The following is a 144,179-nucleotide window of genomic DNA, read 5'->3' as shown; positions in this document are numbered from 1 at the left end:
CCCATTCTTGTCTAATGTAGGATTCTAGTTGCTCAACTGTCTTAGGTCTTTTTTGTCGTATCTTCCGTTTTATGATGCGCCAAAAGTTTTATATGGGTGAAAGATCTGGACTGCAGGCTGGCCAGTTCACTACCCGGACCCTTCTTCTACGCAGCCATGATGCTGTAATTGATGCAGTATGTGGTTTGGCATTGTCATGTTGGAAAAAGCAAGGTCTTCCCTGAAAGAGATGTCGTCTGGATGGGAGCATATGTTGCTCTAGAACCTGGATATACCTTTCAGCATTGATGGTGTCTTTCCAGATGTGTAAGCTGCCCATGCCACACGCACTAATGCAACCCCTTACCATCAGAGATGCAGGCTTCTGAACTGAGCGCTGATAACAACTTGGGTCGTCCTTCTCCTCTTTAGTCCGAATGACACAGCGTTCCTGATTTCCATAAAGAACTTCAAATTTTGATTCGTCTGACCACAGAACAGTTTTCCACTTTTCCACAGTCCATTTTAAATGAGCCTTGGCCCAGAGAAGACGTCTGCGCTTCTGGATCATGTTTAGATACGGCTTCTTCTTTGAACTATAGAGTTTTAGCTGGCAACAGCGGATGGCACGGTGAATTGTGTTCACAGATAATGTTCTCTGGAAATATTCCTGAGCCCATTTTGTGATTTCCAATACAGAAGCATGCCTGTATGTGATGCAGTGCCGTCTAAGGGCCCGAAGATCACGGGCACCCAGTATGGTTTTCTGGCCTTGACCCTTACGCACAGAGATTCTTCCAGATTCTCTGAATCTTTTGATGATATTATGCACTGTAGATGATGATATGTTCAAACTCTTTGCAATTTTACACTGTCAAACTCCTTTCTGATATTGCTCCACTATTTGTCGGCACAGAATTAGGGGGATTGGTGATCCTCTTCCCATCTTTACTTCTGAGAGCTGCTGCCACTCCAAGATGCTCTTTTTATACCCAGTCATGTTAATGACCAATTGCCAATTGACCTAATGAGTTACAATTTGGTCCTCCAGCTGTTCCTTTTTTGTACCTTTAACTTTTCCAGCCTCTTATTGCCCCTGTCCCCACTTTTTTGAGATGTGTTGCTGTCATGAAATTTCAAATGAGCCAATATTTGGCATGAAATTTCAAAATGTCTCACTTTCGACATTTGATATGTTTTCTATGTTCTATTATGAATACAATGTCAGTTTTTGAGATTTGTAAATTATTGCATTCCATTTTAATTTACAATTTGTACTTTGTCCCAACTTTTTTGGAATTGGGGTTGTAGAAAGAAACCACTGGTGTACTAACAACCAGACATGGAACAGGTCGACCAGGGAAAACAACAGCTGATGATAGAAACATTGGGAGCGGTGAAGAAAACTTCAAAAACAACAGTCAGTGACATTGCCAAAAACCTCCACAGGGTAGGGGTGATGGTATCACAATCTACTCTTTGAAGAAGATTTGGAGAACAGAAATATAGAAGCTTGTATACTACAAGCTGCAAACCACTCATCAGCAGTAAGAATCTGAAGACCAGATTGGAATTTGCAAAGAAATACAGATATGAGCCATAAAAATTCTGGAACCAAGATTAGTCTCTAGCAAAGTGATGGAAAAGCCAAAGAGTGGAGAAAGGAAGGATCTAGTCATAATCCAAACCATACAAGCTCATCGGTCAAGCACAGTGGAGGTAGTATCATGGCTTAGGCTTGCATGGCTTCTTCTGGAATGGGCTCACTAATATTTATTGATGATGTAACTCATGATCATAGCAGCAGAATAATTTAAGAAGTCTACAGAAACATTCTGTCTGCCAATTTACAGAGAAATGCATCCAATCTAATAAGGAGGAATTTCATCATGCAGCAGGGCAATGACTTTAACTCATCTGAGCATGCATTTCACCTCCTGAAGAGGAGACTGAAGGGAAAAAACCCAAAACAAACAATATCTCAAGCTGCAATAAAAGCCTGGAAAAGCATTAAAAAAAAGGGTTTCACCTGAGGATAGTGGAGTTACTTACAGGCCACATTAAAAACAAACATTCACACAAAGCTCTGTGTGTGTGTGTGTGTGTGTGTGTGTGTGTGTGTGTGTGTGTGTGTGTGTGTGTGTGTGTGTGCACGCAATCATTTTCTTTTTCATTTTCTGATGTACAGGACAATAACACAACCCCCCCACCCACACACACACAATAAAAATGACAGACGCAAAGAAACACATTTTGTAGAAACTGTGATTCCTATCTTTCAAAGGTTGGCAATGACCTTCAGTGTTTAATGAAGAGTAATACTACTCCGAGCTTCACACACCTATCTCTGCACTTGTGAGAAAACTAAACATTACTGATTGCTTTCATTCACAATCATGTAAGGAAAAAAAGATTTTCTGTGTTTATAGGAAGTGTAATATCCAACATGCCTATTGTGTGATAAGAAAAGCTCGTGTTTCACTACTGTCATATAATACAACCCCGATTCCGAAAAAGTTAGGACAAAGTACAAATTGTAAATAAAAATGGAATGCAATAATTTACAAATCTCAAAAACTGACATTGTATTCATAATAGAACATAGAAAACATATCAAATGTCGAAAGTGAGACATTTTGAAATTTCATGCCAAATATTGGCTCATTTGAAATTTCATGACAGCAACACATCTCAAAAAAGTGGGGACAGGGGCAATAAGAGGCTGGAAAAGTTAAAGGTACAAAAAAGGAACAGCTGGAGGACCAAATTGTAACTCATTAGGTCAATTGGCAATTGGTCATTAACATGACTGGGTATAAAAAGAGCATCTTGGAGTGGCAGCAGCTCTCAGAAGTAAAGATGGGAAGAGGATCACCAATCCCCCTAATTCTGTGCCGACAAATAGTGGAGCAATATCAGAAAGGAGTTTGACAGTGTAAAATTGCAAAGAGTTTGAACATATCATCATCTACAGTGCATAATATCATCAAAAGATTCAGAGAATCTGGAAGAATCTCTGTGCGTAAGGGTCAAGGCCAGAAAACCATACTGGGTGCCCGTGATCTTCGGGCCCTTAGACGGCACTGCATCACATACAGGCATGCTTCTGTATTGGAAATCACAAAATGGGCTCAGGAATATTTCCAGAGAACATTATCTGTGAACACAATTCACTGTGCCATCTGCTGTTGCCAGCTAAAACTCTATAGTTCAAAGAAGAAGCCGTATCTAAACATGATCCAGAAGCGCAGACGTCTTCTCTGAGCCAAGGCTCATTTAAAATGGACTGTGGAAAAGTGGAAAACTGTTCTGTGGTCAGACGAATCAAAATTTGAAGTTCTTTATGGAAATCAGAGACGCCGTGTCATTCGGACTAAAGAGGAGAAGGACGACCCAAATTGTTATCAGCACTCAGTTCAGAAGCCTGCATCTCTGATGATATGGGGTTGCATTAGTGCGTGTGGCATGGGCAGCTTACACATCTGGAAAGACACCATCAATGCTGAACGGTATATCCAGGTTTTAGAGCAACATATGCTCCCATCCAGATGACGTCTCTTTCAGGGAAGACCTTGTATTTTCCAACATGACAATGCCAAACCACATACTGCATCAATTACAGCATCATGGCTGCGTAGAAGAAGGGTCCGGGTAGTGAACTGGCCAGCCTGCAGTCCAGATCTTTCACCCATAGAAAACATTTGGCCCATCATAAAACAGAAGATACGACAAAAAAGACCTAAGACAATTGAGCAACTAGAATCCTACATTAGACAAGAATGGGTTAACATTCGGCAGCACGGTGGTGTAGTGGTTAGCGCTGTCGCCTCACAGCAAGAAGGTCCGGGTTCGAGCCCTGTGGCCGGGGAGGGCCTTTCTGTGCAGAGTTTGCATGTTGTCCGTGTGGGTTTCCTCCGGGTGCTCCGGTTTCCCCCACAGTCCAAAGACATGCAGGTTGGGGTCATCCATAATTTTTATCATGAGTCTACAAAGAGTAGACTTTTGAGCAACCCCCCTCCCCCCCAAAAGTGTACGTTAGCTGACAAAAAAATGATGATGGATCTACGTGGAATAGGAATTCAAAATAAAACCATGTCTTGTATTACTTTTTATTAAAATCGGATGACAGAACAATACAAAGATTCACAAGAGAAGAAAAGAAGACACAAGACAGCTCCAGAAGTTTTCATAGAAAGCAGGCGATTCATTTTTCAGTCCCCCCAGGATTTCATGGGCCTTTTTTGTGATTGTTGCGGGCTAAAATGTCTGATGTTATGGGGGGGTTTCCAGAAAATTGCGATAAAAGTTGTGGTGTTTTTTAGGTTTTTGTTGCGATTACATTGTGGGAGGAAGTGAAAGTTGCGAGAAATTGTTGCGATTTTCTCTTTTTGTGATTAAAATTGAGTGATATGTTAAATATTAAATTATTACTGAAAAACTATTGATTAAAAAAACAAAGACACTGAGAAATGGTCCTATAAACAACTTTACCAATATAAAAGATTACCAAGACTACAAAAATGCAGAAAAATAGGCTTTACTTATCCAAATGCACCTGTTGGTTCAAAAGTTAAATTGCAGAGAACCTTACAGCACAACATGAAGTTACCTTAAAATATAATATAAATGCCTCAGCTTTCATGTAAGAAAAAAAAACTATTAATACTAGTACTGTGTGCAGGCAGTCTCTCCTGAAAACTAAATTAAACAATAATTATAAACTAATAAAATAAATGGCTCAGGCTTCATAGAAGAAAAAAAAAACAATTTGAACAGAATCTCACAGTATGATGCTGAAGCTGCCTAAACAATGGAAAATAAAATATAATTTTGGCAAAAATGTTGGCATCCATTAATTTCTTGTATTAAGTGAAAAAATAATGTAAAGTGCACACAGTCGTTCACTGTAAACATAACACACTTTCAGTAACAGAATTTAAGCCTACATAAACACTGACTTGCACATGCTGCTTCTCTTGAACGTATACACGGAAGTAAGGCGGAAGGTAGTTTGTCGACATCACCTCAAAACGACGCCACCGATTGGTCAAATTTGCGGGAAAGTTGCAGTGATTGGATATAATTGCAACACCGCCCTGAATTCGTGGGGATTGGTTGAATTTGCGTTGAAGTTGCAAATCACACTATCGCGAAATCCTGGAAGGTCTGCTTTTTGAAAATTAGGAACTGTCTTTTTAAGGGGAGCTGTTGCCTTTTGGCTTTGAAACGTTCGTTTTTGATTTTTCCAAGCAGCCTGTCCTGCCCTAACTGTCTCCTGCCGCTTCTCAGATGAATGCAGGAAACAATAAATGTTTAAAAACTGCTCGTACTCATTTGAAGGAGTCTTGTGAATAGCGGTATTTCTACTATTCACAAATTTGTAAATGCGGTCAAAATCTGGGTCAACCATTGTTGTTGTATTGAAGAAAGAAAGCGTGTAGAGCTAGCTGGCAACACCAATGTGGCGCGAAATTTTTAACATGGCGGCTGCCGATTCGCACATTGACGGATCATCATTTTTTCATTTTTAAAAAGTGTACGCCTGGTCATTAACCCCCTCCCCCCCGCATACGGTTTGTACGTTCGTGATAATGATGAAAATTATGGATGACCCCTTAGGTTAACTGGTGACTCTAAATTGACCGTAGGTGTGAATGTGAGTGTAAATGGTTGTCTGTGTCTATGTGTCAGCCCTGTGATGACCTGGCGACTTGTCCAGGGTGTACCCCGCCTCTCGCCCGTAGTCAGCTGGGATAGGCTCCAGCTTGCCTGCGACCCTGTAGAAGGAGAAAGCGGCTAGAGATAATGAGATGAGATGAGATGAGATGAGATGAGATGAGATGAGATGAGATGAGATGAGATGAGATGAGATGAGATGAGATGGGTTAACATTCCTATCCCTAAACTTGAGCAACTTGTCTCCTCAGTCCCTAGACGTTTATGGACTGTTGTAAAGAGAAAAGGGGATGTCTCACAGTGGTAAACATGGCCTTGTCCCAACTTCTTTGAGATGTGTTGTTGTCATGAAATTTAAAATCACCTAATTTTTCTCTTTAAATGATACATTTTCTCAGTTTAAACATTTGATATGTCATCTATGTTCTATTCTGAATAAAATATGGAATTTTGAAACTTCCACATCATTGCATTCCATTTTTATTTACAATTTGTACTTTGTCCCAACTTTTTTTGGAATCAGGGTTGTACACTAGTGCATCTCAAACAATTAGGACATCATGAAAATTTCAATATTTTCTTCAGTTATTTAAGAAAGTGAAAATTTAATATATTCTAGAATCATTGTATGTAAGATTAAATGTTTCTAGTATTTTTCTATTTTAATTTTGATAATTATGGCCTCCAGCACAAAAAAAAATCAAAATATCAGCGTACTTGATTTTGAGTTTGAGTAAAAGAGTATAAATATCATGTATCTCAGTTTAGTTCAGTGCACGCAACCACAATCATAGGGAAGACTGCTGACTTGACAGTTGTCCAGAATGTAATCATCGACACCCTCCACAAGGAGGGTAAACCACAGAAGGTCATTGCTGAAAAGGCTGGCTGAAAAGGTGCACAAACAACAAGGATGACTGCAGCCTTGAGAGGATTATCAAGGAAAGTCAATTCAAGAACTTAAGAGAGGTTCACAAGGAGTGGACTGAGGCTGGTGTCAGTGCATCAAGAGCCACCACATACAGACATCTTCAGGAAAGGGGCTACAACTGTTGCATTCCTAATATCAAGCCACTCCTGAAACAGAACCAACATTAGAAGGATCTTACCTGGGCTAAGGAGAGAAAGAACTGGACTGTTGTTCAGTGGTCCAAAGTCCTCTTTTCAGATGAAAGTAAATTTTGCATTTCATTTGGAAATCAAGGTCCTAGAGCCTGGAGGAAAAGTGGAGAGGCACAGAATCCAAGGTGCTTGAAGTCCAGTGTAAAGTTTCCACAGTCTGTCATGGTTTGGGTGCCATGTCTTCTTGTGGTGTTAGTCCATTGTGTTTTATCAAGTCCCTTGACCCTGGCAAGTTAGAAGGTCCACTGTGTTTTATCATGTCCAAAGTCAACACAGCCATCTATCAGGAGATTTTAGAGCACTTCATGCTTCCATCTGACGACAAGCTTTATGGAGATGCTGATTTCCTTTTTCAATAGCATCAGTGCCAAAACTACTACTAAATGGTTTGTCTACCATGATATTACTATGTTTGATTGGCTAGCCAACATGACTTAACTGAACCCCATAAAGAATCTATGGGGTATTTTCAAGAGGAAGATACAGTGGTGCTTGAAAGTTTGTGAACCCTTTAGAATTTTCTATATTTCTGCATAAATATGACCTAAAACGTCATCAGATTTTCACATAAGTCCTAAAAGTAGATAAAGAGAACCCAGTTAAACAAATGAGACAAAAATATTATACTTGGTCATTTATTTATTGAGGGAAATGATCCAATATTACATATCTGTGAGTGGCAAAAGTATGTGAACCTTTGCTTTCAGTATCTGGTGTGACCCTCTTGTGCAGCAATAACTGCAACTAAACGTTTCCAGTAACTGTTGATCAGTCCTGCACACCGGCTTGGAGGAATTTTAGCCCATTCCTCCATACAGAACAGCTTCAACTCTGGGATGTTGGTGGGTTTCCTCACATGAACTGCTCGCTTCAGGTCCTTCCACAACATTTCCATTGGATTAAGGTCAGGACTTTGACTTGGTCATTCCAAAACATTAACTTTATTCTTCTTTAACCATTCTTTGGTAGAATGACTTGTGTGCTTAGGGTCATTGTCTTAGTGCATGACCCACCTTCTCTTGAGATTCAGTTCATGGACAGATGTCCTGACATTTTCCTTTAGAATTTGCTGGTATAATTCAGAATTCATTGTTCCATCAATGATGGCAAGCCATCCTGGCCCAGATGCAGCAAAACAGGCCCAAACCATTATACTACCACCACCATGTTTCACAGATGGGATAAGGTTCTTATGCTGGAATGCAGTGTTTTCCTTTCTCCAAACATAACGCTTCTCATTTAAACCAAAAAGTTATATTTTGGTCTCATCCATCCACAAAACATTTTTCCAATAGCCTTCTGGCTTGTCCAGGTGAGTTTTAGCAAACTGCAGACGAGCAGCAATGTTCTTTTTGGAGAGCAGTGGCTTTCTCCTTGCAACCCTGCCATGCACACCATTGTTGTTCAGTGTTCTCCTGATGGTGGACTCATGAACATTAACATTAGCCAATGTGAGAGAGGTCTTCAGTTGCTTAGAAGTTGCACTGGGGTCCTTTGCGACTTTGCCAACTATTGCATGCCTTGCTCTTGGAATGATCTTTGTTGGTCGGCCTCTCCTGGGGAGGGTAATGATGGTCTTGAATTTCCTCCATTTGTACACAATCTGTCTGACTGTAAATTGGTGGAGTCCAAACTCTTTAGAGATGGTTTTGTAACCTTTTCCAGCCTGATGAGCATCAACAACGCTTTTTCTGGGGTCCTCAGAAATCTCCTTTGTTCATGCCATGATACACTTCCACAAACATGTGTTGTGAAGATCAGACTTTGATAGATCCCTGTTCTTTAAATAAAACAGGGTGCCCACTCACATCTGATTGTCATCCCACTGATTGAAAACACCTGACTCTAATTTCACCTTCAAATTAACTGCTAATCCTAGAGGTTCACATACTTTTGCCACTCACAGATATGTAATATTGGATCATTTTCCTCAATAAATAAATGACCAAGTATAATATTTTTGTCTCATTTGTTTAACTGGGTTCTCTTTATCTACTTTTAGGACTTGTGTGAAAATCTGATGATGTTTTAGGTCATATTTATGCAGAAATATAGAAAACTCTAAAGGGTTCACAAACTTTCAAGCACCACTGTAAGAACCGCCTGACCCAAAAATATAGATGAGCTGAAGGTTGCTACCAAAGTAACCTGGGCTTCAGTAACACCTCAGCAGTGCCACTGGCTGATTGCCTCCATGTCATGCCGCACTGATGCAGTAATTCATGCTAAAGGAGCCCCAACCAAGTATTGAGTGTATAAAAGAACATACTTTTCAGAAGTTGGACATTTCTGTATTGCAAATCCTTTTTTGATTGATCTTAGGAAATATTCTAATAATTTGAGATACTGGATTTCTGATTTTCATGAGCTATAAGCCATAATCATCAAAATTAAAACAAAAAAGGCTTGAAATATTTCACTTTATATGTAATAAATATAGAATATTAAAGTTTACTTTTTGAATTAAATTACAAAGAAAAATGAACTTTTTCCTGATATTCTAATTGTTTGAGATGCACTTGAACAAAAATGAATCATCAAAGTTTTTACTAGTTGATGATGATGAGAGCCACACGGCTTTCAGAGCATGTCTGTCTCTTGATACTTAAAATATGGAATATAATTTACATTAATGACATTTTGCTATAGGCTTTTATCTAGAGGTAATTAATAAAAGTACTTACATACAAATAAATCAGTGATTGTACAGCCTTCATGTAATTTTTCCTCCAAATACTGAACATGGTAAACTGAAAAGCAGCAATCCTTTCATTAAAAAACAATAAGCTTAAGTTTCTGTCTGTCTGTATAATCTGTTCATCTACTTTTAGTCTCCACCTTATTCACATTCATTACACCTGCAACTGCATTTCACACACACTTCTCAATCACTGATGATGATGCATTATGGATGTGTTGAAAAAAATTAAATGGCCAAATAGAGATCAAATTTTGAGGGTGTGTCACTCTGTGTAATCACCTGACATGACTTTCACTTTCGCTGCATGAATTTAGAGTCTGGGCTAGAAAGAGATCAGCTGAAGCCTTGTGTCTTCTAAAATAATCCACTTTTAGACATTTGTTAACGGCAAATAATTTGATGTGGATGCCAAAAATGAAAGCTTATACTGATGTCTTTTTATCTTTGAAAAGCAAAGAAAGTTTAGCCCTGCTGTTTATAATCGCCAACCCTGGGCATAACCCATAACCAGATGTTCTGGAGTCATTTATGATGGAAGTGATGAAGGGGGGAGGTCTTGAGAGCTGGACTGAAACTCTGTGGAAGAGATGGGATCTAAAGGACATGTTATAGGATTGCCAGATAGGAGAATCTGCAAGATCTCTTCTGTAGAAAGGGGAGAAAAATGTGTTAAGGCACTGAGAATGGGGGAATGAAGGGTAAAAATAGAAGTCTGAGGGAAAGATTGGGAGATCTTATTATTGTTCTATTCAACAAGGTGCCATCATGAAGAAAAAGTGAATAACCTTCTCTACTGCCCAATGCATAGTTTGCTTTTATTGTTTTATGTATTAGATAACAGAGTGAATTTTTTGGTACACAGTATTCATATTACAGTTTCAAGGCCTCAGTGATGAGAAGTGTTTTAGTTTTCATGGTTTTTTAGAACAATGTAGAAAAAGAGGGATTCTGGGCAGCTGTAGATAATATAGCTATATACAATACTTCTATACTGCTGATTTCACATTATTTCCAATCATGGCATGTCATCCTCAGTCTATAAACTGCACAGTTTTGAAAAGTGTTTCTCTTTTTTCACATTTTATCCCCCTGAATGAACAGCCAGAGAGAAAAGAGGCCCCTCTGACGTGTCTGAGGTTTCACTCCTTCTCTTTTGTGCTGCGTTCCTATCTTTCTTTCTTTCATCTGTTTGCTGCAATGATGGTGGGCAGCTCCTTCTTTCCATCACATTGGGTTTCAACATTGTGCTCTTTTTCTCTCTCATCCTGGCTCTTGAGTTAATGTATTCTCCCCCTTCAGCACCCAGTGTGTGTGTGTGTGTGTGTGTGTGTGTGTTTAACAATAGGTGAAGTCATTGCTCTCATTTGCTTCTGGCTTGAGTTTTTTTCCATGAAGCAGATTGAGAAGAAATATTTCAGTGTGTGATGTCAGGAAGGAAATTGTCAGATGCCACTGACAAATTCTGACTTTTTGTTCCCCCCAAACACTATCATCATTATGAATTCTCATAATGATTATGGTAAATAAATCTCTATTTACATGACAGAACTTGAAAGCCAAATAAAAACAGTAAATAACTGCCTTTGGGCAAGAGGTGGGGTACACCCCGATCAGATAGCAGAGCTAACACAAAAACCATTTGACCTAATCCACTGTGGGAGGAAACCGGAGTGCCCAGAGGAGTACCCCATGCTGGCACAGGGAGAACATGCAAACTCCACACAAAAAGGCCCTAGTTGGCCATGAGGTTCTAACCCAGAACCTTCTTGCTCTGAGGCAACAGTGCTAACCACTGAACCACTGTGCCACTCTAAAAAGTAAATAAAATAAAAGGAAAGGAAAGGAAATAGATTAAAAAGTATGCTTTCCTTGGGTGTAAATGAGCTTCCACATATTTAATATCTGCTCTTCATTTGTATTCATTTACACAAAAAAATTTACCCTGCAGTAAAACACACTGCAAGTAATAAATTCATCTATTTTCATTAGACACATTTTATTTGCAAATACGAGTAATTCAGAAAAAGTGCCTGAATAAACCAATACTAGTCAATGGTATACACCGAGCCATTCAGTTTGTTTAGTTGCTGCTGATAGGCTTCACTATTACAAACCTCAAAACAATAGTGTGCCCTACATTTCCACACATATCCATAATAGACTTCATGGTTATCAGAGATTTTAACTCGTTGTCTATTGAAACTGATTGTTTTTTTTTTAATCTGTGCATGACGTCAGTTATGTTTGCCATTGCATGTAACCTGATCCAAGCCTCATGAGTGAGTGAATCAATCATTTCAGCCAAAACTGATTCACTCCTCTCTTGTTCAGTGAATCATTTGAGTCAGTGGGCTTAAGGAGTCCTCTTTGAGCTCAGGTCCATGTTACTGGATGGCTTAAATCTGGGAAACAGCAGTGAGGATGGGTGCTATTTGAAAATCCATAGAAGCCACAAGGCCTGTGTGGCAGCGGGGGTGTGGTCAAGCATCGGTCTGTGACCGGAGGGCGGAGTCAGGGAAGGTAAGTGGCAGAATCGCTGCACCTGAGGTTGATTAACGTGTGTTTGTGTGTCTTCCCCAGTGACCGGGCCCTATTTAAGGAGAGAGCAAGAGCAGAGGAGGAGCTCTCTCCCCAACCAGACACCTGATGTGTGTGTGTGTGTGTGTGTGTGTGTGTGTGTGTGTGTGTGTGTGTGTGTGTGTGTACGAGAAAGTGTAAAAGACGACTGAAAAGTGTCAAAATAAACACGAATTACGAAACTCAGTTCTGGCCTGCCATCTTCTGTGCTCCTCCCACTCCTACAAACTGCCACAGTGGTGCTGAAACCCGGGACTGGAGCGCAGAAGAACAGCCCCATGGAGTCCTCCCCTTTCGCCGACCTGGTCCATGCCCTTGCCACGGCCCAGCAGAGCCAGCACCAGGTGCTAGTCGCCCTCCAGAAGGAGTAAGAGCAACGGTTCAAGGCCCTGGTGTTGGCACAGCAGGAAGATCGACAGGCATTCCGGCACCTCCTCGCGTCGGCGGGGTCCACCACCTCCACCACTGCGGGCCCTTCCCCCCTCACCCTAACGAAGATGGGCCCACATGACGACCCTGAGGCCTTCCTCATGCTCTTCAAGCAGGTAGCAGAGGCCTCGGGCTGGCCGGTGGAACAGCGCGCGGCGCGCCTCCTCCCCCTGCTAACGGGTGAGGCGCAGCTGGCCACGCTACAGCTCCCTGCCGACCACCGGCTGGTCTATGCGGACCTCCGCCGGGCCGTTCTCCAGTGTGTGGGGCGCACCCCTGAACAGCAGCGACAGCGCTTCCGCACTCTGCGCTTGGAGGAAGTTGGCTGGCCGTTCGCGTTTGGCCAGCAGCTCCGGGACGCCTGCTGGCGGTGGTTGAGGGCCGACAACCGTGACGCCAAGGGAGTCATCAATCAGGTGGTACTGGAGCAGTTCATTGCTCGCCTACCGGCAGGAACCGCAGAGTAGGTCCAGTGCCACCGCCCGGCGTCGCTGGATCAGGCCATCGAGCTGGCGGAGGACCATTTGGCAGCTGTCCCGATGGCAGGACAGCAGACAACCTCTTCTTCCCTCTCTCTCTCTCTCTCTCTCTCTCCCCTCCTGTGTCTCGTCCTCGCCCTGTTCCCCCACTGCAGAGGCGGGGGCTGGTGCCACTCCAGCTGGCCCACCGCACCCATGGTGCCCTCCCGTCTCTCCCTTCTATGTCTGTCTCTTCCCCCCCTCAGGTGAGTGAGCCCCAGAGTACCAGTGCAGAGAGGAAGCCCAGGCCGGTTTGCTGGCACTGCGGGGAGCCAAGCCACCTCCATCAGCAGTGCTCGGCAATGGAGGTGGGCATGGTGGTTCGGATCCCCGACGCACCAGGAGCCACCCTCGATCGGGCCAGAGCGTATTGCATACCGATGAGTGTCCAAGGGGATACATATCAGGCGTTGGTGGACTCCAGCTGTAATCAGACCTCAATCCACCAAAGCCTGGTGCAAAACGAGGCATTGGGGGGAGCACAATTGGTGAAGGTGTTGTGTGTGCACGAGGATGTTCACAACTACCCTTTAGTGTCAGTCCACATTCTTTTTCGAGGGGAAAAATTTAGAGTAAAGGCAGCGGTTAATCCTCGCCTTACCCACTCGATAATTTTGGGGACTGATTGGCTGGGATTCGGGGAATTAATGAGTCATTTAGTGAAGAGTGGGTCCTGCCGTAGTTCCACAGGGGGAGGTCCTGGTGTCGCATTGGCGGGAGCAGCTCTCACAGAGCCCTCTACGTCATCTCTGCGTCAGAGGAAGGAGCTGCAGGTTCCTCCTCCTTCTATTGGGGAATCCCTTGCGGATTTCCCATTAGAGCAGTCGCGAGACAAGACTCTGCGGTATGCGTTTGACCAAGTGAGAGTAATCGATGGTCAAACGCTCCAGCCGAATGCCACCCCGTCCTTCCCCTACTTCTCAATTATGAAGGATAGATTATACCGAGTGATACAGGACACTCAGACTAAAGAACAAAATCATGCAGCTTTTGATTCCAAAAAGCCGCCAGGAATTGGTATTCCAGGCAGCTCACTTTAATCCCATGGCTGGACACTTAGGGCAGGATAAAACACTAGCCCGAATAATGGCCCGGTTCTATTGGCCAGGAATTCACGGTGATGTCCGTAAGTGGTGTATGGCATGCCGTGAATGCCAGTTAGTAAATCCAGTGGCCATTCCAAAAGCGCCTTTGTGCCCTCTCCCATTAATTGAGACCCCGTTTGAAAGGATTGGGATGGATCTCATCAGGCCATTAGATCGGTCAACACGAGGGTATCGCTTTATATTAGTTCTAGTGGACTATGCAACGCGATACCCGGAAGCAGTGCCTCTTCGCAATATCTCAGCATGCAGTATTGCGGAAGCGTTCTTCTGCGTCATCTCCCGATTTGGAATCCCCAAAGAGATTCTGACTGATCAAGGCACCTCGTTTATGTCATAAACACTGAACGAACTGTATGGGTTATTAGGAATTAAGCCGATCCGCACCAGCGTTTATCACCCACAAACGGCCGGTTTAGTCGAACAATTCAATCGCACCCTCAAAAATATAATTAAGAAATTCATAAGCAAGGACGCACGTAATTGGGATAAATGGCTCAAACCCTTGTTATTTGCAGTGCGAGAGGTCCCACAAGCCTCCACGGGGTTCTCCCCGTTCTAATTGTTATATGGGCATAAGCTGCGCGGCATTTTAGACGTGCTGTGAGAAAATTGGGAGGAGGGACCTTCACCAAGTAAAAATGAGATTCAATACGTTATTGACCTGCGCGCAAAACTCCACACACTCACCCACCTAACCCAGGAGAATTTGCGGCAGGCTCAAGAATGGCAAACCTGCCTGTACGACAAGGGTATGCGCCTTAAGGAGTTTGCACCAGGAGATAAAGTACTCGTACTGTTGCCCACATCGAGCTCCAAATTAATCGCCAAGTGGCAAGGACCCTTTGAGGTCACATGGCGAATCGGGGACATCGACTATGAGGTGAGGCGAACGGACAGGGATGGGGCGCTACAGATTTACCACCTCAATCTACTCAAACTCTGGAATGAGGAGGTCCCCATGGCGCTGGTGTCGGTGGTTCCGGAGAAGGCGGAGCTGGGACCGGAGGTTCAAAAGGGAACATTGGCATTGCGTACCTCTCCGGTCCCCTGTGGAGACCACCTCTCCCCCACCCAACTCGCGGAGGTTGCCCAGTTGCAGACCGAATTTTCGGACGTGTTCTCTCCCCTGCCCGGCCGCACCGACCTCATAGAGCGCCACGTTGAGACACCCCTGGGGGTGGTAGTGCACAGCCGCCCTTACAGGCTACCCGAACACAAGAAAAAAGTGGTTCGGGAAGAACTCGAGGCCATGCTCGAAATGTGCATCATCGAGGAGTCCCACAGTGACTGGAGCAGCCCGGTGGTCTTGGTGCCCAAGGATGACGGGTCGGTCCGGTTCTGTGTAGACTATAGAAAAGTCAATGCGGTGTCTAAATTTGACACGTACCCAATGCCTCGTATTGATGAGTTGCTCAATCGACTAGGCACAGCTCGTTTTTATTCAACACTGGATTTGACAAAGGGTTATTGGCAGATCCCCTTGACTCCATTATCCCGAGAAAAAATGGCCTTATCCACACCGTTTGGCTTGCACCAATTTGTCACACTTCTTTTTGGGCTGTTTGGGGTGCCCGCTACGTTCCAGCGGCTGATGGATACGGTCCTCCGCCCCCATGCCACCTACGCGGCCGCATACTTAGATGACATCATTATCTATAGTAATGACTGGCCGCGGCACCTACAACATCTGAGGGCCATCCTTAGGTTGCTGAGGTGAGCAGGTCTCACAGCCAACCCAAAGAAGTGTGCGATTGGGCGGGTGGAAGGACAGTATCTGGGCTTCCACTTGGGCAACGGGCAGGTGCGTCCCCAAATTAACAAGACAGCAGCAATTGCGGCCTGCCCAAGGCCCAAGACCAAAAAGGGGGTGAGACAGTTCCTGGGGCTGGCTGGCTATTATCGTAGGTTTATACCTAATTATTCAGATGTCACCAGCCCGCTGACTGATCTCACTAAAAAGGGGGCACCAGATCCGGTCCAGTGGACGGAGCAATGCCAGTGGGCTTTCTCTGAGGTGAAGGCTGCACTGTGTGGGGGGCCACTGTTACACTCCCCTGACTTTTCTCTCCCCTTTATGTTACAGACGGATGCATCGGACAGAGGGCTGGGGGCTGTTTTGTCCCAGGAGGTGGAGGGGGAGGACCGCCCAGTGCTGTACATCAGTAGGAAGCTGTCGGTGCATGAGGGGCACTACAGCACCATTGAAAAAGAGTGCCTGGTGATCAAGTGGGCGGTCCTCGCCCTCCGTTACTACCTGCTGGGACGCCCTTTCACCCTCTGTTCGGACCACGCACCCCTCCAGTGGCTTCACCGCATGAAGGATGCCAACGCGTGGATCACCCGTTGGTATCTGGCACTCCAACCCTTTAACTTCAAGGTGATCCACAGGCCAGGGGCGCAGATGGTCGTGGCGGACTTCCTCTCCCGTCAAGGGGGGGGAGTCGGCTGCAAGCCGGACAGCCGCCCAGCCTGAGTCGGGCGGTGGGGGTATGTGGCAGCGGGGGCATGGTCAAGCATCGGTCTGTGACCAGAGGGCGGAGTCAGGGAAGGTAAGTGGCAGAATCACTGCGCCTGAGGTTGATTAACGTGTGTTTGTGTGTCTTCCCCAGTGACCGCACCCTATTTAAGAAGAGAGCGAGAGCAGAGGAGGAGCTCTCTCCCCAACCAGACACCTGATGTGTGTGTGCGCATGTGTGTGTGTGTGTGTGTGTGTGTGTGTGTGTGTGTGTGTGTGTGTGTGTGTGTACGAGAAAGTGTAAAAGACGACTGAAAAGTGTCAAAATAAACACGAGTTACGAAACTCAGTTCTGGCCTGCCGTCTTCTGTGCTCCTCCCACTCCTACAAACTGCCACAGCCTGATGTGCAACACTCCATGAAAAGGAGAAAGAAATTAGGAAAAAGAAATTGGAGTGAAAACCAGTTGTGCCAACCAGCTCACAGAAGTCACAGCAGGTAAAACCCTGTGAAGCGAGCCAGCTGCAATGACCCCATTGTATTTTAGATATTTCCAACTGGAGAGCCAGTGGCCACTAGGAAAGATTTGTTGGCAACCATGGAAGAATGGTGGCAGTAAGGAGAGACTGCTGATGTCCGGGAAAGACCAGAAGAGATATGGATGCTTGGCAAGCCAAAGCACATCCTACATAAGGAGAAAACTACTTTGTCACTATGGACCAATATGGGGCGAGAGCAAAGGAGAATGACCAACCTACAGGACAGATCACTGTTATGACCACCCCTGATGGATGACCAACAATAAGACAACCATTGAATGTAGAGCCTGTGTATTTGGAAAAGTCTGGAAAACAAAAACAAAAGAGTTCCGAAATTACATGAATTGAACATGGGGTGTTTATGTCCCAGTAGTAATGTGCAACCCACAGGGAAAACTGGTGAGACAGAGGAGAGGTCAGAGCCAGGGTCTAAGCCAGTACCCAGATTCTCTAGACATATGGAATGAACAACAATGCAACATCACTGATGTATCAGGGGAGAATGCAAATGGGAAATCATCTGGACCATGGGGGTAGATTGCTTTGGGAAAGAATAGAGGGAACCCAAAAGCAGATTGAGAAAGACCTTTCTTCAAGCAACTGAGGAAGAAAATCCAGTTCTCAAAGAGATGTGTAACAACCTGAAAAGTAGAATTATAACTTTGTGGCAATCAGAGTGACACTGCAGGGATATAAGAAGTCAGGAAAAAGAGAGGGCAAGTTTCACCAAAAACTGGTGAAACCAATCACCTTCATCAAGTCCACAGTGACCCAAGGCAAGAAGTGATCACAGTGGAAGAGAAATGTATTAAACCTGATGAACTATTGAACCCCTTTGATGAGGAAGAACATAGGTAGAAAGAGGTAAACTATTTTGTCAGGAAAGCCAGGAAATATTGGTCCTGGGACACAATGGGACTCCATACAGAGTGTATATGTGTTGTGAACATTTGATGAGAAGTCTGTAGAAGCTATTGAAGGTAGCATGGAAAAAGAAGAACGTTCCAGAGACCTGGCTATGTGAAGAAGGTTGCTTTATTCCTAAGGAAAAGGATTCTAATTACATCAAGCTATTTCAAACCATCTCACTTTTAAATGTGGAGTAGAAAACCATATTTACAATGCTGGCAAAGGAGATGAACACCTTCCTGCTGGCCAAAAGTTACATTAATACCTCAGTCCAAAAACCTGGAGTCAAGCTTGTGGAGATCACATATGAACAAATTTTGGTAGCTTCTCCAAGCCTAATTTGACCAGTTTAGGATGCATTTCACCTTCAAAAACTTTACTACTGACTGGCAGAGACTGGAGATAGGAATTGTCACTAAGTGATTCTGTTCTCCACAGCAAAAATCTCTTGGTTAATCAGTTCAGAAACTGAGGCAGAGAGTCATACACACAAGAATGTTCAGCAGGCTCTGATCAGGGATTTTACAGATGACCTGATAATAACTGCAAGGTCAGTCCCAGAAGATCTTGGAAGATCTGGTAGAAATCAGCAAAGAGGTTAGAATGTAGTTTAAACTATTGAAATCTGGAAGTCTAGTCCTGATGAGGGGTCATTTTCAGGATTGGTTCTGATTCAAAATTGGTGAGGACTTCATCCCCACTGTCAATGAAAAGCCTGTAAAGACCTTTGGGAAGTGAGATACAACCCCAATTCCAAAAAAGTCAGGATGCTGTGTAAACTATGAATAAAAACAGAATGCGATAATTTTCAAATCATGGAAACCCTATATTTTATTGAAAATAGTACAAAGACAACATATCAAATGTTGAAACTGAGAAATTGTCTCATCTCGTCTCATCTCATCTCATCTCATTATCTGTAGCCGCTTTATCCTGTTCTACAGGGTCGCAGGCAAGCTGGAGCCTATCCCAGCTGACTACGGGCGAAAGGCAGGGTACACCCTGGACAAGTCGCCAGGTCATCACAGGGCTGACACATAGACACAGACAACCATTCACACTCACATTCACACCTACGGTCAATTTAGAGTCACCAGTTAACCTAACCTGCATGTCTTTGGACTGTGGGGGAAACCGGAGCACCCAGAGGAAACCCACGCGGACACAGGGAGAACATGCAAACTCCGCACAGAAAGGCCCTCGCCGGCCACGGGGCTCGAACCCGGACCTTCTTGCTGTGCGGCGACAGCGCTAACCACTACACCACCGTGCCGCCCACTGAGAAATTGTATTTTTTTAAATATATGTTCATTTTGAATTTGATGTTAGCAACATATTTCAAAAAAGTTGGGACAGGGGCATGTTTACCACTGTGTTGCATCACGTCTACTTTTAACAACACTCTGTAAATGTTTGGAAACTGAGGAGACCAATTGCTGTAGTTTTGAAAGAGAAATGTTGGCCTTGCAGGGGTGGCACGGTGGTGTAGTGGTTAGCGCTGTCGCCTCACAGCAAGAAGGTCCGGGTTCGAGCCCCATGGCTGGCAAGGGCCTTTCTGTGCAGAGTTTGCATGTTCTCCTCGTGTCTGCATGGGTTTCCTCCGGGTGCCCCGGTTTCCCCCACAGTCCAAAGACATGCAGGTTAGGTTAACTGGTGACTCTAAATTGAGCATAGGTGTGAATGGTTGTCTGTGTCTATGTGTTAGCCCTGTGATGACCTGGCGACTTGTCTAGGGTGTACCCCACCTTTCACCCGTAGTCAGCTGGGATAGGCTCCAGCTTGCCTGCAACCCTGTAGAAAAGGATAAAGCGGCTAGAGATAATGAGATGAGATGAGATGTTGTCCTTGCCTTATATACAATTTCAGTTGCTCAACAGTTCAGAGTCTCCTTTGTCATATTTTGCATTTCACAATGCACCAAATGTTTTAAATGAGAGATGGGTCTGGACTGCAGGCAGGCCAGTTTAGCACCCGAACTCTTTTACTACAGAGCCATACAGTTTTAATATGTGCAGAAAGCAGTTTGGTAATGTCTTGCTGAAGAAGGAAGGTCTTCCCTGAAAAAGATTTTGTCTGGATGGCAGGATATTGCTCTGAAACATGTATATATCATTCAGCATTAATGAAGCCTTCCCAAATGTACAAGCTACCCATGTCATGTGCACTAATGCACCCTCATACCATCACAGATGCTGGCTTTTGAACTGTGCACTGATAACAAGCCGGATAGTCCCTCTCCTCTTTAGCCTGGAGGACTCTTTAGCCTGGTGTCCATGATTTCTAAAAATAATTTCTAATTTTGATTCATCAGACCTCGGGATAATTTTCCACTTCACCTCAGTCCATCATAAAAGAGCTCAGGCCCAGAGAAGGTGGCGGTGTTTCTGGATATTGTTTATACTGTATATGGTTTTACCATGCATTTGTGGATACAATAATAAACTGTTTTCACAGATGATGGTTTTCTGAAGTGTTCCTGAGCTCATACAGTGATTTCTACTACAGACACGTGTCTACTTTTAATGCAGTGTCACCTGAGGGCCTGAAGATCACAGGCATCCAATGTCAGTTTTCAGCCTTGTTTCTTGTATACAGAGATTTCTCTAGATTCTCTGATTCTTTTAATTATATTATGTACCATAAATGATGTGATCCCCAAATTCTTTGCAATTTTACATTGAGGAATGTTATTCTTAAATTGTTGCACTGTTTGCCCATGTAGTATTTCACAGAGCAGTGAACCCCTCCCCATCTTTACTTCTGAGAGACTCAGGCTCTCTGGGATGCTCTTTTTATACCCAATCATGTTATTGACCTGTTGCCAATTAACCAAATTTGTTTTTTGAACATTAAATAACTTTTTCAGTCTTTTGTTGCCCCGTCCCAACTTTTTTGAAACGTTGCTGCCATCAAATTCAAAATGAGCATATATATTTAAAAAATAAAACAATGAAATTTCTCAGTTTCAACATTTGATATGTTGTCTTTGTACTATTTTCAATGAAATATAGGGTTTCCATGATTTGCAAATTATCACATTCTGTTTTTATTTACAGTTTACCCAGTGTCCCAACTTTTGATGAAAGAGAATTGACTTAGGTTCATTTGCTGTGTATATGATGTTTTACCAACACCAAAAATCTCCATAGGTGGGGACTGTCTGAGCATCCTGGCTGCACATTGTGTGTGAGACCAGCTAGCCTTAAAGACATTCTCTCTTCCTGCCAAAGAAGCATGAGAGATGGGAAGTTCTGGTGGTGGCATGACAAGGTGCTGATCCTGCTGGCTGGTGGGTTGGAACAAACAAGGAACAGGAGTAATCAAAACCATCAAGTAAATGGACAATGCTTTATCCATTTTTTAAGACCTGGCAAAAAAAAAAAAGCATTTCGGGAGCCAGGGGTCCTGGCCATGTTGGGTGACTGGAATATGCAGGTGGAAATAAGAAGGCAGCTCAAATTCCCAAAGGAAACTGTGGTCACTAACTTCCAATCAGACATTGTCCTCTGTTTGAAAGGCTCAAAACAAGTGATTTTAATCAAGTTAACAGCCCTTAGAGGATAGAAGTGATATATGAGCAAAAGCTCAGGAAATATCAGTCTCTGATCTTTGAGAGACAGCAGAGGGGTTGAACTGAAGTGGGCTGTATGGGTTTTCCAGGGTAATCACTCTGGGAAGCCTTATGAATAATAGGAATAAAAGGTCCAGCTTGAAAGAAGCTGGTTGCAGACTGTAGCACTTTCTTGGCTCTTGTGAAAATGAGGAACCAGGAGACAGGCTTGCAATAATTTGGGGTGAGTTGTTTATTATTATTATTATTATTATTATTATTATTATTATATTAAGCTTTTCAGCAATATTTAATGCTCTACACATGCACATGCATGTACACATATGGCAGTGCACTGGTGTTCTCTCTCTCTCTGCTCATTGGCTTCTCTGCAAGCATACAGAAAAACACACATTAGTGGACTGCTGATAATTAGACACAGGTGAGACTCATCACTTGTTACCTGCTTGTTCTACCTGACTCCTCACTGCCCACAGCCAATGCTCATCACACCCCCACTGTCACGAATGGCGAGCTGAGGTGAAGTGAGGACCCAAGAGCAGACTCAGAAAACAGGCAGTGTAAAGAGAAAACTTCTTTAATGAAGTAGATGGCAGAAAGGCAAAGGTACAGTAGGGCTCAGGCAAAAATCAATAGTCAAAAAACAGGCCAGGAGGTCAAAAACACAGAGGAGCAGGTAGACATGATCAGAGACAAAAAACAGGACAGAAATCTTCACAAAAACTGATGAACAAAGGGACAAGGGAAATCCAGGCAGAGGTAGCAAAAGACACAATTCAAAAGAACAGGCAGGCAAAAACAGGGACAAAAACTGGACAGAAAGACTTGACAAAAAACAAGGAAAAATTCAGGCAGGAGGAATCAAGAAGACACAATACCAATGAGCTGTAGCGAGATGAAGAAAGTCTACAAGAGACAGTCTGGCAAATGGAGTAGCTCCAAACAGTTCTTAAAAAGCCCTGGCTGATGGGAGAGGAGTGGTAGCAGGTGTGGGAGTGCCGCTTCAGGAAATGGCCTTCAGCAAGGCAGGACTGAATTCCTGTCCTGGATCCGGCCTGGAGCTGGCATGGAAGTCCCACAATCTAAGGCATGGATGGACTGGACTGGACTGTGACAGTACCCCCCCCCCCCTTCAACGGGTGCCTCTGGGTGCCTTAGAAAGTGCCTCAGGGTGTTGTTGGTAGAAGTCCATGATGAGGGTGGAATCCATGATGAACCTGGCAGGAACCCAGCTCCTCTCCTCAGGACCATACCACTCCCAATCAACCAGGTACTGGAGTCCTCTGCCTCAGTGTCATACCTTCAGCAACCTCCTGACAGTGAAGACCTCACCACCATCTATGAACCTGGGAGGAGGAGGGGGTTTGGAGGGTGGGGACAGGGAACTGGAGCCAAGGGGTTTGACTTGGGAGACATGGAAAGTTGGGTGAATACGGCGCATGGTTACGGGCAGAGACAGTCTTACAGAGCAGGGATTAATTACCTTGGAGAAGGGGAAAGGTCCTATGAACCTGGGAGTCAATTTGAGGGAGACCATCTTGAGGGGCAAGTGGTGAGTGGAGAGCATTACCTGCTGCCCCACCCAATAGATGGGAGCTGCCAAGCGGTGTTTGTTGGCTTGCTCTTTAAACATCTTGACAGAACGTAGGAGCTTTTTCCTGGTCAATGCCCATGTTCTCCTGCAGTGGCGCACAAACATCTGGGCAGAGGGCACAGTGACTTCTTCTTCTTCTTGGATGGGGAAGAGTGGTGGCTGGTAACCCAGAGAGCACTGGAAGTGGGAAAGACCTGTAGCAGAAGTGGGTAAGGAGTTGTGAGTGTACTCTATCCAAGGAAGGGTCTTGCTCCAGGAGGCAGCATCCTTGGACACCATGCACCTGAGAGCCACTTCCAGCTCCTGGTTGGCCCATTCTGTCTGTCCATTGGTCTGAGGGTGAAAACCTGAAGACAGACTGTGAGAAGCACCAATGAGTTTACAGAAAGCCTTCCAGAATTGGGCAGAGAACTGGGGTCCATGGTCTGATAAGATGTCTGAGGGGAGTCCGTGTAGATGGAAAACATGGAGTATCAGCAATTTGGCAGTCTCCTTAGCAGTGGGAAGCTTGGGCAGAGGGATAAAATGAACAGCTTTAGAAAAATGTTGTTGGATGAGTGCCAGAGTCCAGGCTGCTCCTGGGTGGCACGCCATTCTGGAACCATGACCCCACTGCAAGACCTGTGCTCGCACAGAACCAGGAACAAAAAGATGGTTAGGAGGTGCATTACTGGGCCCTGGGTCCTGTTCATGGGCCTTCTGGACCAGGGTTTCCACCTCTAACAGAGCGGCCCCCACCAGGCACCATGGAGGAAGGATGGTCTCAGGGGAGGTTGATTCCTCCTGGAGGGGAGAAAACATTCTGGACAAGGCATCGGGCTTACCATTCTTAGAGCCTGGGCAGAAGAAAAGTGTGAACTTGAAACAAGAAAAGAAGAGAGACCATTGGGCCTGATGAGAATTGAGGTGCTTGGCAGTCCTGAGGTATTCAAGGTTCTTGTGATATGTCCATATGATGAAGGGAAGGTTTGACCCCTCCAACCAATGTCTCCATTCTTCCAAGGCCAGTTTAATGGCCAACAGTTCCCTATTGCCAACGTCATAGTTTCTCTCAGAGGGGGAAGCTGACGAGAAAAGAAGGAGCAAGGATGAAGCTTGCTGTCACTAGCCGATCTTTGGGACAATGTGGCCCCCACCCCTGACTCTGAAGCACCGACCTCAACCACAAACTGCCGGGACGGATCTGGAATGGTGAGTATAGGTGCTGACGTGAACCTTCATTTGAGCTCGGAGAACACCTTCTTGGCACCTTCCTCCCAGCTGAAAGGGACCTTGGTGGAAGTTAGAGCCGTGAGGGGCCCAGCCACTATACTAAAGTTCCTGATGAATCGCCTGTAGAAATTTGCAAACCCGAGAAACCGCTGGAGTTCTCGCCAAGAGGATGGGGTGGGCCAGTCAGCAACTGCCTTGAGTTTCAGGGAGTCCATCTGAATCTGTGCGGGGGAGATAATGAAACCCAGAAAGGAGACAGAACTTCTATGGAACTCACATTTCTCAGCCTTAACAAAGAGTTTATTTTCCAGGAGTCGCTGAAGGACCTGCCTGACATGGATGTGATGTTCATCAAGGGAGTGGGGAAAAAATCAATATATCGTCCAGATAAACAAAAACAAAAACGTTAAGGTAGTCCCTCAGGACATCATTAACAAGGGCCTGGAAAACCGCGGGAACATTAGGCCGAACGGAACCACAAGATATTCATAGTGGCCCATGGGGGTATTAAACGCCGTCTTCCATTCGTCCCTTTTCCTGATCCTCATGAGGTGGTAAGCATTATGCAGGTCTAGCTTGGTGAAAATCTGGGCTCCCTGGAGTAACTCAAACGCCGTAGACATGAGAGGTAGGGAGTAACAGTTCTTGATGGTAATGTCATTTAGCCCATGGTAATCAATGCAAGGGCACAAGGATTTGTCCTTCTTCTCCACAAAAAAGAATCCTGCCCCTGCAGGAGAAGAGGAGGGATGAATAATTCCAGCTGCTAAGGACTCGGTGATGTATTTATTCATGGCTTGCCTTTCAGAAGGAGAGAGAGAGTAAAGTCGCCCCTTAGGTGGTGCAGTCCCAGAGAGAAGGTCAATTCCACAGTCATAGGGCCTATGGGGAGGAAGGGAAACAGCTTAAGACTTGCTGAACACAGGTTTTAAGTCATTATACTTGGGAGGCACATTAGAGAGTTCAGGATATTCACCAATGGTGGGCTGGAGCAGCTCGGCGTGAGGGAGGGCAGATCTCAGGCATGACGATAAACAGAATTGGCTCCATCCTTAAATAGTGTTGTTAGTCCAGTTGACATGAGGGTAATGTAGAGTTAGCCAGGGCAGACCAAGAACTATGGGCACATGGGAATTACTCATGACAAAAAACTGGATGGATTCAGAGTGGTTGCCAGAAATTCTTAAGGTGACCAGGGCTGTTCTATGGGTGATGGTGGTCAGACCAGTACTGTTAAGGGTCAGGACAATGAGGGACAGGTTCAGAGCCAGTAGTGGAATCCCCAGGCACTTGGCAGTGGTCAAGCAGATCAGGTTTCTGTCAGCCCTGAATCAATGAGTGCCTGGAGGTCATGGGGCTGATTGCCATGGATAATGACCACGGGGAGTAGCGGTCGATTGGTAAGGAGCTAATTCTGGACATTGCCCACCAAGGCCCCTAAATTCATTGGTGGGCTCTTCCTTTTAAAGGGCAAGATTGGCAGAAATGCCCCAGCTGTCCACAATAAAAACATGCCCTCATATCCTGACTGCACTGTCATTCCTCAGGTGAGATGCAGACTCAGTCTACCTGCATTGGCTCAGCGGAAGGAATGGGAGGCTGAGGGGGAGCAAGACTAGTCCGAGTTCTCTCTTTCACCCACTGTCTGATCCGGGAGTCAATACGACTGGCGAGGTCCATGAGACCGGGGAGATCAGGTGGCAGTTCTCGTGAGACCAGCTCATCCTTGATAGAGTCTGACAGCCCATTCAAAAATGCGTCAAACAAGGCATTCTCATTCCAGCCACAAGATGCTGCCAAAGTGCAAAACTCAATCACATAGTCATAAGCGGACCAGGCACCCTGCCGCAGCCCCATGATTTCTCTTGCTGCCTCTCTGCCAGACAGAGAGCGATCAAAGGTTCGTCTCATCTCCTCTGTGAAATCCTTGAAGCTGGCAAAGCATGGTGCATTGGCGTCCCACATAGCTGTTCCCCACTCCCTAGCTTTGCCAGTGAGGAGAGTGATGGTGTAGGCCACTCGGGAAAGCTCTGTAGGGAAGGCCAGTGGTTGAAGCTCAAGGGTTAGCGAGCATTGAGATAAAAATGATTTGCAGGTATCTGGTTCTCTGTTGTATGGCTGTGGGGCGGGAAGTCTCGGCTCTCTGAAGAGGGCTGGAGCAGGAGCTGGAGGAGCAGTAGGTTGAGGGGGTTGTGTAGGAGCAGACGTTACTTGAAGCTGTTGTAGCTGAATGGCAAGAAGATTAAGAGTGTCAGAGATGGCGACAAGGTTTTGATTCACCTGTTGGATGTCCTGTTGGTGGGTCCCAAGGAGAGCTCCCTGTTTCTGCACCGCTGCTCTTAGCTGGGCAAAATCTGCTGGGTCCATGTTGGCCAGACTGTGCTGGCACGAATGGCAAGCTGAGGTGAAGTGAGGACCTAAGAGCAGACTCAGAAAACAGGCAGTGTAAAGAGAAAACTTCTTTAATGAAGTAGATGGCAGAAAGGCAAAGGTACAGTAGGGCTCAGGCAAAAATCGGTAGTCAAAAAACAGGCCAGGAGGTCAAAAACACAGAGGAGCAGGTAGACACGATCAGGGACAAAAAACAGGACAGAAAAATCTTCACAAAAACTGATGAACAAAGGGACAAGGGAAATCCAGCCAGAAGTAGCAAAAGATACAATTCAAAAGAACAGGCAGGCAAAAACAGGGACAAAAACTGGACAGAAAAACTTGACAAAAAACAAGGAAAAATTCAGGCAGGAGGAATCAAGAAGACACAATACCAATGAGCTGTAGCAAGGTGAGGAAAGTCTACAAGAGACAGTCTGGCAAATGGAGTAGCTCCAAACAGTTCTTAAAAAGCCCTGGCTGATGGGAGAGGAGTGGTAGCAGGTGTGGGAGTGCTGCTTCAGGAAATGGCCTTCAGCAAGGCAGGACTGAATTCCTGTCCTGTATCCAGCCTGAGCCGGCATGGAAGTCCCACAATCTAGGGCATGGATGGACTGGACCAGACTGTGACACCCGCTGCCACACAGACATCAGTAAGCAGGCAGAAACTGCATGCAGGTGGCTGTGGCTGAAGAGAGGAGAGTGTTGGAAAAATAATACTGACATAAAGGAGGCAGGACAGAGCTGAACAATGAAGTGATTGGTGCAGTGGACAGGGCAATACCAGGATGCTGGTTCTGCTGTCAAGGGGCTTAAATTGGCAAAAAAAAAAAAAAAACTGGTAAGGATGGGTAAAAGATTGAAGAACTCTGATGTGTAGATATGTTTTGTGGTGTCAGGATAAATTCATATGGAACCAATGACACTGAGCAAGCATTCATGATGCCAGTGGGAATTGCTACAGCTTTAGTCACTGGGAAGGTCTGTATGGTTCTGGTTGTGTTAGGTAGATAGCTTTGTGTGGGGTTAGGTGTCATGTGAGAAATCTATATGGAATCAGTGGCACCAAGTATGCAGTAATGGTGCCAGTAGGGCTTACTACAGCCTTTGTCACTAGGGAGGCCTGTATGGTTTATGGTTTCATTGGGTGATGAAACAAAATACCAGTCAGGAAAGGTGTTATCTTAAAATTAGAAGAAACCACAAGGCCTGATGTGCAATTCTCCATGAAGGGGAATGCTGGGAGAGAGAAAGTGAAGCAGCTGTTCTGCCAACCAGTTCACAGAAGTCACAGAAGGTAAAACCCTGTGAAGTCATCCACCTGCAATGACCATGCAATTTTGAGAGTTCACACTAAATATGATAAACAGGGTACACCTCTTTATTTTTAACCTGCCTGTGTCCAGTTGTATGCTTGCACTTCAAATGTCTCTGATTTTGTGAGATCCTTATTAGTCATACTGTGAGATCCATTATATCAAAGTGGAAAAATTTGGTACTATCTAGATACTACCAAGACTGAGTGCTTGGTCAAGAATGACAATTGTCAGAGAAATGTCGATGAGTCCAGCTACAACACTAAAAGAGTTACAGTTCTAATTGGCTGAAGCTATGCAAACCTCAACAATATTATCAGTTGTTCACAGAGTCAGCCTTTATGGCAGAGTAGCCAGAAGCCAATTCTGAGAAAGGCCATATGAGAATAGCTGAAAACTTAAAAAAAAATTCTGGTCTGATGAGACAAAAGTTGAGACATTTGGTCTAAATCCAAAGCATAATGTTTGGTGCAAACCAAATACAGCCCACCACCCAGGTAACACCATATCTGTGATCAAGCATTGTGGTGGTAGTATGATACTCTGTGGTTGCTTTTCAGCAGGAGGAATTGGAACATGGATGGAGTGAAATATAAGCAAATGGCTAAGGAGACTCTATTCCAGTCAGCCAGACATCTGCATTTATGGGGAAAATATTCAACACTTACTGTATATAACAGGACAATGAGCTAAAGCACAGGGCAAAAACTACAAAGTAATGGCTTGGGGGGAAAATTATTTGTGTTTTGGAGTACCTGAGTCAAAGCCCAGACTTAAATCCAACTGAAAATCTGTGGCATGACTTGAAAATTGCTGTCTACCAACATTCTACCACTAACCATCTAAACTGACAGACCATCTAAATTGGCAAAGCTCAGCAAGACGCATCCGAGACAGCTGAAATCTGTAACTGCTGCAAAAAGACAATTCATACTGAGGGTGTGAATACAAATAAGCAGTTTTTATTTTCAAAGAATTCTGAGGACATATAAATACTTAATTTAATTTAATTACTTTACTTACTTTATTTAAATTTAATACAGAAATAATGTGGGGGTGGGGGTACTTTCTGGAGGATCTGTATGTTTTAAAGTGTGCACTAACCAGAGGCATAGTTAAATGAACTATTTTATGACATCTCCAAATGTTTATTTGTGAGAGGTGAACATAAAACAGGTATTGCACAGATAATTATATGTACACGTGTCAAAAAACATTATGTGCAATAATTGGGCTGTAATGATGTTCATAAAAGGTCAGAAATGTTATTATTACAGTACAAACAAATCTCAGTTTGTTTAAACACATTTTATTGACTCCAGCTGCTATGGTGAGAAACAGGAATAACCATTCAGGATCATCCATTTTCCTGTTTCTACTACTACTAGCCAGCTAGGTACACTGAATGTAAAAGCATTTTTTCTCAAAGAATAAATAAATAAATAAATAAATAAATAAATAAATAAAAACCTCAGTGACCAAACACTTTCAAAAATCTGTGAATTGATACATTTCCTACATTTACCACTCATATGAACAGAAATTTTTAAAGATTTGTGAGAATTAAGAACAAACTGAACAGCCCCTTGACTGACTTGACAGAATAGCATTGCTCTCTGATACAAGGTGACAACCAGGGAAATAGTGGAGTTTTTACTGCTGGATCTGAGGTGTGTGTGTGTGTGTGTGGGGGGGGGGGGGGGGGGGATAGATCTGTTTTTATGAAGTACCCTCAAGGAGAATTAGGGTGGGTCCCAAAACATGAACTGTTCTAAATCCACACAGAAGAGAGTTCCTTCCTGTAGCAGCACAAAGAGCTCAAATTGTGAAGACCACACACACTTTGAGAGAAACCTTCACCTCAAGGACATCGTTGCTCTCTTCCTCCCCCTTCCTTCATCTCTTCTTATTCATCATCCTTCTCTCATCATGTGCTTCTCACACACACACACACCCACCCACACACACACACACACAAATGCTATAGATTCTGTAGAGGGTTTGACAGGCACTGGCATGATGAAATGAAACATTACAGAAGGTCAATCCTACAGTGCAATCTTTAGTACAATTCTTTTCTCCACACACACTGAGTTAAAATTATTAGCACCTTACAAAAGAATGATCAAAATACACAACTGGATAAAATACTTATATTTAATTGCAACTTATCTTTTAACTAAAATAATTATTAGAACGTATATGTCTTTCTCTCAAAAACATGTCAACATTATTGAACTATTGTTATTAAATGGTCTCGTCTCATCTCGTCTTCTTCTGCTTATCCAGGGCCGGGTCGCGGAGGCAGCAGTCTGAGCATGGAAGCCCAAACTTCCCTTTCCCCAGACACCTCAGCCAGCTCCTCGGGAAGAACACCGAGGCGTTCCCAGGCCAGCCGAGAGACATAGTCCCTCCAGCGTGTCCTGGGTCTTCCCCAGGGCCTCCTCCCGGGGGGACATGCCTGGAACACCTCCCCAGGGAGGCATCCAGGAGGCATCTGAAAGAGATGCCCGAGCCACCTCAGCTGATTCCTCTCGATGTGGAGGAGCAGCAGCTCTACTCCGAGCTCCTCCCGAGTGACTGTGCTTCTCACCCTAAGGGAGCGCCCAGCCACCCTGCAAAGGAAACTCATTTCGGCCACTTGTATCCGCGATCTTGTTCTTTCGGTCATTACCCAAAGCTCATGACCATAGGTGAGAGTCAGAACGTAGATCGACCGGTAAATCGAGAGCTTTGCCTTTTGGCTCAGCTCCTTCTTCACCACGACAGACCGGTAAAGCGACTGCATCACTGCGGAAGCTGCACCGATCCGCCTGTCAATCTCACACTCTATCCTTCCCTCACTTGTGAACAAGATCCTGAGATACTTAAACTTCTCCACTTAAGGCAGGACTTCTCCACCAACCTGGAGAGGGCAAGCCACCCTTTTCCGGTCGAGAACCATGGCCTCGGACTTGGAGGTGCTGATTCTCATCCCAGCCGCTTCACACTTGGCTGCAAACCGCCCCAGTGCATGCTGAAGGTCCTGGTTTGAAGAAGCCAACAGGACAACATCATCCACAAAAAGCAGAGATGAAATCCTGTGGTTCCCAAACAGGATTCCTTCCGGCCCCTGGCTGCGCCTAGAAATTCTGTCCATAAAAATTATGAACAGAACCGGTGACAAAGGGCAGCCCTGCTGGAGTCCAACATGGGACATGTCTGACCTACTGCCGGCAATGCGAACCAGACTCCTGCTCCATTCGTACAGGGACCGGACAGCCCTTAACAAAGAGCCCCGAACCCCATACTCCCGAAGCACCCCCCACAGAATACCACAAGGGACATGGTCGAATGCCTTCTCCAGATCCACAAAGCACATGTGGACTGGTTGGGCAAACTCCCATGAACCCTCGAGCACCCTATGAAGGGTATAGAGCTGGTCCAGTGTTCTGCGACCAGGACGAAAATCGCATTGTTCCTCCTGGATCCGAGGTTCGACTATTGGCCAAATTCTCCTCTCCAGTACCCTGGAGTAAACCTTCCCTGGGAGGCTGAGAAGTGTGATTGGAGCACACACTCCAGTCCCCTTTCTTAAAAAGAGGGACCACCACCCCAGTCTGCCACTCCAGAGGCATTGTCCCCGACCGCCATGCGATGCTGCAGAGGCGTGTCAGCCAAGACAGCCCCACAACATCCAGAGACTTGAGATACTCAAGGCGGATCTCATCCACCCCCGGTGCCTTGCCACCGAGGAGCTTACAAACCACCTCAGTGACTTCGGCTTGGGTAATGGACGAGTCCACCTCTGAGTCATCAGCCTCCGCCTCCTCAATGGAAGACATGATGGTGGGACTGAGGAGATCCTCAAAGTATTCCTTCCACCGCCCGACAATGTCCCCAGTCGAGGTCAACAGCTCCCCACCCGCACTGTAAACAGTGTTGGCAGAGTACTGCTTCCCCATCCTGAGGCGCCGGACAGTTTGCCAGAATTTCTTCAAGGCCGACCGATAGTCCTTCTCCATGGCCTCCCCGAACTCCTCCCAGTTCCAAGTTTTTGCCTCCGCAACTGCCCAAGCTGCGGCATGCCTGGCCTGCTGATACCCATTAGCTGCCTCAGGAGTCCCGGAGGTCAACATGGCCTGATAGGACTCCTTCTTCAGCTTGACGGCATCCCTTACTTCCGGCGTCCACCACCGGGTTTGGGGATTGCCGCCACGACAGGCACTGAAGACCTTGCGGCCACAGCTCCGAACAGCTGCGTCTACAATGGAGGTAGAGAACATGGTCCACTCAGACTCAATGTCCCCCGCCTCCCTCGGAAGCTGGGAGAAGCTCTCCCGGAGGTGGGAGTTAAAGACCTCCCCGACAGAGTGCTCGGCCAGACGTTCCCAGCAGACCCTCACCATACGTTTGGGCCTGCCAGGTCTGTCCGGCTTCCTCCTCCGCCAGCGGATCCAACTCACCACCAGGTGGTGATCAGTTGACAGCTCAGCCCCTCTCTTCACCCGAGTGTCCAAGACATAGGGCCAGAGATCAGATGAAACGACAACAAAGTTGATCATCGACCCCCAACCTAAGGTGTCCTGGTGCCACGTGCACTTATGGACACCCCTATGCTCGAACATGGTGTTCGTTATGGACAAACCGTGACTAGCACAGAAGTCCAATAACAAAACACCACTTGGGTTCAGATCGGGGAGGCCGTTCCTCCCAACCACGCCCCTCCAGGTGTCACTGTCGTCGCCCACATGAGCATTATTAAATGGTACTCAAAATAAATGCAAAGTTTGTAAAAAAAAAATAAGTTTTTATTAAATTACTCTCAGCTTCCTGAAACCCAGCTGTTGCTTTCAACCATGTCTTGTTTCCTTACAATATAAATCAGCTGCACACATGTAAAATCTCTTCATCCATCACAATGGAAAAAGTACTAAAGATAAAAATGGTTTTTGATCAGCATGAAAATGGATATTGAAAAAAATACATATAAACAAATATAAAATGTCATTATCTCTGCTTCTATAACAACAAGCTCTTATGAAGTACTAAATAATCTCTTCCTGAGACACAACCCACAAACTCAGCTCCTGAACATCAACAAACTTCAGTGGAGTTACAGTTGGAGTAGTGTTTTTGTGTTAAAAAAAAAACATGAATACTAGGAAAAACACCATATAGTTACTGTGTAATCTGGAGGTGGATCAGTGATGCTTTCAGCAGGCCTGGATTAAGACCACATGGGGCCCTGGGGATATGTTAACAACAACCAACAACCATCACTGCTCCTACTGCTGTGTGGATATTCTCAAAATCACACGAGTGCATCACACTTCTCAACTCAACTATACAGATCACACAGAGATTTTATTTAATATGTTTCCTCATCCAATTTGAAATTAATTTCTGGTGGTTGGCAACATCCGATGCATTTTTAGATGCGGGTCTGACTTGCATCAGCTGCAGGAAGTACGTATTGATTTTAACCTGCGCTTCAGTGCTATGAGATGAAGCCACACATGCAGAATATGTGTAGATCTGCTGTGAATGCAAGATAGTATGACAATGTTCAATACTAGCATACTACGCATGGTTTCAATATTATTGGGTTTTTGTTGTTGTTGTTGTTGTTGTTTTTAAAGTTTGCGCAGGCCAAATGAAATGAGGCAGCTGGCCGTTTTTGGCAGATGACCTTGAGTTTGACATGTGCATCTTACCATTAGATGCTTTTCTTCCTGGTTTTAACAAGAGGCACATTCCAGAGACATGCACTTCAGGTTTCAGGTGGCTCAGCTTTTTCTCTCCAATAGCAGACTGCAAGCAATGTTTTAAAATAAAGGCTGTTTAGAAAAGAGCGATCTCCTGATGCACTGATAACAAACAATGTGAGGTAAGGTTATATCCACATTTGGAAACTATTTATATTATAAATCTTATATTTAGGTTTGAGATCAAATGAGAAATATGAGATGATAGATCAGAATTTCGGCTTTCATTTCCATATACTTACATGTAGATGTGTTTAACAACTTAGAATATGATACCTTCTAATTTAACCAACCTATTTTTAAAGTGATCAAAAATATTGGAACATGTGCTTGACAGGGATTTCTTGTTGCCCATGTGTGCAACCTGTTAGTCTGACCATTTAAACTGTTTAATAGCGCTGAATCCTTACTCTTGGTTTGAGCCCTGCATTTTACCTGTGAAGACTGCATTTGTTGTTAACAATTATGCAATCCACATCAAGAACATGACCAGAGAGCTATTGATGGGAGAAAAGCAAGACATTTTGAAGCTGAGAAAAGGGGAAATTGATGAGAGACACTGTATAAGCATTGGTCATAGCTGATACAACAAATTGGAATGTCCTGAAAAATAAAGAAACTACTGCTGTATTCACAAAAAGACATGGAACAAGTCAGCCAAGGAAAACAACAGGTCAAGAATGACAGAAACATTGTGAAAGCTGTGAAGAAAAACTCAGAAAGACCAGTCAGAGACATCATCAACAACCTCCACAGGGCAGAGGTGAAGGTATCACAATCCACCATTTGAAGAAGACTTTGAGAGCAGAACTTTTGAGGCCATGTCACAAAATGCAAACCACTCATCAGCAGTAAGAATCTGTAGAAGTAAGTATCTCTTCCAATACTTTTGCTCAACTAAAAATTGTGAGCGGGGGGGAGGGGGGGTCTGCCACCAAAGGTGCCAAGTTGTTTAACATATCTCGATGTAAATATCAGGAAATGAAAGCTGAAGTTCTAATCTATCATTTCACATTCATCTTTTATTTCAAACCTAAATGTCTTCAGTGTATAGCAAAAAAAAGATGGCCTTTCCATTCCAATACTTCTGGAGGGGACTGTATTTCACCATCACGAGCCAATCAGAAATGCAATCCAACATAAACAGGAACACAACTGAGACATGTCAAGGCAAAGGGAAATGGTTTTTGACCATCATTTTTGCAGTGTTATATACACTAAATGGCCACATGTTTTGTGGATATCAGATCATCACACCCATATGTGAGTCTTCCCCAAACTGTTGCCACAGTTTGGAAGCCCACAATTACATAGAATGTCTTTACAATTGTGTAGACTGTATGCTGTAGCATAACAATTTGCCTTCATTGTTGCAGCAAGACAATGCCCCTGTGCTCAAATCAAGGTCCATGAAGATATGGTTTGCCAAAGTTGGTTTGGAAGAACTCAAGTGTCCTGCACAAAGCTCTGATCTCAACCCCAACACCTTTGAGATGCATTGGAATGCTGACTGCACCCCAGACCTCGTCGCTTGACATTGGTGCCTGAATTGACTAATGCTCTTGTGGCTGAATGAACACAAATCCCCACAGCCACACTCCAAAATCTAGTTGAAAGCCTTCGCAGGAGAGTGTAAGTTATTATAACAGCAAAGTGGGGACTAAATCTGGAATGGGATATTCAAAAAACACATGGTCAGGTGTGCACAAAGTTTTGGCCATATAGTGTACTTACTGTAGGTTAGATGATCAAGGATAATCTAACATAATCAAAATGATTTTGCCTTACACTAAAGGAATGATTTAATTTATCATTGCTTGCATTTGTATTTAAACTGAAACTTGTGGTTGTGTTCTGCTACTTGAGTTCTCATGAAACAAATTTAATGGCATTTTAGTCATGAACCAGAGCAACAGACTACCTAACACCTATGGTAAAAACTCAATCTGTGTTTGATTTTACTGATATGCCAATACCATATCAGTACATTATGGGTACATTTTCCCTTTTACCATTAAAAAAAAAAAAATGGGGGATACAAACTATTGCACTACTGCAAACACCTCCTGGTTTAGTTTAGGAATGTGAGCTAGTTAGTTAGTAATCTTGCTAATGTAAGGAATCAAGCAACAAGTTTTCAGCATTGTAGTGGTGATTCAGTACATTCTTGATATGATGGCCAAAAGAAATACTCTGAGGGTTTAAAAATCCAATCATACAAAAACTGTTATTTTTAAAATTACTTTTTTTCTTATAGAGTTTTTAATCTGTTGTTTATAAATGCAATAAATGGCTATGAAGACATGTAAAAGCTTTTTTTAAATACTTTTACTTTTTCTATTTTTTAAGTGAGAAACTGTAAACATATAACATGGTATTAGGAAAAATACCTTATCATCCCAGAAATTTATTACTATTCAATCTCTAGTCTGTGTGTGTGTGTGTGTGTGTGTGTGTGTGTGTGTGTGTGTGTGTGTGTGTGTGTGTGTGTGTGTGTGTGTGATGGTGTGCCCTTCATTTTGAACTTGGCTTATTATGGACATTTGAAATTCTGCCGCAGTGCGAGGTTTGAGCAGGAGGGATTTACGCGTCTGAGATACGCCGCTCTCCGAAGCGAATTAATGAGAAACGAAGGGCTTTTGTTGTTGCGAAATTCTCTTTTCTTCTGCAGGAGCTCCTCTAACCGCTTCCTCCTGACTGAGAAAAAAATTAAAATAAATAAAAAAAAGGAATGACATCTAATACCTGAGGGCACTTTCTTATCTCCAACCTGTCAAAAACAGACATGCCTATCATTCAGCCGGGCTTTAGAGCGCAGGAAAATTCACAGAATAGGCAATAGCATGCAATGTTTCCCCATTGTAACCATGCTACCCTTTTATCACAGTTTTTCTTCTCTGCTTAAAGGAAAGGAAACTAACTGAGTTTCAGTCTTCTTCTGAGAAAAGCAGTACTAACAATTGGTGTCCAAACCATTTTGCACTGTTACCAGCTAGAATCTAAAGTTTGGTTGCTGTATATGCCCAGCTCTCCATAACCCTAACCTTAACCCCTTAGACTTAGACTTTCTTTATTGTCATTCAGATTTGCATCAAACAATACACCTCAGAACGAAATTTTGTTGCTTTGGTTCAGTGTACTGCAGAACGAAACAGCAGCAAGTATACTACCTTATATATATATATATATATATATATATATATATATATATATATATATATATATATATATATATATATAACTGTGTATAAAATCTTATATACAATATAAAGTGTATTGCCTGAATATAAAATATATTGCCTAGGTGGTGGTGGGGGGGGATTAATTCAGTTCAACAGTCTTATGGCATGTGGGAAAAAGCTGTTGTAGAACTGGCTGTTCTACTCCAGAGGCTGCATAGCCTCTTTCCAGAAACCAGCAGCGAGAACAGTCCAGAGTGGGGGTGGAAGGTGTCTCTGCTGATGTTGCGAGCCCTGGTCAGGCAGCGTTTTTCTGCAATATCCTGTATCGGAGGAAGTGAGGTCCCAATGATTTTCTCCACTGTCTTCACCACCCTCTGCAGGGACTTCCATTCAGAGGCCCTGCAGGGTCCTGACCAGACAGAGATGCAGCAAGTCAGTATGCTCTCTATAGTGCCTCTGTAGAACCCCATTTGCTCTAGGTGTAATAAGTGCCAATTTTTTTTTTTGGAAAACCTTAAAAGTAGTCTCCACAAAAAACAATTGACATCCAAACCTATTTGCACTGCATATATTAGCTGTATATGATGTGTGTTCTGCAACCAAAACCCTAGATGCAGACACTAAGACTGTAATAATAATAATAATAATAATAATAATAATAATAATAATAATAATAATAATAATAATAATCAAAGTCCCTATATGGAAAACAATATGAATCAAACCTTGTTGCGTTTTCATCTGCTGGAATCCTAATTTTGGAAGTTGCACATGCTTTGATTCCATACATGCAAAAATGTTTAAAAAAATAATAAAGGAAGCACACACACACACACACACACACACACACACAAAATCTGCTTCCAGAATGTGTGCTTCATTGTCTGCTAGAATATTAAGATTGGAAGCTGTACCTGCTTTCATTTCTGTAACCTTAGCTCCAGCCCCTAAGTGTATTGTTAAAATTTGTTAAAAATCATAAAAGTAGGTTACATGACAAAAGTTTTATTCCAACTCTATTTGCTATGTTAAATGCTCTGGTTTCAAAAATTCTAAACTTAGCCCCAGTTCCTAAAACTAAACGTGTAATACACGTAAAATGTGGCAGGAAAACAACACATAAGACAAAAAGATTCACAAAATTCAGGCTTATAACAAAAAACTAATTAGCAAAATAAACAAGTGTGCATCATCAAGAGCATGGGGTCAGTGCATAGGCCAGGGGTGGGCAAACTTTTTGGCTCAGGGGCCACATTGACTTTTGAAATTTGCCAGGTGGGCCGGGCCAACATCAAATTCATACATATCGAACATAAATTGGAAAAGCTTTAGTGTTATTGTAAGGCCTTCACTGACAGAGACCCAAATGCAGATCAGATTGACATTTATTTTAGTTCTCAGTCAACAAAGGCAGAGCAGAAAAATGCTTGCAGTTCAATAGATTGGCACTGGATCCATCCAGAAAAGTCACACACACACACACACACACACACACACACACACACACACACACACACACACACACACACACGTGACAGTAAGAAAAGTAGCACACTTAATTCTTAAATTACATCTTTGAGCTGCCAGGATGAGTAGGATGCCAGTGTATTTGTATATTTGTATCATTTTATTCATACAACTAAATTGCAAATCATTAAATTGAACTAAATTACATATCAGTACATATCATTTTTGTACATTTCACTGAACTCGTAGATTTACACCTGAGTGTTTTTTTTAACCATCCACTTCCAGCCTGCCAGTACAACCAACCACCATTAGTAGGAGAGGCACCACACCATTCCAAAATGTTTGCAGTTCAACAGTTTGGGTACCACACCATGCCAACATGTTTGCAGTTCAACAGTTTGGGTACCACACCATGCCAACATGTTTGCAGTTCAACAGTTTGGGTACCACACCATGCCAACATGTTTGCAGTTCAACAGTTTGGGTACCACACCATGCCAACATGTTTGCAGTTCAGTGGTTTGGCACTGGATCCATCCAGCCCACAAAATCAAACAAAACAGCTCAAGAAAGCAAAAAAACTCCAAACTGGTTTTCAGGTTCAAAGTCACTCACTGAAATATTTCCAGTCCTCAAAAAATCAAAACACAGGTTCCAAACAGGTTTTCATATTCCAAAAGGCCACTCATAGATCAGAATAACCTCCACAGGCAAAAGTCCAGGAACAGATATAAGCAGAAGCAAGGTCAGCTGCTCATAATACACCTATAATAGCAGACCGGGACATAAATGAGGGGCGGAGCAGACACCCAAAAGCACATGGTACTTAAAAACAAACACCAGCACTACAGCAGCCACCCACGACAACCAAAATTACTAAGAGTTATACTTTTTATATTATGTCTGTAAACATGTGACTACCATCTTATTACAGCATACATACATCCAACATAGTTTTAAAAAGAGAAAGTGTTAATACTCACATTCACTCAGCAACCGCTGAGCTGTATTCGTCCGTGCTTGCGCTGACTGGTTGTTAGCATAATTAGCATGCTTGGAGGAAAAGTGCCATTTGATGTTATATTCCTTTAAAACTGCAACGGTTTCTTTGCAAATAAGGCATACAGCCTTTGATCGGACTTCAGCAAAAAAATATTTAGTTGTCCATTCTTTACTGAACACCCTGCACTCACTGTCCACTTTTCTTTTTTTAGGACCACTCATTGTAAAGTTTTATCCTGTGTTCTCGAGATCATCAGTGGCACGGGCGCCAGAATGACTTCCATGGCATGCGCTGCACCACTCTGCAAATGTAATCTCACGTGAATACGACTGACTGGAAAGACGGATCTCTAGAACACCTGTCTACGTGATAACACTGACGCTTATAGTTTATAGATCTGCTCAATCATGTTTATATGATTGTCTTCCGCGGGCCGGATTAAAAACGCCAACGGGCCGGATGTGGCCCACGGGCCGTAGTTTGCCCACCTCTGGCATAGGCTGTTGGGAAACGGAGTTCATCACCGGATATGATGTGCACTCTCCAGGAAGTGCAACCCAGAAGTCCCGCTGTGACAGTAAAACTAATTTAGGCAAGTGTCTGTCTGAATTTTGAAGATCCTGTCAACATTGCACCATACTGCATCAGGCGTTTACCAACAGTATTTTTCAAGAAATTTCAAAGTTATGACTGCATTTTATGAAATATAAACACTTATTTCTGACAGTTGGACGAAACATACAATGAAGTCACATAACTTACCAATTCACATGACACTCGTAATATTTGGATAGATAAAATTTAAACATGCTTGTTGGCATGTTATTTGACCTTTTGTCACTATTTGGCAGTATTTGTCCTTCCTCTCTCTAGCTTTCTCGCTTTCTCTGTGTATGTGTGTGTTTATTTCCTACTACAGTAGCACATGCTCTGAGTGCGTGACTGGCTGATTGACTGCATCTGATCATCATCCTCATCATCTCCAGCATTTAACCCCGACTTCACTCCAACTCATCGCCAGTCCATTGTTTCCAGCATTGTGGTATCTTCCATGCTGCAGTCATCCTGCTGCCCCAATCATCCCTGTACTTCATTGGGTTAACACTGTGCCTCCACTGCCATAACCAGGGTTCCCTTCCTACTCTGGACAACAACTCCCTGACTCTCTTCTTACTTTCTCTCCTCACTTCACTGTAAACAAAAATTGATGTTTGAATATTACCCTGTCTCCAGAGTCTGTATTTGGGTCCACCATTGTAGGTGAGACAGAATGAACTCATCCCAGATGGACCCAGAAGACAGGAATTCCTTTCACCAGGCACCCTCTAATCAAGGGGTGATGATTGGCCACCACAAACAATGTCTGGAACAGCTCACAGAGAGGCTCCACAACCTGATCACCCTCGTCGCCCAACTAGAGACTCAACCACAGGTCTCTCCTGACTAGGTCCTCCTCCTTCTGCTCCTCTGTTCCAGCCCAGAGTTCCTCCCTTACTGGTGCCTGCCCCTTACTCAGGAGAACTAGAAAGGTGCCACAGCTTCCTCCTGCAGTGCTCCCTCACATTCGAGCAGCAACCCCAGATACAGTGTCTTGCAAAAGTATTCATCCTCCTTGGTGTTTGTTCTGTTTTGTCACATTACAAGCCAGAATTAAAATGGATTTTGGGGGATTAGCACCATTTCATTTACACATCATGCCTACCACTTTAAAGGTGATTTTTTTTTTTTAAATTGTGACTCAAACAATAACTAAGATGAAAAAAACAGAAATCTGGAGTGTGCATAGGTATTCACCCCCTTTCATATGAAACGCCTAAATAACAGCTGGTCCAACCAATTAACTTCATAAGTCACATAATTAGTTGATTAAGATCCACCTGTGTGCAATTAAAGTGTCACATGATCTGTCACATGATGTCTGTAAAAATCAACCTGTTCTAGAAGGATCCTGACTCTGCAATATAACTAAGCAAGTAACATGAAAACCAAGGAGCACTCCAAACAGGTCAGAGACAAAATTGTGGTGAAGTACAGATGAGGGTTAGGTTATAAAAAAAGTATTCCAAGCTTTGAATATCCCAGGGAGCACCATTAAATCCATTATAACAAAATAGAAAGAATATGGCACCACTACAAACCTGACAAGAGAAGGCCACCACCAAAACTCACAGACCGGGCAAGGAGGGCATTAATTAGAGATGCAACAAAGACACCAAAGATAACACTGAAGGAGCTGCAAAGATCCACAGCAGAGATGGGAGTATCTGTCCATAGGACCACTTTAAGCCGTACACTCCACAGAGTGGGGCCTTATGGAAGAGTGCCCAGACAAAAGCCATTGCTTAAAAAAAAAGAAGAAGAAAACACATTTGGAGTTTGCCCAACAGCATGTGGCAGACTCCCCAAACACATGGAAGATTATTCTCTAGTCAGATGAGACTAAAATTGAACTTTTTGGCCATCGTGGGAAATGCCATGTGTGGTGCAATCCCAACACTTCTCATTACCCTGAGAGCACCATTCTTACAATGAAGCACAGTGGTGGCAGCATTGTGCTGTGGGGATGTTTTTCATCTGCAGGGACTGGAAAGCTGGTCAAGATTGAAGGAAAGATGGATGGCACTAAATACAGGGCAATTCTGGAGGAAAACCTGTTTGATTCAGCCAGAGATTTGAGACTGGGATGAAGGTTCACGTTCCAACAGGGCACTGACCCTAAACACACTGCTAAAGCTACACTGGAGTGGTTTAAAGGGAAACATTTAAATGCCTTGAAATGGGCTCGTCAAAGCCCAGATCTCAATCCAATTGAGAATCAGTGGCATAACACGAAGATTGCTGTACACCGGGGGGAACCTATGCACACTCCAGATTTCTTTTTTTTTTATCTTAATTATTGTTTGAGTCACAATAAAAAAAATTGCACCTTTAAAGTGGTAGGCATGTTGTGTAAATCAAATGGTGCTAACCCTCCAAAAATCCATTTTAATTCCAGCTTGTAATGCGACAAAACAGGACAAACACCAAGGGGGATGAATACTTTTGCAAGACACTGTAAGTCATTATGAAAGTCCCTTCACATACACTTTTCCCACCAACAGGGAACCGGTTCTGTTCTGGTTCACACAACAAATTTTAAACTGTAAAGAACATTTTGACCAAAAAATTAACTGGTTCGGCAATAGTTGGCTCACAGCTGGAACCAAAACATAGCTGGCTTTTCCAGAATGGACCATGATGGCATCAGTGGGTGTGTCAATAGTTTGGAGAGGAAGCAGAGCGCAGCATTGGAGAATGCAACAGAAAAGGGAAAAATGGAAAATGGTACAAATATCTGCAATAACAGAACAAAAGCTTGCAGGTAATCAATGCACTCCCCCATCTTGCTACTACTGTTTACTTCTGTTATGCATTATGCAACACCCTCCGTTCATGATGCGCCCTTGATTATAATGGTTCTACTTAAAACTGGTGAAACATGGGATGATTTGCATGCAAACACCAAGGTTCAAAGAATCCTGAATGGAACCAATTCAAGAACCTATTCCCTGTTGGTCAAAAAGCAGCTTCAGGGATAAGGCCTTAGACAGGGCCACAGCAGTGTGGGAGTGGCAACCTATCTGAGGTGGGAGTGGTAACTTCTCTCCATCTGTCCATCTCTGAGATGTACAAGGTCTTCAATCACCCCATCCAAGGCAATAATGATTGCTCTTGCTCCATCAAAGGTCCCACAGTGTGGCAGAATATGTGGTGGAGTTTTGGACACTTACTGCTGACTCCAAGTGGAACGACAAGGCACTTCAGGGGATTTTCCTTCATGGGCTCAGTGACCAAATCAAAGATGGTTTGGCAGCTAGAGATGACCTTGCAGGCTTGAATCCACTGGTTTCCTTGGTCAACTGATTGGATAATGGCCTCTGGGAGCACCAGTGCTGCCCCATGCTGTCAACTGTTAAAGCTCTCCAGCCAACCAGTTACCTGTGCTCCCATCCTCAGCCTCCCAGGTCATTTCTCTGTCCCCTGCTTTGAAGAGGAGCCCATGCAACTTAGCTGGGCACATCTCTCCTCAAATGAACAATCCTGTTGGCTCAGAGCTGGGCTATGTCTGTATTGAGGGCAACATGATCACATTCTCCCTGACTGCCCTCTCATGCTAAAAGAGGGAGCTCATCAGTAACGGTGGGGAACCTAGTGAGTTACAACTATAGCCCACCTCACCTTCAACTCCATGCCACCATTAGCTTTCAGCAGCTCTCCATTAGCATTCTAGCCCTTATTGACTCTGGTACTGAGGAAACTTCTTGGAAGAGGAGCTGGCCCAACTAGAGGGTATTCCCAGGGAACCTCTGCCAGCCACACTTCTGTTCAGTGCTCTCAATGGTTGACTCTTAACCTGTATTACTCACCACACTCTGCCTGCATCCCTCCTCTCTGAGTACCATTGTGAAGTCATCCACTTTAACCTATTTTCTCCCCTCAGGCTCCTCTAATCCTCAGCCACCCTTGGTTACTCCTCCACAACCCTCACATGGACTGGACCTCTGGCAAAGTGCTTGGCTGGAGCTCCCATTATCACCTTTGCTGCCTTAAGTCAGCTTGTCCTCCCTTCTGCTTGCTGGAGGCCCAACCATCCACAAAGACCCTGGATCTCTCATTTGTTCCTGCCAAATCCCATGACTTGGGGGAGATGTTCAGCAAAGCACATGCTCTTTCTCTACCACCACACCACCCTTATGATTGTCCCATTGACCTCCTCCCAGGGGTGCCACTCCCCAAGAGTAGGCTCTACAATCTCTCCTGACCTGAAAGAGAGGCAGTGGAAGCCTACATCAATGAGTATTTGGCCTCTAGTATCATCCCCCCAGCCTCCTTAGCTGTAGGAGTTGGTTTCTATTTTGTGAGCAAAAAAAAAATGGTTTGCTCCATCCCTGTATAAATGACTGTGCCCTTAACATTATTACCATCAAGAACAAATACCCTCTGCCTCTCTTCAGTTCTGCCTTTGAGCCTCTCCATAGGGCTACCAACTTCACGAAATTGGACCTGCACAATGCCTAATGCCTAGTCAGGATTCAGAAGGAGGATGAATGGAAGACCACATTTAACATCCCCTTTGGGGACTTCAAGTACCTCATTATGCCCTGTGGCCTCGTCAACACCCTGATGGTCTTCTCAGCCCAGGTGAATGATGCTCTTTGGGACTTCATTAACCAGTGTGCCTTCATCTACCTGGATGATATCTGTTTTTTTCTTTCACAATCCCCTGGAACACCACTATCATATTCATCAGATCCTGCAAGAAACTCTTTGTCAAGGCTGAGAAGTGTGAATTCTATGTCCCTTCTGTTACCTTCCTCCATGACATCATTGATGAAGGCAAGGTGAAAACCAACAGAAAGTCAAAGCTGTCACTGAATGGCCCACTCCTCATCTCATCTCATTATCTCTAGCCGCTTTATCCTGTTCTACAGGGTCGCAGGCAAGCTGGAGCCTATCCCAGCTGACTATGGGTGAAAGGCGGGGTACACTCTGGACAAGTCACCAGGTCATCACAGGGCTGACACATAGACAACCATTCACACTCACATTCAGACCTACAGTCAATTTAGAGTCACCAGTTAACCTAACCTGCATGTCTTTGGACTGTGGGGAAAACCGGAGCACCTGGAGGAAACCCACACGCACACGGGGAGAACATGCAAACTCCACACAGAAAGGCCCTCGCCAGCCATGGGGCTCGAACCCGGACCTTCTTGCTATGAGGCAACAGCGCTAACCACTACACCACCGTGCCGCCTTGGCCCACTCCTACTTCTTGTAAATACCAGCAATAGTTCCTGGGGTTGACAAATTTTTACCATAGGTTCATTTGGGACTTGCCTTGACCCTCACTCAACTCACTTCTCAATCCAAGTCCTTCCATTGGACTTCCCAAAACCAAAGCAGATTTTAAGGAACTGAAGAACATTTCTCCACTGCCCCATCTTAGTGCAACCAGACCCCTCAGAAGAGTTTATTGTGGGGGTGGACACTTCCAATTCTGAGGCCAAAGCGGTCCTGTCCCAGAGAACTGAACCAGACCAAAAATTTCATTGTGCATTCTTCTCCTGCCAACTGACAGCTGCTGAATGAAAATATGATGTGGGCAACTGGGAGATTCTGGCAGTCAAGTTTGCTCTTGAGGACTGGACACATTGGTTAGATGGAGCCAAACATCCTTTCATACTGTGGATGGACCACAAAAAAAATTTCTTCTATTCAATTAGCCAAGAGCCTCAATTTCTTCTATTCGAGAGCCAAGAGCATCAAAAAAGGTTTGATGGGCCCTGTTATTTGGCTGACTTCAATTTACCCTCACCTACTGCCTGGGCTAAAAAATGTCAAACTTGATGCCCACTCTCCCTTGTACTCCCCAGAAAATTGTTCATCCATTCCTGATCCTATTATCCCAGCCTTCTATGTCATGGCTATCATCACCTGGAAGATCCAAAATGTCATCAGAAAGCCCAACCAGTGGTCCTTCTGGCCTGTTGTTTGTACCAGATTCCGTACAATCCTAAGTCCTCCAGTGTATTCACACCTCCCAGTTCTCCTGCCACCCTGGTTCCAATTGCACCCTTTCCCTCCTAAAAAGTTACTTCTGGTGGCCCTCTACGGAAGCTGATACCTGCTCTTTCATCACAACCTGTCCTACCTGTTCCCACAGCAAGACTTCCACCTGACTCCCAGTGGGGCTGCTAAGTCCCTTACCCATCCCTAGCCACCCTTGGTCACACATTACTAAAACCATTATCCTGAACTGCTCCTCTAAGACAGCCCACTTTATTGTCCTGCCCAAGCCCCCTCTCCCAGAGAGGCAGCAGACCAATCAAGAGCTTGAGGCTACCCTATACTGTATCTTGGTTAGGAATCCCACCACCTGCAGCTTCCACCTGGTGTGGATTGAGTATGCCTACAACTCCCTGTCCTCCTCTGCTACTGGCTTGTCCCCTTTTGAAGTCTCCCTGAGGTACCAACCTCCACTCTTCCCCACTCATGAAGAGGATATTGCAGTCCCCTTGGTCCAGGTCCACCTACATCATTGTCACAAGATATGGAGAGAAGCTTGTGCAGCCCTCCTCTGTTCTGATGCCTGGCAGATCACCACTGGACCCCAGACCATAGCTACAAGCCAGGGCAAAAAGTGTGGCTCTCAGCCAAGGATATTCCACTCAAGGCCAAGGCACTTGCCGCCGCCCCCCCCCCGGTTCATAGGTCCCTTCGAAGCTGAGAGCATCATCAGCCCTGCCTCCATCTGCTTCAAGCTGCCTAAATCCTTATGCATTCATCCCACATTTCATGTTTCCCAGTTAAAGCCTGTCATCACCCTGTGGTGAATAATCATCCTGCCTAAACTGTTTGCAGGCTCCTGGACATGCACTGCAGTGGTTGCAGTCTCCATTGACTGTGAAGGGTATGATCCTGAAAAATGCTCCTGGGTATCCTGCTCCCTTAACCTTGACTCATCCAAGACTTTCACTGAACCCATCCTAACAAGGCCAGGGGGACGCCTGGAAGTGCCCGGCAGTTTGGCCATACATGCCCTTCCTCTCTTTCCCTTTCTCTCTTTCTGTGTGTGTATTTCCCACTAAAGCAGAGCACTTGATCTGGGCACACAACTGGTTGATTGATGGTACCTGATCATCTCCAGCATTTAAACCCCAGCTTCACTTCAACTCATCACCAGTTTGTTGTTTCCAGCATTGCGATAGCACGCATTCACTGTAAATAAAATTTTGTGCTTAAACTTTATCCTGTCTTGAGTGTCTGCATTTAGGTCCACCATTATACAAGGCATGACACCTTTCATAACAGATTTACAACAGTTCAGTAGATGCCCAGATGTGTAAACATTTGTATTTACCACTTGGTTGATAGTGCTCTGTTAAGTTGTCAGCGAGATCAAAGTTCACTGACTCATGGAACTCATTAAACTGGATAGACATGGAGTGAAATTTATTTGTTGGTAAATACTGCAAATGCATTGATTAGCCCCTTGCCCCAGCCATTTAAACCATATTGAAATAATGTTGCTAAAATAGCAGAAAAAGGAGTTATAACTGATAATTACTTTATGTAGTAGCATCTTCAACACAGTGGAGGGACTCTTACATGATTACTAATCATTAAATCATCAGTCTATTATAGACAAAAGGGGAAGTCTTAGAAACATATTATTGTATGAAGTAAAAACTTATAACGTATTTGTAATCCAAAAATATTTCATTTCAGCAAGCATTTTCACCTTTCTTGAAAATTTGTTTGTTTTTCATATTTCAATGTATCCCTTTTTTTCTTAGTACAAAAAAATACCACTTTCTGATCTTTAAAGGAATGGGGTAGGAAAACAACAATATTTTGGCTGCAACTGCTTTCATTATAATCTATCAATATTTGGTAAAATTACATGTTATGACAACAGATACTGATAAAAAGAAAATCCAGACTTCTCAAATTTCAGGACATCAAAATACTGTAAAGCAAATTATGACCTTATAGGCTAAAAGGATTCTTACCTTTTCCTCTTTAAAAATCCAGACGTTTACTTTTCAGAACTTTTTTCTAAATTTACACACACACACACACACACACACACACACACACACACACACACACACACACACACACAGAGCCCTGTGATGACCTGGCGACTTGTCCAGGGTGTACCCCACCTTTCGCCCATAGTCAGCTGGGATAGGCTCCAGCTTGCCTGCGACCCTGTAGAACAGGATAAAGCGGCTAGAGATAATGAGATGAGATGAGACACACACACACACACACACACAAAGACAGACAGACAGCCCTGCTGTATGTGTCTGGAGGTTTTTCAATGTAAATAAATGTTCAAATGCTGCTCATATTCCAACATGATAAAAGAACCAATGCTGGTAATCTTCCTCGGGTTATAGCGAGACTGCCTTTCAATTTCATAAGATCAGTGAAATTTAGTTCCCTCTAAAATTTGGTCATTGTGATATATGTTTATTTCTGCAATAACTCACAAAATATCAGGCCATTTTGTGGCTGGGAAGTTATTTAATTTGAGAGGATTCCCTAGCAAATAATGTGCATGAACTCGCCTGCTTTGCGCAGTCAAGCAGACAGAGGAAGTCCATGTGCACATGCGTAGGTTTACCTTGACCATGCATTGACAGTTATATCATTTTGTCATTAAACAAACAGCCGATCACATCGAGCTGCTCACTGACGACCAATATTTATTAGTTTGGTCCTGCGTTTCCTTTCCTTTGCAATATAACATCTTTTCTTCTCGCTTTCCGTTACTGTAGTCAGTCTTCCACGTTTCATTTGCACACTCCCATTCTCCATTTTTCTCTCCTGTTTCAAATTTGTGTCCCACAATGCCTTGTGTAAACGGGGAAAGCCCACCACGTGATGCATGACATAGTATCTTGAATTGGGTCATGTTGAAGCAGGAAAAATAGCAGAGAATTTAGGGCCACGTGGCCCTAAATTCATTAATTGTTCTATTAGGAAAAAAACCCTAATAAAAGTGGAAGTCTGTGATTCGAATTCAGTAGCTTTTGGTCCACTAAACAAAAATAATTGGATGTCAGGGAAAATTCTTTTTATGACCTACACTTGAAAAATCTGAAAGGCAGTCTACCTTTAACAGCTTCTTCTTCTTCTCTTCTTTTTTTATTATCTGCTGAGACTCTGATGTCTTGGTGCTGTGACCGAAAACAGACAGAATTAAAAACCTGACAGAGAGGCTGGTGTGCCTGAACATTGATCACAACAGCTCATGATTTATAACAGTGTTGTGGTTATTGTTTAACTTTTCCCATTATTTTTTATTATTATCATCACAATTATGTGAAGAAATCACTCTGTTCTCAGTTCAGATCAAAACACAACTATAGCAATGAGTGAGCAGAAAAGCAGAAATCACTGTGCTTTTTGTCCTTCATGTCAAAGTTGGCCAGTGAAAAGGGAGAAAATCCAGTTTTCGTGTTTTCCAGATGCCTAAGCTCAAAGTTGTTTCCTTTTTCCTTTTCTTTCAAAACATTCAGTTCCCTACACTATTCTTATTAAAGGCTTTTTCGGTTGTCCATCTGAAAAGGTCCTTGTCTTTAAAGGTTCTATGGTATACCCTACAACAAAGTGATTCCCTATCAGATAGAGTCTAACTAGATCACTTTTTAGGAAGCTAAGAACATTCCAGGAACATTCTTGTAAACTACTTTTCAGTGTTTTAAAATTTTATAGTTCTCACTGTTGTTTTCTGATTCTCTACTTTTCACATTTCCCAGTTTTCCCAAGTAAAATTCTGAGTTTCCTGCTTTCCCAGTTTACTCCATAGCTGAATATAAGCTAAATATACACTCACTGAACACTTTATTAGAAACACAATACTAATACTGGTTAGGGCCTCCCTGTACTCTCAAAACAGTCTCAATTCTTCATGGCATAGATTCCACAAGATGTTGTAAACTTTTTTTTTTTTTTTTTGAGATTCTGGTCCATCAAGCAATTCCTGCAGATTTTTCAGGTATACTTTTCAGATGTGAATCTCCCATCCTACCACATCCCAAAAGTGTTCTATTGTATTCAATACTAATGACCAGTGAAGAACATTAAAATCATTGTTATGTTCATGAACCAGTTTTAGACAACTTTTGCTTTGGGATATGGTGCATATCATACTGGAACTAGCCATTAGAAGTTGTATAAATTGTAGTCATGAAGGGATCATCAGCAACAATACTCAAATAAGCTGTGGCATTCAAGTGATGATTGATTAGTATTAACAGACCCAAAGTGTGCCAAGAAAACATTCCCCACACCATTACACCACCTCCACTAGCCTGGACTGCTGAAACAAGGCAAGTTGGGTCTATGGATTCATGGTATTGGTGCCAAATTATGAATTCTATGTACCTCAGCAGAAATCGAGATTCATTAGTCCAGACTACATTTTTCCAGTCTTCAACTGTCCAGTTTTGGTGAGCCTGTGCCCACTGCAGCCTCAGCTTTCTGTTCTCAGCTGACAGAAGTGGAACCTACCATGGTGTTTGGCTGTTGTAGCCCATCTGCCTCAAGGTTTGATCTCATCTCATCTCATTATCTCTAGCCGCTTTATCCTTCTACAGGGTCGCAGGCAAGCTGGAGCCTATCCCAGCTGACTACGGGCAAAAGGCGGGGTACACTCTGGACAAGTCGCCAGGTCATCACAGGGCTGACACATAGACACAGACAACCATTCACACTCAAATTCACACCTACGGTCAATTTAGAGTCACCAGTTAACCTAACCTGCATGTCTTTGGACTGTGGGGGAAACCGGAGCACCCGGAGGAAACCCACGCGGACACGGGGAGAACATGCAAACTCCACACAGAAAGGCCCTCGCCGGCCCCGGGGCTCGAACCCAGGACCTTCTTGCTGTGAGGCGACAGCGCTAACCACTACACCACCGTGCCGCCCCTCAAGGTTTGATGTACTGTGTATTATGAGATGCATTTCTGTTCACCACAATTGTACAGAATGGTTATCTGAATTACTGTCACCTTTCTGTCAGCTCAAATCAATCTGGCCATTCTCCATTGACCTCATTAGTAAGGTGTTTCTGTCTGCAGAACTGCTGCTCACTAGATGTTTTTCCTTTATCGAACCACTCTTAATAAACTCTAGAGACTGTTTTCCCTGAAAATCCAAGGAGATCAGTAGTTACAGAAATACTCAAATCAGCCCTTCTGGCACCAACAATCATGCCATGGTCAAAATCACTGAGATCACAGTTTTTCCCCATTCTGTTGAACATTACCCAGAGTTGCTGACCCATATCTGCATGATTTTAAGTTTTGTGCTGCTGCCACTTGACTGTCTGAATAGATAATTCCATGGATGAGTAGGTGTACAGATGTTCCTAATAAAGTTCATATTAAAGTGTATAAAGTAAGTGTAACCCTGTGTCCGAAATCACTCCCTACTCACTATATGGGGCACTATATAGTGCGGACACCATTTTGCAGTGCTGTCTGAAACCCTAGTGAGGATTATTTACACCCTATAGAGTGCACTCAAAGTATCCCACAATGCATCACGAAAAGTAGTATGCAACAATGGTTACTAACCAAAGCAATATATCCCATCATGCATTGTGGTCGCACTGAAAGAAATCAAATTAAAAGTCTCAAATTTTATTTAATAAAAGGCTTGATAATAAAAAGAAAGTATTCAGCCTTGATTTAAAAAAAAGATGCAGGTACTTTGTATTGATTAATGTGGGAAATACGCTCAGTATAATATGTATTTATCACAAAAATTCATGAATGCATTTATTTTTGAAAACCCACCAGCACGTTTTAATTGTGCGACAGTAATGATGTAAATACCAGCGCGACGGACTAGTGTCTGAAAGCGATTTTTCATTTTATCAATGAGCTCACTATATCTCATCTCATCTCATTATCTCTAGCCGCTTTATCCTGTTCTACAGGGTCGCAGGCAAGCTGGAGCCTATCCCAGCTGACTACGGGCGAAAGGTGGGGTACACCCTGGACAAGTCGCCAGGTCATCACAGGGCTGACACAGACAACCATTCACACTCACATTCACACCTACGGTCAATTTAGAGTCACCAGTTAACCTAACCTGCATGTCTTTGGACTGTGGGGGAAACCGGAGCACGCGGAGGAAACCCACGCGGACACGGGGAGAACATGCAAACTCTGCACAGAAAGGCCCTCGCCGGCCACGGGGCTCGAACCCGGACCTTCTTGCTGTGAGGCGACAGCGCTAACCAACTACACCACCGTGCCGCCAAAGTTGAATATACATTCATCAAACACTTTATGCCTACTCATTTATGGAGTTATCTAATCAGCCAATCATGTGGCAGTAATGTAATGCATAAAATCATGTAGATATGACAACTTTAAAAGTTCCAACTTTAATATTCCCAAACTACAAACATAGTGTAATGTATATTCAAAGAGCAGAGAGGGAGAGAGATTGATTGGAGGAGTACATCAGTATGTTGATTCTCCAGAGAAAAAAGCTGCACTTGAATCAGTTGAGGTCACTGATGTCATATTGTCATCTTTCTGCTTGTCTCTTTCCATACTATTATTAAAACTCGTACATACGATATTTATTATAATTATGTGATGGCGATTTGTTGCCTTAGTGTTACTTATCACGCGTGGGAGACAAGGACGACAGCTCTGGATGGTCAATGTGTGAACGTGCACGCGCTCTTTGTTTCTGTTTTGATGGCCATTGTGTCACTGTGTGTTTGGCTCATACCATCCCCCCCAGGGGGGTCAAACCACTGAGGAGAAAACAACCCCCCCTAGTGGACATGTTTGTTTCACCATCCCTGTGAAGACCTCCATTCCAGTGCCTGCACCTCAACCCCAATAATGAAAAGGAAACTTTTTGGCCCTTTTTTGTTTAAAAAAATATATATATAAAAAAAAACATGTAGCAATTTCCCCATGGGGCCCATCCACATCGGCAGATTTTACCATCCTTACTGGGGACCAGATGGCTCCATAGTATATAAAAATAAACAGGCACATTCTCTAGTTTTCTAGCTCATTAGTTGAGTTGGTTTTTCATTTACATCTGACGTTTATCATATGAGATGGTGTTGCCGTTTGTAGCATTTGTATTATTGAGGTCATTATGGAATGCGTTTGCTCATGGAGAGATAAATCTGCTGTAGGAACCTTAGTCACCACACTACGTTTTCTGGGTTTGACTGATTGTATTGACCAAAATTAGCTGCAGTTTTTCTTTCAGTGGACAGATTTAAGCTTGAACTTCATATTTTAACCCAGTGACCATTAGAGAGTAAATTAATGTGAAATCTCTACACGTGTAAAAAGTCAAAAAGGCTACAATAGGTGAAAGCGTAAAATAAAATCAAAAGCAAGCACAATGCAAATGTGGGCGGCGCGGTGGTGTAGTGGTTAGCGCTGTCGTCTCAAAGCAAGAAGGTCCGGGTTCGAGCCCCGTGGCTGGCGAGGGCCTTTCTGCGCAGAGTTTGCATGTTCTCCCCGTGGGTTTCCTCCGGGTGCTCTGGTTTCCCCCCCACAGTGGTTAGGTTAACTGGTGACTCTAAATTGACCGTAGGTGTGAATGTGAGTGGTTCTGTGTATGTATGTGTCAGCCCTGTGATGACCTGGCGACTTGTCCAGGGTGTACCCCGCCTTTCGCCCGTAGTCAGCTGGGATAGGCTACAGGGTTGCAGGCAAGCTGGAGAACAGGATAAAGCAGCTAGAGATAAATGAGATGAGACAATGCAAGTGTAATAAATTCACAGTACATTTTATTTAATAATTCTCAGGAATGCAGTCGAGCAGAGAGCGCATTTCATGTTAGCACAATCTTCCAATATAAAATAGAATTGTGAGAATAAACTCTTTATAAAATAAATATTTACAGAGCTACAGCAAATATACAGATAAAAGTTTTGGAAATAAAGAATTTTCTTTAAAAGTATTCAGTGGTAGCACTGTATGAAAAGTTCAAGCAAAATCCTGAAATGTTTTAAAAAAAAAAAAATTCTCCAGCTACACGCATCAATTCATTTTTCTGGGTTTTTACCCACATACAAGAGTGGAAAAGTGTTTCAGAGAAAAGATCACAGTTGTCTAGAAAACAATTTTAAAAAATTTAAAAAAAAGCATTATTCTGTTTTCTTCTTGTCCTTCTCCATGTCTTTACACTGCTCATGTGGAAGTGATGAGCCATTTGTGACACAGGAAGTGCTTTTAGCCTCGGAGCTGGAGCAAGATGAAGTGATACGGGAGTGGCTCTGATTCATCAGGGAAGAGCAGGTCACTGGTCGTGCAAACAGCACCTCATACAGTGCTGATTCAAGCCCAGCAAATAGAGAGAACGAGGAACCCATTAACATCATCCTTGTCTGCAACAGAGGAAAAATAAATTCGCCACCAAGAAAAGAGGAGCTGTAAAATACATATTCTGCATTTACAGCAAACAGTTTATTGCACAGATAAATGTAGGTGTGAAAAAGTTATGCAAAATTTGAGAAGGGGTCAAATGTGTGTAGAAGGCATGTAAGGTTGTGAAGGTGTGTAAAGGTATATAGTAAAGCTGTTTTGTGACCATGTCCATTGTTAAAAGTGCTATAAAAAAAACAGATCGTGGGTAAAGGTGTGTAAACATGCATAAGAGTATATACACTGTAGGTGTTTGTGTATAGACTGTATGCAGAAGTTGTGTAAAAAGGTGTTAAAGGTTATTAAGGTGTGCAACACTGACATTTGCTTGTACCCTTCCACAAAAAAAAAAAAACCTGAAATAGCTCAAAACTGACAATTGCCATCCATCATTTTCATTAAATATGGAAACAAGACTTTGCTTTTGATTCAACTGAACATTAAATAAGAAATTGAAAAAAAAAACGGCATGAACCCCAAGGGGGGGGACCCACTCCCCCCCACCCCACACACACAACTTTTGTTGCACAACCTATAGAGGCAAGCACTGCAAACAAGCGATCTCTGTAGCGCTCAATGAGACGTTGGCAGATGCAGACAGGTATTCTGGCCCACTCTTCCTGAGCAAACTGCTCCAGCTGTCTCAGGTTTGAAGGGTGCCTTCTCCATACTGCACGTTTCAGCACTTTCTAGAGATGTTCGACAGGATTCAGATCAGGGCTCATAGAAGGCCTCTTCAGAAGAGTCCAATGTTTTGTTCACCATTCTTGGGTGCCTTTGTTTTTTGGTCTTTATCCTGTTGCAGGACCCATGCCCTGCAACTGAGAGAGCTTTCAGACACCAGGTAGTACATTTTGCTCCAGAGTGCCTAGTCAGTCTTGAGATTTCATTGTATCCTGCACAGATTCAAGGCACCCTGTGCCAGATGCAGCCCCAAATCATAACCATGCCTCCATGTTTCACAGTAGGTATGGTGTTCTCTTCTGTGAAAGCATTTTTTTTTCTTCTGTAGATGGAGCTGTGACTTATCAAGCTTGAGTTTTGTCTCAGCTGTCCAGCATGCTTGCAGAAGCCTTGTGACTTGTCAATATGCATTTTAGCAAATTCCAGTCTAGCTTCCCCCCCCATTTAACAAGTCAAGTCCTCCTGGGTTTTCAGTTGAGCCCTGCGGTCACTCAAAAAAAAAAAAGAAAAAAAAAAAAAAGGTGACGGATGGTGCAATCAGACACTGGTGTACCTTGACCTTGGAGTTCAACTTCTCTTTGGAAGTTGTCCTTGGCTCTTTTTCTACCATTGGCACCATCCTTCTGTTCAATCTGTGATGGATTTTCCTCTTGCAGTCACATCCAGAAAGGCTGATTACAGTCTCATGGAACTTGAACTTCATATTTGCAGCTGCAGTCACAGGAACAGCAAGCTGCTTGGAAATGGTCTTCTAGCCTTTGCCATGAACATGCTTGTCAATTCTTTGAGGTCCTCAAACAACTCTCTCCTTTGCTTTCTCTGGTCCATGTCCAATGTGGTACACAATGATTCTAAATGGCAGAGTGTGACAACTTTTCTCCATTTAAATAGACTGAATGACCAGATTGAACATGTGGTGAGCCACTAAAGAAAACTGCTAGCTTTAAATAATTACTAATTCAATTATTTATCATTTCTGGGGGTAAATAAGTCTGTATAAATAAGAAAAAGGGGTACCAATAAGTCTGTCTAGGCCATTTTAGAATACCTTTGTAGAACAAAGGTTTCTTTTCAGACTTTTTTTTTGCTTTATTCTGACATACCAAAAGGCATGCAAGTATACATGAGAAAATTGCTTTTAATTTCATCACTTTTCAGGAGGATGAAAGCATTGTTTCCAACAAGCTGTAAGGGTACCAACCCTTGTCCACATCTACAGATGTGTAAAAGTTCTGTAGATGGAATGTAAAGTTCTGTGAAGGACTGTAAAGGTATACAGAAGTTGAGTAAAGATGTGCAAGCTTGTATAAAAATGCACATCTGCACAAAGTGCTAAAGATGTGTAGAAGGTGCAAAAGGTGTGTAGAATGTGTAAATATGAGCAGAGGACATATGGTCACATGTTTCTCTACTAACAGACAGTGGTGTATAAATAGCAGCATGGGAGCAAGAGGTGAGCTAACAGCATTTTGAGTGTGCAGGATGAAGGAGTGATGCAATTAGAGGAAATGATGAGGCAAAAGACAAGTGAAAATGGAAAGAGCAATGCTGCCACAGCACCTGATCAAATGGGATAAAGAGGAATAAAAAATACAAGACGGCAGGCCACTAGCGGATCATCCAGCAGTTAATGACGCAATCAGGTTTTATAATCATGTAGCAAAATGAGGAAACCTGCCATGAACATCTACACAACAGAACAGTTCACACACTAGACAATACACCATTTTTAACCATTACATGACAATAAGCATACCTAAAATTCAATGTTTCTATCAAGCCACACATGCTACTCTTGATACCTTCGGTCCCATTTCTGCTCTCTAGACCAGGCTGATGTCCAACTTCTGGTTGGAGTTGTTTCACTCCTGATGAAGATGAACCATATGGACAGACTAAAGATGCACTCAATCATGACTATGGCTTTGGACTGCAGTTGAGAACAGTTTTGCTATAAAAGCTTAGACCTGCAATTGCCATGAACATGAAGTCTTGCACTCAAGTCCATCAGTGAACTGTTAAAAGTTGACTTCATGTTAAAACTATAATGAATTTCCTGGTTACACAATTGCACTGACCATCTAGTGCACAGTTAGTGAGATTATAAACAACTCACTTCTGTATCAGTCATCACCTAGATAAGAATGGGTTCCCTTTTGAGTCTGGTTCCTCTCAAGTTTCTCATTTCATCTCATGGAGTTTCCTTGCCTCCTTACCTCTGGTTTGCTTATTAGGGATAAATTTATATGTAAAATTTAAATCCATAATTTATACATTTCTGTAAAGCTGTTTCGTGACAATATCCATCGTTACAAGTGCTATACAAATAAAACTGAATTGAACCAAGTTAGAGTGACCAACAGCCACACAACTGAACATCTAGGAACTGAACAAACAGCATCCCCACAGCTGAACAGTGGACAATATCTAACAATTTAACAGTGCTCAACATCTAGAAAAGCTGAACATGAGCCAACATCCACACAGCTGAACAGTGAAATGTTACTGGCCCCACAAAAGTATTACAATGCATGCTGTAGAGAAGTAATGCAGAATTAGGTGTTTTACACAGTGCATAGGTATCCTCCCCCCAGTTTCGTAGGATTACCAGACTATAGACCCTTTTCACGTGACGTCACGACAAATGCGGCCGCCATTTTGGACATGTACTACCAGTAGTTTACCACAGCCAACATTGAGGAACGGCAGCAAAGAAAGTTTTTGCTTTCAGCAAGACTTCCATCATGCCACTATACTGTTGTGCACCTGGATGTAGTAACCATCAACAAACAAGGCAAGGTTTATCATTTTATCGGATCCCGATGGAGAAGACGGATAGCGGCCATAAACAGGAAAGATTGGCAGCCCTCGGCATACCAACGCTTGTGTAGTGACCACTTTGTTGGAGGTAAGACGAATAAAATTAGCCAGAAAAGGCATTACATTGCTGTTAACATTCTGTGGCGGCGAGTGTGTAACCAAATAGGTTAAAATAACCCATTGTAACCTCTTTGTTCTTCTGTAGTAGCTATTGTTGACTAGCTAATGTCAACAACATAGTAGCTAGTATGTTACTGTAGCAATGTTTACGTTCAGTCATTTGGATGACTTAAAACCTTTCAGTCTCAAGTTTTTCCTTTACTGTATTTACTAGTTTACTGTAATTATGATCCGGCAGCTATTTACACCGGATCCAGTGTAAATAGCTGCCGGAGCCAACGTCTGAGGTTCCTGAGCGCGCTCCGGAACCTCGGACGTTGGCTCCGGCAGCTATTTACCTGTACAGGGCTTAATTTGAGGGAGAGCAAGCCGGAGCGCGCTCCGGAACCTCGGACGTTGGCTCTGGCAGCTATTTACACTGGATCCGGTGTAAATAGCTGCTGGATCATAATTACAGTAAACTAGTAAATACAGTAAAGGAAAAACTTGAGACTGAAAGGTTTTAACAGTCATTCAAATGACTGAACGTTAACATTGCTACAGTAACATACTAGCTACTATGTTGTTGACATTAGCTAGTGCTAACAGCTAGCTGCTAGTACACTGCTACAACACAGACACTGACCCTAATAATACAGTTCTTGGTCATTGCCTGGTAACAGCAAATTTATAATGGGCCATGTCTCAACAGACTAAGAAGTTTTCAATGACATTTAACATTGTTTATCCTGAGGACCGAAAGTAAATGAAAATGTGAACAAACCTTAGCTGTAATAAGATGGCGACCACCGGCTCCAGGGACGACCTGCTGATGTAGGCATGTTACCCAGCCTGACAATATTTGTAGGCATCCAAACTCTTATACGCTTTCAGATCAATACCTGTGTATGGCGATGGGTTTTTAACGACATAGGTGTACAGATCATGTGGGCCGAAGTCAGGTAAAGACAAGGGCTTCGTGTACTTCCGTACGTCAGTGAACAATCCTGGTGGAAGCAGATAAACGTTGTTCTCCAAGCCTGCTAACCTCAATTTTTGCAAATACCTCTCCCTCTGCTCGCCCTGTAAATGCCCTACGTCGCTGGATAGTGAAGGTGTTTTCTGCATCTCGCTCCTTTTTCTTTTATGTTTTTCGTTTGTCGCCTTCCTCGCATTCAAACTGATTCGAGCCGAAGTCCACTACATGTCCAAAATGGCGGTCGCGTTTACGAAGGTCACGTGACTGAAAAGGGTCTATACTGGAAATGAGCTTGAATAATTTGTCATGAATCTACAGAAGACAGCTATTGAAATGAGAGGAAAACCCAATATAGTTTGCAGAATTGTTTAAAAAAAGTTTGCATAAGTATTCACCCCCATTGCTGTGAAACCCCCAAATTTCTGATACAACCAGTCAATTAGTTGAATGGAGTTCACTTGTCCACAAACACTCAATATAAATACACCTATTCCTTGAAGGCCTTGGGGTTTACATACCAAACTGTAAATATCCCCATGGAACACCATTAAATCAATTATTAAACAGTGACACTGCCTTGAGGATACTGTCCACCAAAATTCAGCGATTGGGGAAATGAGTGGATCAATCAGAAGCAACTAGCAGGCTTCTGTATGGTGCATCATCAGTTATGTACAGTGGAGGAAGGAAGTATTCACTATTTTTCCTATGAAACCTTTCCAGTACGGCTATTCACAGGAAACATTGAGCAGACATCTGAAGTTAACAACCTACACAGTAAAAGAAGCCATAATACAGTTGTGCTCATAAGTTTACATACCCTGGCAGAATTTGTTTTCTTGGCCTTTTTTCAGAGAATATGAATGATAAACTTTTTTCCCCCCACTCATGGTTAGTGGTTGGGTGAAGCCATTTATTGATAAACAACTGTGTTTTCTATTTTTAAAATCATAATGACAACAAAAAACATCCAAATGACCCTGATCAAAAAAGTTTACATACCCCAGTTCTTAATACCGTGTATTGCCCCCTCTAACATCAATGACAGCCTGAAGTCTTTTGTGGTAGTTGTGGATGAGGCTCTTTATTTTCTCAGATGGTAAAGCTGCCCATTCTTCTTGGCAAAAAGCCTCCAGTTCCTCTAAATTCCTGGGCTGTCTTGCATGAACTGCGTGCTTGAGATCTCCCCAGAGTGTCTCAATGATATTGTGGTCAGGAGACTGAAATGGCCACTCCAGAACCTTCACTTTGTTCTGCTGTAGCCAATGACAGGTCGACTTGGCCTTGTGTTTTGGATCGTTGTCATGTTGGAATGTCCAAGTACGTCCCATGTGCAGCTTCCAGGCTGAGGAGTGCAAGTTTGCCTCCAGTATTTGTTGATAACGTGCTGCATTCAGCTTTCCTTCAACTTTGACCAAGTTTCCTGTGCCTTTGGAGCTCACACATCCCCAAAACATCAGCGATCCACCTCCATGCTTTACAGTAGGAATGGTGTTCCTTTCATCATAGGCCTTGTTGACACCTCTCCAAATGTAACGTTTATGGTTGTGGCCAAAAAGTTCAATTTTGGTCTCATCACTCCAAATTACCTTGTTCCAGAAGTTGAGACTTGTCTGTGCTGTTTGGCATAAATTTTTGTTGGTCTACTTGACCGGGGTTTGGTTTTAACAGGCATGCAAACTGGTCAGGGGTGAAAAAGGTGAGAAGGATGCACGGGGACACGGCACGCGCGCAAAAGTACATTTCGTAGTCTACGTTACAAAAAAAATTGCAACCAGTGACATCTTGAATTTAATACAGTACAAAATAACTTTCCATAAACATGTCTTAATAAGTTACTGTTGAGTGGCCGGTAAATTGTACCATTTATTTGTCAGTGGCCGGTAAAGTTTGATATTTTGTGAAGTTAATTTTCACCCCTGTGTACAACACAGTGGGCTATTTACAAAAAGGTATATATTACTGCCTGTGCTATCTAACAGACCTACCCCAGAGGACACACCTGGCCAATCCCTGTCTGTCAGTTTTCTTAAAGACATCACCTATGTGAAATCAGGGGCGGATCTAGAAAAATATTTATGGGGTGGCAAGAGGGGGGCAGGAATTTGAGGGGTGGCAACGTCTTACAGACATGTATATATACTGAATTTAATCACAGTTTGACAACAAATAGTATGTACACACTACAAAAGGGCACGGGCTGCCATTTACAAACTCATACAGAAACTTAATCTCATGCCTTTATTGTTCATGAAGAACACACATTCTCAGATGAGGTCTATACCGTTTCTGGACAGTTTTATACTGTATATGCAAAAGAACAGACACTAAAAAACAACAATAACACTGCTTCAAGTTCAGCATGATTTAAACCATTTACACCAGTGTCACATTTTATAGTTTTTTTTCCTCACGCTTTGTAAAGGCTCACCAGTGAGCATAACATGAACTTGTCACGCCTACAACAGCTGAATGCGGCGATTTCCATGTTGCTCAGCAAAACGCTTCACAAATTTATCAAGATCTAATGCTTTTGTGCGCTTTGATTCAATGCTGAGTACAGCCAAACTTGATAGTCTCTTTTCTGTCATAGTCAACCGCAAATAAGTCTTTATGAGCCTGAGAGATGAAAAACTTTGTTCACAGGATGCTCACAGGCAAGACAACCGCTATTTTACACAACCTGAACAACTAAAAAAAAAAAAAAACACATCATCTTGGTATGGGTCCAAAAACAGTGAACTCCATGAGAGTGGTAGGACTCTCCTGTTCCCCCTTTTTTCTGTCTAGTACTCTCCTCATCTGATGTAACTCATGTTTAAGATCCTCAATATTTGAATCATAAGCTTCAGCCAATAGCAATGTTTTCCTTGACAGACGGTGAATCAATATTAACTTTTGTGGCCGACTTTACACAAAACTAATGTCAGACCTAGCTAACATTAGGCCAAAAAAAAAAAAAAAAAAAAGTGTTTCAGGTAACATGAAATACTAAAATAAGGTCGGTAGGTAGGAAATTTTTTTTTCTTAATTTGTTTTATTTTGTTCGAAAAAATTAACACAAGTAAACATCTTACAAAATAGTATTTTGGCACAGAATCCTTTATACCACACATCATAATAAAATAAGTGTTTTAAATCTTTAAACGAATAAAAAAAATATCGCAAGAGTTCGAGTTATGATCTGCGGAAGCGTATTGCTGCCACACTCAAAAAAAAATTGGCTTAGACTCAAGTAATTACGTGAAAAGATTGTTAACAGAGTTATCACGTTTTTACAATATATTTATCATGTAATAACATATCACGTAATTTCATGATACGAAATTATCACGTTATTTCATGATATTTTCGTGTGATAATGTGAAAACACCTTATCAAGAAATAACGTGAAAATATGGTTTAACGTCCTAGGCTAGGCTACTTCCATTAAAAGCAGCCGGCCTCGCCTAGCCTACTGTAGAACTTGGGTCGAGCAAAAACACGGAGCAAAAACATGGCTGAATCCTGAATGACTCCTATTTGTATAAATAGGGGACTACATAGGCGGCAAAATGTAGTGTTTTTCCCTGCCATGGAAGTGCACTTGTATACTGAAGAGGAAGCAATTTGCATTACAGCCAGGAAGGCTGATAGAAGTGGCAAAACATTTAACTTTTTATCGTTTCTTTCACAACTTGAATGCGTTGAAACAAAAAATTATGACAAACTAACGCTGCTTACACTAAAATATCGAGGGAAATTTGTAATAAAAACTTTACGGTCGGCAATTTCGACGCGGAAATTCTCGATCGGTCGGGTTACCGGAAACACACTTTTTTTTTTTGCCTTACATGTATAGTTAGCTAAATAACCTTCTCCAACCTGATTTTTATCCTCTCAAAATCAGCATCGCAACTATACTAGCACTGTTCATTCATTATAATTTCATTTTTTGATAGATAGTTAATCAGCTTTTACCCCTTTCCTCCCGTGTCTCCTTTCCTCGCGACTCCTGGCTCCCTCGCTTCGCGCCTCTCAATTTTCCAAAACAACCAATCTCTGGCGTTATCTCGTGCTGCATTCGCCGCAGTCGGACATTGGAAATTCGCGCACGTAAATGTCAAATTGGCCGTAATTTTTCTTTGAATTCGTCGCTGCCAACTGGGGTAGCAGCAGGGGTGGCAAGGCTTTCTTTTAGAGTGGCATATGCCACCCCGGTAGATCCGCCCATGGTTATTCACCCCCGAGCGCGCTGGAAACTGTTCCATTGGTATTCAGATTCAGTCGCGAGATGAGGTTGCCAGATCTCTCTATAAAAAGGTGACTTTGAGGTCTGAATCTGTGGAATATTCGTAAGCCAGGACTGGCAACCAGCAGTGGGTTGTGCACCAGCTGATCAGAACTCCAATGGAAAAGAAGCGTGTTAGTAACTGTTTATCTTGATTGGCTGCAACCTTGTAAGTGAAATGTTTTGCAACAATAGCATTGTAGCCTGCCTGCCTCCCCCCCAAAAAAAACTCTTCGGATCTACACGATTCACACAAGTGACCTATTTTGGGACCAAAACGGCGAATTTCGCCGAAAGGTGAGGAGTTTGCATGTGTGTTTAACTAGTACTGTCAAAAATGTCGCGTTATCGCGTTAACTTGACTCAATTTTCACACATCACATCATCTCTAGCCGCTTTATCCTTCTACAGGGTCGCAGGCAAGCTGGAGCCTATCCCAGCTGACTACGGGCGAAAGGCGGGGTACACCCTGGACAAGTCGCCAGGTCATCACAGGGCTGACACATAGACACAGACAACCATTCACACTCACATTCACACCTACGCTCAATTTAGAGTCACCAGTTAACCTAACCTGCATGTCTTTGGACTGTGGGGGAAACCGGAGCACCTGGAGGAAACCCACGCGGACACGGGGAGAACATGCAAACTCCGCACAGAAAGGCCCTCGCCGGCCCCGGGGCTCGAACCCAGGACCTTCTTGCTGTGAGGCGACAGCGCTAACCACTACACCACCGTGCCGCCCTGACTCAATTTTAACGGCGATAATTTTATCGCGAGATTAACGCTCTGTGACATGTAGGTTTTTCATAAGCTTTTAAAACTGCCAGGAACTTTGAACAGAACAGAGACTTTGCTTAGAAAAACGATAGCAGCTAGACTGTAATGTCACGCCCCGCACAGCCAGAGTCCTTTGTCATTATGATTTAAAAAAAGAGAAAACAGTTTGACAATAAATGGTTTCACCCAACCACTAAGCATGAGTGGAAAAAGGTGTGTTATCATTCATATTCTCTGAAAAATGGTCAAAGAATCAGATTGCACCAGGGTATGTAAACTTATGAGCACAACTGTACTCCAATCCATTAAAAAAAAAAAGTTGTGCAATAGAGTGGAAGGACACTTGGGGGAGGGGAGAGAATTAAAACACTAAATGAAATTTAATACTTGGTGGAGAAAAGTCTGTTTGCAAGGACAGCTTCAGGATGCTTTCTGTATGAAGAAAGCAATCACTCACAGCATTCAGGTGGGATTCTGGTTCATTCTTCCACACAGTCTTTAAATGAAACGGGGAGGTCATGATCTTTAGTTCATTTGACAGTCTCATTTCCAGCAAGTGTCCAATCATTGTCCTGCTGGAAAGTTCATCCACATTTCATCCTAGTAGATGGCAACACATTCAAGTACATACAGGACTCCATTTTCCCTTTGATAATTTGGATTCTGCTAGTACCATGATGCGTCCACCTCCAAACTTTACTGTAGGTATGATATTTTTAGGATTTGTACGTAGAGCCAAACAATGCTTCGAAAAAGTTAGATTTTTTGTCCATTTTGTTTCGCCAAATGTTCTGTAGCAAATTTCAAAAAGCTGCAACATGCCTTTCCTTCAGTAATGGAGTCTTTGGAGCTGATTGAAAATGGAGACCGTGACTGGAGTGCATCATTTTCTCTGCAACAACTTTACCCACTGCTTCCAGCACTTTCTTGAGCTCTGTGGTTCAAGTGGCCCTCATCTCTTGGACTACTCTGACAAATGTTCCGTCAGCCCTGTCGGAAATCTTACGAGGAGCTCTTCTGTGTGATTGGTTGAGGATTGACTGATGTTGCTTCCACTTGCAGATAACGTCATAAATGGTGCTTATAGGAACATTTAGGAGTTATGAAAATCAGTCGGTAATTGGTGCTCTGCTGCCCAATCCTGTGAAGGTCTTGGGAAATCCCTTTACCTCAACACATGAGAAGTTTCCTGCATGACAGCTTGGTGCAAAAGGATTTGTTTACTTGCATTCAGAAGTGGAGTCCCCCTTTTCAAAACATGCAAGTTCTAACCTACCAATGTGCACCAACCCAGTTGATCCTAATTAGGACAGGTAGAACTAATTAGTGCAGTCAGCTGGGTTTCTTAGTGTGTTCAATTTCTGTTTTCATTCTTTATTGCACAACTTATGGATTGGAATATTACAATTAATTTTTCCATGTAGTTTTATTGCATTACCAGAGGTGGACAGTAACAAAGTACATTTACTTGAGTACTGTACTTAAGTACACCAAGTATCTGTACTTAAGGGGTTTTTTTTTTTGGAAACTTGTAACTAACTTCACTAAATATTTTCTTTCAACTTTTCACTCCTACATTTCTGTCAAGGTCCTCGTTACAATAAAGCAGCTTTGAAAGTGGATGTTTTTTTTCTTTTCTAAAACGTTTGGTTTTTTCACAGGGGACACTGAAACAGCTGATCAGTAATCACGAGTCACATCACATCCAGAGACTGTATAAAATCAAGTTCAGTGATTTCTCAGCAGCATTAATTGAACTTGATCAGTTGATGGCAAAATAGAAGGAGGCGGTTCTTCTGGGGAATGAACGCACCCATGTTTCAGTTTTCTGAAAGGAATAAAGATTCATTTCGTTTTAAATGTTTGCTGAAAACAAACCACATCACAGCCTACAAAAACTCGCCATGCAACCTACAGAAGCATCTTGAGGTATATAAACATTTTATTCCAAGAGAAAGCTTGCAACAAAGTTGTCTGTGCTTTTAGAGCTAGTGATAACAGTGCAATAGCTATGCAGTCTGGTTAGTCAAATGACTTTCTATGGATTTGCCCACCAAGTTACCATCAACTTGTCCACAGCTAACATTAACACATAGCTAGTTAACTTTGACACTTAGTTAGCATGTAAAAACAGTTATGCTAACATGAATAACATTCACTATCTGAAGTCCTTTCAGAAATGTTTTAGCATAATCTTGCTAAATAAACAGAAGATGTAGAAATCTCTTTTCTAGCAAGATTAGCTACCCAATATGATTGAGTTTGAAAAGAGTCTGCTTTCATGTCAGGTGGAGTTTCACTGACTAGCTAGCTTAACGTTAAACCACCATGATGGCACAGCATGCAGTCATTTTGTGAATTCACATTTCTGTCTTTGGTAACGGCATTAGGTTTTGTAAGCATTGTGGCAATACAGCAATGCGCTGACAAAATGTACATTTAATACTCAAGCGTTTTTAAAAGCAAGTACTTCAAGTAAAAATTTGACCGTACAACTTTTGCTTGTATAGGGGTAACATTTAACCAGCAGGATCTGTACTTTGACTTAAGTAATGAAGTTGGGTACTTTGTCCACCTCTGATTATTACCAATGTCTGCTCAACATTTCATACAAATAGCTGCACTGGAAATATGTTTAATAGAAAAGTAGTTGATGTGTTGCATACTTACTTCCCCCACTGTATGCAGCTTCATTGGAGTGAAGCTGTGTTACATAGCTTTAGATTTATAAGGTCAGAATTCATCTTGTAGGTTGTTTGCCCAGTCTAATGGTTTAAATGATTAAAGAACTGCAGTGTCTTTATGGAGGTATGTGAGGTGTTTGTAATTCCCCTGCATAGTAGTAGTGACACTCTGGTGTAGGGTACAGTAGGTTAATGAGTGTTAATGATGTAACCTTATTGATGACAATGAAGGCAGTGTAGACAAGCATCAGCTGTGGCCTGTGCACAGGGAGATACTGACACTGCTGCAGAGAGAACAGTACTGAGCCAATCAGAGTCACCTTAGTGGGGCTGTAACAAGAAAAAGAAAAAAAAGTTTGAACACACCTTCCAATTCAATGTTTTACTTCTATTAAAAAGGCACTTCATGTCTGAAAATAAGGGACTATCATTTCTCTACTTAGCTGAGTGGTTCTTGACATTGATTACTACAGTTCTGCCAGGACCATTTTTGTCAAGGAACTTTATTTACATTGCAACAAGTTGTATTTGGCAGGTGACTTTGCTCTGGGACCTCCCTGCCCTTCCATGTGCATACGTGGAAAGCCTTGGGGTAGAGAGAACACACCTCCCTGCCCTACCATGTACCTGCATGGAACAGCTAAAGCAGGGAGGGCAGCAGCAAAGACCGTTTCTATTAGGTCTGTATAAGACTGAAGCATCCACCTTGTGTGATTAATTTATGAAGTGGGAACGTGAAAGACGTACATCATTGCCTGTAGTTTCTCTCTCAAGACCATTTACCAGGAGATGACTAGATAGGTTTTCAAGTAGGCTGAAGGTGGATGATCCAAAAGCACAGATGAAATTGAATTCCTGCAACAAGTCTTTTAACGGAAGATTTTCCCACAAAAGATTGCCTTTGCGGGATTCCAAATGGTGAACTATAAAGGCACCAAGATGTGAAGCTAACATTGATTAGATTATGATTACACCCATCAAGGGGTTGGATGTGTTAAGCAGCAAGTGAACAGTTAGTTCTCAAAGCTGTGTTGGAAGCCAAAAAAAAAAAAAAGGGGGGGGGGGGGGGGGGGGGGGGCAAGCGCAAGGTTCTTCACCTCTGACAAGGACCAAATGCAATGGTTAGATGACTGGGTCAACACAAATCTCCAAAACTGTAGGTCATGGGGGTGTTTCCAGTGATCAAAGTGGTCCAAGGAAGGACCCAAAAAAAAAAAAAAAAATACACAAGTCAGCAAACCACAGAAGAGTACCTGTAGCAAAACTTGCTGAAAAAGTACATTTTGGCTATGATAGAAAGGTGTTAGAATGCTGCAGACTGGTCAGGGTACTCATGCTGACTCCTGTCCACCAAGGGAAGTGCCTACAACAGGCAATGTGAGCATCAGAACTAGACCATAGAGAAATGGAAGGTGGTAGCCTGGACTGGGTTGTGAGCCGCATCAATAATACAGAAATGTTGATAAAGTCAGACAGCATAAAAGGGGAGGAGTTGGGATGGAGGTGGGTAGCAAAATGGCTTGCTGCTTCCTCTCCAAAAGGTAGACAGGTTAAAGCAGCTTAAATAAATGTGCTCTGAGAAATATGCCAATATAGAAGGGAATCAACTGAGCTTGACTTTGTGGCCTGCCAGAACTATACTAGATTTGAGGGATAGGGCCATTTGCTGCATTTATTATTTACTGTGATCACAAACGCATTAAGGTGACAAGCAATTACACCAACTTGACAAGACATACCTGTTAACTGGAACATTCCAGGTGACTACCTCATGAAGCTGGTCAAAATAATGCCAATAGTGTACAAAGCATCCAGATGGTTTTGTTTTTTTTAAAGCCACTTTTGGTTAAATCACAACTCCATATTTCATTTCATAGTTTTGAGGTCATCAGTATTGTTCTACAATGTAGAAAATAATCAAAATACAGCAAAAACCTATGAGTAGGTGTCCAAACTTTTGACTGATACTATAGGTCAAAAGCAACGAAGTGTGAAATATCAGCTCTCCAGTCAATAGAGACAGCTACTTGAGATGACCTTGTCTGCAATTAATATGACTCATTAGAGAGTGTATAGCTCATTTCAGAAGGTGTGTAACTCACTAGGTCATCTTCAAAAGCTCGTTGGTTTCAGGTTTCCAAATACCACGAACCAGCTGTTCAAAGTTACTCATCAGACCTCCACCCGCACCTAGAGAGCGCACACAAGAGATGTTCAGAGTGTGGTCATTTTGGGGTCTATCGAAACTAATTTCCCCATTTTGAATTATTAATTTGCAGAATTTCGGAAAGAAAAATGTAAAGCATTTGAGCAGGAATATTTAACGAGCCCCTGCATTAGTCCACCCATAACATGTCTCTCCTGGATTCATTAACAAAATGTTTTCATTTTATACAGTATAAATTAGATAAGCTATATAAAAGACATTACTTTAAACCAGAACCATATCCATTCTCTCTTCACCTTATTACTACCATTACATTATTGCTGCTTGCAGGTTTTACACGTCTAAACATACAAGATTCTGCCTATGAATGACTTCTGACATGCAGTTCATGACATACAAGCAGGGTTGGGGTTTTTTTTTTGTGCTTTGATTTAGATGTGTAAACTGGAATCCAGCTCATGCACAATTCTGCACTTGCTTCTTGAGTGAGTGTTTAATGAGCATCACCTCAACCTTATATTTCAGTGCATTTCATCTTTGAGGGGCACAAATTTGTTTTTTTTTTTAAAAACCCGGTTTTAATAAAAGCTGTGCCAAAATAGCAGCTTTAAAAAGGGAAGACATTTGCTCAAAATAATTGCATTGAATTATCTGAAATGGCTCCCTCATCCTTGGGAATGTATTCTAGAGACACCACTGCGCATTGAGATTCTTCAAGTGTGAACAATATCTCAATTATAAAAGGATGATTCAACATGTAGTAAAAAGGGTGAGGTTTCAGACAGCTGGTGTTCTTTAATGCACATTTTCTGTCTCGTCTATTCTGGTTGTCTTACCTTTAGCCCAGCCCACTGCGATCATAACAAACAGGCCGTCTTTGTACTTCTTGCTTGCCTGTGTAACTCCACCCAAAACCTTCCATGTACGGGTCACTTCCTTCATAGCTGTGAGGACCAATCGGATGGGCAGGATGGTGGCACAGGAGTACACTACATCCTGAGGGCAATAAAACACCACATACCTGCAGAGACAGAGAACTTTAGGACATAAAATGGCATTCCTTTGCTGTAGACCGCTGTAAATGTTACTCTTAGTTCATGCTGCATTTAATAGAATACTCCCATTACTGCTTGGAAATCTTACAAAATACCATCATAGTCTACCCAGATCTACACTGCAATGTCTTATGGATCAGGACTGGTGCTCTGAGCTGGTTCCCAGGTGAAACTTCTTCACCTCATAGCTTCACTGCAGAGTGTAGGTGAGCAAGGCAGGATACAAAAAGTGTCGTCAGTGTGGGCTTTATCAGCACCACAGATCGTAAATGTAGTCCAAGAACAAGTAAGCACTCAAAATGGGATAATCCATAAGCAAAGATGAAGTAATTGGGTATAATGCAGTAAAAAGGTGACAATCAACTGAATTGGTCTGAGGAATCATCCTATGGCATACATGTTCTGAAAGGCTAAGGTTTCCTCAGTCCCTGAGAGCACAGAGCAGATAAATATGCAGCAGGGATCTAGAATCAGAGTGAACATCATAAGGTACATGAGAACAGTTCCTGTGGCAATAAATGCCTTAACCCAGTAGCTGCAAAACTGTAGTCACACAACAGTAGCATCACTACAGACCCACAAGCGAAAATTACGTCACCTGCTAGTGTGCACACAGTGAGGTTTATAAATGCTCATAGTGCAAGATCTCCCTGCTGCAGCATCCAGGTACTGCAGCATACAAGTTTTACCCTCCACACCTTGTCAGTTCCTTCTGTAAAAGTTCTAAAGACCTTCAGACAAAATGCAGAACTCACTTCACATCCTCACTGAACTTGCACCAATTTCCTTTTGAATAACGTCTGCTTTTAATTTACGGTTTTATTTATGCACGTTACCACTAGCACTGGTTCCTCAGGCTATGAATCCTTATAAAAACTCCAGACGTTCACGCTTGTACAACCCTAAATCAGAAAAAGTTGGGACGATATGTTGAAATTAAAAGTGAAAATGACTTTTAAATAATCCTCAACCTGTACTGAATTCTAAACAGCATGTTATTTGATGCTTACAAAAACAAAGTTCATGAGAAATGCCATGGCTTTTGTAATGCGTGCAGAATGTGGTTTTGCTACAACTTGATAAATGGTCCCTGGAAAAGAAGTCATCTTGAAGGCAGCATATGTTGCTCCAAAAATCTCAATGTACTTTTCGGCATTAATGCTGCCATCACAGAAGCGCAATTTACCTTTGCCAAGGGCACCGACATAGCCCCAGATCATGACAGACCCTGGATTTTGGACTTGTTGCTGGAAACTGTCTTCAGTCCAGAGTGCACACAATCCATTTCTTACAAAAATAAATTCTGGAATACCAATTTGTCTGAGCACAAGACATGTTTCCAATGTGTGATGGTCCATCCCAGATGCCTCCAAGCCCAGAGAAGTTGATGGGGCTTCTGGACAGTTAAAATAAGGCTTCCTTTTTTCACATTAAAAGTTTTAACTGCCATTTGTGGATGTAACGCTGTATTCAAGTGCTTGACAAAAGGACTGCCAACGTAATCCCAAACCCATGTAGTTATATCAGCTATAGAGATCTTGCAGTCACATGACCGGAAAGTACACAGCCGCCATCTTGTCGGTAAAAAATACAGCTGAATACTGCTGCACTCGTGTACAGAATGGATCAATTTCAACCGACGGACTACATGGCTAGTTTTTCTAATGAACAGATAACTAGATATATATGTCTAAAATAAATGATCTACAGATTAGTGACCCTTATGGCTTACCGGACGTAGTTTTCACGACCGTGTCAGTGGATGTTGAACTGCCAGCAGAATACCCAGACGTGTATAATTACCTCATTAACTTTCCCTCGCTGTTCAGTGGTGAAGCACTGCGTGCTTATAAATCTCTGGACAGTTATCTTTACAGAAATTCAGGATTTGTCAGCGACACAGATGTGGCATCTTGTAAACAAGAAAATTATCCTCATTGGACGGGTAAGTCACTTAAGTATCAAGTACTAACACTATCAGTATCTAGTATAGCACTGACCAGCCGATTATAGAATAGAATAAGGTAATTCCAGATCGTCCGTCTTGTTTACCATGGATCTGGCATTGGAGAGGTAGAGGCTTAGCAGTGGAGATTTGAGTGGCTGTTTTCTGAGCTTAGTCAACAGGCCAGCTCTGCAGCCTCGCTTTTGCTTCCGCTCCCAGCGCCGCCTCCTTTGCTTTGCTTCTGATAATCCACGGAGACCCCGCTGGTCTTGCTATCTCGTCTGGAATGTTGTGCATGCGATGGAAATCACTACAAACCGTCATTTTCTGCTGTAAACCAATGTCCAGTAAGTCCATACGGTTGTAGTGGATATTGAAGTCCGGTACAGACGAACAACACGCAAAAATACACACAAACAAAAACGTGCACAGGTAGGGAGAGCTTGTAGCCGCAGCCGTTGTAGTAGAATTGTATATAGTAGTGTTTTCCAGAAGAAAAGGTAGAAGTAGAACCAGAAGTAGAAGGTGGAAATATGGCGTTTGACTGACAAGATGGCGTCTGTCACAATCTGGATCGGCTGTGACGTCACATGCACAGGGATGAGAATGAGAAATTGTATTTTCAGCTGAAAATTTAATCGGGGGTCTGGAGGCCATCGGCCCCCAGCCAGGTCCAGGGCGGAGCCTGGTCGGGGGTCCAGGGGGCCGAAGGCCCCCGGAAGCTAATGAGTTTTATACATTTTAGACCACTTGAAATGGTCTCAGATTGCTCAGTTGAATAATATTTTCAGTCCAAAGAAGCTTGAGTTTTGGACACTAAAAGTCTCAATAATGCTCAGCTAAAAAGAATTTTTAACTTCATGCTAGAATGAAAGGAATGATGAATATAAATTAAAAACACAGACAGAATATTTGACAATCCTGTAAATGTTTCAGTTACTTTATTAAAGAATGCAGTTACCTCTTTTGCAGTGAACTTGTCTCAACAGAAACACAATTTCCCTGTTGAACAGTTCTCTCAGCTCCCAAAGTCACAATCACATAACTAGCAACACTAAGTTTTCAACATATTTACAAAGTACTTGTTCTTTTTCTAGGAATGCTTCATTGCAGAGATGTTTTTTTTCCTTTTAGCAGCTAATCTGAATAAGCGATTTGTTTTCTTTTGTGATAATTTTCACCATTTTGAAGCTCTTATTCGCTGTTACATCCTCAATCTCCGGCCTCGTGGAGCGCCATGTTGAATGAGTAAGAAAGCGAAATGCGAAGAACCAATCAGAACGAAGCTTACATGTGACATTTTGGCCTTTCCTATCTATGCTCGTTTACCATTGGTCAAATCGCGATATTTCTCTCTCAACGGCCAATCAAATACAGTGTACGTTCTGAACTGCCGATGTAAACAGAGCCTTGTTCCCGATGGTTGACCGGGTCAACACATACCTAACCCCCCCCCCCAAATATTTTCTCCTCGGATTTAGGCGATTCACAAAAATGACCCCTGGGTTGATAAAATCCGCGGAATTCCGCAGATCCACAGAAAATTCCCATCCCTGCATGCAAGTGCTCCATAGCAGAATGGTAATTCTTGACAGTACCATCTGAGGGACTGGAGATCACAGGTGTTCAGCTTAGGCTTGTGCCCTTCCCCTTTACACACATTCCTTGAATCATTTAATATGTACCATAAAGGGTGAAATATCCATATGCCCATGTGGCAGCGGGGGCATGGCCAAGCATCAGTCTGTGAATGGAAGACGGAGTCAGGGAAGGAGAGTGGTCGTGTTGCTACACCTGTTGTCAATTAACACGCGTTTGTGTCTCTTCCAGTGACTGCGCCCTACAAGAGTGAGAAGGGGAGACTGGTGCCAGGGGCTTGATAATAGCTTGTGAGAGAGAGTTGAGTGTTTTGTGCTGAAAAGCCACAATAAAAGAAAATAATTAAGGCGCAAACAACCGCCTGCCGTGCTTCTGTACTCCACCCACGTCAGGGTCCCGCTACAGCCTTCCTGCCCTTTGAGTTCCATTGCTTTTAAAACACGAATTTTCTTCTCACATTTGTTGACAAACTGGAGAACCTCAGTCCATGTTTGCTTCTCAAAGATTAGGCCTTTCCTGGATACTTATTTTGAACCAAATCCTGACTACAATCTGTTGACGTCACCTTTTTCAACGGTCCTTTTTTTTTTTTTTTTAAACCTCATTACTAGCCATAAATTTCCCTTGTTCCACCTTTTTTGGAATGTGTTGCAGGCCTTAAATGCAGGAATGGAAATATATCAAGTTAAATTGGCCAGACAAGGCATGAAATATCTTGGGTTCACAGTGTCTGCACTGAAATACAAGTCAAAGTATTTTTTTTTTTTTGGGGGGGGGGGGGGGGGGGGCGCACTTGCTTTCTCCCCCCCCTTTAATTTGCATTCCTACCATCCCAACGTTTTCTGATTTGGAGTTGTACATTGTTTGCTAAACAACTAAACCTAATGTCACCTGCTATACAGCATTGTTCAGACAGTTTATGGACACTTTGGTATCTTCCATAACTAAATAGTCAATTAATACCCACAGTTGTGTGCAGTGAATTGGCATCATGTGTGACTGTAGACAGGGAAATAAACATGAGGGGTTTTTTTTTGTTTTTTTTAAATTCAAATACGCACACAGCAAGTGGCAGCATGACTAATTGCTTAATTGGCCATCTTCTCAGAGCTCAGAAAGTGGTCAATTAATTGTCCATTAGTGTAATTTGCACTTCATTATTGTAGACGCTCATGCAAAGTGCGCATGTGAGTGTTCTTACTACAAAGCGCAAAAAAAAAAAAAAAAAAAAAAAACCTTTGCACCTCTGACAAGATGTGAGGAAAGCACTAATAGTCTGACAGACATTTTTTCTATCCAAGAGATCAGTCTTCAAATGTGACAAATGACAGTTGAATACCAGCCATTTTATTACTTTAAAAGGCCCATTTCTTTTTCATTATAGGTTTGACTTTGATAAACACTTCTCTTCCATTTTCACCTTCATTACATGCTAATGAGTCACTTTGCTAATTAGTCTCTTAAAATGTACAATTTAAAGAAAAAACCCTCTAAAAGCCCTTTTATAATATCTGCTATGAGTAGTCACACTGCTAAAAGTAGCAACAAAAGGGGAAATAGGTTTTTCTCTCTCACACACACAGAGCTGAATATCCTGTTCACAGAATTTATTAAATAAAATATTTAACCATCATTTAAATAAAAAAAAGATTAAATTAAATAAATTAGAAAGGCAGAGTCTTGTACAGATTTGTGCATGATGTGTAACTCAACCCACAAGGGGGCACTACGATGCCATAAAGAACAATAAAACTCCCTCCCTCTTCCCTGCTTTTGTTTTACACACGATTACAGATTAGTTTAGAGGGAATGCAAACACTCACTGGAGGTGTACACAAGAAACTCCTCATTCATGTTTCCTCTCGTTACTTTATCAGCTCAAGAAAAGTGCAATAGCTAAGCATTAGTTGCTTATTCTGACAGGTTAGGTTGCATGTTACATTTATACAGTACAAAACTGAGGAGAGTGGTTTATATTTTGCGGCTTCTCTGCAGCATGAAAAGCTGTGGCTGTTTTGCATTAACTTCAAGTGACAGGACAAGAGAAGCTGTTGAGGGACTGGCATAGCTACTTGTAGCTGCTATAAAACATAACTGATAACAGGAATTAACTTGCTTCCCCAGTGTTTCACAGCATTAAATGTAACTAGCAAATTAATTTGTAATTCGAGGAAGCCACAGCCTAATTGTTAGAGAAGCAGCTCTGGGACCAAAGGGTTGCCGGTTCAATTCCCTGGACCAGCAGGAATGGCTGAAGTGCCCTCGAGCAAAGCACCTAAACCCTGACTGCTCCCCAGGCTGCTCTGGGTATGTTGTACGTCACTCTGGATAAGAGCATCTGCTAAATGTCAGTAATGTAATATTTATTGGGGAAGCCATGGCCTAATGGTTAGAGGAGCAGCTTTCCGAAATGCTCTGGAGAAGAGAGTCTGCTAAATGTCAGTAATGTAATTGACGACAAATTATGGTAGAAGAAAAAAAAAAAAAAAAAAAAAAAAAAAAGGGTGACAAGATCCACACTTTGGGATGTACAGTTATAGGAAAATAATCAGCTTTTGGGTGGGAACAGTAATTTCTCATTGTCAGGCCACATCACACTAGTCAGAGTGAATCATTTTCCTATAAAAACACAAACTATTTACTCCTTGCTTAAGATAAGGTGTGTTATGGGACTGGTGTACTGACCACATTAACGAGGCGAGCAGAATGTTGGTGCTGTTGGCCAGTGGCTCGATTGGAGCTTGAGCCATGATGACTCCTGAGAGAACGGCACCTCCGAAACAGTACAGCATTGCACTGAACCAGCATGCAAATGGACTGCGGCGGGACACTTCCAATGCTCCTGTTAAAAGATAAACCCCACACAACAAACTTTTAAAAAACCTGAGCACCATTTTCCTGGCTCCAAATTTTTTACTAGGAACAAAAACATTTTAAATGTTCCAGTATTCAGTTAGAATGCTATAAAAACTGCAACTGCAAAAACCACCATACAAATGCAATACACCCACATCTAAGCAAGCCATTTGTTTTCACCACTTATAGGCTCATAAGACAGCAAATGTGACAACATGGAAGGCATCCCTGCAGAGATACACCCGTGTCTGTTTACCTCCAACTTAAAAAAAAAAAAAAAACACAACTGTGGAAAATGACCAGTTCCTACAGTCACTTACCCTTTTCTTCCGGACATAGCACCCCTGTAGTCAATCACACGGGCTGTCTTCTGATGTTTACAAAGGAAGGTCACACAGGATTTGTGAAGTCCATTTCCAAATTAATGCCTGAATATTTAGCTGCAACATGGGAAGGATTCCTTTTGTAAATATCAGAAAAACAGCCTCCATGTGATAACTGACTACAGGCGCTGAAAGGGGTGCTGTCTCAGAGACTGGAAGAGAAAGGTAACAGTCATTTTCTACAGTCTTTACAGTTAGTGAGGTTAATAAATAGACACTGGCATCTCTGTAGGGATCCTTTCCATGTTGCCAGACATGTAACTGGATGAGCCAGTCAGTTAGCCTAGTAAACTAGACCCACCCACCTAGCAGCCAAAAATATTTCTGCCTAGTGAGTGGGTCTAGCCTCGCACCATATAAAACAAACACCCCGGGCATCAAATCGTGCCCGCCAATCACAACGCAAGGTTTTTGTTTGGATTCTTTGGGTGGGCTTTTGCAGGAGTGACAAAGCTGTGCGACGCTGGAGAAAGCACAGCAGGAAAGATGGCTACGGCTAGCGAACAGCGCGCGTTTGACTCCGCTTTGGAATCAGTTTTAGAAGAATTAGACTTGGAGTTTTCGTTGAAACATGAGCAGGAAGAGGCTCTCCGCTCATTCCTTTTCAAGAAGGACGTTTTCGCTGTTTTGCCGACCGGCTATGGCAAAAGTCTGATCTACCAGCTGGCTCCGCTCGTAGCCAAAAGGATGGGGCTAGTTTGTGCAGTACGAAGAATTAATAAACAGCTTTGAAAAACATTACTTTGTTTCTTATTTTCCTGTTATTTTAAATTTAAGGGAAATTTCACCAAACACCACTAAATAAAAACTCTCAGTTTAAGCAAACCCTTGAAAAACACTGGGGGGGATGAGTATATGGTACAGACTCCAAACTTGTGGTCATTATCTCCAAACTTCTTAATATCTAGAACCTGTTTATTAATTAATACGCATTTTGAAAAATTATTCATTTCTAGGTCTCCCCCACTGCTTTCTGTCACTCTGACTACGTCACAGTTGCACTGATTGGTCAGAGCGTTGGCCTATACGCACAGACAGTTTGAAAGACAGCGGTTTGTTCCTCCCACCCCCTTCGGAAATGTCTACAGATCGAGGCCAGACCAAATATTCACATTTAGTCTGGCTTGCTAGGCTACCAGTCAGTGGCAAAAAGAACTGACAGATATACAGCCATTTCATGGATGCCAGTTATAATTCAATATGGGGCAAATTTCACTTGTTTTTGTCCCTAGTAAAAAAAAAAAAAAAAAAAAAAAAAAAAAAAAGTGTGGACCCAAAAAGCTGGGAAAATTGAACCCAGGTTTAAAACCCACCCCACCTGTCCCTTTAGCAATCTGCAAAAAAAGTTTGGATACAGTCAGGAAGGCATGGAATTGAAGTCAGTAGTAAGTGCTCAAACCAAAATCTGCTTTATAAAATCCTTTTAGCTGGCCAATTTTTTGGGGGGTGGGGACATTTATGGAGAAATAAGTGTTCAGTAATTGTTTTTATTTAAGACTTCATTTAGAAATACGAGTCAGAATATTCAGTTTTCCTCAGCACTATGTAACAGACCATTTTTGGTGAACGTTACTCTACATCAGCATGGTGACAGTTTGGCGCTTTACTGCCGAACTCAAAGCCCATCTCAAACGGTTTCCTTATAACTGGTTATGTCCTCAGCTGAGGAAGCTGCTTTATTTCAGACAGACCTTCAAGGTCACCAACAATTCGACCGACTCCTATTACTTGTGAACTTGGTTATCCTCATAGCTTCAGTACAAGTAAAGCTCCAGACTTCAATCACCTCTCGGATGATCAGTTGCATTTGTCGTAAATCAGAAGAAAAAAAAAATTTATTCACATCAAGATAAAATGTCAAGGTATTTTTTGGCAGATGTAAGAACTTGTCCCCCTTACATAGCAATGGTTTTCATTTTCCAACTCCCACGCATGGGAGACCACTTTTGCTCCATCTATGGTGGAATCATGAACGCTGACTAATCAGAGGTGAGTGAGGCCTCTAGTTCCTTGGATGTTCATCTGGATTCTATTGCAAACAAATTGCCAAAGTGCTCTTGGAGGAATTTGTTGGCTGGCCACTTCTGGGAAGACTCACCACTGTTCAAAAGGTCTCTATTTGGAAATAAACACACGAGTTCAGTGGAGTCCCAAAAGCCTTAGAAATGGCTTTGTAACCTTTTCAGACAGATTTTAATAACTTGCTCTCATTGCTCTTCAAGAATTTCTCAATTGCGGCAGCGTGTGCCTCTTGTTGAGGACCTCTTAGCCTACTTTAAATTGCTGGAAAGGTTCCATTTAAAAGGTCATGTTTGGATTCAACAGGGCTGGCAATACCCAAGCCTGGGTGTCTAATTGAACCCAATGGTTGTGCATCAATATATCATGCAATAATAAAATCATGATTCAAGTTGACAATTCAAAATCAGTGAAATGAGTCATAAAATCAGGCTGCCATCAGGAATGCAGGCAAGAGATGGATATAAAAGCTGGGAAAAAGTTCAAGGCAGATTCAAGATAAATCCAACTTGTAAGGCAAAAGTCACAACAGGCCATGGTGAGGCAAGGTACAAACAGTAAATCAGAAGGGCAAAATACAAATGTTCAAAGCAAGTCAAACCAGAGCAATAATTGCAAGGCTTGGTAAAGTCAGACAAAAGGAACAGTGTATACTCCCAGTACTCAGTTATTGCAAAGGTGTTTATGTAGTGTGCTGTGGTGATCGAGTCCAAATGTGTAAAATCTGACATCAAGGGTCCATGAGTGATGAAGTGCCCAGACCAAGTGTGAACTGTTGTAGCCCATAGTCACCATATTTGAAGGCCACTGAATTCCGAGTGGTGGAGCCTTGGGTGCAAGTGTGACCGCTTTGTAATCTCATACAATAACAAATGCACACGACTTCACCCTAGGCAGAAGTAATACAGCCCTAATGCTGCAAAAAGTCAGATCTAAAATGAGAGCGCTGTTGTGCAATTGACTGTACAAATAGATTTAACAAGAAATCTGCACTATTTACAGACCATCAAAAGCTAAAAATGCAGATAGTTTAAAATGGTTAAAACACTTAAGGCCCATTTGTTATTAGCTTCACCACCTCATTTATACCCCAGTTAATCAGTAAATCATGGATTACAGCTTGAAAGTTCCTACATGCTCCAATCAACTAATTTAAAATGGGAAACATGCTTGTTACATCATGTCCACTATAACTTCCAGGGGTGCCAATAATTGTGGCACATTTTTGTTGTGAATATTTCTTGAGGGATTGGTTTTCCTCTGTACAAGTTTTTCAATTAAAGCTTGGATTTATTTCAGTGGGAGATAAAGCTGCTTCACCAAGATGTGGATTTTTCTAACCTTTACAAGGGGTACCAATTGTGGCTGGCACTGTATATTGCTTGTCAGCCTTTTGGCGAAGATAAAGTGCAGATCAGTTTAATAGCCGATATGTTCACCATAGGAGGACTTTAATATTAAACAGATTTTTAGAGCAGGAAGTTGGAAGAGGGACTTGCTTCATTCACTCTATGCATCAAACTGGTTTTGCAGTAGGCAGATTCTACCGTAACTGGATCCATTAACCACTTGCCCACAAAATAAGCAATTTTTCTTGTCCTTTTTTCAGTGAGGTAATATTTTCAAGATTGAAAATATGGTATTTGGTCTTCTAAAACAGCACGTCATTTAAAAATACACTAGTATATCAATAAAAGACTTTTAAAGAATAAAGTTCTATTTCTTCGACATATCTGACAGACATAACTCCCATTTTAAAAATCCCTTTCATTATCCCTGTCGCTATCGTCAGTGAATTTCTGTCAGATGACCTAACGATAGACTCAGCCATTATGGATCTTTGGTAGTTAACGTGTGGAAGCAGGCTTTATAATTTTTGGGTGTCAACAGATAGACTTGAAATAGATTAACAGCGAAAAAACTAGTTTGTTCACGAGAGAAGCCCACAGTTATTTTTAAAAAATGCTATCGTCAGTCTGTCAGTCAAATGCACCTGACGATAGCAAAATTCAAGCCCTCACCACGCACATGTTGACTGACGCAAAGGGGAAATTCTACTGCACATGATTTTTGTGACAGCAGACATTTACTTCCGGGCAAGACTTGGAGTTCTGACAGCTAGATTTCATCAAATAAATCAAGGTAAGATTTTCTGTCAGCTATCCTGACGATAGAAATTTGACGATAGAAACATTGAGAATATATTTGTGCATTCATATTTAAAATTTTCTGGAGGAAAACTATCGTAAGTTGAGAGAAATCAGAGCCACTTGCGACCCTTTCAGCCGACAGGCCATTTCAATGTGCCATTTCCCTGCGAAAGTGACAGTCGTGTCTATCGTCACTGTTCTGACAATTATTGTTGATATTTCAATTTTGAAAATAAATTATTTATTTCAATATTTTATTATTTGGTTCTAGTGATGAGGTATTTATTACTAAATTTGCCAGATTAATAATGTAAGAAACAGTTTTGTTGCTATTGTCCTCTAGAGTGTCTGTCAGAATATGATGGTAGACGTTAGTTTGTCGGTCAGATTTTGATGATCGAAACCAATGTGTTTCTATTGTCATTTAGCATGTCTGTCATGTCAGGCTTTTATTAATTAGTTACCAGGACTACTGTCCTAAAATTTACTGTGAATGTCCAAGACCCCAAATGCTACTAGAAAAACTTAATAGAATGATCAAAATAATCAATTCAGCAATTTAAGGAGATGGGACTTAACTGGCCTCTGTTATGGTAGAATCTGCCAGTACCTCCAGGAATGGTGCACCATTTTTTGAGCAAGGATTGCTCAACAGTTAAAGCCCTGGGTTACTGATTAGAAGACTGGGGATTGATGCACCAGCACTGTTGGGCCCTTGACCAAGGCCCTTAACCCTCTCTGCTCCAGGGGCAGTATGATCATGGATGCCCCTGCACTCCAACTTCCTAACAAGCTGGGATATATAACAGAAAATAATTTTTCACTGTGCTGTAATGTACTGCCACTTTAATAGGAACTCATTCTGATTCCAAGATTCCTGTTCTTGGCTGGCAGGAGTGGAACCCAGTGTAGTCTCCTGCTGTTGCATGCTGAGATACGGTACTTTTCTGCTCACCACAGTTGTAAAAAGATGAGTTACTATATCCTTCCTGGCAGCGCAAACAAAAGTCAGCAAGGTGTTTCCACCCACAGAACTGTCAATGTTTTTTGTACCATTCTGTGTAAACTCGAGACCGTTGAGTGTGAAAACCCCAGGAGCTCAGCAGTTTCTGAAATACTCAGTCCATCTGGTTTGAACACCCATGCCACAGATCACAATTTTTCTTCCTCCCCCCATTCTGATGTTTGAAGTGAACATTAACTGAAGCTCTTAATTTGTATCTGCATGATTTTACGCATTATGCTGCCGTCAAGGGATTGGCTGATCAGAGAACTGCACAAGACCGCAGAAAATAAAGTGGTCGGTGAGCATATCTGACAAAGGCTTCATAATGTGGTTCTCACTACATTATAATCAGCATACAGGTGGGGAAATGTTACCATGGCCATGACCTTCTCTAAAACAATGTTATTGTACTGTGGTGCTGTTATTACACTTATTTTTAGATCAGTATGAAGCACTGGCATGTTGTTCCTCTCCATCATCCTCCTGTTTGTACCTCTCCATGCTCCCTCGGTTCTGTCTCACCCAAAAAGCCCTTACCTCTCTCCAACAGGAGACCATATTTATGCAAATGTACCACATAGGAAAATATGCAAATAGCAAATGTGGGGGGGTTTAACAAAAAAAGTCCTACAAATAAAGCTAATTGTAATACACTCATTAATCCCTGCTTTTTACAACACATTACATCAAAATATAACTTATGACCAACAAAATGAGATTAAAATGGCATGTTAAACATTGAAATAATTGTGCAATACGTTCAAAAACAGTCTGTTCGTGACAGGGCAATTTAGAAGAGATGTTTGTCCGTTGTGTTTATACTAAAATGATCCAGATGATTTCATTCTGTTTATAAAATCTAGCTCTAAAAGCTCATCTGTCTTTTCCCTGAGGAAACACTGTCCTGTTCTCTTGAGAAAGCCAGATTATATTTGGTCTTGAACTCCAGCTCATGCTTTTAAATGGAAAAAGTGTGTGGGTGTTTCCATTAACTTCCATTGTTGATAAACACAATTAGTGGTGCACTTATAGAGAGACTCTCCATGTCTTAAACATGACATTAGCCAACCTCGGAAAGTCTATAGGGAAATTAATATAAAAATCTCACTTTTTACATGGTCACTACACATGGTGTTTCTCTTGTTTTTAAATTTCTAGGTTAAAAAAAATAAAAACCCACAAATTTAAATTCTAATTTTGGTAAATGAGGATGTAACATTTCCCTGGACATAATTAAAAAAAAAAAAAAAAGTTTTTCTATGTTACTGCAATGCGTTTCAAGGTTTGTTCATTTCTGTATTTAAGTTCAAATGAATAAAAGCACAAAAAACCCATAATGGGGCTTTTCCCACTACCAACACGGCTGAGTTGGGCTTGCATTTCAACTACAACCACACTGAACTGTGCTGGCTGGAAGTGGGTGGACACATTGGGTGGAGTTAGCGAAAGTGGGTGGACGTCACGTGATGTTAGGCGGTGCAAACAGTGACAGTGACCTTTTAAGCAGTAGTCTCACAACCTGGATAGTAAACAATAAACATGGAGTCGTTAGTGTTGCTGGTCTTGGTGCAGTTTTCTGATCATCTTCGTCGTAATTCTTCTTCTTCCGGGTTTACGGTGTTTACAGATCCCAGCGTGCTCGTGGGGCATGTGGGGGCATGTGAGCACACTCCTCCTCACCAATCAGTGCACAGGGGAGTATCTCCTCACGCCCCTAGCCCCACTCGGCTCGGTTGAGCTCACTTCAGCCCCACTCCAAAACCATGCGAGTTTTGGGTGCTGAGTAAGGCTGAAGTGAGCCCAGTCGTGCTGCTCTGAGGTAGTCGAAACGCGAGCCATGTTGGGCTGAAGTGAGCTGAAAAAGGGTAGTGGAAAAGGCCCATAAGAACTAAAAATACACAGATCTCAGCCTCAGTAAGTCATGTGGCATGTAAGGACATCACAATCTTGGATTCTCTAGCACAATTTCTATTCAGAGCACAATATCTGAACCTCAGCAAATGTAAGATAGCAGCACCCAGGGAAGTTTGATTTATATTAACAAAAAAAGTACACATGAACAAATGAATAATCAAACATGTCTTGTATGGCTATTTGTATAACATGTGCAGGAATGCAGATAGGCTACAAGGCCCACACCAGAGTGGCAGAGCCATCTGCAGCACAAATGGCCTGGCCAAACCACCATGGAATGCCTGGGCTTGTGAGCGCTCATTATTCACCTCTATAGCAAAGCACCTTGCACAGTAAGGTGTTGTCGCAATGTTGTGCCCCCATCATGTTCTCTCTGAGCCTCCAGACCTGACTGGTATGGAAGTTGCCCCACAGTGATGACTGACTTGCCGAGTGATGCCATCCGTTGGCCATTTGAGTGGCTCTTCCACATGCCATCTGGTGGTGTGCCATTGACCCTGTTGCGTTCATCTGCCACATTGCACCAAAAAGCACCCTGCTGCCAGCACCTTATTGGTGATGTATTATTTAACCCATAGCTAGAACCCAGGCAGGTGCTACCACTCCAGGTCAGAGCAGACCTGGGAGCAATGGTGATTAAGGTAAACTCCACTCCCCCCCAAATACTCAAGTCCTACCAGGCTGGAGACTCACCAATTGCAGTATAAAGTGCACAGCACAGTGATTGTCAGGACAACAGCAAATGCGATATTGCTTAAACAACAAGCATAAAAAGGAAGTCTTGTACAAAAAGTTCAATTTTAGCACAAGGTTAATCAACTTCACAAACTATTATCTACAGATCCAGGATCAGCTGTGTTCAATGGTTCTGTAGATATTTTTGTTAAAGAACAGACCTGGCATCAGATCAACTTGAAACCAATATGATGGGAGGTGATACATTCGTGAATCTCTATAAAGGACAGGGTGTTCATTCTGAACTGTGAATGTGGTCTGCTGGGAAAAAAAAAAGCCACACTTTACAATGCAAACTTCTTGGAAATGATAGTTAGCCAAGAACACCACTGAAGGATGCATGCAAGGGTGTGTGACCATTTGTCTAACAAATCAGCTCTAACCCAAGCCCAGACAAGGGGGGGGGGGGGGGGGGGGTTTCCTTTATTCCATACCCATCTTTATACACATCCCAAATGCCTACATTGTATGAACTACAATACTGAGTGCACTTTATTGTCCAGCAGTGAGGCTCTACTGTTATCACATCACTGTAGTCCAGTTAGGACAAGCAGATAATCAATGTGCCAGTTGGGTTTTTTTTTTTTTTGCAGATCAACTGTCTCCTAAAGCAGTGATCCCAAACTATTTGTAGCCAGGGACTCCTTTAACTAAAATCCATAAAAGTATTAGTTCATTAATATCTAAATCCAGCAAGAGAAGAGCCTGTGTCACATGCACACAAGCACAGTGAAAGTCATCCTCTGCATTTAACCCATCTGAAGGCGTGAACACAGGCATGGAGACAGGCATGGAGACAACCAGAGCAGTGGGCAACTATACTCCAGTGGCCAGGGAGCAGTTGGGGGTTGTGTCTTGCTCAAGGGCACTTCAGGCCAAGGCCACCCCATGTTAATCTAACCACATCTTTGAACTGTGGAGGACACACACACACACCTGGACTTGAACCCAGAACCTTCTTGCTGTGAGGTGACAGTACTAACTACGCCACCCTATTTAAAGCCAGAGAACGCCTTTGTTAGAGTTTTGGATTAAATTCATTCAAGCAACCAGTATAGATTACGTGCATCCACATGATCAAAATGTGCTACGTCATGAGCATCCGCCATGATTGTGGCTATACCGTACAAAAGCATCTAGGATGGCAGCTGCTGAAAGCATGCCTAAACAATGCTGATTTTTCTCAACATTAACACAATTTGAACGATCAAGTGAAGACAGATATGTGGTTCTGAGCCATATAATTTAAAAAGCTTTTCTGAAGCTAAGACGCTTCTACTGACCATCGAGTAGATGTCATTTTGTCCCATGACCATTTCATCCAAAGCCTTTTTCATACACACCATCAGTTATTTTACATCTCCGGTAATTGTGTTTTTTTTTTTAAAAAAGGAACTCGAATGGGATTTGACTGAAGCAAAACCTTAATCCAAAGGAGTGCCATACTATGGATCATGTTAAAATCTTTAGGTGCCAAGCAACACTCTTGCAGGGGCTTCGTTCATGAATCCCAGGCCAAAGCATGGTCCCACCAAACCAAGACTGCTCTTTCCAAGGGAGAGGCTTAGAGGGAGGTGCCTGTCAAATTTGGCTTTGCTGCAAGCTCCATTGGCAAAGTTATAATTTTTAAAGCCGGCTGGATCATGTTAGATCTTTAGGTGCTGAGCAGCCAGTCACGAGTGCTGTTGTAACCACAAAGATATGGCATGGCTAAATGCTTAAAAGCAGCAGCAGAACAGAGTTGCACTCACGTGACCATTTTGTATGGAATGTCACTTGGCCCCACATTTGCATCTCCACCAACATGGCCAACATCCAGGTTTCTATTTTGCTTTGATGTCACTTGCAAGTCAAGGATAGCAGATTAATTAACAATTCTGTAATACAATACCTTTAAAAACCACAGGTTGTCATTTATCACTATAACCATATATAGTTTACAATAAACTTTTTGCATAATTTGCAGAAGCAGAGAAGGGACATGTTAAGAAAAAGGACACTGGTTTAGGTTCAAAATAGTTAACATTTTAATAATTGTTCTGCTGCTTAATGGGGGGGGGGGGTTGTACAAATACCTACATACCATATCTGTAAGGATAAATTATGTGGACTTGGTCTGAATTTACACATTTTACCATATTTGTTAAAAAAAAAAAAATTCTGCATCCATCCTGTAATTTCATGCCTATAATTCATTGGGAGTAGGAAAGTAGAGCCCAAAATGGCTCATTATTGGAAACCTAGTGCAATAGTCAGTGTATAGAAAGAATTACCAAACCAAATGCTCCAGACCTGGGGAAGGTTTCCTGATAACGTTGCCCTTTAGGGCTAAAGAGCAAGTTTAAAGATGCTCTTAAAAGGTCATAGGCAACGGTCAGAGGTGAAACATAGAATAATCAACTTTGTCTAGAAGAATGACCCAAAAAGCAAATTCAATTTTCCTAGTGTCTAATTTGCACCCTAAAATTGAATAAAATGGTTAAAATACTGTTTTGCCCAATTTCCAAAGGTTTGTTTACATCTCACTTGCACACACTTTCACTGCCAAGGGACAGTCGTTGTGATGTCATTTAAGCCAAACAGACTGGGAGCAGTTGTGTTTACTTGCAAACCAAGCACACATGTACGGACTTGGGTCATGAGAGGTTGTGTAAAAGTGTCAAAGCGATAGCGATTTTGAAGTAGGAACTCTCCAAATTTAATATAAAAGAGGAGAAACCATGAACCCATGGCCGTTGCGAAGCAATCTGTGAATGTGGCTCACTGGTTTGACCATGCGGCCTCGGACAGCGACTCAGCCGACTCTGATCATGGTGACCCTGGACCTCAACAAGACTCGCACCCAAACAATTTATCCTGGTAGTTATGATAAATTCCTACTTTTGTCATAATACCAAATAAGCACCCTTTTGAAGAATAAACAAACTACCTTCCCTAGTGGATATAGGTAACAATTACTTGACAGTGTGCTGGTAGGCCACATTAACCTGCCATCTGCGGCATTATACTATTTATAGCCAACTAAGCGAGGAAATATCCCTTGGTCTCATTTCCACAGTGATTATACAGGATCCTTCAGGATTCTTGACTTGTCAATTGCAAGCAAAAATGTTTACCTCCGATCTTCTTTTTGCTTGAGCATTGCTGGTACATTTCTTCTTTGACTGCTTGATTTTGTTTCTCACACACAATCCACCCTCTGCCTCGTCTCTTTCAGAAAAAGCCAATCCACTCTCTGCCTCTTCTCCGCTCTTGGTAAAAGGTAAAAACCTTCTTCCTGAACCAGTCCTGTTACAGTTCATGGCACAATAAGACGTTTTTTCTTTGGAAATTCCTGAACGCACGTCTGCACTCAAGCCAAACAGCAATGTAAGTAAACGGAAGTGGACTCAACTCAAGCAGTTTGTCTTAAAATGACGTCATGTGCCGAGTGGTCACAAAAACAGCAGAACAGAAATTTGCCACGATCCATGCCAACTTATTACTTATTGAGACTAGAGAAAAAGAGGATTTAACAAAAGTTTCAAATGTGCATAAAATTAAAACTATTGCCTAGGAGCTTTAAGCAATGAATGTTTCTGTATGTGGTTACCCCAAACTCATTTGAGTCTTAAGGGCAACTTTGCAGGGTGCATCCTAGATACAGGCATTAGTAGTTGCTAAATCCAGTCAATGAGGTCACATGGCACTCTTACCAAAAAATAAATAAAAACTAACACTTTGACATGAACTTTTATTCCAAGTATGTTCTCATTATCTCTAGCCGCTTTATCCTGTTCTACAGGGTTGCAGGCAAGCTGGAGCCTATCCCAGCTGACTACGGGCGAAAGGCGGGGTACACCCTGGACAAGTCGCCAGGTCATCACAGGGCTGACACAGACAACCATTCACACTCACACCTACGGTCAATTTAGAGTCACCAGTTAACCTAACCTGTATGTCTTTGGACTGTGGGGGAAAACTGGAGCACCCGGAGGAAACCCACACGGACACAGGGAGAACATGCAAACTCCGCACAGAAAGGCCCTCGCCAGCCACGGGGCTCGAACCCGGACCTTCTTGCTGTGAGGTGACAGCGCTAACCACTACACCACCGTGCCGCCCGTATTTTTTTTTAAATATAAAAAATAAAAAAAACCACGAATGAGCAAATAAACTAAAATAGTTAAGTAAACATTTTCCCTGCACCCACTCATTTCACTGTTACCCAGTCATGATTTTACCTGTTATCCACAATGCCAAGTTGGCTAAACGTTCTCCCTCCCACACACGCCGCTCAAACACATACACCGCATATCTGATACAACTAATATGCAAGGATGAGTATTGTGCTACGCACTTCCTGGTTCCCAAGTTGTTTGCAACAAGTCTTTTTTCCACAAGTGTTGGTGTTACTGTTTTTTCTACAAATAATTTCCCAGTATCCTCTTCATTTTTTTATTGCACTTTTCGCTTTCCTTTTTCCATTTCCCCCCTCTGTTTTTTTCAGAAGAACGCCAAGACCAGAAGCTTTTTTTTTCTCCTCCTGCATAAAGACCACAAGCGGAGGCCATCCACATCAGATCTGCTTTAATATCAAGGTACATGAATCCTATCATGGCACACCTTCAGCCTGTTCAGTGTGCTGAGTGCAGGATGTTTAGTCATTCTTCTGCCGTCACTAGCGATAGCTTTGTATTAAGTGCAGATTAGTTAGCTTTCCGACAGAGAAGATTATAGTGTTAGAAGCACATATCCAGGCTTTAGAGGCGGCCAGTGAGAATGAGAACAGTAGTTTCTGTAGGGAAAAGTCTGGATGCCCTAGGTGGAGCCAGTAATCCCCCAACTCCAGCATTAGAGCCCTTACCGTGAGGCAAATGGGTGACCGCTCGGCGGCATAAGCGTAGAGCCAAAGCTACTGCTGAGGCTTGCCCACGAGAGCACCACTCATCTGTCACACAAGTTTGCCCTCCTTAGTGATGCACCCACTGAGAAACCTGACAGAGCTCTGGTTATAGGGGACTATCATACAGCATATGAAATTAGCTCAGCCTTTAGGGGCACCAGCAGCTTTAGTCAGGTGTATACTGGGAGCCAGGGTGCTGGACATAGCAGGTAATCTTAGGGTCCTAGGCAAGCACAGGTTCTCAAAGATAGTGATCCATGCAAAAGCGCCTTTGTCAGTCTGAGGTTACTAAGAGTAACTTTGTAGAGGTGCTTAAATTAGCGAAGGCGATGTCCAATGCTGTAGTATGCTCTGGCCCCATCCCAATGCGGCATGGCGATGTAGCTTACAGCAGGTTATGGTCGCTGAACTGCTGGCTGTCCAGGTGGTGCTCTGAAAACAGTGTGGGCTTTATAGATAATTAGGCTAATTTTGAGGGCACTGCTGGCCTGTTAGGGCAGGACGGTATCCATCCCACTCGGGAAGGTGCTGCTCTCATTTCCTGCAGCATAGGTCATAGTCTCAGAACAGGCCTAGTTAATTTCTGACTATCCAGAGCCAAGGCCAGGGAGCAGATGAACAGGCTAAACCGACTGTCTGCTAGCTGCACAGTCTCATCATTCAGGTTCCACTACATCGAAACTGTTCCCTGAGCTCAACAAAAAGGTAGAAAGAGAGAGTTTGTTCCAGTAACCTAATCAATATAAAATTAGATCATACTGACTGTACAGCTGCTGCTAACACCTTTGATCTGAAGGTGGAGCTATTAAATGTTAGATCTCTTACATCTAAAAGCACTAATGGTTATGAACTATTATTGATCAGGAGTTTAATGTACTTTAACTGAAACATGGATTAAGCCAAATGAATATATAGCATTAAATGAAGCTATTCCCCCTGGATACAGTTATACACACCAGCCTCGTCTAACTGGCAGAGGAGGTGGTGTTGGAGTTTTTTTATAATGATTATCTAGGTGTAACACAAACCTGGTTATAAATTTAATACATTTGAAGCTCCTCATACTCCAAATCTACCCAGTTAATTCCGTTACTTATTTACAGGCCCCTGGGGCCATATTCTGAGTTTCTTTCTGAATTTGCAGCTTCTCAGATCTGGTCATGTCCTTAGACACAGCTTTAGTGGTCAGCGATTTTAATATTCACTTCAATAACCCAGAAGACCCTTTGAAAACAGCGTTTGTGTCCATTTTAGATTCAGTAGGGATTAATCAGAATGTCTTGGAACCGACCCATAATGGTGGTCACACCCTCGATCTAATACTAACATTTGGGTTAAACGTAGAAAATATAGGTCACACTTCCACAGTCTGAAGTTCAGATCATCTCATTCAAAATGTCAGTAATATATGCACCTCACCACACTACCGTATTAAATGTACATTCATATCAACTACTGCACAGAGCTTTATAAATCATCTCCCAGAGTTATCAACTTTGATTGGGTCACCGTCAGCCCCTGCAGAACTCAAATCAGGCAACTGAATGCTTAGAGGTCAACGTTCCGCTATACTTGAGATAATGTAGCTCCTCTTAAAAGGAAAATGGTCAGAGACAAAAAATTAGCACCCTGGTATAATGACACTGGCACTTTAAAACAGACCACTCGAAAATTGGAACATAAATGGCAAACAAAATTGCTAGCGTTCAAATTAGCGTAGGAGAGCTTCCTGATGATCTAGCAGCACTAAGAGCTTTTTCTATACTTCTCTCCTCCCTAATAGAAGACAAAAATAATCCTAGATTCCCATTTAATACTGTAGCAAAATTAACCAGGAATACGTCCACTACAGACACGTGCACACCTGCAGTAGCAACAACTTCATGAATTTAATGACAAAATTGAGAAGATCCAACAAAATTCAAACTACTAATTCAAGGTCAGACAATGCAAGTGACCCTGTAGTCAACAATATAACTATCAGATCAGCAATTAGAATGTTTTACTCCGCTTAGAGAAATTGAATTACTTTCATTAATCTCCACATCAAAAGCCTCAACTTGTGTACTAGATCCCTTACCTACACATCTATTCAAACATAATACCTGAAGTAACTGAACCGCTTCTAAAAATAATTTCTCTTAGGATCAGCTATGTACCCAAATCCTTCAAACTAGCAGTTATCAAACCCCTGATTAAAAAAACCTGACCTTGATCCCTGTCAGCTGTCCAATTATCAGCCAATATCAAACCTCCCCTTTATCTCCAAGATCCTTGAAAAAGCTGTGGCACAGCAGTTATGCTCATTTACATAGGAATAACATCCATGAAATGTATCAGTCAGGATTTAGACCTCATCATAGCACAGAGACAGCTCTGGTTAAAGTAGTAAACGACCCACTGTTGGCGTCTGATCAGGGCTGTGTCTCACTGCTTGACCTTAGTGCAGCATTTGATACCATTGATCATTCCATTCTTTCATTCATTGATCATTCCGGGCGATATTATTCATAAACATTGTATTAGTTTCCACTGTTATGCTGATGACACACCATTGCACATTTCTGCAAGACCAGATGAGAGACACCAGCTTATTAGAATTGAGGAATGCGTAAAGGGCATTAGCCACTGGATGCTTATTAACTTCCTTCTGCTTAACTCTGACAAGACTGAAGTACTAGGACCACATGCAGCTAGAAGTAAGTTCTGATTACACAGTAACTCTGGATGGCCTTTGTTTCTTCACGTGCAGCAGTAAAAGACCTCGGAGTGATTATTGACCCCAGTCTTTCATTCGAAACTCACATTGATAACATTACCCGGATAGCTTCCTTTCATCTCAGAAATATTGCCAAGATAAGAAATTTAATGTCACTACACGACACAGAAAAACTAGCCCATGCTTTCATTACCTCCAGGTTGGATTATTGTAATGCCTTACTGTTCCAATAAGTGCATAAACAAGCTCCAGTTAGTTCAAAATGCAGCAGCAAGAGCCCTTACTAGAACTAGAAAATATGAACACATCACCCCTGTCTTATCCACACTGCATTGGCTCCCAATCAAATTTCGGATTGATTATAAAATACTATTGACCTTTAAAGCACTAAATGGTCTCGCACCACAGTACCTGAGTGAACTTCTGCTCCTCTATGACCCGCCACACCTACTTGGATCAAAAGGTGCAGGCTATCTGCTGGTACCTTGTATAGTGAAGGCTACATCAGGGGGCAGAGCCTTTTCTTACAAAGCCCCACAGTTATGGAACAGCCTTCCAAGTAATGTTCAGGACTCAGACAGTGTCAGCGTTCAAGTCTAGGCTGAAAACATCGGTTTAGTCAAGCCTTTTTAGTGTTTATGAGGTAAAGGTGTAGATCTGGAGGGTCCTCAGAGTGTTTTTGGTAAACTGGGCTGTATGGATGCTGTCAGTCCCCCATTTGCTTGCACACTCGAGTTTGTTGACAGTGTAGTGACTGACTGCTTTAAGTCCCGGGGCTCCCTCATGCCTGTGTTACCTTCTGGCTCTCCCCTTTTAGTTATGCTGTCAGTTAGTTGTCAGAGTCCCTGCTTGTATTCAGTGCAATATGTATACGGTTCCTACTTATTCAAGGGACATTGGGCATACCCAACAACCTGTGTTTTCTCTCTTCTACCACCCCCCCCCCCCCCGAAATCTGTCCCTCTAAGTTACATGTCGGTCCTGGGATCAAGATGCTGACCTCCTCTGCTCCTTGGACCTGCCTGATCCATCCTGGTGCCCTGTGTCTGGTTGGAGTCTCATCGCATTGCTCCTGTGGAGGACAGCCCCATGTGGACAGTTGAAAGTCATGCTTGGAAGACGCTCTGGACTCTTACAGTAATGCTTTTATGGCTGAGGACTACAGTTGACTTGCTAACTTTAGGACTGCAGTTGTACAGTTTTGCACTCAAGTTTCCATCAATGAAGAGTTACATCATCAACGAAACTGTCTTCATGTTAAAGCTGTTAATTATAGTCATGTTGTCTGTTGTTGCCCAAATGAGGATGGGTTCCCTTTTGAGTCTGGTTCCTCTCAAGGTTTCTTCCTCATGTCATCTGAGGGAGTCTCTCCTTGCCACCGTCGCTAAAGGCTTGCTCATTGGGGATAGATTAGGGATAAAATTCTCTCATGTTTTAAGTTGTTCAAATTCTGTAAAGCTGCTGTGACAATGTCTATTGTTAAGAGCGATACAAATAAATTTGACGAGAAATTTTAATGGTAATCATCTGCTCGGACGACAAACATTAGGTTTCTAGCTCTAAGCGACCTCTCTGTGACACAGGTCTGAATTATCAGTCTGGCAGTAGCACATTCCAATTATTCTTCTGCAAAGTGACCTCTGACTCCTCACCAAAACAAAGTTCACCTGTGTGTCTATCGAGAATCGTTTTCCTGGACTGGGTCCCACATAAAATTAATTCTACCAAGTGTCAGAGACATTGACTGTATGCTCACTCTGCACCGAGAGAGCAGGGAACCAATCTAAAGTAACTTGTCACGTTTCATGGGAAACATTAAGTTTTTCAATAATATAAAAAAGGTACAAAAAAAAAAAAAAGAGGAAATTCAAATTTCCTTGTTTTTGGTTATAATTCATCAAAGTACGATTCCATTCCCATTGGCTAACTTGTGTTTGACTGACAGCTACGCTCAGCAATTCCCCCGGAGGCTGTTGCGGCCATTTCCTACTCGGATTCTGGCGGACTGTTTGACGAGTGACCGATTCATTGACGGTACACAAGGGTCGAGTGGACTTCAGTGGCGGCTATGATATTGAATTAATTCAACAAAGTGTAAGTGCGGGACAAATGTGTTGTACATGTTGCAGTAGTACACATTATGCAGGCGTGTTTAACGTTAGCAAGACAGCTATTATATTGGCTAGTGGAGCCAAGTCTAACATTTGACTTGCCACGAAACACCTGCATAATGTGTACTACTGCAACACATACAACACATTTGTCCCATACTTTTCAGAGGCAGACCAATTCAAGGACTCCCTAAAGTGAATGACGCATGAAATGGAATGATGAATGACAGGTAGTAAATTTGAACAATAAATGGTCCCTTGTCATTCAGATTCTTACAAATGGAATAATGATTGAAATCTTTAGTCTTAGACCTCCCTAGGATAAGTGGGTGCTTGGTGGGATATCAGCTTTTACAAATGGAATGACAGGGTTTCTATATGTATTGACTTACTTTGAGCTAATGTTGTCAGTGATATCACCTTTTACAAATGCAATGATAAGGTTTCTAGATGGAATGACATACTTTGAGGCAATGTTATCAGTGATGTCAAATTAACAAATGGAATGACATTGTTTCTAGGGTTAGGTTATAGGTGATATCACTGATAACATTAGTTTAAAGTATGTCATTCCACCTGGAAACGCTGTCATTCCATTTGTAAAAGGTGATATCACTGATAACATAACCTAAAAGTATGTCATTCCACTTAGAAACAATGTCATTCCATTTCATGAGCTGAAAGCATGTCATTCCACCTACATTTCAATCTCATATCATCTCTAGCCGCTTTATCCTTCTACAGGGTCGCAGGCAAACTGGAGCCTATCCCAGCTGACTATGGGCGAAAGGCGGGGTACACCCTGGAAAATTCGCCAGGTCATCACAGGGCTGACACATAGGCTACGTTTACATTACGTCGAATCAGCGGATCATCAGATTAACGTTCTTAAAACGATTCGCGTTTACACTAAAACCGTTAGCCGTGCACACAGCAACACCAATACGTGGATACGCTCGGCTCCGCAGGCATCCTGCGCTCCAAATCACTCCGCCCTGAACAGCGAGTGCCCTCTGGAGGGTGCGCACTCCTGCCCTGCGCAGCTCACAGAGCGCGCGAGTGAAGTGAACAAGCCACGATTCGGGACTGAGCCGCTGTGTGTGAGATCCCAGCGCATATCACTTATTACTTGCAAGTGGAAGGATGGCAAGCCTAAAGACAATCATAACTACACAATGGGCAGTATTTGCATCAGTATTTGCAGTATTTTCATACTTTTATACTCTTTAATGAAAGGTGATACAAGGCGGAAGTCTGCGCCGTTTTTCAGCAGTCGCGTCACATGACCAACGCCAGCGAATCAGGAAGGTGGATGTCACAGTGACGTTGTCCAATGAGACGCCAGCTAGAGCTCAGCACAGCGTATTCTCAATGTTTACACAGCACCGGAGCTGATACGATCTAGATTGAATACGTGGACGCTGGCGGATTCCCGTTTCCCCGCTTTTTCAGGGGGGTTAATGTAAACGGACAGTGCATCCGCAAAGAAAACGAGACAGATACGGTCTAGTGTAAACGTAGCCATAGACACACAACCATTCACACTCACACCTACGGTCAATTTAGAGTCACCAGTTAACCTAACCTGCATGTCTTTGGACTGTGGGGGAAACCGGAGCACCCGGAGGAAACCCACGCGGAGAACATGCAAACTCCACACAGGAAGGCCCTCGCCGGCCCCGGGGCTCGAACCCAGGACCTTCTTGCTGTGAGGCGACAGCGCTAACCACTACACCACCGTGCCACCCTACATTTCAATCGTTATTCCATTTATAAGAATCTGAATGACAAGGGACCATTTATTGTTCAAATCACTAGCTGTCATTCCATTTCATGTGTCATTCACTTTAGGGAGTCCCTCAATTCACCTCAAATGGCTTGATTCCAACTGACTTTTTTTTTTTTTGGTATTGCGCAAGGTTAAAAAAAAAAAAAAATTTGCAGAGAATGCAGAATATTACAGATTTTTGACCAAAGTTTAATATAAAATAGGAGGAGAATTACATTGATCTTGCTCCTGAGTTTACCCGTGATATGCACTACTCCTTCACTGCCTTATCTTCTCTTTATATATATTTTGCTGCTGCAACAATGTACAGCAAGTTTCCCCTTGTGGTTTAATAAAAGGCTCTTATCTAAACTGCCAGTCTGCATCATAATGCCCTTATTAATGCAAGGTGGAGGGAAAACAAGTTGGACTATTGTTACATGTTTATTTTGTATTCGCACTTAAAGCTCTGGTTTTAACCTGAACTATAAACTCCACGTTGCCTGTGTTGATTCAGCAAACAGACATGAGGTGTGTTCATGAAGAAGTGAAATAAAGTAGAGTGTAAAGTTCACACTCGGGTCAGATTACAAGAGTAACTTAACCCGCACACACTACTCCGAGCTCAGTGTGAGGATTTACTGGCCACTGAAGTGTTGAACAAGGAGAGATTTCTCTTACCTGGTTGTTCCCGTAAAGCCATCACTGACACGACATAATGCGCAGCTTCGAAATACGGAAACATGTTGAGTCTGGACAGAGCAACAGCGAGCTCGTTTACACTCAGCAGCCTGAACAAATCCATTCTACTCCACTTCACTTTCTTTCCTTCTCTCTCAGCACACCAGAGGGTTATTTATTTATATTAACTCCGGGTTTGTAGGCGAGCATCAGAGGAGAGCTGCTGGTCAATCAGCCAGTCAGCTGCAGCAGCTGAGGAATGTTAGCACAGCGGCTAACAGCTGATCTCGATGGCACTCGGATTGGGCGGGGCTAAGGGCTCCATTCCGTCAAAGAACGTCCGCCATTCTGTCGACGCCATGGCTTCCTACTGCAGTACGTCAACGAGTCCGCCATATTGAAGAGGGCGGAATTTGACTGGACGCCGAAGGGGAGACCTGGGTCTTCACTGATCAGATCAGCTGGATCATATTCGCCCCTTTAGCATATCCCACAATCTACTGCGTGGGATATTGGGTGAAATGTAACTGAATTGTCTTGGCTAGCCCTAAGGGTCCTATCTGCATCTGCCTGCACTCAATCTGATCTAGAACACTGTGAACACAATTTTTGTTGAGTTAGGTCTGACAGCTGTTTTTAACTAATTTTTGGGTGCGGAATCCAAAACTGATCTCAGTTTTTCTCTATCACCAAGTTTTTGAACTATAGGATCCCCGTTTTCTTAAAAAATATGAAAAATACTTTACTTAACAGACATGTGCTTGTTTTATAAAAAATTACAAATATTGACATACAACGGCGGCACGGCGGTGTAGTGGTTTAGAGCTGTCGCCTCACAGCAAGAAGGTCCGGGTTCGAGTCCCGTGGCCGGCGAGGGCCTTTCTGTGTGGAGTTTGCATGTTCTCCCCGTGTCCGCGTGGGTTTGCTCTGGTTTCCCCCACAGTCCAAAGACATGCAGGTTAGGCTAATTGGTGACTCTAAATTGACCGTAGGTGTGAATGTGAGTGTGAATGGTTGTCTGTGTCTATGTGTCAGCCCTGTGATGACCTGGCGACTTGTCCAGGGTGTACCCCGCCTTTCGCCCGTAGTCAGCTGGGATAGGCTCCAGCTTGCCTGCGACCCTGTAGAACAGGATAAAGCAGCTAGAGATAATGAGATGAGAGATGAGATGTTTTTACAAAGGATATGGCTACTGTAATTATAATTGTGTGCAAGAAGAGGAAACCTTTATTCATCACATGCACACTTCAAACACCGTGAAATTCATCTTCTGCATTTAACCCATCTGAAGCAGTGAACACACGCACACACTCAGAGCAGTGGGCAGCCACACCAGAGCACAGTCAGGGATCTTGCTCAAGGGCACCTCAGCCCAAGGCCACCCCATGTTAACCTAACTGCATGTCTTTGGATTGTGGGGGAAACCGGAGCACCCCCATGCAGACACAGGGAGAACATGCAAACTCCACACAGAAAGGCCCTCGCCGGCCGCTGGGTTCGAACCCAGAACCTTCTTGCTGTGAGGCGACTGTGCTAACCACTACACCACCATGCCGCCTATGCAAGTGATTAAGGTAAAAATTTACATTTATAGCTCTTTCTGGAGTGTTCAACTTGAGGACTATCGCGTTTGATGCTCCAACAATAGTCAGCCATTATATGTACATCCCATCTACCCTAATAACGTTCTTCCATAACCTTCAAATAGTCTTACTACAGTGGAATTTTGCTTATCTGGAGGGTAAGCTGTGGAGAAAAAACTTGACGTGCTAGAAAAAAACTGACTGCAATTTTGGAATCAGCATGCCAATTTTAGTTTTAATTAGCATTAAAATATAACTCAACAGAAAATTTTTTTCAAATTGTTCCCCAGTGTAATTCCAACCGTCTCATTGCTAAGGAGTGTGCTCCCATCACCCAATCAAGCATCCAGCCAGAGCAGGTCATGATATTTTTTAACCATATTAATATGCCATTGTTGTGTATTATGCCTGATGTCAGGACTCTCGTCTCTGCGAGCCTACCACACAGACTTAATACTTGTGTTATTTTTAGACATTGACACCTGTTGCCTACACTTATTCAGGTGACATTGGGCATACCTAACAACCTGTGTTTCCTCTCCCCCCTCCCCCCAAATCTGTCCCTCTGAGTTACATGTCGGTCCTAGGATTGAGATGCTGACCTCTTCTGCTCCTCGGACCTGCTTGATCCATCCTGGTGCCCTGTGTCTGGTTGGAGTCTCATCGCATAGCTCCTGTGGAGGACGGCCCCATGAGGACAGTTGAAAGTCACACCTGGAGGACGTTCTGGACTCTTACAGTGTGAGGGAAATTTAATGGACGAACATTATTATTCTCTGTGTTTCTGTATGTTGAGCTAAAGTGGCTTAGTTACTGAGAAGAGATGTTTTTCCACATGCTGTAATCGCCTTTCTGTGTCCTTGGCTGGTGATAAGCAGGGTGTCTGAGTTCCTGTACATCTCAGAGAACGCCAGTTGCACGCTTTAACAAAGCTTCATAGAAAATCTTGAGCCAATCACGTGAAGACACAAGCAGTGAGCAAATGCCTTTAGAGTATAATAGATAACAGCCAAAAAAACACAACTCAGAGTGCGCGTACTCTCGGCATCATCAGAAGTGGTGTCTTCTCTTCTTTTCTTCTTCTCTTTCCTTTCCTATTTTATGTATCTGTTATATGATCTACTATAATAAATGACTGAAAAGACGACTGCTAAGCGTTTTGAAGTGTTTATTAGAAATTTCCATTACAATTTGGCGTCCCCTGGGTGGGCCCTATGTGTCTGATCCTCGGACGACGGAACACTCCCAAGGCTACGGTGTGGAGCTGAGAACTCGGACGAGAGACCAGGCCATCAGGGCTCACCGAACCAGTAAGTGATAACTTTGCATTCTTGTGTAAAGAAATTAGTGGAAACAGTATTTAAAGAATGATACAAGAGATGGACAGAGATTTGTCCTAGTATTTAAAGAATGTTATAAGAGATGGACAGAGATTGTCCCAGTCAAGGAAGACTGATATAAGAGATGGACAGAAGTTTGTCCGAGCCCAGGAGGACTGCTAAGTTGTGGTACCATCAATATGTTTGCCGAAATGGATAAAACACAATTTTTAGACAATAAACCACGAGTAGTTTATTGGGTTGTGTAAGAGAATTATCCACCTAAGTGACGACTGGATAATCACTCGCCTACTTGAGGAGGGGAAGTACGGGTGCATGTTTCGACAGATTCACGTTCAGCGATTCGTAGGAATTGAATCTTCCTCCCTTTGTTCTGTGTGAACTACTGGCCCGTCGGGGGAATGGGATAGAGAGCTTCGATCGCGAAAACGCAAAGACACACCGGTGTGCACGCAAAATATTGATGAATTAACAGAGTACTGTCCTCCTCCAAATTCTGAAACAGAGAAACAGATTTTGTACACATGCATGAGTTGTCTTTGAGGTTGTTGTGCTAAATGATACCTACTTTAATTTAAGGCAAATGTCAGATACATTGTTTGCTAATAAGAACACACCTAAAAGATTATTGTGTCGCATTTTTGGACATAGTCCAACTTGCTCTTCTTGTGATCCTGAAAAAACTCAGCCATTATTGTCATAACCTATTAATATCTCATCTCATTATCTCTAGCCGCTTTTATCCTGTTCTACAGGGTCGCAGGCAAGCTGGAGCCTATCCCAGCTGACTACGGGCAAGAGGCGGGGTACACCCTGGACAAGTCGCCAGGTCATCACAGGGCTGACACATAGACACAGACAAACATTCACACTCACGGTCAATTTAGAGTCACCAGTTAACCTAACCTGCCCTGCCTGTCTTTGGGGAAAACCGGAGCACTCAGAGGAAACCCACGCGGACACAGGAGAACATGCAAACTCCGCACAGAAAGGCCCTCGCCAGCCACGGGACTCGAACCCAGGACCTTCTTGCTGTGAGGCGACAGTGCTAACCACTACACCACCGTGCCGCCTCCCCTATTGATATAACGGTGTATAATGAGGAACAGAAACAGTAAGTTAGGGAAAGAAAAGAAAAAGCAAGTAAGTGTGAGGCTACATAAGAATTGGATGTTTCTATGGCAGTCCAAACATCCAGTTTATGAAAACCTCGTATGGCGAGGATTATTTGGCACAGTTTGACATATGGGTAAAGGACTTAGGATTCCCTGAGAACAGCAGTTTTAGTCCCAGGCAGATAGGACAGTTAGAAGAAAAGTTGAAACAGAAGGGAAAAGAAGAGTCTGCAGATAATGTTAAGTTTTTAGGGGACTGGAGGGCGTTTTCTGCATGGAAGAGGAAACACTTAAGAGAGAGTACAAAAGAGAGAAACGACAGGCAGGGCTCTCACCCTCTTCTCAGTGTTTGAAATTTCAGATGGGCCCTGACCTGGAGTCTGCCCCACCACCCCGACACACTGCCTCCTCAGCAAGGCGGAGCATCACTCCCACAAGCGCTTCACCCACAGAAAGGGGGAGAAGTTGAGACAAAGAAAAAAAACAAAAACTGAGCCTCTGGAATCTCTCCCAGCCTACCAGCCACCTCCAGCATCAGCGCCTCTCAGCGCTTCTCCATCACGCATGAGATCCGGTCTTGCATATGGCAACGGAAAAGACACCCTCCTGGACCTGACCACGTGCTCACCAGTGGGTCCACAAGGCTGTAACCTAAAGTCTGAAGTCCTTCATCTTCCAATGATGGAAGTGGCTGGAGCTGACGGCGTGCTTCTAGTCCACAGACCCTGGACGACAGCTGACATGAAGGAAAGCATGGCTTCTCTTCCCAATGTGAGAGAGGTAGGAGGAAAGAGATTTGGTAATGAGCTGTTGATATTTTGCAGAGAATTCCGACCAACCACCCATGAACTTCGCCGCCTGCTCATGATCAAGATGGGTATAGATTGGAACAAAGTTTCCAAAGAGTGGCCAGAAGCTGACCAGTGAATGACTACACCAGACTGGAGCGCGGCTGGCAATGGTGAGTATAGAGATACCATCACTGCTCTCTGTGCTCGTCTGGACAGTGCTTTTCCCTTGAACGTAGACATGACTAAGATCAGTATGTGTAAGCAAGAAGATGGTGAAGTGGTGTCAGTGTTTCTCGCCCGTCTCACTGCCGTGCATGAGAAACACAGTGGCCTGACCAGACCCGTGAACCTGGCTGCAGTGGAGGGCACTCCTGAGCCTCACCAAGATCGAGCAATACACTGTGCATGCAGAAAAGCTGCTGAAAGAGAAGGAGAAGACAAAGTCGGCACAAAGAGACCAAGACCTACATGCCGCCACTCTCACTCTTTTCCAGACTGTTCAGCCTGGGCAAAGAGGAAGAGGAAGAGGTCGAGGTAGGGGCCGAGGCAGGACGACCTGGGGTGACTCGTCCTGGATAAAAGGCGCAACCTGCTACAACTGCAATCAGAAGGGACACATTGCTCAAAATTGTCTCCACAGAAGCAGCTAGAGGCCCTGTGAGGAGTACAGCAAAGCAGACTGACGGGCAGACTCCGGGAACGGGCCCCACACAGAGAACAGGGGACGTAACACACACACACCTGATGATACACATACACATAGACAGGAGCATTCACATAACGTTAAACACATTAGTAGCAGCACCTGCATGCAACAGCAAGACTACACAGAAATGCCCGATACACCAGTCCAAATAGATACACCTGAAGTTGCATTAAGTTTGTTAAAATACACAACTACTCCCTTCTCTAAACTCCCTTGTATGCCCCTCACTGTATGTGGGCATGGGTTAACCTTTTTAGTAGATTCTGGAGCAGCACACTCAGTGATACAACATAGGGTACTTCCAGTAGACCCACCGCTCAGCTCAAATTCTATTCAGACAATGGGCATCTCAGGACGGCCTGTAAACGAAACTTTCTCAGTCAACCTCCCGTGTGAAAGCGAGGGAGGAATAGTTACGTCCCACTCATTTCTTATCTCACATACATGTCCAGTAAATTTGTTAGCACGTGATTTAATGTGCAAATTAGGAGTAAATCTCACGTCCACTCCAGATCACGGGCGATTGCTCTAAGACAACGAGGGAGGCTCAGCCTCCTCTAAAAATGACGAACATCGTGTAGGATGAATTGCACTAGGCTTATGTTATAGCCGACCTTATAACATTGCTATTTCAGATCCAGAATCATAGAAATATATGTGCTCAACCCAACTACAGTGCGAAATCATTCTGTTATAACTTTCCCCAGTTCGCCTAATGTGTGCGTGAGTTTTTCCCCCTCGTGACAGCGCGATGCAGCCCAGCCTCAGTGGACTTCAATGGCATTTGGGAGCTATGCGCTTTCAATATCAAAATGCAAGATGATTATTGGACAAATACTGCGAAAACGCCCGCCCCACGGACTCCCAGCCTCAGTGGACTTCAATGGCATTTGGGAGCTATGCGCTTTTCAATATCAAAATGCAAGATGATTATTGGACAAATACTGCGAAAACACCCGCCCCACGGACTCCCAGCCTCAGTGGACTTCAATGGCATTTGGGAGCTATGCACTTTTCAATATCAAAATGCAAGACGGTTATTGGACAAATACTGCGAAAACGCCCGCCCACCGGACTCCCAGCCTCACAGTGGGAGGGACATGGCAAAGCTTTCCGCAAGGAGACTGGTGATTGGTGAAAGCGGCCGGATATTTTCTTTGATTGACAGCTCGTTTCAAATATAGACAGGCAGCGGTGAATTTCAGTTCAGTCCCATGCGGATTCGCAAGTGCTGTGGTGTATTGTAAGAGATCAGCTTACATTTCGATTTCATTCATTACATACGGTTTCTACCAGCTTTTTTAGTTTGTATATATTTTCATTGTAAATAAAGTGTAAATATAGTGTTGTCAAGTTTGCTATCTTAGTTCCAGAAATTTCGTTTATTTGAGTGACTGAACTTGAACTTGAGGGGGCTAGTCAGCTAGCAAGAAAGCTGCGCACGGATGCCAAGCATTGCTGATTTAATTTTGGCGAAGCCATTTGCCAGTCTTCCTTTCGAGGAAAAAATTAAAATTAAAGAGCAGGGTAGACCAACGCCTCAAATTGACTTGGTGAAAAAGATAGGGAATAATACTCGTTCCTTTCAGCTCTCCTGGTACGAGAAAGTGAATTGGCTAACAGCAAGTGACCCACATCAACAACAGTAAATAGGCTACTTTAGTTATATGTCATGGATGGACCAAAAATATAGAATCTATTTAAAATGTTTATGCTGAGTATATTATATTGGAATATATATTTTTCTGGATATGAATTAAACACAGCTACAATTTGGAAAACATTTTTTAAACAAAAACACAGCCGAGAACATTTCACACTACAGACCTGGATTAAAAGTGAAGGGTTATCAAAATTGTCAATAAAACATTTCTCAGTCAAAATAAGTAAAATATAGGGAAAGTGTCATTGAATGAAATGTGTGGCACCCAGCTCTATGTTTGGCTCCCCAAGGTCAGTGCTTGTGCCTATTCCAGAACACTCTGCTGTTACTGCTGAGGTTCCTGACAAAGAGCTGCTTTCAATAATGATCAATTTTTAAACAACATGCCACAATTTTAAAATATAAAATGTTAAAATATACCCCCCCCAACACCACCATCATGTATATTGGACAGTAGGCTAATGGGCCAAAAGAACCTGTTATTTCACAGTTTGTGACCCTGCCAACAATCAGCCAGATCAAAGGCAAGAGTATGGGCAAAATTGATGTATTTTTTCTTTTAAAATCTGGAAATATCGTAACCGACCAGCCTCCCCTGTTTGAAAGACTACCAGCCACCACTGCTCCAGATGGACTAACTATTGAAGTAAGTGTACTTCATTTTATTATTTTATTTCTACTATTGTTTAATTCTTATTTTTTTCTCTCTTCTTCCCCCTTTATTTTATGTAATTTTATTTTCTATTGTTTACTGTTTTGCTTTTACCTCTGTAAAGCACATTGAACTGCCACTGTGTATGAAATGCGCTATATAAATAAACTTGCCTTGCCTAAGTGAAATGTGCGGTGTGCAGTATGGGTTTGGAAGCCCTCTGTATGTGTATGTCTGGCGGCTCTGCTCAGATCAACTTGCACAAACTCCCAAACACCTTGTACAGCTCGCACACTTGAACACCTCATCAGTTGACACAGACTATATGAAAGAGGAAGATTTGCATTGTACAGCACATGTTCACCAAGGGCAAGATGTGGAGTTTGAAAAGACTTGGTTTGCAGACTCCCACGCACGTGAAAGATTGACCCTCAAAACTACATATTGGTCTAAACATTATTGCGCTGTGCAGGTCCACTTTACTCGTTGTCCAAACAGCTGTATCAATGTTCATCGCAGTGTTCTCAAACATGTTATACGCGGCCTCGTGTCAGAGGACTCTGAGGTCGACTGCTGCCAGCATGATTTTTTTGACATCATTAATTCTATACCCCATGTCTCATTAGCAAAGCCACGAGCCGCCCATTGGAAAGACGTGGGGAGTGGGTCAAGAAGTGCGCAGCCAATGGCAATGAATGGTCCCAAACAGAGGACCCTAGTGTGTTGTTTTGCCAAAAGCTTGGGGTCTACAAACAAAGTCATGCTATGTGTGTGCATGTTAAGCGCAGCGTAATATTAGCCACTGATGACCGGGATCCTGGGGACCCCGGCCATAGTGGCCTGTTTGTCTCTGTTTCCACAGGCATAACTCCAGCAGAGGTGTACCCCAAATTGGCGGGAATTCCAAATTCCGTTTGGGCGAAGGGTAAACATGATGTAGGCCTAATAAAGAATGCTGAACCAGTGGTGATCACCTCAAATCAGATTTCAGGCCTAAACAGACCCAATACCCACTTAAACCAGAAGCAATCGCAGGTATAAGACCGGTCTTTGATTCGTTGCTGAAGGCAGATGTAATTGTCCCTTGCCAGGACTCTCCAGTGTGCGCTCCTATTTTTTCCAGTTAAGAAGGCAAGAAAACCGTCCCAGCCCGATGAGTGGAGGTTTGTCCAAGATCTGCAAGCAGTCAATGCTGCGGCTGTCCCACGCGTGCCTGACGTCCCTAAAGAGCGCTCTGCAAACCACACCCACTCTGGGACTGCCTGACCCCAATAAACCATTTTGTTCAAAGTGTAGATGAAAAGAAGGGTTTTTATGACCTCTGTTCTTTTGCAGAAACACGGGGATAGATTGAGACCTGTAGCCTACTTCTCCAGCAGGCTGGATCCAGTGGCGGCTGGACTTCCTGTTTGCCTGCGTGCAGTTGCTGCAGCTGAAAAGGCGGTAACTGCTTCCAGAAATATTGTGGGGTACTCGAACCTCACCCTTTTGGTCCCACATGCTGTCTCCCTGCTTCTGTTGGAGAAAAAGACATCACATTTGTCAGCACAAAGATGGTTGAAGTATAACACTGTCATACTTGATATGCCTAACATCATTGTGAAACGTTGTACTGTTCTGAATCCTGCCTATCTTCTCCCTACAGAGGATGATGGAGAGCTACATGACTGTGTTGCTTTCACTAATGATTTTTGTTTCCCCAGGGCAGACTTAAAGAGTGACCCTTTGGAAAATCCAGACATGGTCCTCTATGTGGATGGTTCAGCCTCCAGAGATTCAGAGACGGGAAAGAACAAAGTAGGTTTTGCCATAGTCTCAGATCACAAGGTCCTCAAGGCATCGTGTCTGCCCTCAAACCTGTCGGCACAGGCCGCAGAGCTCTGTGCCCTTATCGAGGCATGCAAATTGGCTGCAGGGCAATCTGTCAATATTTTTACGGACAGCAGGTATGCATTTGGCGTTGTGCACGATTTTGGCACCATTTGGAAACACAGAAATTTTCTCATTAGCACAGGATCTCCCATTGCACATCATAAACTGGTCTCTGAGTTGTTGGATGCTATTTTACTTCCTAGAGCCACTGCTGTGTGTAAGTGTGCTGCCCATACTAACAATACTGATCTTGTGTCTCAAGGGACTGCCAGGGCGGACGCGGCAGCTAAGTGTGCAGCCTCAGCTTCCAGTTCACCCTCTAACCTTGCTTTTCCTCAGGTTTCTACCCCTTGTTTACAGCTAGCGGACCTTCAGAGCACTGCCACTTAGGACGAGAGATGAGTCTGGAAACAGGCAGGCTGTATCTTTGCAAACTTGGTCTGGGTTTGTCCCTCGGGCCATCCCTGTCTACCAAAATACATGTTCCCGTTCTATGCAAAATTGGCACATGGGCTCACCCATGTGTCAAAAGGGGGGATGGTAGCAGAAGTAACAAAGAGATGGTTCACAAAGGGGTTTTCAAATTATGCTGCGAAATTTTGCAAGCAATGCTTGATATGTGCACAAAATAATGCAGGTCAAGGTATCAGCCTAACTCGAGCAGCACACCCAATACCAGACAAACCATTTGATCACCTCCAAATGGACTTTATTGAACTGACACCTAGTGAAGGGAAAAGGTATTGCCTGGTAATAGTTGACATGTTTTCAAAATGGGTTGAAGTATTCCCCACAGCTAAACAAGACTCAGAGGCAGTAGTCAAAGCACTCCTGAGAGATATAATTCCTAGGTGGGGTATACCTAGCAAAATCTCAAGTGACAATGGAACACCCTTTGTTAATGCAGCCCTAAAGAAAATAGGAGCATTCCTAGGGATAGACCTGAAACAACATTGTGCCTACCATCCTGCCAGTGCAGGAGCAGTAGAGAGGGAAAATGGGTCCCTTAAAAAATAAACTAAGCAAAGCTTGTGCAGAAACAGGGCTAGGATGGACAAAGGTCCTCCCTGTAGTACTCACACAAATGAGGATGCAAACTAGACCTAAACATGGATTAAGCCCATTTTGAAATTCTGTTTGGACAAGTACCCAACACGGGGATAGGGCCAGCTCAAGGAACACTGCTGGACACCACACTGTGTGATGATGCAATGTTGAATTACTATGCAACGTTGTCCTCTGCTTTGAAATCTATCCACAAATGGGTAAAAGAAGCACTTCCCAAACCCGCTGAGGGATCTACAACCAGGGGATTGGATCGTGGTGAAGGACTTCCAATGAACCAAGTGGAACAAGCCACGGTGGAATGGCCCATTCCAGGTCCTGCTCACGACCCCAATGGCAGTGAAAGTCACAGGCAGAGTGACGTGGATCCATGCTATCCACTGCAGGAGGGTTCCTGAACCGGCTGAGCAGGAGGAAGAAGAAGGCCTAAGTGACCAGACGCTGACTAAAGCTCATGAGGAAGAAAGGCATCACTACATGGAACAGTGCGAGTATCACATCAATCATGCATGCACCTTCAATAGGGAAGAGTATTTCAGTGTCTAGCCAATAGACAAGTCTTAGGGTTTCGAGTTTTCTCCAAGTCCCGGTGAGGTGGGACGAGGGCTGATAGGGCGTGCCCGCCCTCTGAGCACCAATACACGTCAAGAAGGGCAAGGGTTAACTCGGTAACATCATTGAGGCACTGAACAAGATGCGCAAGGTTGCTGAACAATTACGAGCAGATGAACATAGAGGAGTTGAAGACAGCTGATTGTGTTAGTTCAGTGGATGGAAGACTGTGATTCTATCCACCATACCGGTCCTGGGCTTAGTGATTGTGATCCTATGTTTGCTCCCTGTTTTCTGTCAATGTTGTATGCCTGTGTTTCAGAGGCAGCTGACAAATATTGGTTACCAGATGGTGAAAATAGACTCAGACGACTTGCCTGACTGGCCTCTAAAACCCACGTGAAGACTATAACCCACCGTTCGATGACATCAGCACAGTTGACATGAAACTAGTCCTGACTTAAACCACTTTCATTATGATTGTTTCCTGTTCTATTATTCCTGATCTATGCATATGGCTTGCTAGCATTTATTTAAGACGTCTATGTCTTATAAAAAACAGCCTTAGCATTATCCCTGTACACTCAATGACGTGTTAAGTCGAATCTCTCTGGGAACTCTTATCACTGAAACTGTGTACAGTTCTTTCCTTTTAGCAATTATTATCCTGTAGGATAAAAAGGGGGGAGAATGTGAGGGAAATTTAATGGACGAACATTATTATTCTCTGTGTTTCTGTATGTTGAGCTAAAGTGGTTTAGTTACTGAGAAGAGATGTTTTTCCACATGCTGTAATCGCCTTTCTGTGGCCTTGGCTGGTGATAAGCAGGGTGTCTGAGTTCCTGCACATCTCAGAGAACACCAGGTGCACGCTTTAACAAAGCTTCACAGAAAATCTTGAGCCAATCACGTGAAGACACAAGCAGTGAGCGAATGCCTTTAGAGTATAATAGATAACAGCCAAAAAAACACAACTCAGAGTGCGCGTACTCTCAGCATCATCAGAAGTGGTGTCTTCTCTTCTTTTCTTCTTCTCTTTCCTCTCCTATTTTATATATCTGTTATATGATCTACTATAATAAATGACTGAAAAGACGACTGCTAAGCATTTTGAAGTGTTTATTAGAAATTTCCATTACAACAGTAATGCTTTTATGGCTGAGGACTACAGTTGACTTGCTAACTTTAGGACTGCAGTTGTCATGAACAGTTTTGCACTCAAGTTTCCATCAATGAAGAGTTACAACATCAACGAAACTGTCTTCATGTTAAAACTGTTAATATTATAGTCATGCTGTCTGTTGTTGCCCAAATGAGGATGGGTTCCCTTTTGAGTCCCTTTTGGGTTCCTCTCGAGGTTTCTTCCTCATGTCATCTGAGGGAGTTTTTCCTTGCCACTGTCGCCATAGGCTTGCTCATTGGGGATAGATTAGGGATAAAATTAGCTCATGTTTTAAGTCATTCAAATTGTGTAAAGCTGCTTTGCGACAATGTTTATTGTTAAAAGCGCTATACAAATAAACTTGACTTGACTGCGCGGTTGGGAACTTCCGGTGGCCAGGTCCAGGCTGCTGATAACGGTACAAAAACCAATATTGGGCTATATAATCAGTTTTGATGTTCCAATATCGGATGTGAGGACGTAGACATATTGGCAAAACAATCAGTGAAATCAAAAACAATTCATCTGCAAATTCCACTATGTAAAGCTGAGGCTAAAAGTCAAACAGAAAAAGTATGGCAGGAGATCTGGGTCTTCAATGATCAGATCAGTTGTATCATTCACCCCTTTAGCATATTCCACAATCCACTGCATGGTTGGGAACTTCCGGTGGCCAGCCCCAGGCTGGTATACACATGGTATAGGCTTTCCATGATTTGCAAATCTTCACCATCCATCCATCAATCCATCCATCTTCTACCGCTTATCTGGATCTGGGTCGTGGGGGTAGCAGCCTAAGCAGAGCAGCCCAGACTTCCCTCTCCCCGGCCACCTCCACCAGCTCTTCCAGGGGAATACCGAGGCATTCCCAGGCCAGCCGAGAGATGTAATCTTGCCAGTGTGTCCTGGGTCTGCCCCAGGGTCTCCTCCCGCTGGGGCATGCCCAGAAAACCTCCCTTGGGAGGCATCCAGGGGGTATCCTAACAAGGTGCCCGAACCACCTCAACTGACTCCTTTCGATGTGGAGGAGCAGCGGTTCTACTCCGAGTCTTTCCTGAATGACCAAGCTTCTCACCCTGTCTCTAAGGGAGAGCCCAGACACCCTGCAGAGAAAACTAATTTCTACCGCTTGTATCCACGATCTCATTCTTTTGGTCACTAGCCATAGTGCGTGACCATAGGTGAGAGTGGGAACGTAGATGGACCAGTAAATTGAGAGCTTTGCCTTTTGGCTCAGCTCTCTCTTTACCACAACAGACCAGTTTAGCGTCCACATCACTGCTGATGCTGCCCCAATCCATCTGTCCAATTCCCGCTCCCCCTTACCCTCACTCGTGAACAACACCCCCGAGATACTTAAACTTTAGGGAGCAACTCCCCACCAACCTGGAGTAGGCACTCCACCTGTTTCCAGCTGAGCGCCATGGCCATGGACTTGGAAGTGCTGATCCTCATCCCAGCCGCTTCGTACTCGGCTGCAAACCATCCCAGCACATGCTGTAAGTCACAGATTGATGAAGCCAACAGGACCACATCATCCGCAAAAAGCAGAGACGTGATCCTGATGCCACCAAACCAGACTTCCTCTGCCCCTTGGCTGCACCTAGAAATTCTGTCCATAAAAGTTATGAACAGAACCGGTGACAAAGGACAGCCCTGGTGGAGTCCAACATACATCGGGAAAGAGTCCGACTTACTGCCGGCAATGCAAACCAAACTCCTGCTCCGGTCATACAGGGACCGAATGGCCTGCAGTAGTGGGCCCTGAACCCCATACTCCTGAAGCACCCCCCACAGGGCACCATGAGGGGCACGGTCGTAAGCCTTATCCAGGTCCACAAAACACATGTAGACCGATTGGGCAAACTCCCATGCACCCTCCAGTACCCTTGCAAGGGTAAAGAGCTGGTCCAGTGTTCCACAACCAGGATGAAAACTGCATTGTTCCTCCTGAATCCGAGGTTCGACTATCAACTAGACTCTCCTCTCCAGCACCCCAGCATAGGCTTTCCCAGGGAGGCTGAGAAGTGTGATCCCCCTATAGTTGGAACACACTCTCCGGTCCCCCTTTTTAAAAGGGGGACCACCACCCCAGTCTGCCAATCCAAAGGCACTGTCCCCAACCTCCATGCAATGTTGAAGAGGCGTGTCAGCCAAGACAGCCCAACAACATCCAGTGCCTTCAGGAACTCCAGACGAATCTCATCCACCCCCGGAGCCCAGCCACCGAGGAGCTTTTTAACCACCTTGGCAACCTCAGCCCCTGTGATGGGCAAGTCTTCCCAAGCACCCTCAGACTCTGCGTCCTCCTCGGACAACATGAAGGTGGGATTGAGGAGATCCATGGATATAGGCCCGACCACCAGGGATTCGCCAACGAGCCCCTCCCCCAGGCCTGGCTCCAGGGTGGGGCCCCAGTATCCCTGGTCCAGGTGAGGGTACTCAGATACCTGTTTTTTCTTTCATAAGGGTCCTTTTTGAACCGCTCTTCATCTGACCTCTCATCTAGGACCTGTTTACCTTGGGAGACCCTACCGGGGCAATTGCCCCGACAGCATAGCTCCTAGAATCCCTGAGGCACTCAAACCCCTCCACCACATTAAGGTGGCGATTCAAGGAGGGGCAAATCTTCACATTCTGTTTTTTTGTTTTGTTTTGTTTTGTTTTACACAGTATCCCAACTTTTTTGGAATTGGAGGTTGTATTTTTGCATTACTCTTATTTAACTGACGTTGTTGTTGTTGTTGTTGTTGTAGTATCGCTTCCTTTGGGGCATGTGAAGCTAACCTCTGCATCTTTTTCAAACTTCTGCTTGTGCAGCATCACAGGGAATCATAACACACTCAAAAGAAAGTGCTCTCTGCCCTCTTCTACAGGTATGCATTCACAGACCCCCGTACTTGGCTTGTGCTGAGAGATAACATGCCCTCCATGCCACCCAGAGAGCACAGGCAAGTTTGTTCCCTTGACTCCCAGCCACAGATGGCTATGGAATTGTAAAGATTTTGCAGGATGGCTGTGGAATTGTGGTGACAATTGGCTGAAGGCTATTTTGTTGCACCACTTATGACAGTAAATCTAAATCTAAAGCTTATTATCTGATTATTATCTGTCCTTCCATAGATTTTTGAAACTTGTACAAACACAACATGGTGCTGGGTCTGCTAATTGGTAATCCTAATCTTTTTGATAATCATGGGGATATTTGGTCTCTTTCCACTCCACAAGAGCTAAATACAATATTTATTTTAATACAGCTAATATTTTTTTTATCCTAATTAATATATCTATGGAGGTCGCTAGGTCTGCCATGTCCAAGTGCTTAAAAGTGCACTAGAGGGTCAATTTAAGCCATATTCAGTACAAAAACTCTTAATAGGTTATAAGGAAAAGCCTTTTGCTTCGGTACAATCATGCAGTATAATCTCCGATATGGTTGAGAATTAAACTCTAATCAGGCTTAAGCCTTCACGTATCATAATCCTGTATTCTCATGATAACTGGATTTATTCTATTATCGAACCTAAGCAGGCAAATCGGATCCTGAATCAGTCATGTAGTCACATACCCACCCAGTACAGTCTGTTCTCGAGCTCTCATCTGGCTCAGAAAAAAAGAACAACTGTGTATTAGAGCTGATGTACATGGGACTTTTTGCAGGTCTTCCCAGGTATTGAGGTTTTCCTGTTGATTTGCCAGACCAAGTTAAAGAAGATTTACACATGTTTAAATGTAGAGAGCACAACACAAACACTGAAAAGAGCAGAACACAACACACACACACTAAAAGATTTTTATTTCGCATTAGTCTTGGCATATTTAATGTCTAGTTACAGTATTCACCTGCCACCATAACATTTTATAGTGTTACAACCTGGAATAGAAGTGGACTTAATTGGGACTTGTGGCAGCGGGGGCATGGTCAAGCGTCGGTCTGTGACCGGAGGGCGGAGTCAGGGAAGGTAAGTGGCAGAATCACTACACCTGATATCAATTAACCTGTGTTTGTGTGTCTTCCCAGCGACCACACCCGATATAAGGAGAGAGAGAGCAGAGGAAGAGAGCTCACTCCCCAACCAGACGGCTGATGTGTGTGTGTGCGCGTGTCTGAGTGTCTGGGATAATGAAAAACGCTGAAAAGTGTTAATCAAGAGTTTTTGGAAACTCAGTTCTGGCCTGCTGTACTTCTGTGCTCCACCCACCCGTACAAAGTTCTACAGGACTATTTTTAACAATTATTTGCCAAAGGCAAAATGAATCTTCTTCTTCTTTTGGCTGCTCTCAATTAGGGGTCTCCATAGCGGATCTTTCATCTCCATTGCTCCCTGTCCTCCACATCCTTTTCTACCACACCTGCCACTTTCATGTCCTCTCTCACCACATCCATGTATCTCCTCTTTGGCCTTCCTCGTTTTCGTGTGCCTGGCAGCTCCATCTTCAACATTCTCCTTCCAACATGCTATGCATCTCTTCCCAGGATGTGCCCATACCATCTCAGTCTCATCTCTCTTAGCTTAATTCCCAAGCTCTCCACATGTGCTGTCCCTCTGATGTGCTCGTCCCAACTTTTTTGAGATGTGTTGCTGTCATGAAATTTCAAATGAGCCAATATTTGGCATGAAATTTCAAAATGTCTCACTTTCGACATTTGATATGTTGTCTATGTTCTATTGTGAATACAATATCAGTTTTTGAGATTTGTAAATTATTGCATTCCATTTTTATTTACAACTTGTACTTTGTCCCAACTGTTTTGGAATCGGGGTTGTAGGAATCTAGGATTATTTTTGTTATCTTCTATTAGGGAAGAGAGATATGTTGATCTCGCAGCACTAAGAGCTTTTCTATACTTCAGGAAGCTCTCCTTCCACGCTAATTTGAACACTACCAATTTTGTTTGACACCATTTACGTTCCAATTTTCGAGTGGTCTGTTTTAATGTGCGAGTGTCATCATTATACCAGGGTGCTAATTTTTTTGTCTCTGACCATTTTTCCTTTTAAGAGGAGAAACTCTCTTTCTCTTCATTTTCACATCCAACCTGTGGGGCATACACACATGCAACACTGATTACCACTCCTTGAATCCCCAACTTCATGCCTATCACTCTATCTGACACTCTCTTCACATCAATCACACTGTTGACCAACTCTCCCCTCAAAACAATACCAACACCATTTCTCTTTCCATCAACTCCATAATAAAACAACTTGCATCCACCTCCAATGTTCTTGGCCTTGCTTCCCTTCCACCTCATCTCCTGCACACACAATGTCCAACTTCCTTCTTTCCATCATATCTGCTAACTCTCTCGCTCTGCCAGTCAGTGTTCCCACATTCAGTGTTTCTACCCTCAATTCTAAGCTCCTTCCCTTCCATCTTTCATGCTCTCTCCTAACATGCCTCCCTCCTCTCTTTCTCCTTCTCCGTTTTGGTGCAACAGTAGCATACTTTCCACCGGCATCCTGTTGACCAACAGTACTGGAGGCGGCTGTTGTTAACCCAGGCCCCGACCAATCCGGTATGGTATTTCTCTTTTCAATCCACATGTTAGATTTGGCACAGTTTTACATCGGATGCCCTTCCTGATGCAACCCTCTCCATTTATCCGGGCTTGGGACCGGCACCAAGAGTACACTTGGCTGGATTCCAAAGGCAAAGTGAATATCAGTAAATAATAACAGAGACAAAGTCAAGGTTATTATTCACGGATATTCACTGAGCCTGAGGCAGATATTTGTTTTAGTATAAATACACAGGCAATTATTTCTAAAAAAAAAATTGTCAATTTTTTTAATTTCAAACTTCAAAAGCAGCATGCAAATGTAATAACGGCACAGCACAGACTTGTCACTTATCTATTTTGTGTTATCTGACTCACACAAAATACTTTGTTTTGAAATAAATTACAATTCCACCTTACCTTTGAATAGTTTTAGACCAAACTTTGGTGCATCTTTAGTGATTTTAGGAACAGCATTTTCTTTCATAATTTGTAATTCTTCCTCACTTTGGGTGACAAAGTGATCAGCTGCCATTTTGTTGAATTGCTCAAGGTGATTATTGACAAATAGTACGAAATTTCTTGACCAATCAGTGCATGCAATTTTCTATAATCACCTGTGTATTTATACGAATACAATATGCTTTAGAAACAATGTCTAACATTTAAAGGGGTAAAATGCTTTTATTGTGACAAAAACAGACTTTTTTTTCTCAAAGCAGTTTTCTTCTCAACACTCTTCCATAAAACCCAGCTTTTTTTTATCCTCTTTCTCCCATGTAAGTTGTGGATCTCTCCAGCTCTTTCAGAGTGAGTCTTGGCCTATTGGTTGCATCTCTGATTAATGCTTTCCTTACCCAGTCACAGACCTTTGTTGGACAGCCTCCTCTAGGCAGTGTCATGGTTTAATAATGGATTTAATGGTGCTCCATGAGATGTTTAAGTCAAGTCAAGTTTATTTCTATAGCGCTTTTAACAATAGACATTGTCGCAAAGCAGCTTTACACAATTTGAATGACTTTAAACATGAGCTAATTTTATCCCTAATTTTTCCCCAATGAGCAAGGCTGTGGTGATGGTGGCAAGGAAAAACTCCCTCAGACGACATGAAGAAGAAACCTCGAGAGGAACCAGACTCTAAAGGAAACCCATCCTCATTTGGGTGATAACAGACAACATGATTATAACATTAACAGTTTTAACATGAAGTCAGTTTCGTTGATGTTATAACTCTTCATTGATGGAAACTTGAGTGCAAAACTGTTCATGACAACTGCAGTCCTAAAGTTAGCAAGTCAACTGTAGTCCTCAGCCATAAAAGTATTACTGTGGGTGTCCAGAGCATCTTCCAAGTGTAACTTTCAACTGTCCATATGGGGTCGTCCTCCACAGGAGCGATGTAATGAGACTCCAACCAGACATAGGGTATGCTTAACGTTTTGAATATTTCTTATCACCAAACCCTTATTGATACTTTGCTCTGGATTATTTGCATAGCTCTTTGTTCTTTTCATGATGCTCTTTGTTTAAGTATGTTCTTAAAAAAACCTCTCTGGATGTTTTCAGGAGCAGGTGTATTTGCACTGCACTATGTGACACTTTAACTACACACTGGTATACTCCATTCCACTAATTATGTGACTTCTAAAGATAACTGGTTGTACTAGAACTGATTAAGGGGTTTCACATTAATGGGGTGAATACTTATGCAATGACACCTTAATTTTCTTTTTTGTAAATGATTTTGCAGATGATATTATGAAAATGCATCCACTTACAGCAAAGATAAATCATCCAGTCAGTGATGTGGATGCTTCAGATCTGTTCAGGTCCATGTGAAGCTAACCGCAGTCACTTCAGAAGGAAGAATCAGTGAACAATTATTAGTTAAATTATAAAGGCTGCTACTCTGTCCTGTTCTCAAATTATTGTAAAGCTGACTTGAGATCAGTCACTAAGAGTTAGGATTCTTTCTGCCATCACTAACCACAGATGCCGATCTAGGCCAGAGATGAGACAATACCATGACCAGGGTGTCACTGAATCAGGTGAATCAGTTCTTTATACAAAGTAATAAATATGTGATGTGATATTCTGCAAAAACCCATCAGAATGTCTGTGAAGCTAAATTATGCAGCTATTATAGCAGTTAAAATGAAAAACAGTGAAAAATCAGGCTTTAACCAAAAGGGAGTATTTCAATTTCTTCTGCCATTCTCTGCCATCCAGGCCTTCAGTTCCGCACCCATGGATTGAGACCAATTAATAAACACAACACACCAGGGAGCCACACTCAGGGGTATTTTCTGTTGATTTTTTGGAAGGACTTACTTTAGCAGTTTGGTGCAAATTCTCAGACTGGGAAATGGTACTGTAAACATTGTCTTTCCACTCATAATTAAAAGGAGACTGGCTGAAAGTCTTGCAGACTGCCATTAATGGCCATGCAGTCTTAAAACAGCAGAATAAGCCACCACTAAAGGCCTGATAGAGATGTAGCTTAACTGAAGTGGTATCTGGTTATAGGTTTTGATTAGAAAAAGTGAGAAGCAGACGTTGAGCATTTAATGATGCTGGTGATCTGTTGCATTGACGGGAATAAATGAATTTCACTGCAAAGAGGCCAAAATGATGATCATTTCTTCTCCTCACACCATAAAGTGTGAACTGATTCTAGGCCAGTGCTGGGACTTTATCTCACCTCAGATCAAGCCAGTGCCTCTGACTGATCATAGATAGATAGCTTTTTAGTGTGACCGTGTGTTGAGTTCAAGAAAAAAACATCTGCTGTCATGAAGTCCTGTAGTGATTATATGTTCTAGCCACCAGATGGCATCACTGACCTCGATTTATCTCATCTCATCATCTCTAGCCGCTTTATCCTGTTCTACAGGGTCGCAGGCAAGCTGGAGCCCATCCCAGCTGACTATGGGCGAAAGGCGGGGTACACCCTGGACAAGTCGCCAGGTAATCACAGGGCTGACACATAGACACAGACAACCATTCACATTCACATTCACACCTACGGTCAATTTAGAGTCACCAGTTAGCCTAACCTGCATGTCTTTGGACTGTGGGGGAAACCGGAGCACACGGAGGAAACCCACGTGGACACAGGGAGACCATGCAAGCTCCGCACAGAAAGGCCCTCGCCGGCCACGGGGCTCGAACGCGGACCTTCTTGCTGTGAGGCGACAGCGCTAACCACTACACCACCGTGCCGCCCCACCTCGATTTATTTATTGCTTTAATCTGTTGTAGTTTCCGGGTATTGGAGAGGGAAAAAGATATATTAAAAATAAAAACAAGCAACCGTTAAACCAAGGATAGACAGATAGAAATAAAAAAAATAAACACACCTATTTATATGCTGAACATTGTTAATTAGCTGCAGTTTAATGATAACAGTTTTACTGAATGATGTGAGTTTTACTGAGGAAGTGTTGTATTTTTACAGTATCACAAGGTCATGGCTCAGCTAGCTAAAACTTTAATGTCAACACTTCCCTCAGAGGAACATCTTTTATACCTTCGCCATACAAATATGCACACACACACTTGTTTGTACTTCTCTCTTTATGGATACACACATTGACATAATGCATTCCCTAGCCCCTTACCCTAACCTTAACCCATCCATCCATCATCTGTAGCCACTTATCCTATCCTACAGGGTCGCGGGCAAGCTGGAGCCTATCCCAGCTGACTATGGGTGAGAGGCGGGGTACACCCTGGACAAGTCACCAGGTCATCGCAGGGCTGACACATAGAGACAAACAACCATTCACACTCATATTCACACCTGTGGTCAATTTAGAGTCACCAATTAGCCTAACCTGCATGTCTTTGGACTGTGGGGGTAACCGGAGCAGACACGGGGAGAGCATGTAAACTCCACACAGAAAGGCCCTCGTCAGCCGCTGGGCTCGAACCCAGGACCTTCTTGCTGTGAGGCGACAGTGTTAACCACTACACCACTGTGCCGCCCCCTAACCTTAACCATCATAACTAAATGCCTAACCCTAACCTAATTCTAACCTGAACCCTAAAACTAAGTCTTAAACCTCTGACAGGTTTTGATTTGTCTGTACTGAAGAAGGTTGAATTGATAAAGTATGAGTAATCTAGAAATATAGGTTCTCTGCCACCTAGGAGATTCTGCCTCACGGATCGATCCGGGAGCAACAATCACTGATACTGACACACAGCAGTTCAGAGATGTTTCTCAGTTTATTGAAAGATGAACATGAGTATATATCCATATTTAAGAGTGTAGTGTAGCTAAATGATTGGAAAATGTCATTTCAGGAAGCAGAGTTTTCTGAGTGTGATCAGGTAGCTTCAGCGGGTGATGGAAAATTACTGAGCAGGAGAGTCTTATGAAAAACGGTGAGCAAATGTGCGAGCAAAGATAAGTTTCAAGGATTTAACTGAAACTAGCCAAAACAAGTTGCAAGCATGCCAAACAAATATCTCTCTAACCCTCAAACAGTCCTTTGAAGAATTGAGGACCGGCCAAAATGTCCTTGCTTCCCCAAAATGTCCTAACTCTGTTGGCAAAAACTTATTCTGGTCCTCAATATGTAGCAAGTACAAGTACACACACACACACACATTTGCCTGAAGGCTATTTTAAGAGTGTTTTTCATGCTGTTTGTTCAGTCTAAGAGTCACATTTTCAGGCTACACAAAGCCCAGGTGTCATGACTCTGGAATTCCACCTGCAATACTTTTATTATAGCTAAAGATTATAGCCTAAGGTTGATTTTTTTTAACTGTATTGTAAATGTAATAAAACACACTGACTTGCTGTGTGAACATATACCACCAGGCAGAGTGATAGAGCAAAGCTATTGCAACTATTTTTCATAAGTCAGAAAAGGTTGCTGGTAAATATGAAAGTACTTTTTATTGTTTCCAAAAATTTGCTAGGCGGCACGGTGGTGTAGTGGTTAGCGCTGTCGCCTCACAGCAAGAAGGTCCGGGTTCGATCCTCGTGGCCGGCGAGGGCCTTTCTGTGTGGAGTTTGCATGTTCTCCCCGTGTCCGCGTGGGTTTCCTCCGGGTGCTCCGGTTTCCCCCACAGTCCAAAGACATGCAGGTTAGGTTAACTGGTGACTCTAAATTGACCGTAGGTGTGAATGTGAGTGTGAATGGTTGTCTGTGTCTATGTGTCAGCCCTGTGATGACCTGGCAACTTGTCCAGGGTGTACCCCGCCTTTCGCCCATAGTCAGCTGGGATAGGCTCCAGCTTGCCTGCGACCCTGTAGAAGGATAAAGCGGCTAGAGATAATGAGATGAGATGAAAAATTTGCTAGAGTATGAAATATTAATTCATAAATGCATACATATGAGTTAATTTAGTTTGCTTTCAGCATTATTCATGAGGTGGGAAGGGTTCTCCATGATGCTGGTGGCCTTCTGGATGTAAAGAAATTGTAAGAGGCATCAGTGGTGAGTCGGCCTCTTCAGAATATTATAGGAACCTTTCTCCTTCACATGTAGACAGTAATACTTTGAGGATAACAGAAATGTAGCCTATCATGCATTGGGGATTTTGTTTTATTATGACAAGAAAACTTGGATGAAATGAAAATTCAAAAACTGTTGCCATGTGTTGTCAAAACCACACCTGCCATATGAAATTCTTGCCAAAAGCAGAAGCACAATGCTGGCTGTCAAGCAGCACTAATGAATCTGAACAATGTTCCATGGATGCACTGTGCTACTGAAGCACACAAAGGAGGAAATTCCTCTAAAACACTGAACTGAGACCGGCTTCCTCTGTTCCAATCTTTACCACAGACGAGACTGTGTGTTTTAGCCACCTGCTGCTCATGCTGACTTTTTGTACATAAAGAAAGCTGAATGAAAAATAAAACATAAAATAAAGCATAAAAAGCACAAGCGTCACAATCAGGTTTATTACTTGTGTCTGAGGTACAACCAGTTTGTGGATAAATAGATGTGATGAAGAAGGGTCTAAACAGAGGGCTTCATGCAGTGTCGTGGGACTTGAGACCGGTCTCAAGACAATTTTTTGAAGGTCTCGGTCTCATCTCAGAATCGACTGCATTTTTACTTGGTCTTGTCTCTGTTTCAGACATAAAGAATTTTATTTCAAGACCGGTCAAGACAACAACTCTGGGGAGTTCACTAAATTGCCTGTGCATTGTCTGATTTATTTCTTAACATCATTACTGTGATTGGATGTAAAATTTCATGCTTCAAATGTGACCAATAACATGACTCATTTCTAATTTGAAAATTTTCTTTCTGTTAATGGCTGTCACCCCTCCCCACCCCATTCACACACACTGGTCTAGTCCTGGTCTTGACTCAGTCTTGCTCTGCCTTGGTCTTGGTCTTGACTTGATCTCAACCCCTCAAAGTCTTGGTCTTGTCTTGGTCTCGAAACACTTTGGTCTTGGTCATGACTTGGTCTTGGTTTAGGTGGTCTTGAATACAGCACTAGCTTCATGTGTGTTCCAGTCTCTCCAATGACACCTGCTGCTTCTGGGATAGGTTAAAGCAAAAAGTGTCCAACACTTCACACTTTATACAGCTGTTTTTACACATCATCTAGAGACAGAAGTGTGTGATTTAAGACACAGGCTCTTTAGACTGGCATTAACCTTGTCAAACAAGACAGACAGTGAGAAACACTGCTGTAAAAGACAATTAAATGTATTTTACTTTTAAGTATGTGTTATATGTATCACATATGGATCATGGATAATGTATGAGTTATACAGTATAATTGACACACAACACAACAAAGTACTGATCTTCAGTGAGATGTAAGGAGGTCACTGATGTTTAAATCTAGTGATAATTTATAGAATCAGAAAGGAGCATAATTGTGCAACGTAATAAATCTTTATAAAGCTGACGTGTGTGTGTGTGTGTGTGTGTGTGTGTGTGTGTGTGTGTGTGTGTGTGTGTGTGTGTGTGTGAGAGAGAGAGACGTACATACTGTATATCCAATCATCAGAAGAAGAGAGAGAGAGAGAGAGAGAGAACATAAATGAATTGAAGGGAAAACAAAGTCACCGGCAGACTGAATGAATTGTGGAAGTGGAGGAAAATACAAAATGGAATCAAGTGACTAAAAGGCACATTGAGGGATGAGAACAATGGAAGGAAGAGAGATGCCAAGAGAGAGTTGTCACAGCACTTTGCCAGTTATTACAATTTGTTATTTATTAAAGAATGACTTTTTATACATTTCTATTTACATTTAATGTTGTAGAATGTACATACACAAGTTAAGACACTGTGATCGCTTTCATTATGGCCTCTGGTTTTTTTTCACACTCTTAAATGTCCATCCATCCAGTATTCGTAACTGCTTATCCTGTGCAGGGTCGCGGGCAAGCTGGAGCCTATCCCAGCTGACTATGGGCGAGAGGCGGGGTACACCCTGGGCAAGTCACCAGATCATCGCAGGGATGACACAAAGAGACAAACAACCATTCACACTCACATTCACACCTACGGTCAATTTAGAGCCACCAATTAGCCTAACCTGCATGTCTTTGGACTGCGGGGGAAACCGGAGCACCGGGAGGAAACCCACGCAAACATGGGGAGAACATGCAAACTCCACACAGAAAGACCCCCATCGGCCACTGGGCTCAAACTCAGAACCTTCTTGCTGTGAGGCGACAGTGCTAACCACTACACCACCATGCCGCCCCACTCTTAAATGTAATAAGACAAAAAAATAAATAAATTCAGCTTGATATGTTATAGAAAATTAATCTAAACCTTCTAACTAATTAGATTTCATAATTCAAAAGCAACAAGCTGTATAAAGTTATATAAATATATATATAATGTCGGGGCGGCACGGTGGTGTAGTGGTTAGCGCTGTCACCTCACAGCAAGAAGGTCCCGGTTCGAGCCTTGTGGCCGGCGAGGGCCTTTCTGTGCGGAGTTTGCATGTTCTCCCCTTGTCCGCGTGGGTTTCCTCCGGGTGCTCCGGTTTCCCCCACAGTCCAAAGACATGCAGGCTAGGTTAACTGGTGACTCTAAATTGACCGTAGGTGTGAATGTGAGTGTGAATGGTTGTCTGTGTCTATGTGCAGCTCTGTGATGACCTGGCGACTTTTCCAGGGTGTACCCCGCCTTTCGCCCATAGTCAGCTGGGATAGGCTCCAGCTTGCCTGCGACCCTGTAGAACAGGATAAAGCGGCTAGAGATAATGAGATGAGATATATAATGTCCTTTGGTGGTCTCTCTGGAGGAACCCTTAAAGGTTCTATGTAGAGCACTTGCCAATTAGAAAAGGTCTGAAGAAGAACCTTTTAAGAAGCTAAGTACCTTAGCTTTATATTCACACTCATGAGTGACAAATTGCTTTTAATTTGTCTCTTTTGGGTGTATAGCAACCATTACAGTTGTCATCTGTCCAGTGCTCCAGTGCAGATGTTAGTAGCTATATCTTCTAAAGCTTAAACAAAATTAAATATAAATTAAATAATGAACTAATCAGTATGAAGCACAAACGCCATGTTGTAATGAATCCAGCATAACAAATAATCAACAAGAAATCCATCACTTCCATGACTGAGTATATGAAAGTGTGGTATTGAGTCAGCGAAATGGACAGATTCGGTTTCAGAAAGAGACTAGTGAGGGAGGGAATTACCATATGACCTTGAAATCACCGTCTACGCATGTTATTTGATCCTCAGACAGATCCTCAGTGGGGTCAGGAGTCAATCAACTGGAGAGGGGGGATTTTACCATTATCTAGAGCAATGTTCCCTTCTTCCTCCCTCATCTGTTTCATCTTTTAGATCCTGAATGTTTAAATCTTACACTTTGTTTTTGTTATAAAGCTTCTTCATCTGAGCCTTTGAGCCATTTTGGAATTAACCATGTACTTTATTGCAGTGAAACTGATTTATTTGTTAATATATGGCCTTTTTTTTTCACCTCCACAACATCGCACGTCTCTATCATGCACTCAGTACCAAGGATGCTGAAGCACTAATCCATGCTTTTATTACATCGTAGCTAAATTATTGTAATGCTTTGTTCCTTGGTCTTCAAGCCAAGTCCATTGCTCAGCTTCAATATATTTAAAATTCTGCATCCAGAGTCCTCACCAGCTCTAAACACTCGGCACACATCTCCCCTATCCTCCAGAACCTCCACTGTCTCCCTGTTCTAGATCACATTCAGTATGAAGAAGCCTTTATTTGTTACATGCACACTCAATCCATCCATCCATTATCTGTAGCCGCTTATCCTGTCCTACAGGGTCACAGGCAAGCTGGAGCCTATCCCAGCTGACTATGAGCGAGAGGTGGGGTACACCCTGGACAAGTCGCCAGGTCATCGCCAGATCATCGCTAACACATAGACACAGACAACCATTCACGCTCACATTCACACCTACGGTCAATTTAGAGCCACCAATTAGCCTAACCTGCATGTCTTTGGACTGTGGGGGAAACCGGAGCACCCGGAGGAAACCCACACGGACACGGAAAGAACATGCAAACTCCACGCAGAAAGTTTGCCCTTTCCCTCGCCGGCCACTGGGCTCGAACCCAGGACCTTCTTGCTGTGAGGCGACAGTGCTAACCACTACACCACCGTGCTGCCTCCATGTACACTCAAGCACAATGAAATTCATCCTCTGCATTTAACCCATCTGAAGCAGTGAACACAGGCATGTACACACACAAGTCAGCAATGAGCACACACATACCAGAGCAGTGGGCAGCTACAGTACCTGGGGAGAAGTTGAGGGTTAGGTGCCTTGCTCAAGAGCACTTCAGCCCAAGGGCACTTCAGCCCAAGGCTGCCTCATGTTAACTTAACTGCATGTCTTTGAATTGTGGGGGAAACCAGAGCACCCAGATGAAACATGCAAACTCCACACAGAAAGGTCCCTGTCGGCTGCTGGGCTTGAACCCAGAACCTTCTTCCTGTGAGGCAACAGTGCTAAGCACTACACCACTGTGCTGTTCAAAATTATTTTGCTTACATTTAAAGCACTACATGGCTAAGCTTCTCAATATCTAATGGAATAATTTCAATCCTACTCTACCATTCGCAGTCTCAGATCTTCATCTTCTGATCTGTTGTCTGTCCCCAAATTTAAATTATCCACTATGGGTTCCAGGGCATTTAGGGTAGCAGCCCTCAAGCTGTGAAATTCTCTCCCTCAGAACCTTCATGACAGTATGTCTCTCTCCAAATTCAAAACTCAACTTAAATCTTATCTTTTCTCTCTCTGCTATCCCTCTTCTCCTGGTCACTGACTGTTCAATCTGTTTCTTTGCTTTGAGCTCGTCTGTTGTTTTTATGCCCATGTGACTTTGTTGTGTTCTTTTTCTGTCTCTTTTCTATGTCTTCAATTGGTTGATTAATTTGTTGTTCTTTGGTAGAGCCTTTACTCTGTTTTTTTGGTAGTACCATACAGCTCGTCTGCTGTCTATGTTCATGTTAATTATTTTGTTGTTTACCTTTTCTGTGGTCGTGTCATTACTCTGTAAAACATCCTTGGGTTGAAGAAAGGTGATATATATAACTTTTTGTTGTTGTTGTTACTTTTTATAGTCTTTATGTCATGCTGCTATATCACACAGTTGCTACTCCATCATGATTAGGTTTTGTGTGCAGGATGACATTATTGATGTACATTTAAATGTTCCTCCATCTGCAGCTCTAATTATGTCAGCCATTTTTAATAGAGCCCAGATTTTAGTATGATAACAGAGGCTTTTTGTTTGACTAGAGTGATACAGTGTTGATGATGTCATCACCGTAGCAACACCAGAAATCTTGTACTGACAACACACCCATTGCCATTTCAGCATTTACACGAAACTAAGCATTTAAACTATTTAGGTCACTTTAAAAGATCAAAGGTGTTGAATTCCTGTAGAATTAGTGCTCTACAGTGCATCTGGCCCATTCACCAAGGAAACATTGAGATTAAGGTTTCAGGAGTTATCTTTTGCTCATATTTTTATAATTTTATTTGTATGAAACAATATAATGGAATCCAACCGCATCACGTTGGCTTGTTCCAATCTATATAAATTATTTATATGATCAGGTTTCCACAGGACCACCACTGGCAAGATATTAGAGACTTTAAACATGCTGCAGTTTAAATGTACTGTTTCCAGTCACTGTAACCTGATGCTCTACACTCAAAGGTTCTTCATATGGTTCTTTACGTCTGCTGTATTTGACTTACCTCTGAAGCGGGATGTTGGAATAACAATACGCTCGAGCCACCTTGTTTGTTTTGTTAGCAGAAAGCTAGCAAGCTAACTGTGATGAGTGGTGAATATTTACCTCCTCAAAACAGCATCTTGAGTCAATGATATAGATTTAACAACTAATATGTCTGTATGTTGATTAATTTAAAGCAAATACTAGTGCATACAGCATAACTCATTTATAACAGTAAATAAATGCTAGTTTGTTGACTGTTAATACTGTAAGCAGCCATGTTGATTTGATGTCACTTGCTGAACTCTGGGCTAAGGAGACCTTCCCAAGTTTTTGAGTAGGAATTTTGAGTTGTGTTTGATTAATTTTTGCTAGTCAGAGGTCAAAGTTTTAGTAACACAGTAATATTCAGTCTCAATGAAATTGCTTCTTAGCTATGATTTGATTCTTTTGACACATTTCCTTCTCAAACAGGAAGTCAGAATTACATTGTATTGAAGTGCTTCATTGATTTACACAACGACCAGTTACATTTGAGATACACCACAGCCCTGCCAAATCTAAACAAACCTGTCAAAGTCTTTTCCGTATCAGCACCTGGTCTTCCTGGGCAGTCTCCAATCCAAGTACTAACCAGGCCCTGAAGGCAGTGCCAATCTCTGTTTCAGTAGCCCTTGGCCCCTCGCCTATTACATAGTTAGGGTTACAGTGGGGGGGCTGGTCCTCTGGTACCCACAATAGTTTAATTCCCTACTCACATCTTTATTGCAGTGTGCCTTGCCAGATAGCAGTAGGTACCATTTTTATGAAGGTTCTTGGTATAACTCAACCATGAATAGAACTCACGATCTTCTGGTCAAGAGGCAGGCACAGTAACCACTTGGCCAACTCGTGGTTAAACAAACCTGAAAGTAATTTAATAAGATGGCTAAAAATGGAGAACAGAGAACAGATTCCCAAAACTCTTTTACTTTTACTGATGTAGAATTTCAAGCAGTGTATCAGGACAGAATTGTGTTCTCCATCATTCCAAAGAAGTGGCATCCAGCACTGAACAGTCCCAGTGGGGTAAAAACACACAGACAAAACATGTTTCCTGCTAATAAGCTAATGATCTATTAGTGTAGAGCAGGATCCTCCTCCAGGGCAGGATACAGTATATGGTTTTAGACATTTACTTGGACTATCATGAAGTTGTGCTTGATTATGAATCTTCATAATTTTTATTGTTATCCCTGAAATGATGATTATGAGGTTTAGTTATTAATCATTATTATAGAATGTGAAGGCAGCTGACCTGAGTGTGTGGAACAGTATTAGTGAGGGTGGTTAGTAATAGATTTTGTGACCACACAAAGCTATTCAGGGCCACAGTGAATTGAGCACACAGAGATGTTTCCTGTTCTGTGTGCAGTCAACAGTGACACACAGTAATACTTTGCTGTTGCTCACTCATAGGATACACTCTGCTCATGCTTCAAGTTGAATTTTGAGACTTTGGGGGCAGGAAATTGAGTTATTTTCCCACAGCTATGATTGCTATGATTGATCACTCTCAACCAGTCATCTTTCTTCCAGCCGCCCTCGCACTTGCTGTTAATATTACTGTTTAAATGTCCATGATGAACTACAAAATTACAGGGAGAATACATTTTTTCCCTTCAAAGATACACTATATATGCAGAAGTATGTGGACACCTGATCATCACATCCATATTTGAGACTTCCCAAAACTGTTGCCACAAAGTTGACAGTGCACAATTGCATATGATCTCTTTGTGTGCCGTAGCATTACAATTTCTTTTCACTGGAACTAAGGGACCAAAATCTGTTCCAGCATGATAATGTACCTGTGCACAAATCGAGCTTCATGAAGACATGGTTTGACATGGTTTATGTGAAAGAACCCGAGTGGCTACACAGAGCCCTGACCTCAACCCCACTGAACACCTTTGGGATGAACTGGAACATTGACTACACCCCAAGCCTTCTCACAAAACATCAGGGCCTGACCTCATTAATGCTCTTGCGGCTGAGTGAGCACAAATGCTTTCAGCCACACTTCAACATCTAATGCAAAGCCTTCCCAGAAGAGTGACGTTATTATACAGCAAAGGGGGATGTGGTAGCAGGGGTGTGGCCTAGCATCAGCTTGTGAATGGAGGGATGGGGCTAGGGAAGGTGAGTGGCAAAGTCAATGCACCTGTGGTTAATTAATATTGCGTGTCTGTATTGCAGTGACAGAGGATAGAAACGGAGGGAGGGAGTAGAAAGAGGGAAGCTCTCCCAACCAGAACACCTGTGTGTGTTGCGTGTGTGACTGTGTGAGTGAGTGAAGCTGAAAAGTTAAGAATAAGTGAAATAAAGTGTGTGTGTGAACATCAACTGCCGCCTGGCATGCTTCTGTACTCCAACCACATCAGGGACTTGTTACAGTGGTGCCAAATCCTGGAATGTATAGAAGAGAACCACCACATGGAGTCCTCCCCATTCAAAGAGCTCATCCATGCCCTCGCTACCACCCAGCAGAACCAGCATCAAGCACTGACTGCCCTCTGGAAGGAGCAAGAGCAACGCTTTGAAGCCTTGATGCTGGCCCAGCAAGAAGATCAACAGGCATTCTGGTATCTGCTCACGTCGGCAGCGGCTTCGACTGTCACCACGGCAGACCCTCCTCATGTCACCCTCACAAAGATGGGCCCGCAGGACAATCTGGAAGCTTTCCTCACTCTCTTTGAGCAAGTGGCTGAAATGTGGGGGTGGCCGCTCCAGCAGTGCATGGCACGCCTCCTCCCGCTTCTGACTGGCAAAGCACAGCTCGCAGCACTACAGATCCCTGCTGACAGCCGGCACATGTACGCCGACCTGAAGAAAGCCATCCTGCAGCGTGTCGGCCACTCCTCGGAACAACATCACCAGCGCTTCCGGACAATGACATTGGAGGAGGTCGGCCAGCCATTCGCATTTGGCCAGCAATTCCAGGACGCCTGGCAGTGGTGGCTGAGAGCAGAAAACTGTGATGCCAACGGGATCATCGATCTGGTGGCACTGGAACAGTTCACCTCTCAACTTCTGGAAGGAATGGCAGAATGGGTCCAGTGTCATCGCCCGGCGTCACTAGAATGAGCCATTGAGTTGGTGGAGGACCATCTGGAGGCGGTTCCAACAGCAGGCAGACAAGGCGCCTCTCCTCATTTTCTTTTTGTTTCTCTCCTTTCCCCCTCCCTCTCTCTCTCTTCCCTACCCCATTCCCCCACCACGGAGGCAGCTGGCTCCTCCCCAGCTTGCCCGTCGCACCCGCGGTGTCCTCCCATCTCCCTCTTCTGTGTCTATGTCTTCTCCCCCCAGGTGATTGACGCCAATAATGCCGGTGCAGAGGGAAAGCCTAGGCCGGTGTGCTCACGTGGCGGGGAGCCGTAGCATCTCTCAAGTCAGGGCTCTGCAACAGAGGTGGGAGCTGTGATCCGCATCCACGACACATCAGAGACTGCCCCCAATTGGGCTGGAACGTATCCCATACCAGTAAGCATTCAAGGAGATACATATCACGTGTTGGTGGATTCTGGTTGTAATCAGACCTCAATTCACCAAAGCCTGGTGTGAGGCATTGGGGAGAGCACAAGTGGTGAAGGTGTTGTGTGTGCACAGGGATGTTATCCTCTAGTGTCTGTCCATATTCTATTCCAGAGCCAAAAGCATAGAGTTAAGGCGGCGATTAATCCTTGTCTCACCCACTCGCTGATTTTGGGGACTGATTGGCCAGGGTTTCAAACTTTAATGGAATATGTAGTAGGGAGTGGGTCCTGCCGTAAAATGTAACCGGGGGATCCCAGTGTGGCACTGAGTGGAGAAGCTGTCACAGAGCCATCCACGTCATCACCGCATCAGGAAAATACGAGGAGTGAGGAGCAGCCCATCCCTCCTCCCTCTCTCGGGGATTCCCTCGAGTATTTCCCTTTAGTGCAGTCATGGGACAAGACTTTGCAGCATACGTTTGACCAAGTGAGAGTAATCAATGGTCAAACTCTCCAGCCAAATGCGGCACCCGTCTTCCCGTACTTTGCGATTATTAAAGATAGACTGTATCAAGTGACACAGGACACTCAAACCGGTGAACTAATAACCCAGTTGTTAATCCCTAAGAGCCATAGGGAACTCGTATTCCATGTGACTCACTTGAATCCCATGGCCAGACACTTAGGGCAGGATAAAACACTAGCCTGAATAATGGCCCGGTTCTATTGGCATTCGCAGGGACATTCGTTGGTGGTGTGTGGTGTGCCGCGAATGCCAATTAGTAAATCCCGCAGCCACTCCAAAAGTGCCTTCGTACCCTCTCCCTCTAATCGAGACCCCCTTTGAAAGAATTGGTATGGATCTCGTTGGGCCATTAGATCAGTCAGCATGAGGATATCACTTTATTTTAGTTCTGGTGGACTATGCAACGCGATATCCAGAAGCGGTGCCTCTCCGCAGTATCTCAGCACACAGTATTGTGGAAGTGCTCTTCCATATTATCTCCTGGGTTGGGATTCCAAAAGAAATCCCAACAGACTAAGGCACTTCGTTTATGTCATGCACACTGCATGAGCTGTATGGGTTGTTGGGAATTAAATCTATCTGCACCAGCGTCTATCACCCACAAACAGATGGTTTGGTAGAGAGGTTTAATCAAACATTTAAAAATCTAATTCAGAAGTTTGTAAATGAAGATGCATGTAATTGGGACAGATGGCTCGAGCCCCTGTCATTTGCGATAAAAGAGGTCCAGCAAGCCTCTGCAGGATTTTCCCTGTTTTAATTATTATATGGGCGAAAGCTGCATGGCATCTTGGACGTGCTGTGGGAAAATTAGGAGGAGGGACCTTCACCTAGTAAGAATTAAATTCAATATGTTCTCGATCTGTGCGCAAAGCTCCACACTCTCACATACTTAACCCAGGAGAATTTGCGGCAGGCACAAGAACGTCAAACCCGGCTGTACAACAGGGGCACGCGCCTTAGAGATTTCACTCCGGGAGACAAAGTACTCGTATTATTGCCCACATCAAGTTCCAAATTAGTTGTCAAGTGGCAAGGGCCCTTCGAGGTCACACGGCGAGTCGGGGATGTTGATATGAGGTGAGGCAAATGGATAGGGGTGGGGCTCTACAAATATACCACCTCAATCTATTAAAGTATTGGAAGGGGGTCCCTGTGGCATTGGTGTTGGTAGTTTCGGAGAAGGCGGAGCTAAGGCCGGAGGTAAAAACAACCAAAACCACAACCCGAACCACTCTGGTCCCTTGTGGAGACCACCTCTCACCAGCCCAACTCACAGAGATAGCCAAGTTGCAGGAGGAATTTTCTGATGTGTTTTCTCCCCTTCCCAGCCACACCCACCTCATAGAACACCACATTGAAATGCCCCTGGGGTGGTGGCGCATAGCCACCCTTACCACTTACCCAAACACAAAAAAAAGGTGGTTTGGGAAGAATTCGAGGCCATGCTCAGCATGGGCATAATCGAGGAGTCATGCAGTGACTGGAACAGCCCGGTGGTCCTGGTACCCAAGGCTGACGGGTCGGTCCGGTTCTGTGTGGACTATAGAAAAGTCAATGCAGTGTCTAAATTCGATGCATACCCAATGCCTCGCATTGACGAGTTGCTCAATCAGTTAGGTGCTGCTCGCTTTTATTCGACACTGGATTTGACAAAGGGATATTGGCAGATCCCCTTGACTCCTCTATCCCGAGAGAAAACTGTTTTTTCCATACCGTTTGGATTACACCAGTTTGTCACACTTCCTTTTGAGTTGTTTGGGGCTCCCGCTTCATTCCAGCAGCTCATGGACAAGATCCTCTGCCCCCACACCACCTATGTGGCAGCCTACTTAGATGATATAATCATATACAGCAGTGACTAGCCGCAGCACGTAGAACACCTTAGGGCCATCCTAGAGTTGCTGAGGTGGGCGGGTCTCACAGCCAACCCGAAAAAGTGTGCAATTGGGCAGGTGGAAGTACGGTATCTGGGTTTCCACTTGGGTCATGGACAGATGCGTCCCCAAATTGACAAGACAGCAGCGATTGCGGCCTCCCTGAGGCCTAAGACCAAAAAGGGGGTGAGACAGTTCCTGGGGCTGTCTGGCTACTATTGTAGGTCCATACCTAATTATTTGGACACCACCAGCCTGCTGACTGATCTCACTAAAAAGGGAGCACAAGATCCGGTCTAGTGGACAGAGCAGTACCAACAGGCTTTCACCAGGGTAAAGGCTGCACTGTGTGGGGGGCCACTCCTACACTCCCCTGACGTCTCTCTCCCCTTTATTTTGCAGACGGACACATTGGACAGAGGGCTGGGGGCATTTTTGTCCCAGAAGGTGGAGAGCAAGGAACGCCCCGTGCTGTATATCAGCTGCAAGCTCTTGACGTGCACCATCGAGAAAGTGTTTGGCCATCAAGTGGGCAGTACTCACCCTCCGGTACTACCTGCTGGGGCACCCTTTCACCCTCTGTTCGGACCACGCGCCCCTCCAGCGGCTCCACCACATGAAAGATGCCAATGCACAGATCACCGGTGGGTATCTAGCCCTCCAGCCATTTAAATTCGAGGTGGTCCACAGGCTGGGGACACAGATGGTAGTGGTGTACTTCCTGTCCCGGCCGGGGGGGGGGGGGGGGATGTTTAGTCTGCTGCAGGCTGGACGGCTTCCCGGCCTGAGTCAAGCAGTGGGGGTATGTGGCAATGGGGGCGTGGCCTAGCATCAGTTTGTGAATAAAGGGTGGGGCCAGGGAAGGTGAGTGGCAAAGTCAATACACCTGTGGTTAATTAATGTTGTGTGTCTGTGTTGCAGTAACAGAGGATAGAAAAGGAGGGAGAAAGCAGAAAGAGGGAAGCTCCCCCGACCAGAACACGTGTGTGTGTGTGTGTGTGTGTTGCGTGTGTGACTGTGTGAGTGAATGAAGCTGAAAAGCTAAGAATAAGTGAAATAAAGTGTGTGAACATCAACTCCCACCTGGCATGCTTCTGTACTCCACCCACATCAGGGACTTGTTACAGGGGCAGGGCAGGAATTTCACGAGGGCCACAAGGGCCATGGCCCTCGTGCCCTCTCAATTTGGCCTTGTGCCCTTGGAAAAAAATATCTGCCGGAAGGCCACAGTGGCCTTGATGCCCTGCGGTTTTGCGGTTTTGTAGTCTGCCTTGTGACTGCCAGTAGGCTTTAACATCACCTGTGTCTATTGAGAAAAAAATACGTCTTTTGATGACATTCTGGATTCTTATTGGGCAACTCATCAGTGGTGGATCGGACTCGAGCCTGGCATGAACCGCTCCGACGTGCTATAATGACACCAATCTATCACCAGCCAACCAGGAGACTTAATCAAATGCATCCCCCGCCCACTTGTGTCCGCGTCTGAGACGTTGAATTTTCACAGAAGGAGGGAAGAAGTTGACTGAGGTAAGACTGTGTGATAAATTAACAAACGAATAAGATAGGAATTTCAACATATAGGGCTTAAGTTTGTTACCGTTAAATAAGCATTGCTTGTACAGTAACGTTATGTCGTTACAACGTTGACCCACTTTTAACGTGCCGAGTCCCGACTGTAGCCGGTAACAAATGCTAATTAGCTTGCTGTCAAAAGTGCAAAGACCTTAAATTGCTCTGTGTAAATTAGAAAATGGCACAACTTCCTCTGTAGCCGTCAACAGACAAGCGCAGACTTGTCTTGAGTTTTGAGCCAATCACAACAGGGCAGCACTGTGGCCTGAGGTAAAACATGATAGTTTAAGTTTGTTTAAATTACAAAAATGAGTACACCCAATGACTGTCTCATATACTCTTCATATACTCATACTGTTTAAGTAATGCAATAAAACTAATCTTTAAAAGTGGTATTTACTCAAACTGTTTGCATAGAATGAACTTTTGGGTTAACAGTGTAATAGTGTTGCAGTGTTCTGCAAATTTGCAATTTAATATTTCAGATCTTGAGACATGAAAGTGCTATTTTAAAAAATAAAAGGTCAGAAATGTTTTCTTTGTCGTCTATTTATTTCATTTTATTTCCTCAATAATTTTCCTTGATTGAGAAATCGGTCTGGGCTCTTATGGGTTAATCAGTAGCCTGCATGCTGTTCCATTTACAGTCAAACATTTTGATGTACTCCGGGCTCAATTTTGATTAATCAAAAATCTGCGTAGTAGTACAGTCTGAAGATGCTCTTGCACATTCAGTGTCAATTGAACAAAAATTATGGGAGGATATAGGTTTAATAAGTTGTACAATTTTTGAAGTGAGTGATGGATTGATAAGTTTAGATGTGTTCAATATTTTCTTATCTTCAGACATAATAGTGTAGGAGATGTTTCTTTACCTGCTTGATAGTTTCGACTGAGACTCCAATCTTCCTCAGAAGAGTCATTAGTCCTTAAATTAAATTCATTATAGACGTGAACTTAAAATCATTGTTTTATTTTATGGCCTTGGTGCCCTGGCTTTTGGCCTTTGTACCCTCAAAAAATTGATAGCACAAAAGGCCAAGTGGCCTTGCCCCTAAAATGACGAAATTCCAGACCTGTACAGGGGACTAAATACTGAATGGGATATACAAAAAAAGTACATATGGATATGATGATGAGGTGTCCACAAACATTTGGCTATATAGTATCATCTCTTGTTAGTATCTTTAACACTAAGGGACAGGTAAAAAAATCCTCTGAGACATCCATTGTGATTTCAGTGGTAGTTAAAGGGTTATTAGGCTCTTGTTCTACTTGCAATCTTGTCATATAGAGAACCACTGTGTTGTAGAGTATGTAGAACTTTTAACGATTTCTGTATGTAAGTATATGAATGCAGAAACCTCGAGTGCCACAGAGTCAGTACAACAAAAGATTCAGGAAAGTTAATTGTTGTGGTTTTTATTGTCTTTTGAAATGACATTTTTTTTGTGCACTTGACATTTATGTTGTGCTTTCAGCGAATTCAAAGATGCTGGATAATTTCAGCACAAGAATAATAATTGTTATTGTTTAAATGATACTTTTTGTAGTCCATTTAAACTGTCCAGTGCTCTATGTTATCGTTAGTGGTTCACCATCCACATAATATCTGCTCAGCTCTCATCTTATAGTAACCCAAATCTGTGTTATTTTTAATCTTACTTAATCTGATTTGATTACATTATCATACATGTCAACCTATACGGAATGTCCGTATTTTATACAGATTTGATTCAATAAACATAGTATACAGGCGTACAAATAAAGTTATACGGATTCTTTAAAAAAAACTTCAATATTTATTTAGAGCTATAATCAATTCCCACGATGATAAAAGAGCGCATAACATTTACAAACGTACTGTACACCACAGAAAGCACAAACAGCCAGTAAAGAGTCTTATGAAATCGCGTGTTATCTTGTGGTAGCGAGACTTCATTCCACTTTTGATCATGCGCACACTGCATTGCGAGAATCCCGCCAACCGGGAAGTAACATTTTGTTTGAAATGCGTATTTCCACCTGAGCGACTTTCAGTAGCGACTGAAAAGATTCTGAATGGGCACTCCGGCAAGATCAACACAGACACTTGCTGTGACATGCAGCCTAGTGAGGTATTGGTGCAGACTGCTAAAAAAAAGCTGTCATGGAGTGCAATTCAGAACATTAGAGTGACACTTTGTGTTTTTGTCAAACATTGGAGCTTTGTATTCATTCTGAAGGTTTATTGTTATTAATATTGAATAAAAAGTAACTTGGATATATCATTGTTAATTATCATTCAAATTTTAGGTAAATTATTTTAATTTGCATCTTATAAGGATTTTATAAGGGAAATACAGATTTTGGAGGTTGGTTATACAGGTTTGATTGACCAAAGGTTGACATGTATGCATTATTATCTATTATAAGGTATTTCCACTCATGAAAATTGAATATTTATTGCATGACAAACAGCTTTTTAATCAACTTCTTTTTTGCTAGACTGCAGTATTTATCGTCTCTTCAGCAACATTGTAAGCACTAGTGTTCCATAATGAAATGTATCATGCATTTTTCCCGGAATCTGTAATAAGAGTAGAAATATTGATCCTAGTTGATTTCAGTGTAGGTTGCTGTATCAGGTTTTTCAGGCTGAACATCTTGATCTAAATTAAGAACTTAAACAGGAAATAGAACAGAGAGCATGTGAGTTGTTCTGCTGATGAGTCACGTTTTGAATTGTAAAGTCTCGGCTTCCTGCAGATACAGATAGTATCATTGTACTGAATATTATGCAGGATATCTACAGTAAATCTTAAGTGTCATTAAAGATCTCTCTCTCGCTTGCGCTCTCTCTCGCTCAGTTTTTCCACATTACACATTGTTTTACTTAACGGATATCTTTTCTTTTGTTCGTCACCCTTGAGGAGTGTTATCTTACGGAAACCCTGTCTTTAGAGAACAGTTATTTAACGGGAAGTGACAGATGGATGCCAGGAGGTGACTTTGCATTGTTCTGTGACCTGACAGTGTTAATTGTTAGTGTCTGTTATTGACCAACACTGATGTTGACTAAGTTTCTGTGTGTTACTCTGTTGCTTTAGGTCACAGTGTCATGATGCTCACAGGAAACAGGAAACAGGAAGTGAGCCAAGGCAGTGGCATTTGTGGACTTACTGTGAGAAACAATCAGAGACTGTATCAGTGAAGGCTTTCCCCCTGATTCCCTCCACAGCCACACATTTCCTTCTTTCCACCTCCATTTGGGTTTGAGGATCATGCCTACTTTCTAAGGAGTTATGCATGTTCATGCTGAATAGCTCCAGGATCAAACTTTATTTTAAATTTATGAGTATCTGACTTACACATGGCTCCGAATTCTTACCCGAATGGCTGATCTTATTTGTGGCTGAATCAGCAAATGAGTTGATTCATGAAAATATCTATAGAAGAAAATGATAAATTTATTCGTCACAAGGTCAAGTGGTGTTATTTGTTATACAGATTGGCAAAATTTACCTATGAACCAGGTCTAATGGCAATGGGTTGGTGGCTCTGGGTTGCCAGGTATTGAATTCACCAGATCCCATTTATGTTTGAGGGGTTTAAAAGACATGTCGCCTTAGCCCAGAAGTACATTGTCAGAAAAAGGGGTACAGTAGGAGTCCATTTCTGTCCCCCAAGGTACAATCTACACTAATGTATCCCCTAGGACTAATTATTGGACTGCAAGATAACTATGTGTACCATTTTTTAGGGCCAAAAAGATACATATATGTTCCCAAGCAGTATATAAAGGGTACAAATAAGTACTCTAAAGGGTACTGCCCCAGCGGCAAGACGTTTTACCACTAAAGGTACAATAATATACTTTATTTTCTGAGAGTGTAGAGGTATGCAAACTGAGGCAAAGGCAAAAAAGATGGCAAGTTTACTCTGTGTATGCAAGACACACACAAAAACAGACATAACATGCATGAGAGAAAGCACATTCTGAGGCGCTATGAAATATATAGGTGTAGCAATGGGGGTGTGGTTGAGCATCAGCTGTGAATGGTGAGGAGTCAGGCTGAACCAGCAGGTAACATGTGATGAGTTACACCTGTGTCTAATTACTGACTGTCCATTAATGCATGTCTCTGTGTGCCTTTCAGATAGCCAGCGACGAGAGAGTGAGCTGTGTTCTGCAACCTGTGTGTACCTATGTGTTAGGCATTGAAAAGTGAGCAGTAAAAATAAAAGTGCACCTTGAATTGTCGTGCCTGTTCCCAATCCATCTTCCTCCTTGTCCCACCTCAGGGAATTGTTACACTGGTGCCAAAACCCAGGAATTGAGGAAAAATCACAGCCAGGAAGTCCAAACCAGTCAGGGAGCTCCTCCAGACCCTCACCATCAACCTCCAATGCCAGCACCAAGAGCTTCTCACACTGTCCTTCGATCAGGGGCAGCGCATCCAGACCCTGTACATGGCTCAAGTGAAGGACCAGCAGGTGGTGTGGAGCTTTGTCCTGTCAGCGGGTACTCCAGCAGTCACTCTTCTGGCCCACGTTCCTGTTCAGCTGATCAAGATGGGGCTGTAGAACAATCCAGAAGCCTTCCTCAAGCTGTTTGACCATGTCACGGAGGTGAGCTCGTGGCCAACCTCACAGTGGGCAGCTCACCTATTGCTGCTCATGTCAGAGGAAACACAGCTCGCAGCTCGGCAGCTCCCAGCCACCAGCATGCTGGAGTACCTAGACCTGAAGTCGGCTATACTGTAGGCCATAGCCCTGAAGAACATCGCCAGTGGTCCATGCGCTGGCCTACAGCAAAGTCGGCTACCCGTTTACGTTTGTGCGGCAGCTCCAAGATGCTTGCCGACAGTGGCTGCTGGCAGCTGAGTGCAATATGGAGGACATCATTGATTGCGTGACACCGGAACAGTTCGTTGCCCAACTGATGAGTGAGACCTTGATGTGGGTCCAGTGTCACCATGCAGTGTCACTGGAGGAGGCAGTCCGATTGGCAGAGGACCACCTGATGGTGTTTCCAGGAGCAGGCACTCCTGCAGCTTCTCTTCCTCTCTCTCTCTCTCTCTCTCTTGCTCTGTCCCTCTCCCTCTCCTTGCCCCTCCCCTACCCCAGCCCCATGGAGAGGGGGGCCAATTCCCCCGATACCCACTTCCTGCACTTGTGTCTGTCCTCGTGTCTCCTCACCCCTTTCTCCTTCTAGGTCTATGCTGCCATTAACCCCCTCTTTTTCTCCACAGGTGAGCCTGTCCATGCCCACCAAAATCAGGAGAAAGTCAGGGCAGGTCTGCCGATGCAACAAGAAGGCTGGGATTTCCTGGGATCAGCACTTCCGCAAAGGGGCGGGGATTTGCATTCCTGACATGCTGCAGGCTTCCCCAATCGAGCAGGAATATACCAAGTCTCTGTGAGTATTCAACGGGGTACACATGAGGCTTTGGTGGATTCTGCTTGTACTCAGACCTCCATGCATCAAAGCCTGATTTAATGTGGGGCACTGGGAAATGCACGATTGGTGAAGGTGAGGTGTGTTCACAGGGATGTCCACAAATATCCACTAATGCCCATCACTGTTCATTTTGGGGATGAAAAACATAGTGTGGAAGCAGCAGTTAGCCCGAGCCTCACCCATCCACTTATCCTGGGGACAGATTGGCTGGGGTTTAAAACATTAATAACACAATTGGTAGTGGATGGGTCCTGCAGTAGCACATCATGGGGGAATCCCATGGCAACATTGGTTGGGGAGGCAGTCCCAGGGCCATCCACATCAGCTCTGCATCATGATGGCAGGGAGGGCCCCATTCCTCCTCTCTCTTTGGGAAATCCCTCTGGGGATTTCCCACTGGAGCAAATGTGTGACAGGTCTCTGAGGCATGCTTTTGACCAAGTGAAAGTAATTGATGGTCAAACTCTCCAAACCTAATGTTACGCCTTCCTTTCTGTATTTTTGTATGATTAAGGATTGGCTATATTGAGTGACGCAGGACACTCAGACTGAAGAAAAGACGACACAGTTGTTGGTGCCAAAGAACTGTAGGGAACTTTTTTCCCATGTGGCTCATCATAATCCTATGGCTGGGCATCTAGGTCAGGACAAAACACTAAATCATCTCATGGCCCACTTCTTTTGGCCAGGGATTCACACCGATGTCTGCAGGTGGTGTGCAGCTTGTCACAAATGCCAGCTGGTAAATCCAGCAGCCACGCAAAGAGCACCATTGCACCCATTACTGTTAATTGAGATCCCCTTCAAAATAATTGGCATGGATCTTGTCAGGCCATTAGATCGATCTGCACGAGGGTGTCACTTTATATTAGCCATAGTGGATTATCCAATGTGATACCTGGAAGCAGTGCCTCTTCGCAATATCTCTGCACATAGTGTGGTGGAGCCACTCATCCACATTATCTCCCAAGTCGGGATTCTGAAAGAAATCCTGACTGATCAAGGCACTATTTTTATGTCATGTACACTACATGAACTGTACAAATTACTGGGAATAAAATCATTTCATACCAGTGTTTACCATCAGCAAACGGATGGGCTGGTCAAACAATGTAATCAAACACTTAAAAATATGTGTGGCAGTGGGGGCGTGGTCAAGCGTCGGTCTGTGACCGGAGGGCGGAGTCAGGGAAGGTAATTGGCAGAATCACTACACCTGATGTGAATTAACCTGTTTGTGTGTCTTCCCAGGAGCCGCGCCCTATTTAAGGAGGAGAGCGAGAGCAGAGCGGGCTCTCTCCCAACCAGAACACGTGTGTGTGTGTGTGTCGTATGTGTATATGTGGATGAAAGTATAGTTAAGGCTGAAAAGCTTTAATAAACGTGTTTGTGACCTCAGTTCTGGCCTGCCGTCCTTCTGTGCTCCACCCACCCATCCGAGTTGTTACAGTGGTACTGAAACCCGGGACGGAGCACAGGAGAAAACAGCCCCATGGAGTCCTCCCCTTTCGCCGAGCTGGTCCACGCCCTCGCCACGGCCCAGCAAAGCCAGCACCAGGCACTAGTCGCCCTCTGGAGGGAACAAGAACAGCGGTTCGAGGCCCTGATGCTGGCTCAGCAGGAGGAGCGACAGGCGTTCCGGCACCTCCTCGCGTCGGCAGGGTCCACCGCCGCGGGACCGGCCCCCTTCACCCTGACGAAGATGGGCCCGCAGGACGACCCCAAGGCCTTCCTCACGCTCTTTGAACAGGTTGCAGAGACCTCGGGGTGGCCGATAGAACAGCAAGTGGTGCGCCTCCTCCCCCTGCTAACGGGAGAGGCGCAGCTGGCCACGCTACAGCTCCCCGCCAACCGCCGGCTGGCCTACGCGGACCTTCGCTGGGCCATCCTCCAGCGTGTGGGGCGCACCCCCGAGCAACAATGGCAGTGCTTCCATGTGTTGCGATTGGAGGAAGTCGGCCGGCCGTTCGCGTTTGGCCAACAACTCCGGGACGCCTGCGGGCAGTGGTTGAGGGCCGACAACCGCGACACCGAGGGGATCATCGACCAGGTGGCGCTGGAGCAGTTCATCGCGCGTCTACCAGCCGGAGCTGCAGAGTGGGTCCAGTGCCACCGCCTGGCGTCGCTGGATCAGGCAATCGAGCTGGTGGAGGACCATTTGGTGGCTGTCCCGATGGCAGGGCAGCAAACAACCACTTCTCCCCTCTCCTCTCTCTCTCCCCCTCTCCTCCTGTGTCTCATCCTCGCCCCGTTCCCCCACTGCGGAGGCGGGGGCCGGCCCCACCCCAGCCGGCCCGCCGCACCCGCGGTGCCCTCCCTTTCCTCCCGTCTGTGTCTGTCTCTCCCCCCCCCCCCCCTCAGGTGAGTGAGCCCCAGAGCACCAGTGCAGAGAGGGAGCCCGGGCCGGTTTGCTGGCGCTGCGGGGAGCCGGGCCACCTCCAACAGCAGTGCATGGTAATGGAGGTGGGCGCGGTGGTCTGGATCCCCGATGTGCCAGGAGCTGCCCTCGATCGGGCCAGAGCATATTGCATACCGGTGAGTATCCAAGGGGATACATATCAGGCTTTGGTGGATTCCGGCTGTAATCAGACCTCAATCCACCAAAGCCTGGTGTAAGACGAGGCATTGGGGGGAGCACAATTGGTGATGGTGTTGTGTGTGCACGGGGATGTTCACAGCTACCCTTTAGTGTCAGTTCACATTCTGTTTCGAGGGGAGAAATTTATAGTAAAGGCGGCGGTTAATCCTCGCCTCACCCACTCTATAATTTTGGGGACTGATTGGCCGGGATTTCGGGATTTAATGAGTCATCTAGTGAAGAGTGGGTCCTGTTTAATAAGGGGAGGTCCCGGTGTTGCGTTGGCGGGAGCAGCTGTCACTGAGCCGTCTACGTCAGCTCCACGTCAGAGTGAGGAGCCACCGGCCCCTCCTCTGTCTCTCGGGGAATCCCTCGCGGATTTCCCATTAGAGCAGTCGCGAGACGAGACTCTGCGGCATGCATTTGACCAAGTGAGAGTAATCAATGGTCAAACGATCCAGCTAAGCGCCACCCCGTCCTTCCCCTACTTTGCGATTATGAAGGATAGATTATACCGAGTGACGCAGGACACTCAAACTAAAGAGCAAATCACGCAGCTTTTAATTCCGAAGAGCCGCCGGGAATTGGTATTCCAGGCAGCTCACTTTAATCCCATGGCTGGACACTTAGGGCAGGATAAGACACTAGCCTGAATAATGGCCCGATTCTATTGGCCGGGGATTTGTGGCGATGTCCGTAGGTGGTGTACGGCGTGCCGCGAATGCCAGTTAGTAAATCCAGCGGCCATTCCAAAAGTGTCTTTGCGCCCTCTCCCATTAATCGAGACCCCGTTTGAAAGAATTGGGATGGATCTCGTCAGGCCATTAGATCAGTCAGCATGAGGGTACCGCTTTATATTAGTTCTGGTGGACTATGCAACGCGATACCCGGAAGCAGTGCCTCTTCGCAATATCTCAGCACGCAGTATTGCGGAGGCGCTGTTCCGCGTTATCTCCCGAGTTGGAATCCCGAAAGAGATTCTGACTGACCAAGGCACAGCGTTTATGTCACGTACACTAAAGGAACTGTATAAGTTGTTGGGTATTAAGCTGATCCACACCAGCGTGTATCACCCACAAACGGACGGTTTACTTGAACGGTTCAATCACACCCTCAAAAATATAATTAAAAAATTCATAAGTGAGGACACACTTAACTGGGATAAGTGGCTCGAACCCTTGTTGTTTTCAGTGTGAGAGGTCCCACAAGCCTCGACGGGGTTCTCCCCGTTTGAATTGTTATATGGGCGTAAGCCGCGCGGCATTCTAGATGTGCTGCGGGAAAATTGGGAGGAGGGACCTTCACAAAGTAAAAACGAAATCCAATATGTTATTGACCTGCGCGCAAAACTCCACACACTCACCCACCTAACCCAGGAGAATTTGCGGCAGGCCCAAGAACGACAAACCCGCCAGTACAACAAGGGTACGCACCTCAGGGAGTTCGCACCGGGAGATAAAGTACTCGTACTGTTGCCCACGTCGAGCTCTAAATTAATCGCCAGGTGGCAAGGACCCTTTGAGGTCACACGGCGAGTCGGGGACGTCGACTATGAGGTGAGGCGAACGGACAGGGGTGGGGCGTTACAGGTATACCACCTCAATCTGTTAAAACGTTGGAACGAGGAGGTCCCCGTGGCGCTGGTGTCGGTGGTTCCTGAGAAGGCGGAGCTGGGGCCAGAGGTTCAAAAGGGAAAATTGGCATCACCCACCACTCTGGTCCCCTGTGGAGCCCACCTCTCACCGACCCAGCTTGCGGAGGTCGCCCGGTTGCAAACAGAATTTTCTGATGTGTTCTCGCCCCTGCCCGGCCGCACCCACCTCATAGAACACCACATTGAGACGCCCCCGGGGGTGGTAGTGCGCAGCCGTCCTTACAGACTGCCCGAACACAAGAAAAAGGTGGTTCGGGAAGAACTTGAGACCATGCTCAAAATGGGCATTGTCGAGGAGTCCCACAGTGACTGGAGCAGCCCGGTGGTCTTGGTTCCCAAGGCTGACGGGTCGGTCCGGTTCTGTGTCGACTATAAGAAGGTCAACGCGGTGTCTAAATTCGATGCGTACCCAATGCCTCGTATTGATGAGTTGCTCAATCGACTAGGCACGGCTTGCTTTTACTCAATACTGGATTTAACAAAGGGTTATTGGCAGATCCCCTTGACTTCATTATCCCGAGAAAAAACAGCCTTTTCCACACCGTTCGGCTTACACAAGTTTGTCACACTTCCTTTTGGGCTGTTTGGGGCACCCGCTACATTTCAGTGGCTGATGGATAGGGTCCTTCGCCCCCACGCTGCCTATGCGGCCGCCTATCTCAACGATATAATTATCTATAGTAATGACTGGCCGAGGCACCTCCAACATCTGAGGGCCGTCCTTAGGTTGCTGAGGCATGCAGGCCTCACAGCCAACCCGAAGAAGTGTGCAATTGGGCGGGTGGAAGTACGGTATCTGGGCTTCCACTTGGGCAACGGGCAGGTGCGTCCCCAAATTAACAAGACGGCGGCAATTGCGGCCTGCCCGAGGCCCAAGACCAAAAAGGGGGTGAGACAGTTCCTGGGGCTGGCTGGCTATTATCATAGGTTTATACCTAATTATTCGGACATCACCAGCCCACTGACTGATCTCACTAAAAAGGGAGCACCAGATCCGGTCCAGTGGACGGAGCAGTGCCAGCGGGCTTTTTCTGAGGTAAAGGCTG

At 43.5% G+C, this 144,179-nt stretch overlaps 1 protein-coding gene and 1 non-coding gene across 2 annotated transcripts; one reads left to right on the top strand and one right to left on the bottom strand.

Annotated features, from left to right (window-relative positions):
* Window positions 1-53,797: 53,797 nt before the first annotated feature.
* On the bottom strand, window positions 53,798-97,045 carry tmem38b (transmembrane protein 38B). The gene is made up of 6 exons (XM_060936014.1): window positions 96,761-97,045; window positions 76,219-76,375; window positions 69,771-69,955; window positions 68,870-68,957; window positions 66,980-67,097; window positions 53,798-54,414 (listed from the first exon to the last, which is right to left on the bottom strand). Exons 1-6 carry the CDS (start codon window positions 96,882-96,884, stop codon window positions 54,175-54,177), a joined length of 912 nt encoding a protein of 303 aa, XP_060791997.1. The 5' UTR covers window positions 96,885-97,045; the 3' UTR covers window positions 53,798-54,174.
* Window positions 80,169-80,357, top strand: LOC132895820 (U2 spliceosomal RNA). Its single transcript, XR_009655853.1, has one exon. It is a non-coding gene; the product is annotated as a U2 spliceosomal RNA (small nuclear RNA).
* Window positions 97,046-144,179: the final 47,134 nt, after the last annotated feature.

Source organism: Neoarius graeffei, chromosome 12 (genome assembly GCF_027579695.1).
Source record: "Neoarius graeffei isolate fNeoGra1 chromosome 12, fNeoGra1.pri, whole genome shotgun sequence".
Taxonomy (NCBI): domain Eukaryota; kingdom Metazoa; phylum Chordata; class Actinopteri; order Siluriformes; family Ariidae; genus Neoarius; species Neoarius graeffei.
This window is presented reverse-complemented; position numbering and strand designations above follow the sequence as displayed.

Excerpts from the sequence above, each read along its gene's own strand:
- tmem38b (XM_060936014.1), bottom strand. The coding sequence starts at position 96,884 with ATGGATTTGTTCAGGCTGCTGAGTGTAAACGAGCTCGCTGTTGCTCTG. Across the intron at positions 76,376-96,760 it reads GGCTTTACGGGAACAACCAG|GAGCATTGGAAGTGTCCCGC; the intron begins GTAAGAGAAATC and ends ATCTTTTAACAG. Across the intron at positions 67,098-68,869 it reads GAGCTTTTGAAGATGACCTA|CCCCACTAAGGTGACTCTGA; the intron begins GTGAGTTACACA and ends TTCTTGTTACAG.